At 44.1% G+C, this 133,434-nt stretch overlaps 2 protein-coding genes and 1 long non-coding RNA gene across 10 annotated transcripts; 1 reads left to right on the top strand and 2 right to left on the bottom strand.

Annotated features, from left to right (window-relative positions):
- The first annotated feature begins 20,389 nt into the window (after positions 1-20,389).
- On the top strand, positions 20,390-96,062 carry BCL9 (BCL9 transcription coactivator). 7 transcript variants are annotated; one of them, XM_038378226.2, is made up of 9 exons: positions 20,390-20,670; positions 77,851-77,933; positions 81,829-82,127; positions 85,773-86,089; positions 87,178-87,367; positions 87,840-87,939; positions 88,374-90,609; positions 92,671-92,931; positions 93,885-96,062. In XM_038378226.2, the coding sequence occupies exons 3-9, from the start codon at positions 82,075-82,077 to the stop codon at positions 94,997-94,999; spliced, it is 4,272 nt and encodes a 1,423-aa protein (XP_038234154.1). In that variant the 5' UTR covers positions 20,390-20,670; positions 77,851-77,933; positions 81,829-82,074; the 3' UTR covers positions 95,000-96,062. The 7 variants fall into 7 exon arrangements, with proteins under 7 accessions (XP_038234154.1, XP_043365803.1, XP_038234197.1 ...); XM_043509868.1 differs by having other exon boundaries at positions 20,431-20,670; positions 85,776-86,089; XM_043509855.1 differs by lacking the exon at positions 20,390-20,670 and adding an exon at positions 56,787-56,957.
- Positions 34,679-35,097, bottom strand: LOC119845685. The gene is made up of 2 exons (XR_006279552.1): positions 35,030-35,097; positions 34,679-34,935 (listed from the first exon to the last, which is right to left on the bottom strand). It is a non-coding gene; the product is annotated as an uncharacterized LOC119845685 (long non-coding RNA).
- A 4,705-nt stretch (positions 96,063-100,767) lies between the features above and the next one.
- Positions 100,768-111,735, bottom strand: ACP6 (acid phosphatase 6, lysophosphatidic). Of its 2 annotated transcripts, none has more exons than XM_038387306.2 (10): positions 110,955-111,735; positions 107,240-107,368; positions 107,022-107,152; positions 106,392-106,471; positions 105,314-105,401; positions 103,554-103,686; positions 102,453-102,553; positions 101,649-101,744; positions 101,250-101,415; positions 100,768-100,938 (listed from the first exon to the last, which is right to left on the bottom strand). In XM_038387306.2, the coding sequence occupies exons 1-10, from the start codon at positions 111,150-111,152 to the stop codon at positions 100,819-100,821; spliced, it is 1,242 nt and encodes a 413-aa protein (XP_038243234.1). In that variant the 5' UTR covers positions 111,153-111,735; the 3' UTR covers positions 100,768-100,818. The 2 variants fall into 2 exon arrangements, with proteins under 2 accessions (XP_038243234.1, XP_043365782.1); XM_043509847.1 differs by having other exon boundaries at positions 101,278-101,415; positions 110,955-111,709.
- Between the last annotated feature and the right edge of the window lie 21,699 nt (positions 111,736-133,434).

Below are 133,434 nucleotides of genomic sequence, written 5' to 3'. Positions count from 1 at the left end.
TTTTGATACTGTCTCACATGACCTTCTCATAAACAAACCTAGATGGAGCTACTATAAGGTGGGAGCAAAATTGGTTGGAAAATCATTCTTAAAGAGTAGTTATCAGTGGTGACAGTCATGCTGGAAGGGCATAACATGTGGGGTTCCACAGGGATCAGTTCTGGGTCTGGTTCTGTTCACTATCTTCATCAATGATTTAGATAATGGTAGAGAAAGTACACTTATAAAGTTTGCAGATGATACCAAGCGGGGAGAGGTTTGCAAGTGCTTTGGAGGACAGGATTAAAATTCAAAATGATCTGGACAAACTGGAGAAATGGTCTGAAGTAAATAGGATGAAATTGAAGAAGGACAAATGCAAAGTACTCCACTTAAGAAAGAACAATCAGTTGCACACATACAAAATGGGAAATGACTGCCTAGTAAGGAATACTGTGGAAAGGGATCTGGGAGTCATAGCGGACCACCAGCTAAATATGAGTCAATAGTGTAACACTATTGCAAAAAAAGCGAACATCCTTCTGGGATGCATTGGCAGAAGTGTTGTAAGCAAGACACAAGAAATAATTCTTCCACTGTACTCTGCGCTGATTAGGCCTCAACTGGAGTATTGTGTCCAGCTCTGGGCAACACATTTCAGGAAAGATGTGGACAAATTGGAGAAAGTCCAGAGAAGAACAACAAAAAATGATTAAAGATCTAGAAAACATGACCTATTAGGGAAGATTGAAAAAACTGGGTTTCTTTAGTCTTGAAAAGAGAAGGCTGAGTGGGGACATGATAACCATTTTCAAGTACATAAAAGGTTGTTACAAGGATGAGGGAGAAGAATTGTTCTTCTTAACCTCTGAGGATAGGACAAGAAGCAATGGGCTTAAATTGAAGCAAGTGCAGTTTAGGTTGGATATTAGGAAAAACTTCCTGTCAGGGTGGTTAAGCACTGGAATAAATTGCTAGGGAGGTTGTGGAATCTCTATCATTGAGATTTTTAAGAGCAGGTCAGACAAACACCTGTCAGGGATGGTCTAGTTAATACTTAGTCATGCCATGAGTGCAGGGGACTGGACTAGATGACCTCTCACGGTCCCTTCCAGTCCTATGATTCTATATTAGCATCACCTTTTATTAAATGATAAAGCTATTTACTGACTTTGTCTCTCTTGCTTTTTTCCCTCTTTCCTCTCTTTCTTCACTCTTTCTTTTCAAGCTAGAATCCTGGGATAACTTCCCCTCCCCATTATTTTCTGTCATTTCCTTTAGTCTGATTTCTCCTTCTTACCTCTCCCTCTTTACGTGTGTTTTGTTCTTCTTCTCCTCCTAGCTTTCATGAGAACCCCTTCCTTCCCTAGCCCTATCCATCTCTTTGTTCTCCTCCATCCCTAGTCTCTCCCTCATTCTCTTTTCTAAACCATCCCCCTTCCAACTTCTCCAGTGGCTGTATATGTCTGTTACTCACTCACTGCTGCACAAACCCCTCATACTCAGCACCTATTTATTGCTTCTTCCATTCGCTCAATGCCCTTCACACACAACCATGCACACACTCATTCTTGGCTGGTCTACTCTCCCACAAACAACCACCACTAACTGCTGCCCCCAGCTCCAATTCAGACGTCAACCCAGACTGCTCTCTGAACCTCCCTTCCACAGTCTGCTCTGCCTTTCCACTCTAACTTATGTCTCCTTGAGGACCCTAGCTTTCCTCCACCCACTCCTGAGGACAGTGGTGCAAGTAGAATTCATTTCTTACTGGTATGCCGCACCAGCCAAAGGGGGGCGGGGGACATGACCTCCCCACGTAACCCTAACCTGCCCCCAGCCCAGGCCCTGCGTTCTCCCCCTGGCCCCCCACCCCATGATCCATCCCACATTACCTACATTGGGAGGGGGGCTCTGTCCGTCTCCCGCTGTGCTGGAGACTTCTCAACCGCAGGGCTCTCCTGGGAACTGCAGCGGCAAAAGGAGCAGAACATCAGGTGGCCCCACACTGGTAGCTCCTCCAGCATGGCTGTACCACCCCCAGCCCTGTCCTCCGGTGGGGCTGCTGTACAGACCCCGGACAGGAGACGCAGGCATGCAGGGCTATAGCCACGCTATAGCATCTGCTGGTGTGGGGCCACTGTTCTGCTCCTCCTGTGTCTTTCCGGTATGCTGTACCGGCTATAAATAGCTTACTGGTACAGCATACCAGACCGGACTGCCCTACTTACACCCCTGCTTGAGGACTGCAGTTCCCTCCTTTGCCCAGGCCTGCTTTTCTTTTCCCTCCCTCACGCCACCTCTGGGGTCGGCAGCCCCTCAGCATCTCTTCCCCCGGGCATATCGGCTCTGTTGTGATGAAAACAACACATGAGCCTTGTTAAATTTAAGTGAAAATGAAAGATGAGACTTCTGGAAAATTATTTATTTCCTAATTAGTGCTAAGGTGGGAGACTAAATACAAATAACCATTAAAGCTGCCTTCATGTGGCCCTGAGCAACACTGTAATCACCTTATTGTACCAAAACAAGTGTGTGGTGTACCTTGGACTATGCAGATAATGGGGTATTTCTGAACCATAGATACTCTTCCAAAGCTCCATGGAACTTCCATCTCCCCCCCCCCCCGTTTTGTTTCTTGACTCTCTTGCCATTTGCTGTGACTATTTTCTGTTTTCCCTCTAGACTAAGGAATAAGGGTTGTGTGGGTTTAGAGGCTTTTCTTGTAGCTGCAGGTGTAAAATGCCTGATTTGTGTCTGTAAGTGGCTTAGTAGCTCTAATTTCTCCCTCTTTATTATCTTTGAATTGTTTGTCAAGTGTTGTCTCTGAATTGACGGCTGTATTGGTGGTAAATGGTTTGACTGAAGGAGGGTTAGTCTAAATTGTGGCAGGATCACATATGAGTGTCTATCCTCTCCCATTAGGTCCCAATTCTACTCACACTGAAGGCAATGTAAAGACTCCTTCCACAGTAAAAGAAAAATATGCAGTGTGTAGAATATAGTAAAAGCCTCTCTAGATCAGCCAACACTGATTGAACCATTTCAAGGCTACATGTTACAGATAAAAGTGGTTTTTAGCTGTTCATGGTTTATTCAATGGTTCAGTGTAACCACACTAACCAGTCTGACTTGTGTAAACCAGTTCAGCACACCCAGTGCTCCCTCCAGTTCTTGCTGTTCTAGTGCATTGTAGGTCTCCCAGGTACCTATTTCATAGTTCCTGCATTCTTAGGAAGGAGCTTCTAAGATAAACTGCAAAATATTGACAGGTTTCAGAGTAGCAGCTGTGTTAGTCTGTATTTGCAAAAAGAAAAGGAATACTTGTGGCACCTTAGGGACTAACAAATTTATTTGAGCATAAGCTTTCGTGAGCTACAGCTCACTTCATCGGAATGCACTCCTTTTCTTTTTGCAAAATATTGTAGCACTACGGAGGCCTTCTGGGAGGTTGGATGAAGGTCCCAGAATTCACTGTAGATTGCCACCTTTTTCTGCACTGTCTCCATCCTGTACCACATCTCATCCTGGACCACCTGCGTCATCTCCTTGCAGTGGACTCAGTTAGAAGTGGGGCTTGCTGAGCAATGCAGAAACAAAATGGTCTCTGCAGTTCAAAGTTAGCAGTGGGCATTCAGCTATGAATGAGGGCTGCTAGAATGCAAGAACTAGTAGACTCTGATCTCACTGAGGGCAAAGAGTCTGGGCTGTAACTGCCAATGCTATTCAGGAGTTGGGACAGATATTGGGATGCCAACACCCAGTGCTTAATATGTAATGAAAGCAGTGCCGGGGCTCAAGCAATTAGGTGCCAGGTCAGGATTACATCCAGTGGCTGGTAGAGGGTCAAATTAAAGACCCCTAGAGTGTAGGAGGAATAACTGCTGAACTGCTGACTGTGCAAGGAGAGTTTTTCCTCTTGCTGGAGTGAGGTTATCCTGCCACAGGAATGCCTGGCTGTCTGAAAGAGAGTTCAGGTCATCACGACAAGAGAATGGTAACTGCTCTGTGGAAGCTGTAAGGGCAGGTAATTACTGATCAGGAGGACATTCATTTGGAGTTGGGAAATGCTCATTGTGGGCTGCTGTGCTGGAGACAGAGTTGTGTATGGCAATATGTGTATGGCATGCTGCTGGGGCATGTGACAAACACACAAAACATCCCTGAGATCGTGGGATTTTAAAAGCTGGGTTTCCCAAAGAGAAACGAGGCTAACAATGGCACTCGTTCCTGTTTGTACTCACCCATGCAAGCCAGCACAATGTGTCATCTGAAAAGAATGCTACTCCCCAATGATGCAATCTCTAGTGGATTGCTGCAGTTGGTTCCTAAATACATTGGTTTGTCTGGCAACCTGCATGTTGTCTGCATTGTCAAGAACTATGTGTGAATGGCATACTCTTCCCAGCCCACACCATAGACATCCATGTGGAGCTGTAACCACACTGCGATTCTCAAAGGCCTGATACCCACCTCAGCCTCCAGCTTATAAAACCCTACACTGATTTCATCAGTATCACTTCAGTCAAGGCAGGGGCACAATGGTGGGTTAGTGTGAGAATTTGGAACGCAGAAGGCAAAATGGAGGTGTCTTGACGATCACTGCTATTGAAAATCTCTCTTATTTCTCCTCCACTCCTATTATTTCAACCTGCTGTATTGTGCATATTTATTTTCTTAGAGTGAAAGGGAAGATAGCAAGGAGAAAACCAAAGCTGAGGAGGCAACAGAATTTACCAGGAAAAGCAACTATCTGTGGTTCAGGACTACACAGCAGTTGCATACCTCCAGGTTCTACCACTCTCCCAATATGTTGGGACTGCCAACATTTTCTTGGGGGCAGTGGATGTTTTGAGCCAGAGTGTATTCCAGCTCACTGAAGAAGAGGCAGGTTTGCCTTTCTGGAGCAAAGTTCCCGTTACTGTCCTGTGTCTTAATGAACTACACCAGTTGTCCTGGTGGAACTTGGCACTGCGCTTCATCTCAAGATAGGCAAGCTACTGGGGCAGCTTTGCATGTACTAAGATGTTCCAGATAATAGAGTTCAGCTCACACTAGATCTCCACACTGCCCCAGATCCCAAAGAGGAGGATGCTAACATCCACCTTTGACCAGCTGGCATTACCCCCATCACAGGAAGGCTTCACGGCAGCAGGCATTATTTCAAAATCCAAAAGCAACAAGTGGAACAAGAACATGGCTCTCACACAGAAGTGGATGCTGGCAACAAGGGGAGTACTATAGTTAGCTGATGTAAGTGTGGGGCATAGTTTTCAGGTAAGAGTCTTCCTGGACTGTAAAAAGAAAAGGAGTACTTCTGACACCTTAGAGACTAACAAATTTATTTGAACATAAGCTTACATGAGCTTCAACTCACTTCATCGGATGCATTCAGTGGAAAATACAGTGGGGAGAGTGGCAATACTTCAACAAAAAAACTTCAAAAACAGACTCCAACGAGAGACTGCTGAATTGGAATTAATTGGCAAACTGGATACAATTAATTTAGGCTTGAATAGAGACTGGGAGTGGATGGGTCATTACACAAAGTAAAACTATTTCCCCATGTTTATCCTCCCCCCAACCCCCACTGTTCCTCAGACGTTCTTGTCAACTGCTGGAAATGGCCCACCTTGATTATCACTACAATAGGTTCCCCTCCCCCCCCTCTCCTGCTGGTAATAGCTCACCTTAAGTGATCACTCTAGTTACAGTGTGTATGGTAACACCCATTGTTTCATGTTCTCTATGTATATAAATCTCCCCACCATATTTTCCACTGAAAGCATCCGATTAAGTGAGCTGTAGCTCACGAAAGCTTATGCTCAAATAAATTTGTTACGCTCTAAGGTGCCACAAGTCCTCCTTTTCTTTTTGCGAATACAGGTTAACATGGCTGCTACTCTGATTCCTGGACTGTTGCACCATAATGACAGGTTTCAGAGTAGCAGCCGTGTTAGTCTGTATTCGCAAAATGAAAAGGAGTACTTGTGGCACCTTAGAGACTAACAAATTTATTAGAGCATAAGCTTTCGTGAGCTAAAGCTCACTTCATCGGATGCATTTGGTGGAAAAAACAGAGGAGAGTAATCTCTCCTCTGTTTTTTCCACCAAATGCATCCGATGAAGTGAGCTGTAGCTCACGAAAGCTTATGCTCTAATAAATTTGTTAGTCTCTAAGGTGCCACAAGTACTCCTTTTCTTGTTGCACCATAGAATCCCTGGGCAGGGAGCACAGAGTGCAGATGGACCATTTCTCAGCTTGTTACTGAGAGGCGGCCCGTGGAATTGCGTGACTACGCTGGGTGGACCAAATCAACTGGGCAGCTGCAACATCTCGTCGCTTCTGTTAATGGGAAATGGAAACAGCTCACACTGAATCGCTATGGGTGGCGACACTTATAAGACTTGTTTGGAACTTGTGTAATTGTAACTGTGCTTGTGTGACACTTGTGAAACATTAGGAAATCTCTCTTTATATGGCCACAAAGTATTCCAGGTACTTGTACTGGGGCCACACATATTTTTAATGCCAATGGAGCTTGGATGAGCCAATATTTTATATAGTAAAGTACAACCAGTAGCCCACCCTTCTCTCTCACATTTGTCAGAAGGGAGAGCAGCAGCATTATACCCTCCTTTCCTGTGCTATGCTGCCACAGCTGTGGTCAACAGGGATGCTTGAGTTGCCTCCCACCCCAGAAAAGAGATGAGGCAGCTGACAGGGGGTTCTCTGTGACAGTTCCAGGACTCAAGAACTGGCTCCCCCCTTGAAATTACCTAGATTTGGTGACCTTATGGGCAGGCTGCAAAGATCTGATTTTTTTCTGGAGAGGGCTGAGGGTGTGCTTCCCATAACAATGAATGTGTAGAAAAGAGCTTCTTCTTTGATCTGGCAGTGCTCATTCTTGAATAATTATTTAAGGCTTCTGGGGCTTTGTTATCATATTAAATATATGTTAGGGCACCTAGAGTCTTTTATTGGCATCTTTTTATTATTAAAAATAAATATATGCAATAAGCCAGATGCCACTCTCTTTGCTTTCTACTGTTTCATCATCACTTCTATCCAGAGTGCTCAAGCATATCAGATTTTACAGAACGTTCTGCAACTGAAGCTGAAACAAGGTGTTAGTTAAACTAGATAAGAGAGTGGCTCCAAATTTCATGCAGTCTAGGGGAAGGTGCACTGAGCAAGGAGCCAGAAAATCATGAACTCTGGTCTGTCTCTACTGACTGCCATTTGTATTTCATAGCACTTCATAACCCTTGTGACTGATCAAGACTATGTACCCCTCCCCTTCCAAACAAGTATTAGCCCCTCCAATTTTACAAATGAAGTAATGGAAAAGTTGCATATGGTCACATCAGGTAGTGCTAAGATTAAAACCCACGTCTCTAATATGGTAAATGAATTTTGGCCTGCCACCAACACTACTTTTCAGGTTTTTACTTATACTACTTTTACCTATCTCTAGTTACTGCTTTGACCTCTAGATCATATTCCCTTCCCACACCAGGGGATAGAACCCAGGAATCCTGATTTCCAATATTCTACTGCTGTCTGGCAGACACTTTGTAACTACCTGGCAAATTGTGAGTCAAGTCACTCTCTACTAGCTGATCTCCATACCAACAACAATTATTCCTGTAGCTCTCCTCCGAGCATGCTTTACCAGGAATCTCAAGAGCAGAGTTCAATCTTTCCCAGTGATTCATTTAGGTGGACCTTATATTTGCATATAAACTTGTTTTTCCAGTTTTCTTTTTAAGGGGTTTATTAAATTCACATATTCAGAACATCAAAACTAAAACTTTTAAACAAATCTGTCAAATATGGTGCAGCACACAACAAAATACAGGTGTTCCACACAGGGGACATTTTTCACACACTTTGGTTGTTGGAGTCCCACATGGGCAGGTTTGAAGGTTAAGAGGTATGTTTATATCATAATAGGAATCAGGAGCAGCGTGGGGATGGCAGCCATGGTCTTTCATCAATGCTTTGACTGGAGGTATGCAGTACAGGGGTCACACTATGTAATGCTTTAATCAAGAGGGGAATGGATCCTGTTACCCCTCTTCTGTGACTGTACCTCATCTTTTCAACTTTGACTGTTCATGTCAACCTGCTGGTGGTGGTATTTGCTGCAGGGGGCTGATGATGATCTGTGTCCTGCCTCCTTGCCTGGCCTAAATTTTGTGGTACCTGCCCCACAAGCTAGGGTTGCTAACAGTCTTATATTATGAGGAAAGTCCCTTATTTAAATATAAAATTGCCTGTCCCAGACTAAATCAATATGGAATGCCTTTCATCTTGCACTTCAGCCAGGGGTGTGGGGCTGCCAGAGTGGTCCAGAGTCCAGACTGCTCCAGCACCAATACTGCCCCTTCCAATACCTGAAATGCAAGACATCTGTGGCATCTGTGATGTTCCCAAGGGGTAGCCAGACTTGGGATGCACCTCACCAATGCCTGCTCTTTGCATGAGGAAGTCTTGTCTGTGCCTGATGTGAGTCAGTTCCCTGAAACCACCAGCCTCTAGCAGCACAAAGCACTACCTTCCAGAACTCCGCAGACCTAGCTCTCTCAGTACAGGTAGCAATAGGCACACACCAACCCCTGAGTCCTCCAGGCGTCCCTGTAGTATTCAACCCCGGATCCACTGAACACTCACAGAATTATGAGGCCTGCTGTTCCCAAAGGAACAGTACACCACAGCGTATAAGTTATACCGAAGAACACAGCTCTGCTAAATGCACAGCACTTAAGATATATTTGTAGTAAAAACAAGAATATGTTTAGAGAGTCAAGTGAGAGTGAGTAAGAATACTGGAAACAAACGGTTACATACAAAACAATATCATAACATGCTGTCTAGAGGCTAAACTCAACTGACAAGTTATCCTTCTGTCTAAAGAAGCTTATCTCACCCGAGGTTCTCACCAGTGTTTTCAACTAAGCCTGGCTTAGACCCCTATTTCATGATGCAAATACACTGTCCATTTACTTCCTAGGTGAGAGCTGACAAGGAGTCTTCTTTGACCCCCAAATACACTAGAACATCTCAAGATAGGGTTCCACCCCTGCTGCTTACCTCTTCCTGTTACTTTTCTGTCTTTGACAGTTTTTTACAATCCTTCATTAGCATTCAGTTCAGACTGGTGAATGGAGGCCCATTGTGAATCACACAACTATGCATCCGATGAAGTGAGCTGTAGCTCACAAAAGCTTATGCTCAAATAAATTTGTTAGTCTCTAAGGTGCCACAAGTACTCCTTTTCTTTTTACAATACTCAGTGTACATGTAAATAGACAGAAGGATAAAAATCTCCTGTCTGAAAGAAAACTTGCTTTTCACCTTTGCTGGTGACCAGTCACTAGTCACAGAGCTTAAGAACATAATTTTCAATGTACGTATGTAACTCTTCGCATAACCTCCATATATGTGGAAAGGATGGCTGGCCCCCTGTGATTGAAATAGGTCCAGCACTTCTGTGTCAGAGCAGGTGCTCTGAACTGAGCCAATTAAGCAAGCGGGGGCCACAGATGGGCTATAAATGGTCAGAGGGCATTTCAGGAGAGCATGGCTGGAAGGGTAACTGCAGAGAGAAGCTGTAGGGAGAGGGTCTCCTGCAGTGCTCCCTGAAGAAAGGTGTTGGGGCTGGAGAAGAAGACCCAGTTGAGGCAGTACCAGGCTGTGCCCAGCTTAAGGCTGGATGGAGATTTCTTTTTGTGTTTGCTTTATTTGGAACTTTGTAAATAAAGAAGCCACACTCTAGCTAGGGCTGTGGCTGAATGAGATGCTGTGTGAGGTTTGTTTAAGGAACCCTGAAGAAGGGGAAAACAGGCGTGGGGAACACTAGAGGCACCCCTGGCCAAGAGGAGGTGCTCAGGTGATGGCCACCATTTTACTATGCATTTGCAATGGTATTAATGATGACTGGGACACAGGTTTTTATATGAGACCTTATGTGACATTCTGTGGTGAACTAGAATGGTACATACCAGACCCAGGAGGAGATCGGTGTAACCCCTATGCACCCTCTCTGTGCTTTTTGCAGTTAGCATTCAGAGGGTCCTGGATTACAGCATCCTGTACTAATTTAGAATGCTGACAGAAGGGTAGCTGGACCAAATTTGAGTGGTGTTGCTAATGGAGAAGTGACTGGGCCAAATATGATTGGCTGTGCAACCTGGTGCACTTGGTTGCAACGCCACTCAAATTTGGCCCAGCTGCCCCTCGTCATGCATATTCCATATTTTTGAAAGACAATGCTGGCAACCATACCAATGACACTCCTCTTTAATGTCAAGCAGGTCCTTGATTTTCTGGTGTAGCTATTTGTTGAAAGACAATCACAGCAGCTGTTTGGGCCACTTATAAGACTACTGGCACTATATGCTTGTTTTCTTTAAAGCTGCTGGGTTTCCTAACCTCAGGTACAAATATGAATTTAATTGCACACCTAATTTGCACATTCTGTTGCCATGAGAGTAGATACCTGATCTGCATCAATAGCTGCATAGGCAAATTACACACTTTCTTACGTCTGGTCATCCCTGTGCATGCCCACACCCTTGGCTCTTGGGGGAGGAAATGTAGACAAGGAGATGATGCTGCAGGAGCAGCCTCTAACAGTTTCTGGGAATTCCATGCAGCCTGTCATCTGATGCACAAACTGAAGGTGGTTATAGATGAGTGGCTGACCAGCTTCCTCATTCTCCCTTGGATTTCCACCACAGCACATGCTATAGGTTTGCTTTTCACACATTGTAAACTTCATCTTTTATTTTATTTTCTTTTAAGGAATTCCACTGATAAAGCTCCAGAAAATGCACTCTCCCCAAAATCTCACAAGCACAATATTTTGATCAAAAGAGACTTTTTGTCTGACGCACTGAGGCAGATAAGTCTCCAGAAATTTCACAGAAAACGGAATCAGAATCAGTTGGAGGAGAGGAATGGCAGCATTTTACACCAACACATCCTCACCAGTTTGACACAGCTCGGATCCTCTTCCCCTTGTGCAGGTTGGGTTGCTAAGAGAGGAAAGCTCTGCTCTCATAATGAGTATGCCTAGCTCTCGCTGCTGTTTATTCAGTTTAGCTCCACCTGTTGGTTACAATGGCAAACTGCACTATTTCATTACATTGCCTTTCACCACCATAAAACAATGAAACAGCAACATAAATGTTTTCCCCTCAGTTTGAAAGGACTTAAGGGTACCCTTATACTACACTGGTTCAGAAACTGCAATTTGTAATAGTCTCTTTTCTACCTAAAACCACACTTTAAAGAGTGCAATAACCTTGCTTACAGAAAGTTTTAAGAGCATCGAGCCTGCAGTTTTGCCAACCTTAAGTGTTCAAAAATCATGATTCAGGACCTCCAGAATCAGAAGATTGTCTTAAAAATCATAAGATTATTTCCTAAAATACACTTTGGGTGCTTTTTATTTGTATTCCAGTGTTTTGAGCCTATTGGGTCACATTTTTCAACTTTTTCTCCATGACATTGAAGGCTAGAAACATAGTTTTTTAAAAGTAAAAGCTGAAATTTTCACAAAATCCTATGAATCCAGGAGCTGGGGCTTTAAGAAAAAATATCTGCTATGATGAGAGATGGCAACCCTGACTGACTGCTTGAGTTTTATGGGTATCTAGGTATTTTGTGAGTCTGACCATGAATTGCATGTAGTGCAAGAGCAATGTGGACTATATTGGTGATGGACTGGGACTGACGGGGCTGAGGTGGAAGAGCACAATATCTCAAAACAACTGCCACAAGGGAGGCAGGGGAAGAGAGCAATCAGAAGCAGACTGTATGTTATAGGAAGGAGTGTACATATCAACAAATACAAAGAGGTCCATGAAGGCAGAACCTTGTAAGTTAAGAGTAACGCATTCTAAACATAACTCTCAGCTTTCAGGGCAGCAACTTGCCTGAGGGGAAAAAATATTGACAAGGAGCTGTGATGAGCAGAATTGTGAATGGCTGCTAAACAGGTAAGCATGAATCACTCCCTCTGTTCCTGGTATTTTTCACTGAATGTGTAAACCATAGGCCTGTTAGATGCTCCAATCCTGTGGAAGATGGATAGTTAGTTGGGTATATGTATGAAGGCTAAACTATAATATTTACACATTATTTATATTATAGTTGTACCTATTACTTGTGTTGCCGTAGGGCCCAAGAGCTCCAGACATAGATCAGAACCCCACTGTACTAGGCACTGTATAAACATAGAACAAACCAAGAAATCCCAACTGGTATCACGGTCCTATTAGATCAGGCACTGTACATACATGTAGTAGAAAAAAGTCCCTGCCCCCAAAAGCTTACAGTCTAAATAGACAAAACCAAAAACAGATGTGAGAAAGGAACATTATTCTTCCCATTTTATGAATAGGGAAGTGAGCACAGTGAAATTAAGTGACTTGCCCAAGGTCACAAAGGAAGAGCTTTTGTGCAAGAACCAGGAACCAAGCCAGATCTCCTGAGTCATAGCCCAGTACCCCACTCACTCTATCATCTTCTCGCTACATCAGTGATACTCAGACTAAGGCTTACAAGCTGCAAGTGGCTCTTTAATGTGTCTCCTGCGGCTCTTTGCAGCACATGATATTAAAACACTGTGTGATTTAATTACAAACCAATCTAAGTTATTAACCAATCAGGATGCTTTTACTATGTTATTAACCAATTGTAGTTGATAAAATAATAATACTTGGTCAGTCATTTTGCTGTGAGAATGATATATAAATCTCAAAACATAATAAATGAAACAATAAATTCAATGAATGTGGCTCTTTTGGGTAATGTTGATCGCTAATTTGGCTCTGGAACTACTGAGATCTGAGTATCACTGCTCTACACAGAGTATCTACTACATATAGGAGTATAATTGCCAACCTTGTGGCTCACCTCCCATTGTAATGTGTTAACTGCAGTTCAAGGGTCAAATTCTGCCCTCAGATGTACCCAGGTAGCTCCACTGAAAGGGTTTGTGAGTGTAGCTGAGAGCAGAATTTGGCTTTGATCATTGACAAGAAGTTCAAGAGTTGGGCGAGTCCTTCCTACAGTGTGTCCTGTTCTTTGTGAACTAGAAGTTCTGTATTAGTTTGGCAAAAGGGTGAGATTATAGTAGGGCAAACCTTTTGTATAGTGACCATTTAGCAATCGCTCCCAGAGCCTCACACACATGCTCACCAAGACTAGTGGATGTTCCATTCATTGTACCACTAGATGCACAGCTATACTTCATGCAGGTGCACAGGCCAGCCTGGCAACATTGTACCTCTCCCAGCTGCAACTGTGGTTCATGGTAACATCCTTCTGCAGAAAAGATATGCCTCCAGTATGAAGACATCAAAGTGCGCACAGCAGCACATTCAATTTTTTTAACTGGCCTGATACTCTCAGAACCCCAATATATTATCAACTAATTTATATTCAGCCCAGTTGTGGGCTTGATGAAGCAAGCACTGGGTGTAATTGTATAGCCTGTATTATGCAGGTCAACTAGATGATCATAATGGTCATTTTTGGCCTTAAACTCTATGAACCTCTTTTATCCATCTCAGTAAAGGAGTGTGGGGAGTAACCTCTGTCACTAGGCAAGCTAGTGACAGAGGATGTGGAAAAAGCTAATATACTCAATGCTTTTTTTACCTCTGTCTTCACGAACAATGTCAGCTCCCAGACGACTGCACTGGGCAGCACAGCATGGGGAGGAGGTAACCAGCCCTCTGTGGAGAAAGAAGTGGTTCGGGACTATTTAGAAAAGCTGGACGAGCACAAGCCCATGGGGCCGGATGTGCCGCATCTGAGAGTGCTAAAGGAGCTGGCGGATGTGCTTGCAGAGCCATTGGCCATTATCTTTGAAAACTCATGGCGATTGGGGGAGGTCCCGGATGACTGGAAAAAGGCTCATGTAGTGCCCATCTTTAAAAAAGGGAAGAAGGAGGATCCTGGGAACTATAGGCCAGTCAGCCTCACCTCAGTCCCTGGAAAAATCATGGAGCAGGTCCTCAAGGAATCAATTCTGAAGCACTTAGAGGAGAGGAAAGTGATCAGGAACAGTCAGCATGGATTCACCAAGGGCAAGTCATGCCTGACTAATCTAATTGCCTTCTATGATGAGATAACTGGCTCTGTGGCTGAGGGGAAAGCAGTGGATGTGTTGTTCCTTGACTTTAGCAAAGCTTTTGACACGATCTCCCACAGTATTCTTGCCAGTAAGTTAAAGAAGTATGGGCTGAATGAATGGATGATAAGGTGGATAGAAAGCTGGCTAGATTGTCGGGCTCAACGGGTAGTGATCAATGGCTCCATGTCTAGTTGGCAGCCGGTATCAAGTGGAGTGCCCCAAGGGTCGGTCCTCGGGCCAGTTTTGTTCAATATCTTCATTAATGATCTGGAGAGTGGTGTGGACTGCACCCTCAGCAAGTTTGCAGATGACATTAAACTGGGAGGAGAGGTAGATACGTTGGAGGGTAGGGATAGGATACAGAGGGACCTAGACAAATTAGAGGTTTGGGCCAAAAGAAATCTGATGAGGTTCAACAAGGACAAGTGTAGAGTCCTGCACTTAGGACGGAAGAATCCCATACACCGCTCCAGACTAGGGATCGAATGGCTAGGCAGCAGTTCTGTAGAAAAGGACCTTGGGATGACAGTGGGCGAGAAGCTGGATGAGAGTCAACAGTGTGCCCTTGTTGCCAAGAAGGCCAATGGCATTTGGGCTGTATAAGTAGGGGCATTGCCAGCAGATCGAGGGATGTGATCGTTCTCCTCTATTCAACATTGATGAGGCCTCATCTGGAGTACTGTGTCCAGTTTTGGGCCCCACACTACAAGAAGGATGTGGAAAAATTGAAAAGGGTCCAGCGGAGGGCAACAAAAATGCTTAGGGGACTGGAACACATGACTTATGAGGAGAGGCTGAGGGAACTGGGATTGTTTAGTCTGCTGAAGAGAAGAATGAGGGGGGATTTGATAGCTGCTTTCAACTACCTGAAAGGGGGTTCCAAAGAGGATGGATCTAGATTGTTCTCAGTGGTAGCAGATGACAGAACGAGGAGTAATGGTCTCAAGTTGCATTGGGGGAGGTTTAGGTTGGATATTAGGAAAAACTTTTTCACTAGGAGGGTGGTGAAACACTGGAATGCATTACCTAGGGTGGTGGTGGTGGAATCTCCTTCCTTAGAAGTTTTTAAGGTCAGGCTTGACAAAGCCCTGGCTGGGATGATTTAGCTGGGGATTGGTCCTGCTTTGAGCAGGGGGTTGGACTAGATGACCTCCTGAGGTCCCTTCCAACCCTGATATTCTATGATTCTATTGCAGGTTAACAAATTTTGCATTTCACTTTAAGGGATAAAAACTCCAAGGATGCTGCATTGAACAAACATACTATAGCAGCAACCATTATAATGGTGATGTTTTATGGACAGGAAGTGAACATTTCCACTAGTTAAAGCAACAAGAGAAAGTACAGTGGATAGGCATAATACAGTAACTCATACTGGACTCTTGTGAGTTCTAGGAACTAGTGGCCCTATGCTTAAGAAATTAATTGTGGTATCTTTAAAAGCCAAAAGTGACCAGGACTTTTATTTGATGTGCCATTTGAAAAATGGCATCTCTATCATAGATTATAAAGGCCAGAAGAGACCATTGTGATAATTTAATCTGATTTCCTGCATAATACAGACCACAGAAATTCACCTAGGAATGCATCTGAATCATTGAGGCATAGAATAGCATTACTTAGGAGCAGAGCTTGAGCTGTTGCCCAGCTACTGGCTAATAAGCATTATCTATCCACCCCCTTTGGTCAGTGTTTTGACTCAGTTCTCATTACTTCGTATTTTCTCCATCATCACTTCCATAAGTCCCATCATCCCCATGTCCCTACACTGGCATATGCTGAGCAGAAATGCATGGGGACTAGCTCCCCCCACAAATCACCATGTAGGTGCTACTCAGCCCCACTTATCCATCTAATGCACACAGTACAGAAGCAGTTTGTTTGGATGCAGCAACTCCTACAGTGAGAAGAAGTGCTCCCCTGATATCAATAAGCCCCATCTTTTGACTGATTGATGGGAGTTGCTGTGTCCAACCAAGCTGCTTTGGTGTGGCACTGAGACAGCACAGGCAGACAGGAGAGAAATCAAGTGGGAAAAAGTAAGTACAAGTGCTAAAAGGGGTGGGGGAAATGGGTTAAGACATAAGGAGGAAAAAGTGTCAGAGGAGGATAGCGTGTAGGAAGAAATACAGAAAGCAACAAGGGAAAGGAAAGATTGACATCAGTGAGATTTAGGAGCCTTGTACTTAAGGGCTGTCCTGAATTGGGACCATAAGGAAAAGAACAACAGAAAACAAGAGAAAAGTTACAGAAAAGAGGGAGAGAGAGAGAGGAAATCTACCTTACCAGGAGCAGTCAGTCATAGATAAAAGGATCTGCCTCAAGATGAGCCAATTCAGGCATTAGGAAGTTTAGGAATGATAAAGGAAGACCAAGTCATCTGCCCTAAGGTAAGAAAAATGGTAAGGGAGAAACTTGAAAATAAAAAAGACACAGGGGAAGCAGAGAGGGAAAGGGAGAAGGGAGAGCAGAAGAGGGTTGGCTCTTCTTATTAGATGGAATATGGCCCAAACAGGCTATGTTTAATGTTTAACACTGATTATTTTTCACAACAAACTGAACATGGGTACTTATATTGATCAGGTTTTAGCCAATGATGGTCAAGAGTGGTTCCTTTCATCTCCAAAATATTTAAAAATCCAGAGCTCTTTCTTTTTTGGGGAGAGCAGCGGGGAAAGAAATGTGGATTGCACCACAATGATCCATGCCTTTGTGACAGATGCATGAGATTACTGTAACTTGCTTTACTTGGGGTTATCCTTGAAAATGATTTGTAGGCTGTAGCTGTCATAGAACATGGTATCAGGACTACACAATAGCCTTTATCTGCAAGCCAGCAATTCCCATGTGCACAACCTTCACTGGCTGTACATAAGGAATGTTAGCAAGTACACATCAAAGTTTTACTGCTACTACTGCAAGCATTAAGTAATATGGGACCTGTCTCCTAGAAGTCTGTTGACTTTATGTGCCATTGAACAACTCCACTAGATGAAACTGGAACTGAATCATCCTGAGGTGTTTCTAGATGATTAGAAATCAGGTCCTTCTTTGTTGTGGGTCTGCAACTCTAGAATACTCTGTCCATTGATATGTACCAGTGTAAGGCCCCCTATTCAGGGCAGCACTTAAACTCATGCCTATAGCCAGGCACATGCTTAAGTGTTTTGCTGAATCAGAGCCTATAGCCATAGTATTCTTCTAATCAAAGCTTAAGACAGTTTTTTTCTACTGCTTAGTTCTATCGGGGCTGTCTGTGGTTTTATTTATAGAGTGGTACATTATTAGGTTGGAACTCTTTCCCCAGAATTGGGCTTTATTGGTGTGTGTGTGTGTGTGTGTGTGTGTGTATTGGCTGGAGGATCTGTATCCCTAATTTAAGGATGTATTTGCCCAGGGAGTAGGATGACAGAGGACGTAGCCTAAAAAAAGGTAGTAATAACAATAACAATATTTTTGTATATATATATATATACACACACACACTAATAAAAGCACAAAAATATTGTTATTGTTATTACTACCTTTTTTTAGGCTACGTTCTCTGTCATCCTACTCCCTGGGCAAATACATCCTTAAATTAGGGATACAGAACCTCCAGCTAATCTCGCTTCTCTTGGCATCTCTGTCCCCCTGCTGCTTCTCCCTTCCCTGCTACTAATTTCAGAACATTTTAAACCTGACCAAGACTTTGCCCCTGGATTGTGTGGAGGTAGGATGCTAAACGGATTACAAAATGTTTGACTAATAACAGGTTTGTTTTTGCAAAAAGAAAAGGAGTACTTGTGGCACCTTAGAGACTAACAAATTTATTAGAGCATAAGCTTTCGTGAGCTACAGCTCACTTCATCGGATCCGATGAAGTGAGCTGTAGCTCACGAAAGCTTATGCTCTAATAAATTTGTTAGTCTCTAAGGTGCCACAAGTACTCCTTTTCTTTTTGCGAATACAGACTAACACGGCTGCTACTCTGAAACCTAGGTTTGTTTTTGTTTTCCCTCACCTTGAAGTTCTAGCCTACATGCTCCCTGAAACTCGTTTTTTCTCCAGAAGGTTGCTTTGAATCCATTTCCCCTCCTCTTTGGTATTACACTAACCTTTCAGTTCCATGCCATCAGGAAATTGCTTAATGCATTACTGAAAGGTGTTCAAATACTACAGTGATGAATGGGGTATAAAAACCTATAGAGAATAGGATAGAAAATAAAATGTGCACATTTATACATCTTAGCCTTTATTATATAACAGGTGTCTCTGATTTTTCCCTCCCTTCCCCCCCTTCTCTTTTCATCTCTCTTTTTGACATCTTCAGTCATTCCTCTGTCTCCCTCCCTCTTTCTCTCTTGCACTCTATCCCTCATTCTTGGTAAGTACCTAATTTACATCCTGTCTGAGTCCCAAAACTTCAAATTAGGCCTGGGTAAAATTTTCTCAGTGAAACCCAGAACCATGCAAAACCCTGTTTTGGAGTTTGAATATAGAGATAGTATGGGCTAGTGTTTGGGGTAGTCAGCTCTAAGTCAGGAGAGTTGCACTCTCTCTTCTGCCACTGATATCACTATGTGACATTGGACAAGTCATTTAATCTCTCTGTGTCTCTTTCTCTGCCTAGGAAATTAGGATCCACCTTTGTAAAATCACTTTGAGATCCTTGGATGAAAGGAGCCATCAGAGTGGTGAGTATTATTATTATTTAAAATGAAATTATGGAATAAACTCACTGAGTCATGTGCAAAACTTTTCGGTTGAGATTTGAAGCAAAACCTTTTGTTGTCTCTGGACAGGCATATGTTTTTCAAGACTGAGTTTTGTGGTTTTGTTACGAAACTTATGACAGTTGGTCATGTGGTCTGTCTTCTGGGCTGAATGAACCCTCATGAATCCATACACAATGCACAGAGCTGAATGAATCACACCACTAAAGTTTTGGTTTGCCTTTTACTGAACTGAGTTTGCATGAACCTAAATTTCAATGCATCCGATGAAGTGAGCTGTAGCTCACGAAAGCTTATGCTCAAATAAATTTGTTAGTCTCTAAGGTGCCACAAGTACTCCTTTTCTTTTTGCGAATACAGACTAACACGGCTGCTACTCTGAAACCTAAATTTCAAGGGTTGAGGAACCCTGTGAATTGAAGGCAATAAAAAAAAGTTTGCCCAAACCCATGTGAACCACAACCAACAAGTTATGCACAGCTCTGCTACAAATCCTGCCCTCAATACACGTATGCAATTACCTCTGGTTCCCTCCTGGGTAGAGGACAGGATGTTGCCAATGGGAACCTAGTACTGTGTAACCTTAGCTCCCTATTTCTTAGCTCTTATGGTTTATGCTACTTTTGACTCTCACAATTTTTCCAAGTCCAAAAGTGCTTGATCTTTATAATCCTTCAGGTTGAAGTGAAAACCATCTCCTCCCACGCTTGCACACCTGCCCTCTTGCATCCCATGTCAGAGGACTTGTGGTTAGAGCAGAAGATTGAAACTCAAAGGACTCCTCAGTTCTATTCCCAGTTTTTGCTACTGACTCTGTGTGTGATCTTGGACAAATCACCTAAATTCTCCATCAGTTCCCCCGTCTGTAAAATATAGATAATGATACTTCCCTACCATGGGCAAGGGGAGGCTTAATTAATTAAGATTAGTAGGAACTTTACAATGCTTAGGTGGGAAATGGAATGCATGGTGTTATTTAACTCTGGGGGTGGTTTATGTTTAAGCTAAAAGAAAAGGAGTACTTGTGGCACCTTAGAGACTAACAAATTTATTAGAGCACAAGCTTTCGTGGGCTACAGCCCACTTCATCGGATGCATTTATGTTTAAGCTAAAATCTCAACAGATTGAGGTGGAGACAATTTTGATTGGGCAAAATCCCTCCCCCCTCAAACTAGAGAGGAAGCAGTCTGATTTTTTTTATTCGCGCCCTCCCCCCGTTGCTCATTTGAATAATTCCTCCCCGCATTGGGAGCCTTAAAAGAAAGAAAAAAGCTTTTGAGGGCACCGTGCTGTCTGCACAGCTTCTCCCTCTGCCATTTTCCTGGGACACAGCAGACAGCTTTCTCCCTGCCCCCAACTCAGCCTGGGCTCTTTCCTGTCTCTGAGCTCCCCCAGTACAGCAGCGAGCTGAGCTGCCTGGTGTGTTGTGTGTGGGTTGTGTGTGCAGCTAGGCCTGTCACTGGAGTTTGAGTTTGCATCCTGAAGAAAGGAGGCGGGGGCAGGGCGGAGGGAGAGGGAATGTCTTGTTTGTGGCTTGTCAGCAATTGCTTGAGACAAGCTTCCATGTGTGAAAGCTACTTGGCATGAATGCCTGGGCTGTACCAAGTGCCGCGGCAGCGAGAGGGGGAGGCAGAAGGGAAACAGATCAGCCCAGAGCAGACAATAGGCCCCTAAAGTGTTCCCCCTAAGTTGCTTTGATGTTGTCCTAGTGTCTTGGTAGCGGGAGGCCGGGGACTGCAGGCGCAGGGGCTCGTTTTGTTGGCCGCCGCGGCCCCCCCCCGGCTCGGCGGAATGACTCCCCAGGAATCCCGCGCCTAGCGAGGTAAGAGCGGCAGCCGCAGACCCTGCTCCCGGCCGCGGCGGGCGGCAGCTCGGCGGAGCCGCCGGAGCGCTCCGTGCCCGGGGGCTCCTTCCGCCGCGGCCGGAGCCCCGCTCCCCGCCGCGGGGCTGGCTGGAGACCCCCGAGCGGACCCCGCCGAAAGGCGCGCGCGACGCCTTCCCCCCCCACCGCTCCCCGCCCCCGGGGCTGGGGGGGGGGGGAAGCGGGGCACGGCAGGGCGCAGCAGGCTGCTGGAGGCCTCCTGCCTCTCCGGGCTCGGCAGCGGAGCCGCCGCCGCCGCCGCCGCCGCGATTGCATCGCGCCCTGCTGCGTCCCGCGGGCTGGGGAGGCGGCGCGCCAGAGCTGGGGCGCTCGCAGCCCCTGGGCTGCGGGGGCCTGGCGGGCGGGGGGAAGCCAGAAACTTTTCCACCGCCGGGGCTGGGGAGGACTCGGTGGGGAGTTCGATCTCTCGCCCTCCGTGCCTCAGTTTCCCCCCCTCCCCGTCAGCCCTCCTCAATCTGCAATTTGTTAGTCTCTAAGGTGCCACAAGCACTCCTTTTCCGTCTGCAAACAGGACGTGGTGAGAGTGACCTATCTCAAAGGGGCGAAATTCCATCATGTGGGTAGCCTGCCCTGCGAGCCTCAGGTGGAAGGTGCTAGAGAAGGACAGAGTATTATATGTTATTTATTATTAAAGAGACCCTGGCAGAAACCGACTAGAGAGCGCGGATCCAGCGTCTCAGCGTGTCTAAAGGAACAAAAAGCTTTTCCCACCTGTTGGCTTCTGTCCTTGTGTCTTTTTGGAAGATTTATTGGCCGATTAATAGTGAGAACGAGGTGGGAGGGAGGGATTGGGGTTTTTCTTCTGCCTCGCCCCTTGTACGTTTCTTAAAGAAAAATAGTGAGATGCCAGAGAGAGGAAAACCCTGGGTTTTTTGTCATTGTGTATTCCAGACCTTGTGCTTTTTTGGACCTAACTGAAGCAAGGCAGATCTGTAAATTATCACAGGGCTGGAAGATTTTTATTGTGGATTTTGGAGATTAAATGAGATTTATTTACAATTGCTGTTTATTGGCGAGTCAATATCTGGCTGTGTGTGAGGGTAACAGTGTGAGGTCTCTTAACTCACTAGTGGTTTTGTGGCTATAACCTACTGCTGCTGAGGTGACGCTGTGAAAGAGCAAAAAGGGAGAGGGGGTGATGCCTGAATCCTGATTCCCAATCCTTACAAAATTAAAATCAAAATTGTTCTTGATTTTGTGAATTTTCTTTCTCTTGAGATAAATTCTGATATTATTTTACTGGAGCGAAACTTTGGCACTAGGTGGATCCTCCTGATGTCTTTTAACTTTTATCACCTAATCATAATTCTAGGGTTTCCCTGATTCTTGCTATTTGTTGAAAAGTAATTTACAAGAGCATGAGCTGCACAAATGTTGATCAGCCTAAAGTACTGACACAACCTAGGTCATATAGGAGCTGGAATAGAGAGCAAGAGTGAGGATTCATGCTTTCCCAATCAAGGCCTGGAGGAAAGAAAGCATCATGTGTTAAAGAATCTGAACAGAATGGGAGATGGGGGAGGGAGATGAAATTGGCCTGAGACCCTCCTCAGGCTAGCAAGGAAGATGGAGGCTCCGTATGGTGCTGCAGAAAATGTGAAGGAGAAATTCCATTCAGTTTCCCTCTGCCTCACCCCCCTCCTTGGGGGAAAAAAAACCCAACCAAAACAAAACAAAAAGCCCCCACCAAGCCAAAACCGGTTTTTGATATAACATGTGCTGCACTAGCTATGTCTCATGCACTCTACAGCATTAAAGAACACAGTTATGGAGATAAATAATAGCAGTGGGAGAATTTGAGACGTTCAGTCAGAGGAGGAAAAAAAAAATTTCACGTCAGGTTTTAAATGAGACCGACAGACAATGAGGCAGAGGGATCAAAGAAGCCTGTTCCTGGTGGCAGGACCTGCAGAGGAGAAGACTCTGGCAACTTATGGCATTGAGATTGGATGAAGAGATGGAGAGGAGCACAGTGCTCGATGAACAGAGGAAGCAGGGAGAGAGGAGATCCAAGAGACAGGCTGGACCAACTCCATGGAAGGTTTTTAAAAGAAGGGATTTTGAAATAGATCCCGACATGAATAGGGAGCCACTAGAATTGTTTGAGTGCAAATGCAATGTAGCTGTACTTCATGGTACATAGGAAAAGGGAGAGAGCAACATTCTGCATAGGGTGGGATTTAGGTGGGCCATAGAGAAAGGAGTCACTATGTCAAGGCAGGTGGAGATGAAGGCATCAGTGAGGTTTTTAGCAGGGGCCAAATCAGGTATCTGGATAAACAGAGATCCTCAAGGTCTGCCTCTCATGTTAGAGATTTGTTGCTGAATTTCTATTTCTATGCTGGAATCTGGTAACAAAAAATATGATCATCCTGCACTCCACATCTCCAAATAAATATGTATGTGTATTAAATACATGTTGTTTCATGTGCATGCCTCTAAACACTGCTCCTCTGCACACATGTTCACAGCGACACCACATGCGTAACCACAAATGGCTACACAGCACGTTATTCCTGCAGAAAGAACAATGCATATGGTTCATACACAGGTATGACCTGATTCTCTATTGCCCTGCAACTTATGTAGTAGTTTACACCAGTGCACAGTGGATACAAAATGCTGTCACATCAGAATGATAGCTGTTTGCACCCACTTTGCACTGATGTAAATGTCTACACAAGATGAAGGGCAGTTGAGAATCAGATCCATGTGTTCTGTACTATAGTGACTATGTACATTACAATGGTCCTGTGCACTTAAGAAGACTCACACCACAGCTGCTGTCTTGCACATTTGTGAAACAGACATCACACACACAAACCGCATATACCGGACCCTCGCTAGGACGAACGTCTATATGGCGTGAATTTGCATATAACATGGTCGCAGCCATGGATCCCAAATTTAATTACTTTAATTGAAATTAATTTTAATGCAGTCCCCACTATAATGCGGTACCGTGCATGGATCCCAAATCCCGTGTTCTAGCGAAGGTCCGGTGTACTACAAAACTTTTAAACCACACCCATCCCCCTTTCCAGGAGTCAAACATACCACAACTTGTTCTCCTTACTAAGACGTAAAATAGGAGGAAGGGCAGTTTCTGCTCATGGGATATGTGCATATCACACTTTTCACACACAAAGAATACACACAGTCAGCGTTGCACCTGTTTAAATTCAGCCCAGGCTGGCAGTGAGTGAAAGTTACCACCTGATGGCTTTTCCATGTCCTGTGTGGCTTCAGTTTAGGTCCTAGTGGATAAAGGTCAGGTCACAAAACAAAACCCAACAATAGTGAGCATTAATTGGTCCCTTGGTGGCAGTCTTAGCAGAAAGGCAAAGGACTGAATGGGCATGAGAACTGGAGCTGTGAACCAACTGACCAAATGTTGAGAATCTGTACAAATAGTGAACAGTGAATTGGAGATGACAAAGTCAAAACCAGTCCTGAATTATGGGTGTCAGAGCAGTCCATGCTGGGGTGAGGAGAGCAAGAGGCTGCTTTCTCTTATCATCTGAGGATTCAATCTGCTGTCAGCACAGAAGGAAGGCTTGTGCATATTTTATGTCACTTTCCTCCATCCAGGACAAACTGCTGATCTGATCAGCTCTGCACTTTACAATCCTAGATGCACTAATCAGTAAATATGACCTGAGGCCAAAAACAAGCAGTGGCCTCCTGCCTCTGTTTCCTTGTGAACATCAGTTGCACCCTATCCTGCCTTGCAGGGAGAGCACATGCAGAACAAACCATGTGCGCCCCTCATAAAGTACAACACAGGATGCAACTAGCTGGATGGAGACAGAGGCAAACAATGGCAATGTGTCAGGAGGACATGGGGGCAAATTGGTCATTTCTTCTGCTTTTTGGTGATGTTTAAAAGGAGACCAAAGTAGCAATTTGGTTTTAATTTTGAACCTTATGTGAGTTGCCCTGATCAGTTGGCTCATGCAGGATTTTCATGTGCAGTTTAGGATCTGTGGGGGTTGGCAGTAAACAATTATATTTTATTTCTTCAGATTAGATTTTTGGTTGTCTAAGGCTGCCAAACAAAGGTTTTTCCTAGCCTGCTCCACCAACATTATTTCTATATAGCAGACACTCAAGTCACAAACATTATTCCTACACACTGAAGATTTGCACACCCCAAATGCTCTCTACATACCAAGAAGGTATAAATCACAAACACATTTTTAGGCTCTGGGACACACACACACACACACACACACACTATTCTTGTGCTCTGAAGACATACTGATCATCATAAGCACCATTCCTGTACTCTAGAGACACAAACATTTTTGCTACATAGCGACATAAGCATCTCAACTAACAGTGTTCTTACTTTCTGCTTCACTGGGCCCATTTGAGAGACAGTATGTTCTAGTGGACTGAGCAAGGGGACTGAAAGCTAAGAACTTTTGAGATCTTGATGCTGATTTGATGTGTAGCCTTAGGCAAATCAGCAGTAAAGCTATCATTAACCTCTGCGTGTCTCAGTCCCAATCTGTAAAATGGGGCTAATACTTACATACCTCCTAAAGTGGTATATTTTAGGTTGCTAGGATAAAAGTTTGTAAAGTGCTAAGTGCTTTTTTTGGGGGTGTACAGTATTACAAAATCATATAACGTACAAACATACAAAGCATGCATTTTTACACACATAACAGGTGAGACTCACCCTGTTATAAATTTTAATATAAACTAACTATGCATGCACTCAGTGCTATCTTGAGTGCTCCAGGATGTTCTATTCTTTCAGCGAGAACAAAACAACTTTTCAGTGATATGCATTGTATATATACCCAAGTGAGAATATTATAAACCTGTTAAAAGAAAAGGAGTACTTGTGGTACCTTAGAGACTAACAAATTTATTTGAGCATAAGCTTTCGTGAGCTCACGAAAGCTTATGCTCAAATAAATTTGTTAGTCTCTAAAGTGCCACAAGTACTCCTTTTCTTTTTGCGAATACAGACTAACACGGCTGCTACTCTGGAACTTATAAACCTGTTGCACACTTCATATAACAGCTACTGTCCACATTCCCATGCACAGCAAGAAATTGATTAACAAAGTAGGAGCGCCTGAAGCTATATCACCTCAGATTGTGATCTCCCAAATTAACCAAGGTCTGGTCAATATCTGGGTTATAAACTTGGAATGATGATGTGGGGAGCGTGGTGTTTGTTTGTGATTCAGTATGCTTCCCTCTGAGGCAGTACTGAACCAATTTCTCAGTATGGTGTGAGGGGACACAGTGCTTCAGGACGTGATGGATCAATTTCATCCTTGGAATAAGCAGCCACAACTCCCACAGAAGTCAGCGGGACTCACATCTGCTTATTCCCAGGATGATTTTGTCTCAGTGTCTTTCAGATGAGATGTAAAATCTAAATCCTGACCACTTATGACCATTAAAGATTCCATGGCAATTTTTAAAAAGGGGGGGGGGAATTCCTTGGCTCTTGGCCAAATTCAAACTCAGGAAATTGCATTCCATCTAGATAAAATTCCCCTATAGTTTAATTGAATAAAGTATTCATCGCTTACTGTGCTAAACTGTCATATAGTGTTTCTCTGAAGCCCTAAACAGTTGCTGTATTCCACCCTAGAGATGGCCACAATTCCTTGCAGGGAGAAGCATTTTCTTTGTGTATAATTTGTAAAGCATTTTTGGGACACTTCTGGCTGCAGTGTACTATTTACATTTAAGATTATTGTATGGTTCAAAGGAATGTGAAAATCAATTTGCAAGCATACATGCAAGAAGATATGATGCAGTGCCATTTGCACTGTGGGCAGGTAGTTAATGAATACACATCTTTCTGCAACAGAGAAATATGGGCCAGATTTTTAGTATTCTGCATATGCAGCTGTGTGCCTAATTTATGTGATTAGTTGTATTTGCAAATGATCATTAGGCATGCCATTGCCCATTTGCCTGCGCAGTTGCCATAATTGAATGCATAAATGTTGTAACTGCATGCACAGGCATACAACTATCTATGTAAAATATTGGTAATCTGGCTTTCCATGTGCAAATATGAACTAAAAATGTGAGCATCTCTCAGTTTAATTGCACTAACCTGCATTTTTCAGTGGAATGCTTGTTTGGACATTTTGCAGTGTTGTCATTCATATTTTCACTCCAGGAAGAAAGGGTTAACTAAGTAATTAGTGGTGATTAGGTCTTTATGTTTCTCATGGTAAATGTAGAGAAAAGTTACAGGGGAGTTATGGTGAGAATTTTACAAATCATAGAGAAACTATGAAAACAGATTGGGGGAGGGGGGCATTCCCACTGAAGTCAATAGGGCTTTCTTTAGCCTTTGAGTTCAATGGCTGGAATAGCCAGGCTCTGACTTCTAGAACCAACTGCACTTTTAGAGATGCCTAACTATAAAAGGTATCAGAGTAGCAGCCGTGTTAGTCTGTATTCGCAAAAAGAAAAGGAGTACTTGTGGCACCTTAGAGACTAACAAATTTATTAGAGCATAAGCTTTCGTGAGCTACAGCTCACTTCATCGGATGCATTTGGTGGATGAAGTGAGCTGTAGCTCACAAAAGCTTATGCTCTAATAAATTTGTTAGTCTCTAAGGTGCTACAAGTACTCCTTTTCTTTTTATAAAAGGTATGTTTGTGTTTGGACACTGTGCTGATCACTGATGATGGACTGACAACTGTGAGGCCTGAAGTCTTTTATTTAGCTCAAACAATATGAAGCATGGACTGCCACAGAGCAAATTTCCTTCACACTGCTGTACCAATGGGTTTCAACCTGGCCTGGTGGGACTACCTCTGGGGGTGAGAGAGTAGTTCAGTTTTTCTGAGTATTCATTCTTTGGCTTCTGTGGTGACATTGCTAACAAAGGGTCAGTCAATACTAGGTGATAGGAATCTCTCTCAGCTGAGTAGAGACCACTAAACTCATTTCACATATGCCTCTCAACAGCCATGAGAGAGGAGCACTTTTTGTCTTTAACTACCTGGGCTGGCTTTGAACTAACAACCTAGAAGTAAAAAGCTGTATAGGCCATGCAAGGCCCCTCATCTATTCAGTTCCTCCTAAATTGAATTTTAAAAATGTTTCTGGATACCTCTTGACTTCTTGGGTATCTGGCTGCTACCATTTCTACCTTACATGCCTTTCCTTGTAATCTAATCTATCAATGTATATTTAATGTACCCAGTGCCCGAGTATCTAGGCACCAGGTCTCAGCCTTCTATCACTTGTTTCCACAGATGTTGTCTTTAAGTTATAGTGGATGCTTTCATTTCATCACTTTTTTCCTTTTTGCTCTGTACTGTTCTCGCAGTCTCATGCTTGAAAGTCAACACCACAAGTTCCTTCTGCTCTGATTCTTTGACTTGGATTTCAGTCTAGTGGCTAGCAGGAGACTGGAAACTAAGGCTGGGTTTTTTTCTCATCCATGCCACTGACTTATTATATAATTATGGGCAAGCCTGTTAACTTTTCTGTGCCTGTTTACCTAGCTACCTCATAGGGGCAAAACTTAATTTACTCCAAACTCTTTTGAGGCCCACAGATACAAGGTGCTATAGAAGTGCAAAGTATGTTTTAGAAGTGTTGTCTCTGACCCTGACCTCTCCTAGTCTCCTCAACAGTCCTGTGGAATAGTCTCTTTAGTCTCTTACTAAAGTTTCTTCCATTTTTTACCTGCACATTTACGCACTCTCTCCGCTGCATGCAAAAATACCAAGCTATCTGAAGTCATAGAAATATTTGTATAATCCTGACAGCTGTGAAAAACATTCTTCCTCAGCAATAAACAAACAACATACACAACCTGCCATTAACATAGGTTTATAGCAGCTAGACATCACTTGCTGATCTGGGAGGGAGTGCTAGGCAATTCCTGTGCTAGTAAGTCTTAAAGTAGCGTTGTCTGAGGTTAGGAATACACAGGATTTGGTATAATTCCTGTGGGCGAATAATTGGGGAGCCTCGTGTAAGTGTTTGTGCAAATGGGCAATAGGTGGTTGGTTTATTTGTGGCCTTACAGTGGATATGTGGCTCAAGTGTGTATGGCTTAGGGATTTGATATTTATTTATAGGCACCAAAAAACATGTTTTCAGTAGTGCAAGTTTAAATGTATACAGTACAAATTAAACTGTAAATATATAATGTTTTTCTTTAAATCAAATCTTAGTAGATAGAAGAATCTTTAAGTAAATCTAACACCTGTTTTCCCTGTAACCAGCCTTCAAGCAGGTTAAGAATATCCAGGACTGAATTTAAAAGTCCAGGATGGTTAGCAAGCTGCCTGTGGCCCAGAAACCAAACAAAGCATAGTTCTGTCCAATGCTTTACTCTTAAGCCTTAGCATGCATGAGTATTAGTGAAGAAACAAAGACTTTATCCATAAACATAGAATCGGATGGACAAACCCTAGCTGACGCTACAATCCAGCCTCTAGCACCTGAGGGTGGAACTTCCTCTCTGACAAAACAAGGTGAGACCCCTCTGCATGTGAGGAGGCTGGTTTTGATTGTGCATCCTGTGATCCCTTTCTGTTTTACTCTATTTTGGTTCTTTTCTGCACAGCCTACCAGAGAATCTGAGCATCTAATTTCCTTTCGAGTGCCTGATTCAGTCCCAAGTCTTGCCTCTTGAGCTCACCCTGCCTGCTACTTCTGGGACACAACCACAGAGCTTTCCCTCTTTTAATATCACTAAATCACCACCCTTTCTTATTCCCACATCTTCTAGTCCCTGTCACAGTTTATCTGCACTCCATGCTAAAAAACACAATCATTAGCCTAGCTGGATGCAGTATGATGAACTCCCGTGGTACCTAGTTAACCATTTAGAGATAGATGCCCTGGTACCACAAAGAAAATATAGTAAAAGAGAAGCAGTTTTGAAAGAGAGCCAGTGGGGACACAAAGCAGCGCTCTCTCCTAGCGAGACCAATAGTCAGTGGGTCAGGAAACGGCTCTCTTTCCTAGGGAAATCCACACCCAACAAGGCAGAGAAACAGCACCAATGGATTATGGAAGTGTCCTCTCCTCCATGGCCATTGGAGAGGTACATTCTGCCAGCAAGAACCACATGCAGCAGGGCAGGAGAACTACACTCTGTGTCAAAAGATCCACCACCAGTGTGGGAAGAGACCTGCCCTCTCAGCCTAGACAACCACAGCAGCAGAGCTACTTTAGGCATAATTGTTCTTGCACTTGCTTTAGAGAGCCCCTTGATACAACTTAGGGAACGTCCTGTATCTCCATTTTCCTCCAAGAAAGCCTGAGTGGATAAATCCTGCTCCTTCACCTTCATGCAGTGACAGGGATTTTGTTGAAGGAAGATTGGCCAGAAACAGCTGGTGAGGGATTGTATTTCTTGCCTAGTCTAGTCCCCTCCCCCTCCCCTTTAACTGTTCCGTCTTCCTCAGAGTGCTTAAGTATTGAGGCACTCTTCCCCGGCAAGGCAGACTAGATGCTGCTCCCTCCACAGTTCACCCACACTGCTCCATCAGTCAGCCAAAAGGGGATCAGTCAAGTGGGTGGGACACCAGGGTGTGCTGGGGGGTGGGGTTGTTAAAACTCAACAGCCATTTTGAAGGAAGGGCTGGTGTGATTTCTCTGCCTCTCTTGGAATCTTGTCCCATCTCTGGATATTTCTACACCATCCCTGCCAGAGAGTATTTAGTCATAGAGGACTCTTTTAGCTTCTCAACCTTCATTCTCCCATCCAAACCGCTCCTGATCCCTCCTCTGCCCCTGCAACAAACCTGACTCTCAGCCTACTCCCCTCATCTCCAATGGAGGGCCCCAGCACGTTCTGTATCTCTCACAGCCATTTCTCACCCTCTTCATACCTGTTTCCCCGGCTCATTCAGTCCCACTCTGGCTCTATGCTGGGTCACTGCCAAACCCTTGCCATCGTGTTCTTTTGCCTGGCCTGCCATCCTGTCTTGCTTCCCAGCTGGATGGTTGGGCTGAGAACCACCAGCCAGAAGGTGGGTGACATTGAGAACACAGGCCAGAGATCAGTGAGGGGAGATTGGGATCCCCTGAAAGCAGAGAGGTAGGGGAGATTGGGACTCACTCCAGGCAAGTGACCCAATTCACCATACTTCCTTGACCTCCCACATGGGCATCCTTAGCAGCATGTGGCTAAATAACCTTTTTGTTTTCCAGGTGTCCTCCACCTCAGTACTAAACTGTTTCTAAAAGGCTAATTAAACCACTTCTTGCTTTCTGGGGATTCTGTATAAATTAATCTTGGGGATTGTGTAACAGCCCCACAGTACGTGCAATAGCGTCCTTGGCTGCTGTCACACGGAATTCAGTTCCCAGTATCATTACTCATCCCCATGATCAACTTGTGAAAATAATGGCAATCATTCCTCCCTCATTCATGTCTCTCAGCATCATGGAAGTGAAAGCTGGAGATGGCTAACCTATCATCGTTTCTAAACCTACTCATCCACACACCCCTACATTTCAGTGGGTCCTAATTTTCTCAAAGATTATCTTTAGGGGCTGAAATGTTTTATGTCTGGTCTCAGCCCAATAGGTGAACTTTTTCTGGAAAGCTTGCATAAAATCCATTCAGCTGTTTGAGTCACATGAGCATAAGTAGAAACCAAACCCAGAAACTAATTGTCCTGACCTTCACTGCACTCAGAATACTCAAAAAAAGACCTTGTTTTAAACCACAAACTTAGGACTCTGTTCTAGCTTTATACAACATGAGCCTGGGTTGGGCTGGGGAGGGAGGGAAAGGATGCAAAGCCAACAGCGTCGGGCCTTGGAGGCAGCATGCAACCTATAGCAGCTCCGACGCTTTATTTTTGGAAGTATAGTCTGTGCCAGCCCATATCCGCAGGCCATTATGGAAGTGGAACAAGGCCAATGGCCTTACTTTGTACCACATCAGTTTGGGGTGTTTAGTGCAGCTGGCAGCACTAGTACACTCCTGGTACTTGTACTCAGGGAGAGTAAGCACCACTATTGTTTCGGTCCCCTGCCCATTCATTGGGTTCCATACACCAGGGATTCTCAACCTTTTTCTTTCTGAGCCCTCCCACCCTCAACATGCTATAACAACTCCGTGGCCCACCGGTGCCACAAAAAATGTTTTTCTGCATATCCAGTAGATTAAAAACTAGGGCCAGCGTTAGGGGATAGCAAGCAGGGTAATTGTCCAAGGCCCCATGCCACAGTGGGCTCTGCAAAGCTAAGTTGGCTTCATTCCCATGTGGTGAGGTTCAGGCTTCGGCTTTGGCCCAAGGCAGTAGGGCTCAGGCTTTCTTCCCTGGGCTCCAGTGACTGTAACACCAGCTCTGCTTTCTGGTTTATTTTGGTGGACCCCTTGAAACCTACTCACAGCCCCCCAGGGGGCCTTGGACCCCGGTTGAGAATCACTGCCATACACCATCTCCCTCTCATGCTTACCCTTGTAGGCATGGCCGTAGGCGCCGACTTCCCTACTTTCACATGGGCGCTCGACCTCCCCCTCTACCCCTGACCCCGCCCCCACTCCACCCCTTTCATGAGGCCCTGCCCCTGCCCTGCCCCTTTCAACCCCTTCCCCAAAGTCCCCGCCCCAACTTCGCCCCCTCCCTGCCAATATTCCAACTCCTTCTCCAAATCCCGGCCCCTTCCCTGCCTCCTCCCCTGAGCGCGCCATGTTCCCACTCCTCCCCCGCCTCCCAGAGCGTGCTAATGCTGCCAAACAGCTGTTTGGCAGAGGCTGGGCGGGAAGCGCTAGGAGGTAGGTGGAGGAGCGGGGACACGGCATGCTCAGGGTGGAGAGGAGGAGGTGGGACGGGGAGCTTGGCTGCTGGTGGGTGTGGAGCACACATTCATTTTCCCCCAGGGGTGCTCCAGCCCCAGAGCACCCATTGAGTCGGCACCTATGGGCATGGCCACAGTCTGGGCCTCAGCATATTGGTTGCCCTGGGTGAGGAGTATGGGCATTGGTAAGTTTGAAAAACAGTCTGTGTTTCAAAGGACAAAGTCACGAGACATTTGAAAATGACACCACAGTATCACCCCTCCAGCCAGGCTCACGAACTGTGACTCTTATAAAGCTCCCTAGGACTACAGGATTGTATCCCAGCAGGGTCAGACCAATCTTGATCCTTCTGAGGGAGACAGATGAATTCTGTGCACTGTACTGTGGGTTGGTCTTTTGTAGAAGAACATAAGAACAAGGCTCTGTTTGCCATGCATGCACAGTAGTAGTGGTAGTAAATATTTATACTATGATGAGTTGGGACTGGGGCCCCATTGTTCTGGGCAGGGTAAAAAAAGCAGAAAAGAGACAATCCCTGCCCTGGTTGATTACAATCTAAAATGAAAGAGCCCATGATGCTGTCTGTAAGAGTAAGGGTTTTGTCTTGGTGTGCTTTACCAACATTTTCCCTTTCTTCCCTCTTTTCCCTGTTGTGTAGGTGGCTTGTTTGCCTGTTTTTGTCCTCCAGTTCCCAGAGTGACTCCTGTCTGTAGAGCTTGTGCAGTACTTTGGGACATAGGTGATGCATAAATATGTTCATAGATACTAAGGTCAGAAGGGACCATTCTGATCATCTAGTCCGACCTCTTGTACAACGCAGGCCACAGAATCTCACCCACCCGCTCCTACGAAAAACCTCACCTATGTCTGAGCTATTGAAGTCCTCAAATCATGGTTTAAAGACTTCAAGGAGCAGAAAATCCTCCCTCAAGTGACCTGTGCCCCATGCTACAGAGGAAGGCGAAAAACCTCCAGGGCCTCTTCCAATCTGCCCTGGAGGAAAATTCCTTCCGGACCCCAAATATGGCAAATCAGCTAACCCTGAGCATATGGGCAAGATTCACCAGCCAGATACTACAGAAAATTCTTTCCTGGGTAACTCAGATCCCACTCATCTAATATCCCATCTCAGGGGATTAGGCCTATTTACCCTGAATATTTAAAGATCAATTAATTACCAAAATCACATTATCCCATCATATCATCTCCTCCATAAACTTATCGAGTAGAATCTTAAAGCCAGATAGATCTTTTGCCCCCACTGCTTCCCTTGGAAGGCTATTCCAAAACTTCACTCCTTTGATGGTTAGAAACCTTCGTCTAATTTCAAGTCTAAACTTCCTGGTGGCCAGTTTATATCTATTTGTTCTTGTGTCCACATTGGTACTGAGCTTAAATAATTCCTCTCCCTCTCTGGTACTTATCCCTCTGATATATTTCTAGAGAGCAATGATATCTCCCCTCAACCTTCTTTTATTTAGGCTAAACAAGCCAAGCTCCTTGAGTCTCCTTTCATAATTTATTACTGACTTTTCCCTATCAGTTTCAGTGTGCCTATGGATTTCAGCCTCCCCTTATCCAGCTGATATTCGCTCCCACGCTAAAACTCCTGAATTCCTCCCCTTTAAACTTAAATATGATGTTAAAAGAGGCCCAGCAGATCTGGTGTCATGATCTTCTGGACACCACCCCAATCACACTTCTACCACCATCTAACTCAGATTTTGTATCCTCTGGTTACACGCCCATGTATAGGAATTCTACCACCCCTACTCGTCCTATTAGTGTCCTAATATAAGCAAATGTGTATATTTCAGTGTTTGATTGGATAGTTCCTCCAATGTAGGAAAGCGTGTGCGTTCTGAAGATGCAATCCAATAATATATATAGATGCATTTCTGCCTGTGATGGCAGTTGGCCTCTGGGAGGGGCTGCCTGGGTGGAAAGGTTTAGTAACTGGAAAGGAGTGACAGGCTTGCCAGGGAGTGGGGGAGATGGGATTGAGAAATCATCATGGATGGGAGGGGATTGGGTATGTTTAGCAACTGGAATGGGATATCAGATTTGGGACTGCCTTGTACATTAATTTATTTACCATTAATTACATTATTATTGTGGTTAATCAGACATTGACAATGATGTCCAGACAAAAAAGAAAAAAATGGACCCTGACCCCAAGGAACTTAATGTTTGTTATTTCACACACAGCTAAAAAAATCAATAAATCAGGCACTTCAGGTCGGTGTTGGAATTTTGCCCGGTTCACTTTTAAAAGACGTTGTAGAAGAGCAGAATGTTGAGACATTTGAAGAAGAGGCAGGATATGTGATTCATGAAAACATGATGACCATTCCAAGGATAGGGGGCAATGTGGAAGAAGGCATGAAGATCATGGGTAAAATCTTGGCTCCAGTGGCTCCAGGTTTTCACCCTGAAGTGGGAGAAAGCAAAAAAAAGTGAGCAGTTAAGGAGGAAGCCTAGGGAGTTAGAGGGGGAGTAAGAAGAAAAACAAGAACTGATTTTACTGTGTGCAGAGTTGTGCAGGGGTTTGTAGGCTCCTCAGCCTTAACTTCATTTGGTGCAGATAGTGAGGGGGAGCCAGAGAAGGGATCTAAAGAAAGGAGTGACATGTTAAAGGAATTTAGGCAAGCTTATCCCAGCAGAGGAGATTCATACAGGGAATTCTCAAGGATGAATCAGTAAATCCAAAAGTTAAGATTCTCTTAGGAATGTTTACTTGTCTTTACTGCAGCCATGAGCTATCAGGCTCTGATCTTATCTGGTATGACAAGCTAAGCAGAAGATTGTGAAGTTCTCAGATACTGCACTGTTGGGGGGCGTATAGGTACCTATGGTAGATAGATAGATTGACCTGATCAGCACTCAGATGTGAGTTCCCTACCAAAAAAAAAAAAATCCAGTTGCTGCAGAAAATGATACTGATGTTTCATAGGTTGTGTTCTTTTCTCAGTCAATACTGAACCACTGCCAAAGAATACTAGAAGAGGGGAAATATGCTGCAAGAGATATCATCTTTCAGATGAGAAGTTAAAATTGTAAAACCCTAACCACTTGTAGTTCTTAAAATACCCAGGCTAAAATATGTTTCTCTAAGGCCTTGTTTATAGGATTTTGTCTCCCCACCAATTTAGTTGTGCTGGTGTAGGCAAAGCGATGGTGGTTTGTCCAACCCTTCTCAGAGCAGATCTGAATGACACAGTAATTAAGGCAACTGCTACTACTGCGTGCCTTATCTATACTAGTGTTCTCACCATTGAAGTGATTAAATACCTTAAGGGGAAAATATTATATACACCTTATATACTTATATTATATACCTAATAGGGTTATACGTTTATTTTTTTTCTATCCACAGGGGCAAGTAAAACTGTGCTAATACGGTTAGACCATAAACATGGTTAGTTTTGTAGCACAGGGAGCACTTTGCAAATAACTGTTAGCCAAAACTACCCTCTTTTCCCACCCATCATATGGAGCAAGGTTCAGACACAGTTACTAAATATAGTTAGGATGTAATTTATAATTATATACAGCATTGATGCAAATCATATTACAGCCACACATTGTCATAACTGTATTTGAAAACTGTTTAAAAATTATTACAAATCCTAAACAAGGGCAAGGTCTTAAAGGGAACCCCTTTTACATCTGTGTTCTGTATGACAATGCTTGTTGCCCCATGTTACAATAGAAGTAGTAGTAAGAATCCCCAGATATTGGTAAACTCACTGAGGAGGTAAAAATGAACCTGAATGAGAAATCCCTCTGTTTCTTGACTTTGTGTGAGTTTGACTGTGGTTGGATGCCACTTTGCTAGGCCAGTGTGACTGCTATAGCAGAAGGTGAAGTAGACTGATGGGGCAGAATTCCTTAGGAATGAGTTTCCCTTCAGCTGAAGCATTTGGGGGTTATTAGAGAAATGGAAGTTGACTTTTAGAAGGGTTTATCCCTTCAGAAGAAATGTTCCATTTCAAAAAGCAAAATTCTGAATAGTCCAGGAATGATAAAATCACCCTTGTTTTTTCTTGTGAACTCCTAGAAGTCATCTATGTTGTATAAATGAGATCATTTGGCCTAATTAGTTCCAAGCTTAATTAGCAGTAATTATCCCAACATGGGAGTAATACCAGAGTAGGAAGTACTGAGTCCTCGATTAGATAGATCTCTAATTGGTGGTACAATATTGTAATTAAAGCATGCTTATATGCCTCTGCCTCCGCAAATGATTTGTTTTATGTCTGATTAAACAGGGAGTCCAGCAGCCTCAAGGAGGCCAGGTCTTCAGCACTGATTGAGATAGTGCATTACCCCTTGTCCTAGGAAAGAAACAATGAATCATGTATACTATAAAACACCGTGGGCCAAATAATTCCTGGTGTAATTCTACTGAAATTAATGAAATTGTAAGAGAGAGAAATTTGTTCTGGAGTGTATAATCTAGATCTGTATAACACCCAGTTATGGAATGGAATGTGCACTCTGGCAATTATACATGCAGATAAATGCAAGTGACTTAATCTGCATTTGTGATCACTGTATTGCAGGTGTGAGTTTATTTGATTGCTGTGTGATCTTTAGATTGCACATTCCATTGAAAGTTTGCACGCTGTGGTGCCATGCATCGCAGAATGCACTCTGCCCCTCAGAACTCTGCAAACTTTGAAATTGGTGCTGCTTGATGTGTCATACAGCGCTTAAAAGGGTGCCAACAATTTTCTGCCTGGAAATGTACCTACTGTAGTTACAAGTAACACCTGAGATGACTACAACTGAAAGAAATTAACAAACAGGCAAACAAAATTGTTCTCCTTTCTTTCAGCATTGTTACTTGTGTATAGTCTGTTTCTCCGTTGCTGCAAACACACTTGTAAACATCAGAGAAGCAAAAAAAACATACATTTTAAAAAAGAAATTAAAAAAAAAATCAGAAATGGTAATTGTCTGAAATTAGTCAGCTTCAAAGCTTTCAAGTTGTCTGTATCTCTTTAAGAAACAACCTCCTAGGAACTTTGGAAATGCAATGCTTCATTTCTAATCTCTTTTATTATGCACCAAATTATGGAATGCGTGAGTGCACTTCCTGTTTTGATTCTTTGACATATCATAGAACTTGTAATCATAGACATGTAGTGGACCCTACTACTCTACACCTGCAGAAAACAACAAATAATGAAGTTGCATTTCTAAACCAGCCTTTATCCAAGGATCTCAAAATGCTTTACAGTCACTGAAAAATTAAGACTCACAATAACACCCTGGTGTATGATTCCATTTCACAGATGGGGAAATCGAGGCATGGAGTGGTTAAGTATCTTGTACAACCTTGCATAGCAAGCATCAGGCAGAGCTTGGAATATAACTGAGATCCTGTGCTTTAACCACAAGACCATCTTTTTACTCAACTGAGAGGAGGGGAAGAAGGGAGGAGGGAGTTAGCTTTAACTTGTACCTGAGGCTTGTCACCATGATTTTAAACAATTTCTAAAGAGAATTGCACATTAAAGAGTAGTTTGCATCCACGCTCCTTCTCAAGGTCGCTATTAGGATGACACTTGTAATACCAAAGGGTAAACTCAGTGAAAATAGTGTGTATATATTGGTTCCTTCATGCAGATGCTTACAGATTTTTCTACCCCTTCCATTCCCCCTTTTTTCACTCTCTTTTTAAACAAGGAAATTAAATGCATAAAAATATGTTAATGCAATGGTAAGGGTGAGAATTTAAATGCCCCAACATCAGGACATTCAAAAGTTAAGGTTCCCACAGCAATATTAACTTGGCCATGTTGCATATGTGCTGTTTTGAATGACTGTTTATGATGTCAAATGGATACTTTAATATATATGTTCAATAAGTCTAAATTAAGGTTGCCAGGGACTTTAGGGCTGAATTGTACCTGGAAGGCACAGCTCTGACAGGTTTTAGGAAGAAACAGAACTGCATTGCCCCAGCAGGATCTGTGGAATAAACTGTGCCGTAGGCAGGCACAACTAGATCTGGTTGGGAATTTGTCAGACTGATTTTCTGATAGAAAATGCAGTTCTGTAAAATGGAAATTTTCTGTGAGAAAGGTAGTGCAAGGACTGCAGTTGTGCTCAGCTCCTGTGTTGGGGCATGAAGGCAACACCTGGCACCATCCCTTATGAGGGCCAGGTAGATCTGATCCTTAACTTGTACTTTTCTTGGTTACAAGATTTTTAAATTTTTAAAACCAAATTCTAAAGTGCTTATTTGGTTTTTACTCGGTCCCCACTTCAAGAAAACTCCATTGTCACCAATGGTGGCTTTGAGTTGACTAAGTAAAAACTGAGCAAAACCTTCAGGATTTGGCCCTTAAGCCTTAATGTTATCGTACTTTTTTGTAAAAGCGGATGATCCACAATACAAGGTCAAATCCTGAGGGTCTTACTCAGCCTTTGCTCAGGCCATACTTGCATTGGGCTTTTCATTGGACGTTTCTCTGAGTAAGGATCTCAGGATCTGGCTCATTTGTCATTTCTTTTGAAAGACAATGTGGTTTCCCTCTCTCTCATAATAGGCATTGGATATCTACGCACCCTTTATACCAAAGTGCTTAAAGAATGTTGTCATTCATAATAAGTGAAGACCTATAGAATAGACTTGTTTTGTGCCATCTGCTGAAATTCATTCTTGTACATGAGAGAAACTGTGCAGGGGCGTGGAAGAGAGGAAAAGAGGAAGAGATTTTTCCATGCAGCACTGAATGGTGTTGCATACTAGATAGAGAAAAGCTGACAAATATCTGAATGTATAGAAAAGACTTGTAACCGAAAGGGAGGAGTTGTGGTTTAGGTTAAAGCCACAAAGGAAGTGAAGGAGGTTACCACTTTCCTGTCTGTGGGCAGATGGTTCTACTCTTGCTTATCTGAAGGCCTTGCTGCAGCTCAGTCTTCCTCTAGGCCAGTAGTTCCCAACCTTGTTCCGCCGCTTGTGCAGGAAAAGCTCCTGGTGGGCCGCACCGGTTTGTTTACCTGCCGTGCCTGCAGGTTCGGCTGATCATGGCTCCCAGTGGCCGCGGTTCGCTGCTCCAGGCCAATGGGAGCTGCTGGAAGCAGTGTAGGCTGAGGGACTTACTGGCCGCTGCTTCCAGCAGCTCCCATTGGCCAGAATCAGCCGAACCTGCAGACGCGGCAGGTAAACAAACCGGCGCAGCCCGCCAGGGACTTTCCCTGCACAAGCGGCGGAACAAGTTTGGGAACCACTGCTCTAGGCTCATATTCATCACTATATGGCTTCTAGAGAAACACAAGACTTATGGCTGGGTCCTGCCACGTGTTGAACATCTGCAATGTCCAGTGAAGTCAATGGGAGCTGTGAGTTCTCAGTACCTCTTGGAATGAGGTTCATGGTTTAGTTGCAGCCTCAAATATTTTAAGTTTATTTTTAAGGCCATGGTAGATAAAAAAAAAAAAGTGTGTTTTTTTTTTAAGAAATGTTTTTTTATTTCAGTCATTTTAAAAAATTTAAATTAAATACAGATTTATTTTTATAAATAAACCTATTTAAAATTAAATTTGAAAAGATGACAACTTATACTAAGGCCTACATTTACTATAATCTATTACAATAGTATAAATTAAATATTAAGCAGTATATGTTTGTTGCCTAAGTTTTTTAAAAAGTCAAACCACCGAACTGGTGGAAATCACTGGCTAAGCACCCGGAACCAGAAGTGCTAAACCAGTTTTTGACAGCAGTAGCCTCTTCTGTAGGTGCAAAGAGAATATTTTCATTTCAGTATATTCAGTTAGTAAGGTTCAATGATTAGTTAATTCAAAGTTAAGATACCAAGTGGAAGTTGAAGAAACAGGAAAGCTTGTGTTTCTCTTCCAATCTATGAATAAAAACTAGGTATGAGAGAACAAGATCTACTAGTTCTAAAATCTTGAAGGACATGGTGATCAGAAACAATCAGTTCAGTTCACTCACTGCAGATAATACTTCCTTTGTTTAATAAATCAGTTTAGTTTTAAATGTAGAATAGGTTTTGATAAGTTTTCCTCCCCTTATGTATCGAGCACATTTAAGGTAGTTATACTGTATTTAACTAATGAAAAACAATTTTAAAATGCTGTTTTGGTGCATTTTTAATTTAACTTCAATTTCCATCCAAATACAGCTTGACACAAATCACAAGTAAAAAATTAACCTAATAAATAAGAAATGCATAATTCACCATCTAACATTATAAAAATGTAAAAATTAATAATATTAATAAACGTATGTTAAGCCCTATAATTGCTTACACTATATCTATACACATTTATTTATCCTTCTGGTTAATACCAAATGTAAGATAATATTTAGTTGGAAATCAGCATATTTTAATGGTTACCAGCCAAGGAGAAGCAGCATTTCTTTAGGCAAATAACTAAACTACCAAAGCAAAACAAGATTAAAATTGATTATTTAATTCAAGGTTTCCTGCTTGCTGAGTTCAAATCACCTTGATTAAATCAGTCCTCCTGTTTAAAACACATATATTGTCAGTCAGAAACTAGTTCTTCTTGTTCCTTTCCCTGTTGTTGACTTATAGTTAGCATCTCTTTGGAAGAACATAAAGGGCCATATTTGGAAATCAGTGAGATTACCTAGAGTCAAGTTAGCACAGAATTTGTCCTGAAGTTTTGGAATTGTATGCAAGTTGTGTTAAATTTTTCATATCACTTAATTTTGACCACTCTGTCTTGCCCTTGGGTTATTCTTTCCGCCTCTCCTTTCATTGTTATTGAGTCATGTCTTTATCCTGATGCTAGATTTAGCACTAATCTATTTGTCAAGTCAGTGCTGGTTCTGCCTGGATTTTGATTTCAAATTTCACCTATCCAGTCTGTCTGCTTTCTGCAGATTCTGCATAGATTTCAGCTCCCGGTTGTTTGTGGGTGATTGACAGTTTCTGCATTTATCCCAGCTGTGTCTGGCTGACTTGTTTGTTGATTTAGGGCAGATTCTGAATGAATTTGGATTCCTGTACTCTGTGTTGCTGATGTTTCCTTTTGGTTTTCACTGTGTGTTTTGTTTTGTTTATGGATCAGAGGCCCTAGTTGCATCTGGCTGAAATGTTTGTTCTGTCATTGTAAGTTCTCATGGATTTCTATAGCTTTGCTCTCAATCACAGTGAGCTAGAGTGTTAGGATGGAGTGGCTGATTGAATCTGGTGTGCTGCAGAAGACATACCAGGAGACAGATGAAAGAATGTAGGATAGTGAACTAAAAGGGAACTAACACTGAGCAACCCCCACCCTCACTCTGAGCACTGGAATGTAAACCAGGCCCCGTAACCCAAGCTCTTAACTGGTTACAGCACAGTTAACCACTATCACTGACAGTGACTTTATTTTGTGCAACCTGTGCTTTCTGATGATACTGCATTATTGTACAAGAAAAGAGCATTTGAAAGCTATTCCCTGAAGAGCCATTATGTGTTATGTAGTCCCTAACCTTCCACTAACAGCTCACCCTAACGCCTAACTCTGACCTTGAGACGAAGCAGAGGCATTTCACTTACCAGGTGTGAAATCAGATTTTGCCATGTGGGGATTATTGCTCTATCAGGTGTGTTACATTATCTGGTGTTTTAAAAATGGCTTTGTTGGAAGTACAAGATACCATTAAAGATTTATGTGTGGTGAATGTGTCCTTTTTTTGCAGCATGTTTCCTTTAAGATACCTTCACAGTATTGATTTCAAGAAGAATGTTCCCCTCTGTTTTAAAACTTTTCCTTCGCCTATGGATTTCCAATATTATCAGCTGAACTTGTGTACAGTTCCTACCCTGGCCTATTCTGTAAAGCTAGAGTACCTCACTGGTGGTCTCTAGGGACCCACTTTTCAGGTTAAAAAGACTGTTAGCTCTTCATGTTCATTCAGTCCTGGACTTCCCCCAGTGTTACTCCCTTCTCACTCCAAAAGATGCCTTGTCATCTAACTAGGGCTGTGGGTCCGCTTGCAAAGTCTGCCAATGGATCCAAAATCTGAGCTGGGTAGACCCTGTGCCCTGCCTTCTCTTAGAGTGAGAGAAGTAATCTCAGCATGTGCATTTGTTCTTGAGCTTCCTCCTGCACCACCACTTCAGGAATCCTGACACCCTATAATGTTTCTCTGAAAGGCGAGGTTTATAGGGTTAATGCACAGTTTCATAGTAAGACCTAGCAATTTGAGTCAGTTAAGACCAGGATGGAGATGAAACTAAGAGACCTTGGTGCCAGCAGGTCATCTTTGGCCCCACAGTCACGAACAGTGGACAGTTAAGAGATACAGCGCTTTGCAGGGCTGAGAATTTGAGAGTTTCTGTTGAATCTAGGGCTGTGTCTACGCTGCCACTTTCAGCGCTAAACCTTTAGTCGTTCAGGGATGTGAAAAAACATCCCTCTTAATGACAAAAGTTTTAGTGCTGAAAAGCGCCAGTATAGACAGCGCTTTATTGCCGGGAGCTGCATTCCCGGCGATAAAGCTAGCACCGCTCGTTCGGGGTGGTTATTTTTTATTGCCGGGAGAGCTCTCCCCGGGGATAAAGTGTGACTACACTGCCCACGTCACAGTGCTGTAATGTGAGCAGTGTAGACATTCACTAGGATGCAGGAGTCCTGCCTTCATCAAGGAGAACCCTTGGGCAGCAATTCCAGGGTCCGCATTCATTCATTCATTCCTCAGCCCGAGGACGGCAGACTGGGTGTGGGGGCAGAGTTCTATCTATAGCTGGAAGAGCTGTTGGTTAGTGAACTACAGATTTGAGTTCAGTCTCTCATTGATGGATCATACGTGTAGTATATTGAAATCCCACATTCAGTTCCAGATGCCAAAGCACCTGGACTATGGTAATTAAACCTAATTTACTATAGCCTTTGGTCCCCAGAAAGTGCAACTCGTTGTGCCTGCTTATGCCAGTGGTGAAGCTGGGCCTTTGACTGTCCCTGAAATTCTTCCAAAATGCAGAAGAGACTCCCATCAAGTCATGTCGTATGATTTTTCAGTCACCTTACATGCAAAACAAGAAGTCAATGAAAGAAACAGCAATCCTCTTTGGAGAGTACTTTATAGGAGTGGTTCAAATAACAGCTTGCAAAACATAGTTTTTAATGGAGGGGAAGATATAATACCAGCTAAAAGCAGAAATTACCAGGTCCCAGAGAGTCATAATGGGTCACTGCTTTTCCTTCCCTACATGCAGAGTCCCACAGTAGGTCTCAGTCCTATCTCCAGTCCTGTTTAACATCTTTCTACAGAAAATCTTTAGGAGACATTATAAGATGCTGTGGATTGTGATGTCAGCAACGTGCATTCAGCACAGAGAGTGCAGTCTTCCAAATTGCAGGGAGGAAATCATAACTTGAATAAAGAACATAACTGAGCCCAGGAAACAGCCATCACTTTTCCCTCAGCTGAAGGCATCTGCACACTGGCAATTAAATATTGTTTGCAGGTGCTGGGTCATGCTGGCCTCCTTGCTGATGTTAGATACTCAAAGAAGAGCAATCATCAGCCCTGGCTAGCGAAATGGCTCAGTCTTTTCTGTTCAGAAGATGAGTTAGCCACAGCACTTGAAGCATTCCTCACCTCTAGGCCTGACTATTCTCATTCACTTTGCCTGTGTTTTAGATTGGAAGTATACAAAAGGTTATACAGCTGATATATAGTGCAGGAGCCTGTCTCTTAAACCAGACAAGCCAAAGAGAGCGTATCACCTCAGTGCTTCATGACTTGTGCTGGCCCCCTGTGCATTACCAGCTCCAGTCTTAAATGCTTGTTCTGGTCTATGATATCCTAGATGGGATAGGAATATACTATCTCAAGGACTGCCTTTCCTTCTGACAAGAGTAAGACTATTCCTGATCTGCTTTGGGAGGGTGTACAAGTCCTACCCTTGTCAGAAAGAGAAGCAGACCTTGAGATACTAGGTGCTTATCCTATCTAGGACCTTGTAGATAAGAACAAGCACTTTGGATTGGATCTGGTAAGCCACAGCAGAAGAAACACCGTAGCATGCTCTGAAACATAAGCCAATGAATAAAATAAAGAGCGAGGGGAAAATCTGCCTTTTCCTTATGGATGGAGCTCTTTGTTTTATATAGCCCTGATACAGTACCTAAATATCACAGTGAGTTGTGCTTTTGAAATTAATTTAATTGAATTAAATATTTTGAAAATTAAAAAAGCAGCTGTCCATTCACTCTAAGCTCCCTTGACATTGTTTAATCTACAAATACTGAAAATTCCTTAATTATAACTTTAGCAACTCCATTAGACCCCCAACCAGCAAACGTAGGCAAATTAAAGATTGAACCATCCTTCTCTCACTCCTAACCACCCACATAAGCTTCCCCCCTCTTCATAATGTGGAGAAGAAAACTGAGCTTTCCAGTGTGCCGTGACGATAATCAAAAGCAAGCTATTTTGGATTAAGCGGGGGAGCAAGTTCTGAAATCAAGGGGACTTCACCTAGAAGGACCTGCCAGCAGCGTTTTCTTATACCAAGTGGGTGCCAGTTTAAATGCTTCTGCTGATGGCAACTGCAGCAATGTGACAAGGTGAGAGGTGTAGTCTCTCCAGTAGGCAGGTCCCAGACCACTTAGGGCTTTATATGTCAAGTGAAACATGTTAAAATCTACCTGGAAGTCAACAGTCAGCCAGTGCAGATGCTGGAGCACCAGTGTAAAAATGCTCCTGGAAGGATACATGGCTTTTGAAGTGGGCTGTTGAATTCTGCATCAGCTTCAGTTTATGAATGGATTTAAAATGCAGTGCCATGTGGAAAATATTGCAGTATTCTAATCTTTAGATGACAGAGGCATAAATGACAGTTGTCAGATCTGCATTGGAGAGGGACTGTCACTACTTCTTAGCCATATGTAAATTTTTAAAACCAGCCGTCCTGATATTGCTGCTACCTGATCCTGTAGTAACATCTGGGAATCTAACCAGACCCCTAAGTCTGAGCAAAAGCCAAACACATCCCCAGTCAAAGAAGCAGATGTTATCTTCAACTAGATTATATTCGCTAAATCTTCTAGTAGTTTCCCACAATCAGCATTGCTTCAGACTTGTCTGGATTGAACTCCAGCCAACTAGCTCTCATCCATGTCACAGTCTCGACCAAGCAACTGCCAGTCGATAAATTAAAGAGAGAGAGTGAGAAGAGGGAGTATTGAATGTATTACAGAATGAAGAATGGACTGGGGTGGCTGCTTTATGGAAGAGGCTAGCATTGGGGAGTAAATTATAGGGATACGGGGAAGAATAGAGGCTGTGACATTAAAGACGAATGTTATTGAAGCACACGGAGAACAGAATTAGTGGATAGAGGGTTGAGTGCTATAGTTAGAAATAGTCATGGATATATGATGTGTAAGGAGAATGTGTACTTCAGTGGGAGATGATAGTACTTCAAGCACCTTTTAGGGAGCTGAGTGGCAAACTGCAGTCCAGTTAGTGCTCCAAGAACATCTGCGACCCTGTGAAATGTTGGAAAGTAAAAAGTTGCAGTAACAGTGAATAAAATTCAGATCTTGTCTATCTGAGCATGAGTATCTCAAGGTGAAATAACAGAAGGAGAGGAGGCGGGAATATTGATTTCTGCCTCACAAAACAGACAACAACACCTACGTTTTTATGGCAGGAATTTAACCATTCACTTTAATGGACCAGGAGGGATTGGTTTTTCTCCTTTATGTACAATGTAAAGAGGAAATCATGCTGAAGTTATTTTTATTTTATTATAGCATTGCAGCAGAGATGTTGAGCCAAATTCCACCCTTGGAGGCTTGTGCACAACTCCCATTCATTTCAGAGGGAGGTACAGTCTGTGGGCCTGATTCATCAATGCTTTTGGGCCAGGATGCAGGGTTGCACCCTAGAGTACAACTCCAGCTCAGAGGGCTTTCCCCAGAAGCCAAGGGTTCTGGGGTAGCCAGGTGCAAGTTAGGGTAGCACCAGAGGCCAAAGGACCCCTGGCAGCCCAAGAAGTGTGTTCTGTATTAATGCTGGGACAATTTCTCTTGTTTTTTTCTATTTGAGGACAGAATTGAGCCTCCTATAGTTATTACTGCTGAGTAGGATACTTATTCATCCACAAAGAGATTACCAGAGGATTGCACAGAATGGACTACCATAGTTGTAAACCTCCAGTATGGAGATGCCATGTAAGAAAAAGGACAATCCTACTGAAAACTCTTTCCTTCAGCTGTTCATAATAATCTCAGAAATATTCCTTCTGTGCTGAAATTTAATTTGCTTTGTTTCAGGCCAGGGAAATACAGGGGTGTATATCAGGGCAATTGACAGGCTTTTTGATGGGTGCAGCAAGGGTGGTTTGGTGTGGGGATTGTTGTCATGGACTAGGCATGTGGTATAGTTGGACAGAGGCAGGATTGGTTAGCTGGAAACTTGTGGGGCTGTGGGAGAATACTTTTTTTAAAAAAACAAGGGCATTAAATAATAATAATTAATAAAAGTCTAAGATTATAGTTTAACTTAAATGTAGAGTCCTGCACGGACACACAATTTATATCCGCGGATATCCATGGAGCCGCAGGGCTCTAGCGACAACGAGCGAGACCAGCAGGGCTACGGCCAGCAACTGGGCCAGGAACTGCAGTGGTGAAAGCAGCAGAATGTTGGGCCGCCACTCGCAGGAGCCAGTGCCCCACCTGGGCAGCTCCTCCAACTTGGCTGTGCTGCCCCCAGCCCTGCCCACTAGGGTGGGCAACAGGCTCACTGGCAGCTGTCCATGGTCACTCTGGTGTGTGCAGCAGCTTGCAAGCTCCTGGACAGGAGTCCTGTCCAAACAGTGGTGTGCGACATGCTGCTGCTCTTGCCGCAGCAGTTCCTGGTCCGGTCGAGGGCCACGGCCCTGCTGGTCTCGCTCGTTGTCGCAAGATCTCTGCAGCTCTGTGGATATCTGCATCTGCGAATAGAAAGTTTGTATCCACGCAGGACTCTACTTAGATGCACAAAAGTCGGGAATTTCTGAAGCCAAGCTCCCATGGCTTGTTCACATCTAACTGCATGTGTAAACAAATACCTTACATAGAGTATGTCCAGTGTAGCTGAGTTAACATTCCTGTGCAAACTTCAACTTTTGTACATTCAAATTCTCAACCCTAATTTTGCATGAATGTATGATATTCCACATGTTTCATAAGCATATATTTTTCCATATTATGTTTATCTGATTTTCCTTCTGGTTTAATATATCTTCTTCTTTTTAACATGGGAGATAATGTTGAATTTTTATCTACATTGCTAGCTAAAGTTTGCAGTGTACCTGCTTAGTAACTGCCAGGGATGCTTTCTTTATAAGATGAGGTTTTCTACAGCTGCATTTTTATAATGGATCAGGGTGGTTTTGTCTGTTTGATGTCTGGATCTGGACTAATATCTTGAAAGGGGCAGATCAGGCCTCTGTGATGCTGGAGGTCAGACTAGATTATCACAATGATCCTTCTGGATTTGGAATCTATGAATCAGAAATGTAGGCACTAATCCTGCTAAATGCTCAATGAAGTCAGACCACTGCTTCTGCACAGAACAGCATTTATTTCAGGGGGGCTCCCTGGAGGCATAGGGAGTCCCAGAATTGTAGAGAAGTTTGCAGGATTGGAGGCCTAACAACTTTAAAATAAAAGAAAAGGAGTACTTGTGGCACCTTAGAGACTAACAAATTTATTTGAGCATAAACTTTCGTGAGCTACAGCTCACTTCATCAGATGCATTCATCCGATGAAGTGAGCTGTAGCTCACGAAAGCTTATGCTCAAATAAATTTGTTAGTCTCTAAGGTGCCACGAGTACTCCTTTTCTTTTTGCGAATACAGACTAATATGGCTGCTACTCTGAAACTTTAAAATAGTTTCAGGTACTAAAACTACCTGAGTTCCTCTGCCAATTTTTACAATCACGTTCTAATATTAACAATGTATTAACAATATTAACAATGTATTTCGCTCTCCTGTGGCCACATGAAGTTCCACACGAACAAGGGAAACTCAGTGGCCCTACTCACCTAAGTAAAGTTAAGCATGTGCTTAAATGTTTGCAGTAAGAGGGCATACCTGATTTTGCTAGAGGCACAATGAGGCTGACTGGACACACAATGCTGTCAAGTGCAGAAAGTAACCAAACTGGAAAAAATAGCAAAAAATATAACCTGTTATAGTAATCTTAGGAATTATTAGTAGCAGTAATCGCTAAAACATTTTTTTCAGATAGAAGAGTAGTCTTTAAATTAACAGTGGTCCTTTAACTGCCTCTTTCACACTTTCCTGTTTTAGACACTCAGCCTGCAGTGAGCTTCATGCAGGCAGGCCCCCTGTGCCCGTGCAGGGCTCATTGCAGTATTATGGCTTTAATCACCTTGGTTTCTTATAGAATTTATTCTTGCCTCTCTGGAAGGCTCATTGTAACACACAGCCACGTAAAACGTCAACGTTGGAGGAGAAAAAGTCATAGTGTCTGATACTGTTGCATGCACCTTGTTCAATAACTTACACTTGAGCAAAGTGAGGTGGGGGAGGGAATACCCAAAAAAGCCTCCTGGCAATTGGAATCTCCATTCACAACAGTGGAAGCATTTTACACCCACTTTGCACAAGTGTACTCAGGACTGCATAAGGTGCAAGGAAGTGGAGATTAGATTCTTAAGTAGTGTGTAGTGCTTCAGTGCTCTAAGGGTACGTCTACACAGCACTTACACACCTGCAGCTGGCCTGTACCTGCTGACTTGGGCTTGCAGGCCTCGGGCTATGGGGTTGTTTAATTGCAGGGTAGACATTTAGGCGCAGTCTCTAGGACTCTCCCCCCCTTGCAGGGTTCTAGAGCATGGGCTCCAGCCTGAGCCCGAATGTCTACACCACAATTTTACAGTCCCATAGCCCAAGCCCTGTCAGACCGAGTCAGCTGGCACAGGCCAGCTGTGGGTGTGTAATTGCTATGTAGATGTACCCTAAGGTATAACCATTTTCAAAGAGGGAAATTGTAGTTCAACAGATAGAACATATGTGGCATAATTTTAACAGAAAGTTGTTAGAGGAAAAATGGTCTAGAACCTGAAAAGGGTAGGAAGTGTTTTATCTGCCCCCATTCTGCTCCTGTTGAAGTCAATGGTAGTGTCCTTTGACTTGAGTGGGATTGGGGCCCAAAGGGCTACTAATGCAATAATTATATCATCTAAGTGTAAGGAAGACCTGTGATGATCTGTATGGTAACTGTTTGTAAATAATGAGTTCTTAATGGTGACTGCCTATCTCTACTCTAGAAATAATGGTCAGTCCACTGTAAAGAAGAAAAGGAAACAGAATAATTTTAGGACTGACACAGTAGGGATTTGACTCGCCCGAAGGGCCTGATCCACTCGTTTTCAAGCAAAACTCTTTGTTTTATTTGGAACAGCAATGTGTGTCTACAGTGGTGGAGGATGTTTGACTGGAGTTAATGACAGATGGACAGGGGCTACTATATAATTTTAAAAGAGATTAAAAGCCCATGTGCTGACACTTACTTATGCTGTTAATTGTATTTGCCTGAGTAGCCCCTTGAATTCAATGGGTCTATACTTATGTGTGTAAATTAAGTACCTGTGTAAGTTTTTGCAGGATTGGGGCTAAAAGCATGAAAGCAGCAATCATAGTATGCAAAGCTCGGAACCATCTATAGAAAGCAGAACATAAATGTATTGAGCTGGTAGGCATGTGAACTACTGCTGTTATGTGGATAGAATTGGGGCTCCTTAGCTGTGTATCATAGCCCAAATTGTAGAGGACTGTGCTTTTGAGCAGAAAGATTGAGTTGTATGCCCGTTGCTGCCATGAAGTTCTAAGACCATGGTATGCAGTGTGGTGACAGCTGTGATGTTCTGGGTGTTCTTGGATTTGTTTTAATACTTTAAAGAACCAGGAGAGTTGGATTATTTGCAACAGCTTCGAAGAACATAAGTGGGGAGGGGAAGGCCTCCTTGAGTGTAGTGTAGTTGCTGACAATCTCTAAAGCCTTCAATGGTCTGGGATTTGGCCACCTGAGAGACTGCCTTTCCACCTTACAACCTGTCAGAGCTATTATAATCAGCAGGGAGGCTTTTGTTGTCAGTTCCCAAGGTTTCAGAGTAGCAGCCGTGTTAGTCTGTATTCGCAAAAAGAAAAGGAGTACTTGTGGCACCTTAGAGACTAACAAATTTATTTGAGCATAAACTTTCGTGAGCTACAGCTCACTTCATCGGAATGCATCCGATGAAGTGAGCTGTAGCTCACGAAAGCTTATGCTCAAATAAATTTGTTAGTCTCTAAGGTGCCACAAGTTCCCATGGTGAAACTCTTCAAGGCCAACAGTAGGGATTTCTTAGTTGAGAATTCCTGCCTTGGGAATTCACTCTGGTTGGCATTTTACTGTAGACAATTCCCAGAGGGGATAGGGCAAAGTACCAACTTAACTCTAAGGGCTTGGCTACACTTACATTTTTATAGCACTCTAACTTGCTGGCTCAGGGGTGTGAAAAATCATCTCCCTGAGCGCAGCAAGTCAGAGCGCTTTAAAACACTAGTGTAAACAGGCTCCGAGTGCTGGGAACCGTGCTCCCAGCACTCAGAGCTAATCCCCTCGTGGAGGTGGATTACTAGGAGAGCTGGGAGAGCTCTCTCCCAGTGCTCGTGAGTGACCACACTCGCACTTCAAAGTGCTGCCATGGGAGCGTTCCCGCGAGAGTGCTTTGAAGTTTCCAGTGTAGCCATGCCCTAAGAGTAAAGTAAAATGTTCTGATAACTGATTTCAAGAGCCCTCCAAAGAGAGGAAGGAATAGACAGAAGGTGAGATGGGAGGAGAAAAAAAGAAAAGATGGTGGCTTGATGGGATTATTTGAGATTGAAGGAATGATTCGCCATTGCCTTGCAGGTTGGCCAGTAATTTTTGCCTGTATGACATGGTACCTTTCTGATCTAGTAGTGGGTTTTACACCCATTTCATACACAAGGGGCAAGCCAGTGGAGAACCATGCATAGAAAGGGAAAGTGCAGCTGTTAACCTGTTGCTAATATTTTATTTGTCACGATTAAACTGTAAGGCTGGGATTTTCAAAGGCACCTAAATGGAATGGCAACTGGATGCCTGACTCCCTCCAGCACTTTTTAAAATCCCAGCCTAAACTGCTTGGTCTCTTAAGGAGACCACGATTGAGTCCATTATGTCAGTAGGAACTGGGATTGGGCCCTATATGTGAATCATCAGTGATGCACATCTACTCATTATTTATTACAGGTTTCAGAGTAGCAGCCGTGTTAGTCTGTATTCGCAAAAAGAAAAGGAGTACTTGTGGCACCTTAGAGACTAACAAATTTATTAGAGCATAAGCTTTCGTGAGCTACAGCTCACTTCATCGGATGCATCGATGAAGTGAGCTGTAGCTCACGAAAGCTTATGCTCTAATAAATTTGTTAGTCTCTAAGGTGCCACAAGTACTCCTTTTCTTTTATTTATTACAGCAGCACTTGGAAGCCCCAACCACAGTGGGGCTCCATATTATTGAGTACACACATGTAGTGAGAGAGGCCCTGTCTCCAAAAAGTAGGGCTGTCAATCACGCTGTTAAATAATAATAAATACCATTTATTTAAATATTTTGGATGTTTTCTACATTTTCAGATATATTGATTTCAATTACAACACAGAATACAAAGTGTACAGTGCTCACTTTATATTTATTTTTATTATAAATATTTACACTGTAAAAACAAAAAATAATAATTTTCAATTCACCTAATACAAGTACTGTAGTGCAATCTCTTTTTCATTAAAGTTAAAAATGTAGAATTATGTTAAAAAAAAAAAACTGCATTCAAAAACAAAACAATGTAAAGCTTTAGAGCCTACAAGTCCACTCAGTCCTACTTCTTGTTCAGCCAATCGCTCAGAAAAACAAGTTTGTTTACATTTGCAGATCATGCTGCTCCCTTCTTCTTTATAATGTTACCTGAAAGTGAGAACAGGTGCTCGCATAACACTGTTGTAGCCGGTGTCGCAAGATATTTATGAGCCAGATGCGCTAAAGATTCATATGTCCCTTCATGCTTCAACCACCATTCCAGAGGACATGTGTCCATGCTGATGACGAGTTCTGCTCAATAACGATCCAAAGCAGTGTGGCCTGATGCATTTTCATTTTCATCATCTGAGTCAGATGCTACCAGCAGAAGGTTGATTTTTTTTTTGGGGTGTTTTGGATTCTATAGTTTCTGCATCGGAGTATTGCTATTTTAAGACTTCTGAAAGCATGTTCCACATCTTGTACCTGTCAGATTTTGGAAAGCACTTCAGATTCTTAAAGCTTGGGTCAAGTACAGTAGCTATCTTTAGAAATCTCACATTGGTACCTTCTCTGCGTTTTGTCAAATCTTCAGTGAAAGTGTTCTTAAAATGAACAACATGTGCTGGGTCATCATCCGAGATTGATTTAACATGAAATATATGGCAGAATGTGGATAAAACAGAGAAGGAGACATACAATTCTCCCCCAAGGAGTTCGGTCACAAATTATTTAATGCGTTTTTTTTTTTTAGAGAGTCATCAGCATGGAAACACATCCTCTGGAATGGTGGCCAAAGCATGAAGGGACATACAAATGTTTAGCATATCTGGCATGTAAATACCTTGCAGTGCCGTCTACAAAAGTGCCATGCGAATGCTTGTTCTCACTTTCAGGTGACATTGTATATAAGAAGCGGTCAGCATTATGTCCTGTAAATGCAAACAAACTTATTTTTCTTAGCGATTGGCTGAACAAGAAGTAGGACTAAGTAGACTTGTCGGCTCTGAAGTTTTACATTGTTTTGTTTTTGAGTGCAGTTCTATAACAAAAAAGATCTACATTTGTAAATTGCACTTTCACGACAAAGATTGCACTACTGTACTTGTATGAGGTGAATTGAAAAATACTATTTATTTTTACGGTGCAAATATTTGTAATAATAATATAAAGTGAGCACTGTACACTTTATATTCTGTGTTGTAACTGAAATCAATATATTTGAAAATGTAGAAAACATCCAAAATATTTAATAAATCTGAATTGGTATTCTCTTGTTTAACAGTGCAATTAAAACTGCGATTAATCACAATTAATTTTTTTAAATCGCGATTGATTTTTTGAGTTAATTGCATTATTTAACTGCAATTAATCAACAGCCCTAACAAAAAGATTTCAATTTATGCTGTGGCTCTAAGGGGAAGAAAATAGTCACATGTCTGGAGGAGGAGGGATTGTGGACATTAATTTAAAAAAACAACTATGATAAATGCTGAAATAGGCAAGGTTTAAAATTTGGTACCGATTAGGGTGGGGATGGGTGGGTAAAGAAGCAGAGATTAGTTCAGGAGGAGAAAGTCTTTGACTACACTAGACTGATCTTTAAAAAGTGTCCAACTGCTGCTACCATCAATGGAGCTGCTTTGGTAGTAGCCACAGTGGGACACTGTAGGTAAAAAAGACTCATATAGGCTATCCCTCTGAGTTCAGCCTTGTGGGCTGGAAATGGAAAACTACAACTGCAAAGAGTTAATGTAGGGCCTGCTTTCAGCCTTCGCAAGAGGTGGGGGAGGGGTAAGTGAAGGGGAAGAAATTCCCAATAGATAACTGTGTGGGAGGGAACAAGGAGGGAACAACATCTTAAGAATAAGGGATGGAGAGGGAAAATGATAGAACTACCACTTGTCTACATGGGGAAATTGACTGGTATGGCTATAGTGGAATTATACTACTGAAGCTATATTGGTATAATTCTCCATGTGGACACTGTTCCAGAATAAGTGCCTTTATTCCAGTATAATTATGCTGCTTCCACAGAGCAGGGATTTATTTTAAGGGTGGAGAGTGGATAGGAAAAGGGATGGTGTCATTTGAAGACTGAGGAAGGGAGAGAAAATGCTACATTTCAATACACTAACTTTATTGGCATGACAATCTATCTAAATGTTGCAAAAGTGTGACAATGCCAAAATTTGGATTTCTGTCAGTGATAGATGCGATATATCCACTGTGGTCAGTGCTCTTCTCATGATGTACAGGATTAAATATTTTGAGAACTTTTTTGTGGGAGTGGTGGAGGGAAGGTAGTGTATTGGGAGGAGAGGTGAGTCTTTATGAGAATCTGTATCTTTCTCAAAATGATCCACAGAGTGGAAGGAGGGGGAACCACTGTAAACCCTAAAACACTGGCCACAAGGGGGTTTCAAGTTGCATTAGCATTTAATCCCCAAAACATCAAACATTTGCTCAGGATGGGGCTTTCCAGCACTTTTGGGGTTGATAGGTTGTGCTTATTTGTCATTCTTGTCCATTCCTTCTTATCTAGTTGTGGACTGTTGCACAACCTAGTGCATTCTTCCTCGTGCTAGGGTCTAGGGATCCATTGGAATGGGTGCAAAGCCTGCTGGGGACAGACCCAGACCTGCCAGTTACGGGCTGTGTGGGAATACCCCCCTCCTGAAATTTTCTCTCCCTTCTTGCTGCAGAGCTTGTCTGAGGGAGACTCCAAATGTGGTATCATAATACTGACTAACTCTTTGGTTCAATAACGTGTCAATTCCCAGCAATGTCCCAGGGCTTCATTTGCCTTTTTGGGTGAATATCCCCTTAGCTCCGCTTCCCTGGTGAGGTGTTTGCAGCGGCTGATGCCACTGCAGGCTTCAAGGAACCAGCTAGGCTGAGAAAGCCAGAGAGTAAAGGGAGGGCCCAGTCTCTTGCTCTCCTCTCCCCTCCTCCTCCACTTTATCTAGCATCTCACTGGGGAGCTTGCCCAGCTCTGTGGGCAGATAACAATTTCCCTTTCACAAACTAGCTAGGGTGGGATTACCTCAGCCTCCCTTCCTTGGGCAGGAAAGGACAGACAGAGCCAGGTAGAATTGGAGGTGAGGGGGGAAGACACTCTGCTGGGCAAGATGCAACCCAGGACAGGTTGACTCGCCTTTATCCCTTCTCCTGCCAGGAAGGAGGCAGGCAGTATTGGGAATAAAATGGCTGGAGGGGAGGCAGTGCCCCTGTCTCTGTGATGGGAGTGAAGCCAGACAGGCAGCGTGCCAAGTGGAAGATCATTCCTGAGTCCCAGTAGCTAATACCTGCAGCCATGCCTCTGATTGCAGAACTCAGTTATCTCTTCCTCTGAAACCTGTCATCTTCCTTCTCTGCTTCCCTCTGAGTCATGAATGGAGGGTATTGGACAAAGCATGGACACTGGCAGCACCAGAGTGCGTGATAGGAAGCTGAGCCCAAAGGTCATCTCCCTCCCCCGGGAATTCTCTGCTCAAATCCTCTGCTGAGGCCTCCAGGAGAAATCAGACACATGTGGACCCTATCCAGTAAAAAGTAGACCCTCTGTGAAGTCCATTCTTGAACCCTAGAAGAAGCTCATGTTGGTCTTACAAGACAATAAATCTGGCCTCTTTGAGGGCAGGGTGATTGCTATCGAATTGAAATATTTTGGGGGTAAAGACTGAGCCCACTTTCACCTCCTCTACTGAAGCATGATCATAGGGACAAACATCCAAAGGGAAAATATAAATAAGTATTTGTTTGTATTCTCACCTTTATGGATGCAGCATGGTGCATAATCCTCAGTGCTTGGCTCCCCTGCTCACTTTGTCACAGAAACAAAAATCCAATTCTTAGGGCAACCTACTGAGAATGCTGATCTCATGTACAGATGTGTCAGTGATCCAGAGTTCATGTGAGTCCTACCCCCTAATTCCTGTTATCCCCTCTGGATCTCATCCTATCACATCTGTTGCAGAGGTCCAGTGCCAATTATCTATTGTCCGTTCCCTCAACTGGTAAATGCAGAGAATCAGATTTTTTTGAAGGGGTCCATCCATTAATTAACCAGGCAGCGTGATTCATATGGCAGAAGCTAGCAGGGGATCATGGAGAGGGCTCGTTGAGGACGTGATTCAATCCGGGGAATAGGTACCAAAAAGAGATCCATCCACTGGCTGGAACACAGTGATTTATTGAGCTCTTGAAGCACTCTTCCTTCCATGTATAACAGATCTGTTCTGGTCTTGACACTCAGCATGTCTAACGGGGCTTTAATAAATAAACTAGAAAGAACACATCAGCCTAACCCAAGAATGAAAATCAACTTCTGTCCTGGGCAGAGCAGAGTTTCCTGTCTCTGCGTGCACAGCCCGTGGAGGGGAAGATGAAACTGTACTTTCCCCCCTTCAAATACTAGTTCTCACCATCTGTGATTTCGGAAAATAGATGAGAATCATCCGGGCTGTGGACGTTATTGCCAGTGGAGGAAACTTCAGGAGGCAGGGCATGCTCCCGCTGCCCGTGACTGACAGGTCTGGCTCTGCCCCCAGGTTCAGGCAGGCTGGAGTATCCATTGTAATAGATTCTGTGCGGACCTTAGTATTTCTAAGGAAGGCCCGTTTCAGGTGAGCGCAGCTACAGTCTCCTGAATCTCGGCCCCCGTCTCCCTTGTGACCCCGGCGCAGGGGCAGCGCTGGGTGTGGGAGGCTGAGGACTGTTGACAATTTGCTGCCCGAGACAATTGATCGCACCCCAGGGTGGTGGGCGCCGCCTCCCTGCCACAGCGGCGGGCGGGCGCGGGGGGTGTATGTGGGGGGCCGGCGCAGGCTGGTTCCTCGCTGGGGAGCGGGGGGTTGCGCCGTGCTGCGTTGTGCCCCCCCCACCCGGGGTCAGTGGGGTTGGGCTGGGGGCGCCCCGCTTCCCGGGGGCCGGGCGCCCGCTCGCCTCGGCGCTGCCCAGCGGCTCCCGGGGCGGCCGCGGTCTGGGCAGGGCTGGGGCAGCTCCGGGCGCAGCGTGGCCGGGGCCTGCTGGGGCTTTGCAGGGGGCGGCGCGGGGAGCCCCGCGGGGCGGCCGGGCCGGGCTTTCACCTGGCTCGGGGGGCGGGGGGAGTGAGTGGGAGGGCGAGGAAAGGAGGCGGCCCCGTCGCCGCTGGGCGCTGGGAAGGGGCAGCGAGAGAGGGAGGCAATGGGGGAGTGTCCCTTTAAGAAGCAGAATTGGGCGGCTGTCTCTTTAAAGGGGAAAGGTGGGGTGGTGCCACAGTGAGGTGGGGGATGAGCTATGTTAATTGAGGGGGCGGTACCAAGATGAATGGGGGAATGTAAGGGCGGTGCTTCGTGCAGGCGCGGAAGGGACTTACGGATTCAGGTCTGCCTCTTTAAGAAGCCGCTTGATGCCATTGTGTGGGGGAAGGGTATTTACAGTCTCCTCCTTTAGGACAGTACCATTCCTAGGGCGGGGTTGAGAGGCTGCACCATCCCCTCGGTAAGTAGGGGACAGTACCATTGCCGGGGCGGGGCAGAGGGGGCGACGGGTGGCACCATTCGTCTAGCTGGAATGGGGGGGAGTGACGGGCGGTACCATGTGTGCGGAGGGGGAGCGCTGGCGGACAATGGATCCTGTGTGTGTTTGCGGGAGGGGAATGGATCCGCCGCCACCGGGGGGAGACGCTGCGCCGCCCCCTCCCGCCCGGAGCTGAGAACCGCCCCCTCCCCTCCCGCCCGGCGCCGCTCGGTAAGTGGCGCTGTGTGGCTGCGGGAGCGGGGTCCGCGTGCTGCCGGCCGCCGGGGGGGTCCCGGCAGGGCTGAGCCGCCCGCCCGCCCCGGGGAAAGTTTCAGAGTTTGGGGCTGGGCAGAGAGTGGCGGCGGTGGGCTCAGGCAGTGTGTGTGGGGCAGGGGTGGGGAGTTGGGGAGGGCTTGTGGGGCAGGCGTGTGGGATGGGGGGGAGGGCGTGTGGGGTGGGGGGGGAGTGCCCAGTCTGGGGGTCCATGCAGAGAGGTGGGTGGGTGCACTCTCCTAGCACTGTGCAGGGGGGAAGCAGGTGCTGAATCCCAGGGGAGGCATACGGGGTGGGAGTTGCCCGGCGCTGGAGCAAGGGAGTCTGGAAATCTAGGGGAGACCCCCGCATATGGAGTTGGGAGGTTAAAAGGAAGGATTTCTTGTTGGGAGAAAAGTGGAGGGAATGCCATATCTGGGTTGCTGGTGGAGCTTAGAGATAACATCCTCTATCCTGATTCTCCACCCATAGGTGACTTGGAGGTGAGGGGACCTCATAATGTTATGGGTAAAAACGTGCCCATTGATCAGGGAAAAAAGAAAAGGAGTACTTGTGGCACCTTAGAGACTAACAAATTTATTAGAGTATAAGCTTTCGTGAGCTACAGCTCACTTCATCGGATGCATAAGTGAGCTGTAGCTCACGAAAGCTTATGCTCTAATAAATTTGTTAGTCTCTAAGGTGCCACAAGTACTCCTTTTCTTTTTGCGAATACAGACTAACACGGCTGCTACTCTGAAAATTGATCAGGGAGGAAGAGACTGCTTGAGGCGTCAGCGTACTGTGATAGGGTAAATTACATGAGGACTCGGGTGGGAAGGGTCAAGTTGTAGGGGATGTAGGTATAAATAGAATTCATCCCCTATCCTTTCCTGGGGGATAATTGGGACTTGAAAGAGATGGTGGGTGATTAAGTGGTTGTTAGAGAGGATCAGACAGCCTGTTCTTATTTTCAGGTTAGGAAGCATGGGATAGGGAAAGGGTTATGGTTGGGAAATGATGGTTGCAGCTGGTGGTGATAGAGATGTGGACTAAGGAGTTGATCATGAAATAATTCAAACTCCACCAGCTGAGGAAGATTGTATTGCAGAGAATAGTGTTTTCAGAGTAAATGTGCATAATGCAGTGTCCCCAACTTAATCCATTGTCCTGGAACCTAACCTACTGTTCAAGGACCTTTCTTGTGAAAGAGGAGAGAAGGACTGACTCTCTCCTTTGGCTCTGTCTTGGGAAGAAACTGCCACTCCTTGGTAATGTTAATAAGTGTCCAAACTGGTTGGGGGGGGGGGGGCAGAGGGAGGAAGAATGGTCATGCCTGAATGGGGCTTTTCCCCTTAAATTCTCTAATTATTAATTCTTCAGATATTAGTTTTAGGGAGGGGAGGCAGGTACTACACCTCCCCAAGGTCCATGCTAACAATTTTTTGGGGGGTGGGATTTACAATCACACTTTCCTATCCTGAAAAAAGTGGTTCTTTCCCAGGTTGCTGTGTGAAAGACATGAAAGACCCACACAAACATCCCAGAAAACTGACTATATGCGTAGTACTCTTAAATGGACTAAATTTAAGAAAAAGAAATGAATAACTATCTTATTTTTGTAAATAGTGACCTGGGGTGCATGTCGTCTTAAAATAGCGTGAAAACAAACACTGAAAGCCAGAAACGCCTAAATTAATCAAAAACCACATAGGAAAATATGGAAATGTTGTGTTAACATCCCCTAGATAGCCTTAATTCTGACTCCATTCACCTCCATCCTGCTTCTACTTAATGTTGTTCATTCAGTTAGGCCTTGTCTACCCTAGGAAAAAACTACCCATAGCTGACAACAAGCGTTGGTAATTTGGGCATGGGAACTTGTATAAACATAGTTGTTTTTTTGGGGGGTTTTTTTGGGTCTATATTTGTAATTAAACTGTGTTCAATGCCTGTTCCTTGCACCCATTGCCTGCAATAGGTAGATCTGCTTTTTCCTGGAAACCGTGGTACAGTAGTTGGTTTGGTGATACATAACTATGTTGTCCAATGTATACTTGGCCAACTAGGTCTGATGGCTATGGTTATTTTAAAGGTGGCCTACGGAGATTTTAAACTGAGCTTGAGTGCTCTTTTGCTGTTTTATGTGTGTAAAGGGTCATACTCACTCCCTTTCTCCTGTGTATGCCCCCACCTCCCCATCAAAACAAACAAACAAACAAAAAATCTGCTTGTTTTTTAACTTGGAACTATTAGAAATGTCAGGCTTGGGTTTTCCAGATTTTGCGGGAGGACTTGTGTTATGGGGTGGGGTTGGGTCTCGGCATTATTGTTAACTCTTAACACCTTAAATGAAGGGGTGGAGAAATTGAATCGTTAACATTTTGTATAAAGGAGGTCTTTGTTAATCATTAAACAAGTGTAAACAAAACCAAACAAAACTAGAGGTTTTTTTTTTTTTTTAAACAATTGACGATAACCCCTCCCTCTCAATTGCTCATCTTTGGCCAGGGCAGGTCTACATATTTGCTCAGATAGCAATGTCAGTTAGACGTGGGGCTTTTTGTGGCACCTCTATATTTTCAAAAGCTCCTAGTATAGACACAGTTAACCAGTATAGTTAGTGCTAGTGTAGTTAGTTTATACCATTTCCAAGTTAAATTGCCCTTTCAAAATCACTCTTTTGCTGAAGTAAGCTGCTTCTCCACTGGGCGTTTGCCAATATAGCTATGGTGGCAAATCTTTTCTAGTGTAAATCTAGCATTTCACACTCAGCTCTTGTGAGCTCGTAATTTAATTGTTCACCAGTCAACATAACCTTCTAGGTTAGGTAGGACTTGAATTCCTAATGTAAAAAGTAAGCAAAAAAGGCTTTATATTAATTTAAAAAAAAAGCCTCTTCCAGATCACCTTTATACATAATAAAGAAACAAAGTGTACAAACTCCATTTTTCCCCCCTTTGTAAATCACCTTTAAACCCTGTATGTTCTGGTCAATTCAGATTAGGATTAGTCCATATACAGAATTTAAAGTAACAACTGTTATGGGATTCATATTCATAGAAACATAAGTCCTATATTGGATTAAATTGGCATTTTCAAGCTGCCTGTCTAAAGTCTTACTCTCTAACTTCTGGGATTTCTCATACTTGCCTTTATAAATCTTTCTCTAAAGGTTTTCCTCTTAATTTATTGATACATGTTTTCAATCCTAAAAGTCTTTCAGTCTCTCTTTTGGTGGGGGGATAGGGTGGGAAGAGTGTAGGAATTTCTTCAGGGTTTTAGTGTGTGTGTGGGTTTTTTTCTTTTAAACAAAATCAAGGGTAAAAATTTGGTATCCTCTTCATATGGAACTACTTAGGATTCTAACTGAAAGTGTGCCACTGTAGTCTTTCAAGTATAGACACTCACTGCAGCGATGGGAGGGGTTCTCTCATTGGTATAGTTAATCCACCTCCTCAAGAAGTTGTAGCTGGGTCAGTAGAAGAATTCTAGTGCTGTTGACATACCCTGGAGGTTAGGTTGTCTGAACTATGTTGCTCAAGGGTGTGGGTTTTTCACACCCCTGAGCGACATAGCTGGGTTGACTTAAGTCTTGAATGTAGACCTGACCGTAGTCTTGACCAAATATGCAAATTTATGTCCTGCTATGTTAACCAACATCCTTGAGCCATGTCTACACTAGGAGCGGTTTACTATTATAGGAATACCAATATGATTTACTGGCAAAGCATTCCTAATGTGGATGCAGCTAATACTGTCAAAGCTATGCTTATTCCACCCCCAAACAAAACAAGCTATACTGGCAAAAGCACAGTTTTGCATTTACACCAGAGGCTTGTGCTGGCACAGCTGTGTCAGTCAAGGATCACACCTCTTCACATCCCTGATCAGTATAGCTCTGCCAGTAGAAGTCTGTAGTGTAGACATGGCCTTGGTGTTTCGCTTGCTCAAACTGCATCAGTATTTCTTCAGAGGAATGCAAGCAGCCTTAAAATCCTTCAGCCTAGTTGGCTTGGCCTTGGCCTTTTTTGGAAGTCTGTGCTTCAGTAAGATCTGTGGTGTATTTCCATAGATATGAAATCCTTTAACCCAAGCAGACTTACTAAGGACTTCAAGTCCTTACTTATGAGCTCTGTATGAGTCCCTGTGGAGTTTGAGTTAAGTGCATTAAACCCAGGTTCTGGGGCCAAGTTGTGTGTGATAGAGGAATTGTGTGTACGGAATCTTTCCCCAATATCATTGTTTTGTGCAATGTAAACAAAACAAAAAAACCTGTTACACCTTTTGAGACTTTCTGAAGTCCCACATTTTTGTAGACCAGGCAAAGTTCTTAAAAGCACTGGCAGACTTCATACAACTCAGCAAAAATGAGGATGGTCTTCATTAAGTCATCTGAGTCCTGACTAACCATTCTGATATTCCTAGTTTGGCAATGAATAATTTAAAATTTAGTGTTATTCATATGTTGAAGAAATATGGTTACACATTTAAGTTTCTAACCTCAGTGTTTTGGAAGCATAATACCTTTTGCTTTGTTCTAAGAACCTGCCAAACTTGCCAAATATTATTTACACCTAAATTTTCAAACTTCCCTAGCTCAAACAGCTTTTTCAATTTACGTCAGGTTAAAGAGGGAAGGGGAAAAATAGGATTTAAAACTGTAACCAGATTTCTGTTATAACTATAGAAAAGCTTTTATCATCCCAGTGCTGACTGACTGAATGTGGAACTTCAAGATAGTGTAAATTGGTGGAATATTTGGTGCAATTGTAATTAAGCTGTGGGAGTCATTGCCACAAAATTGTTGAGACCAAGAATTAGAGATTCAAAAAGAGATTGGATATTTATATGGATATCAAGAATATCCAGAGTTGTAATAATTGACAATACATTTTTTTTGGAAGGGCTACCAAACCATGTGCTTCAGCCAAGCCAATCTCTATTAGCAATCAGGATGAAATTTAAATGGGGGGACAAAAGTAGCTGGTGCTGGCCACTGTTGGAGATGATACTGGACTGCTGGCCTGTTCCAGTGTGGTAATTAGTATGTTCCCTCTGGGATCTTAAACTGCTACTCTTAGTGAGAAGTAAATGTTTCCATGTGAATGTTGAATTTGCTTTCTGTACACCTTTTGTGGAGTATTCTGCCTGCTCTTGAACCCCTCATTGCAATATAAAGATTATGATCAAATGAGTACATAACTCTCATTGAAGAAGGTTCTCAAAAATACTCTGCAAATTTACAAATTACAGCTGGAGAGTGAATGGTGTCTATAGTTAAGGTAACCTAAATGTTTCTGTTCTAAGCCCTCTGTTTTTAAACAAACAACTTCTAATTGAAGAGCTGAAATTTTTCAGGCTTGGTTTCTGTCTGGGAGGAGGCGGGGAAAAGTGGAGCAGTTTGTTTGACTTTTTTTTTTTTTTCTTTTAAGCTTGAGCAGAAACAGTCAACTGTTTTTTGAGAATAAGGACAATGGAAAAGTACACTTGACCTATTACAAAATTTCATGCAAAAACCATGGAGCTTAAATTTGGCTAAGAAATGCCCTCCTTTGAGGGAAATTGCCTTTAAGCATTCAGTGAAAATTGCGTGCTTTCTCATCTTTGAAAATAATACTTTTTTTTTAAAGCACTTTTAGAAGTGTTCTATAGGACTATAATAGACTTCACTATATATGCAGTAACTTAACTTCACATGGATTGAGGCAATGGCTCTATTCAATATGAAGTTCAGAGCAGCTGCAGTGCAGATGTAGCTAAATTAGCTATGCACTCAACTTTTCTTAAAACATTGGAATACTCTGAACTGGCTTTGTTCCATTTCCATGTGTTTCAGGGAGCTATAGGCCTGGTGAAAAGGTTTCTGATTGCGTCCCCAAAAAGTCTCCTTAACCTGCCTGAGAGAATGTGCATATGATCTTGAGCCAGGGAGTCCTAAATTCTTGGCCCATCTTTTCACTTCGCTAGTCTTAATTCTCTGAACTTCATGACTCTCACACTTGCCCAACTATCATTACCCATTGTATAGACAGGATTAGTGAGGCCCAGAGACTTTTACTTAGGTTTCAGAGTAGCAGCCGTGTTAGTCTGTATCCTCAAAAAGAAAAGGAGTACTTGTGGCACCTTAGAGACTAACAAATTTATTAGAGCATCAGCTTTCGGAATGCATCCGATGAAGTGAGCTGTAGCTCATGAAAGCTGATGCTCAAATAAATTTGTTAGTCTCTAAGGTGCCACAAGTACTCCTTTTCTTTTACTTAGTCAGGATTACATAGAAAGGTTGTAATGCTGGGAACAGAACCCAGAACTCTTCTAATATAAAATTACAGAATCTTAGAAATGTAGAGCTGGAAGGGACATTGAGAGATGTGGCTAGGCAATTACCTAGGCCTGCCCTGGCAGGTTGTGCTCATGTTTTATCCACTAGGCCACAGTGCCCCAGAAAAAATACCTTAAATCTGTGAGCTTAGTTAAGCTGTCTGTAAAATGGAGCAACTAGTACTTTTCCCCTTTTATCAAGTGCTTTGAATTTGACAGATGAGAAAATCCTAATGCCAGAGCATTAATTACTTTAATGATTTATATCTTTTATGCCACTTGGAAATTAAAAGCGTAAGAGCTAACTCTGAGGCCCATTTTACAGATAGTGCTGTGATGTTATAATGGAAAAGTTGGCGCAACCTTCTTTTGAGTAGCTTGCTACTCTTCAAAAATTTAAACTGTTCTGTTGAAATTTTCCAGGCTTTTTGTTTTTATGTTGGGGGTGGAGAATTTGAGACAAAATGGTTAAACTGCTTTTGAGGAGAATTTTTTTTTAAACAATCTTACAACTTTTTTTTTTGGTTAGGGATAGAAAATTGAAATTGTCAGAGAAATAGTGCCATAATTGAACAGAAATGCTTCTGAATATTCCCATAAAGCTAGTTTTGACTTGCCTTTGAAAATAGTACTGTTTGCAGTACAGTTGATACTTCAGAGTACTTCAGGTTTTGCTGTGCATGTGCACCCAATTTAGAAAAATATTGAACATGTACATTTTGTGTTGTGCTCATTGAATAATGCAGGGCTTCACAGCAGCTGGAGCCTTGCTCACTGTACACCTTGAGACCTTGTAAAATGTATGAGTTAGGGAGTTTTGATTTGAAGTCCTATAGTCCTGATTTTTGAAGTTAAATACTTCCATGTAAAAATTAAACTTCATACACAGTACTTCATGATATTTTTAAATTTCTGAAATGTCACATCTCTTCTCCTCCTCCTCCTCTTCCCCCCCCCCCCCAAACCTGGGATACACACATGTAGCATCTTGTAGTTCTCTGTATGGGTTCTGTTTGCCAGTTTAATGTTTTTTAAATTCTTGTCCTCTAAAGTGTCTTCAACACAGCAATGACTCCTATCTAAAAAACTTGGGAAAGCAACACACAATAACACTGCATTTTGTGTCAGATTGCTCTGTACATAATACTTAATTTCTTGTTTTCTCGCTTTTTAGATTTTGTCAAGGCTATCAATAATCGTCCGTCATCTTCCTCCCCTCCCCCGCCTCCCCCCGGTGACCCACACTTCACCGGTGGTACAACAATCATATACCACCATAGAGAGTGTAGCCTAGCTTTAACTACCCCATGTAGGGATGCCAGCTTTGCAGCACTGTTCCCCAAATCTGAGTATGTGTAATTTTACAGAACTGTGCAGAAAGGTTCTGTAAGTGTGAGGGGTGCGGGTTAAGTCTGGTCCATTTGGGATGGAGCTGGGTGAAGTTTGGGGAAGGCAGTGCTGGGAAGCAGTCATTCCTGCTGTTAAAGTTCTGGTATGGTGACGGCACTACTGGGGAGATGTGTGTCTTTGGGTGGGGGCAGGAGAGAAGGGTACAGGGTATGTCCCATTGGCATTCTTAACTTTTTCATTTTCTTTAAGTTTTGTTAGATATAGAGCAACTGACACAAAATGCAGTGGTTTTGTTTTTGTTTGTTTGAGAAAGCATGGGATCATTAAAAACTATCCTTCATTTATTCATTCACACACAGAGCAGAGTAAAAGTTGAATCCTTGCAACCCTAATGTTCTCATTGCGTAGTGTTTTTTACTGAATGTGTAAGAATCACTGTCTTACATCACTAGAATACAGCTACCTCTAGAGAAGCTCTAAAAGAAGTTTTCACTTGGGTCAGATAAAATCAGGCTAGAAATATTTACTAGATGTCTACTAATCAGAGGCTGATATGAAAGGAGGTGAGGAGGGGACAGTCGATCAGCAATTCTGAAAGGTATCATGCAGTGTATCCTTGCAGCGTACTGGGGCACTGGTTCAGTAATTAATTGCACCTACCACTTCCTGCAACACCTGGAATTTCCTTGGAGTAGGAGGTCTGTCCACAAGCTGATCAATTCCACTGCTCTGTAACTTGTGAGAGATGACCAGATCACAGCTTGATGTGTGTTATGCCTACAGACTCTTCATATCTTTCATTCTAGAAACTTAGTAACTGGCTGCCAAAATGAATAGAAAAAGCACTTGCCATTTTCCTTACCTGGCTGATATGTGCCTTATTCGTTCTGTTTAAACAATGCCGTAGTGTTGTATACTGAGGAACAAGAAGGCTTCACTTCAGTTACTCCCACCCTCGCATCCCCTATTCAAGGGGTTCCCAACCTATGGTCCACAGGCCATACACTGCCTACCAGAGCATTTCACAAGGCCTGACTCCTGCTTCAACACCATATACTAATTGCTGATTCATTAGCATTTTGTCGTCATGTTGCACAAGTATTTAAATAGGTTGTTTCTATGTAGAATATTGTCTAAATATAAAACAAGCTGAACTTAAAATATAAATCAATACAAATGACTTTAAATCTTATTAAAATAGGTAGTATCTTGGCCCACACACGATTGTGCTTAGGTTTGTGTGACCCTCCTGTGTAATAAGGTTGAGCACCACTGCCCTATTCTGTTCCGTTGACTCTAGGTTCCTACTAATGTTTCATGTTTGAGGTGGCTGGGTTTTTTCCCCTTTTCTATGTAGTTTTGAGCTGAAATGTTAAATATCTTTTAGTTTGGTGAGTGAGTTCCTTTTTGGGGGAAAGAGAGGTCACCACTGGCTTCAAGCCTGTTTCTTGCCTCGTGAAGGAGGCGCAAGAATTTGGAGGTGAAGATGTGGAAGCCTGCATAGGCAACATATTTGCATAGCTCCTAGCTCTAGAAGAGCTACTTTTCAAAGACCAGGGTTACCTGCTAGACATCTATGTATTGTGTTGACTGAGATTAACTTTGAGCTGCAGACATAATTTGTTAAGCCCCAGAGGCTCTGTCTGCACTAGGGAAATGTAGCAAAAATGTTCCTGTTTGTTGCTAACAGCAGTTTGGTTCCACTGCTGTTAAGAGTATTGTCAGTAACTGAAGTCCATTAAGGCTGGGATATTAAGGATGGTTAGGTGACACTGGGCCCCAAAATGCTAGCAGCTGCTTGTCTGCTCATGAGTGTCAAAACATAGCTAGTGCTGGTGGAACTGAAATGGTGTTGGCAACAATGGGAAACATTTGCAGAACTTCCTTGGTGTAGACATGACGAGTGTGTATCGTAACCTGGCTCGCAAATGCACACAGCACTTCTACACAGCCAAAAAATACCCCGAACCCTCATGGCTGAAAGTCCGAGAACCCAAGTCAGTTGACCCAGGTTCATGGTGTGGGGCTAAAAGTAGCAATGTAGATGTTCGGGCTCAGACGGCAGCCCAGGCTCTGAGACGCAGTCTTCCTTCCTGGATTTCGGAGCCGGGCTCCAGTCTGAGCCCTACTTTTAGTTTTGTAGCACAAGTGAGTCAGTTGATCCAGGCTCTGAGACTTGCTGTATGTTTTTGTTGTTGTTGCTGTGTAGATGTACTTTAGGTGGCTTCTGGAGCAGTTAAACTGCAACAGCGGTTGCTGGGAGATAGTATGAGCACATTGTTGATGTGATAATTGTACAATATATTAAAGGGGATAGTGTCAACTCAAAATCTAGTAACTTCAAAATGAATTTAAAGTAACTGTAGATAGTATTCCTGCCCCTGAATCTCTTGGCAATTTTTATGGCTTTTTAGGTCTTCTGATGTCTTTCTCTCTTGTGTGGAGAAATTGTCTAGTTATGTTCACTCTGTCCTGTACAGTTAGTGTTCTAAAATGTACAATTTTTTAAAGTCTTTTTTAAAAAAAAACCTTAATCTTACCTGCTATTGCAAGCAATACCTTTTAATATTACCAATAATATTACTGAAAATTAGATTAGAGGAAAATATGCAGAAAATACATACTTAGTTTAGAATCACTTGTTCTATATTTTAATTATCAAGCTGTACACATACCTACAGTTAGTAAATGCATGATCTTATTGCCCTCTCCTTAGTTCTACCTTACACCATGTACGCCCTACTGTTTGGTACCTCCCTCTGTTTCGTTGCATCTAGGAATTGTTTCACAGTGTCTTGTGAGAGAACTTCTGTCCTTCCCAAGCTCCTGTGCAGAAATGTTCTTAGCCTGCCACTAAAGTACTTCTGGTTCTGCAGGCGCCTCACTTTTGCCTGTTCCAGCTACACCAACGCATGGATCCTGTTTGTGGGTGAAGATCTGTTCCTGCTTTTGGCACTGTTAATGCAGCAGGTTGTAGATGGAGGTCATGATTGAGGATGGAGAGCATTTTGGCAGTGGCTTGTGTCCCTGAGAAGGCAGTTGTAGGCCTAAGTGAGGAGATCATGAAGACTGCATGCTGACATGATGGTGGAGACAGCTGGTATGGATTGCAGTAGCTGTGGATTTCCCCTATGTAGACTGGCCGTTCTTTGCAAGACCACAAGCACAGAGTTGGGGGGACTACCTTATCATGCAGATCTGGGAGGGCTTAGAATTTCCTCATGAAGAGAGCTATGCTCATTGAGCGGTGTGACGAGCCTGCCTTGATCCTCTAGCGCCAGGACAATCAGATGAGGGTGGCAAGGCCCTGCCAGTCCATCTGAAAGCTGTCTACCGAAGACTGCTATATGTCTATGGCTAATAGGTTTGATGTTGGTAAATTGACTGTTGGTGCTGTAGTGGTTGAAGAGTAGTTATTTACCACTGGCTGATGTACATTGCTAACATCCCAGAAATAATTAACTTTGTGACAAATTGGGTTCCTGAACTGCGCTGCAGCCCATCCATATAGTGCACATGCCCATTGTCTTCCCACCGCAAGGGACACGTAAATATGGTAGACTTAAACAAAAAGCAGACTTTTAACAAACTAGGAGAATGGGTAAGTAAAGCCCCACAGAAAGGAAATCTAAGGGTAAAAGGGAGTTTAGGAGAGATGGTAACTTCTCAGACAGTATTAAAGGCACAATAGCGAACTATCCCGATGCGAAGCAAAGAATAGTAAGAGGCCAATATAGCTCCATCAGGAGCTCTTTAGTGATTTGAAAATCAAAAAGGAATCCTACAGAAAGTGGAAACATGGACAAATTGCTAAAGAGGACTACAAAAGAGTAGCTTGGGCATGTAGAGACAAAATCCAAAATGGCCAAGGCAGAGAATGAGTTGCATCAGGAAGGATGATAAAAAAGCAATAAGAATAGGTTCTGTAAATGTATTAGGAGCAAAAGAGAGACAAAGGAATGTGGGTAGGCCCACTATCTAGTGGGGAAGGAGAGCTAATGGACAACATCAAGAAGGGTGAGGTGTTTTATGTCTATTTTGCTTCAGTCTTGATTAAAATGTTAATGGTGACTTGATGCTTAATACAATTAATATTAATAACAAGGGGGAAGGAACACAAGCTAGAAGAGAAATAACAGGTTAAAAATGTTTAGATAATATAGATGTATTCAAGTCAGCAGAGTCTGACAAAATTAGTCCTAGGGTCCTTAAGGAACTAGCTGAAGTAGTCTTGGAACCATTAGCAATTTTATCTTCAAGAACTCATGGAGGATGGGTGAGGTCTTGGAGGATTGGAGAAGAGCAAACATAGTGGGGAGTTATAAACCAGTCAGCCTAACTTCGATCCTGGAAAGATGCTGGAACAACTGGTTAAACAATCAATTTGTAAGCACCCAGAGGGTAACAGGGTGATAGTAATAGCCAGCATAGATTAGTCAAGAACAAATCATGCCATGCCAAACCAATTTCCTTCTTTGATAGAGTTACTGGCCTAGTAGATAGGAGGGAAGCAATGGATGTGATATGGTAAGGCATTCATGGGTCTTTCCCCATCTGTCAGAGCAGGAGACCATGCCCCTTACTATGATCCCTTCTGGAGTGAGTCAGTCTGTGGGGGAATTAGGCTAGGAATCGCTTGGTTCTATCCTGCTGCTGGCTGAGCAGCAGGGAGTCTATAAACCCATGGTCCTCAATCAGGGTGGGGCAGCCAGCAGTTACTGGTCCCGGCTGGCAATCAATCAGGGCAGCAATTACTCTGTCTGCTCTGGGCCCTCAATCAGGGCAGGCAATCCACAGTTAACTGTTCTGGTTGGGTCTACACAGAACAACACAGCAGTTCGGGGGAGGGGGGGGAAATCAGCTCTTGGCAAGAGCTACAGTCAAACCTGTCTGATGCCCTAACTCTGGCAGGCGACAGATCAATACAGGCCTCCTGGCCTAACGGAGCAGACTGCCATCATTCAGGGATGGGGTGGCCAGGGTAGGGGGATGCAGGCCCTCCCGCTCCACTGCGTCCCAGCCCAGAGCCCTATGAATGGCAGAGTGGTCTGCCACTGGGTCAGCAGGGATCCTCCCACAACACATGGGCTGCTTACAAATCAGTCCCACAGCCAAACCCTATTCGGCTTTCCTGGGCTACCTGAGTTCCAGGGTTGTTCTCCATCTCACTCGGGTAAACAGCAAGCAGCAGCTCCATCAGTTCATTGGTGTCTGGTACCTCTGGCAGCCCTTCTGGGTCTCGGGTACAGTGGCAGCCTCCGTCAGCTCCAGGCTCCACCAGCAGGGGAGAGACATCCTAGTCTTCCGACAGTTCTCCCCCAACTGAGTTAAAGGGCCAGTCTTTTATAGTTCCGGTTCCTGTCCCACCCCTTTGCTTCTGGCAGGGCAGCCGCGGGTGTCCTGGCTCTGCCCACCAGGAGTAGCTTGTGGGTCTCTCACTGTCTGTCAGGGCAGAAGACCGTGGCCACTTGCTACAGATATCTTAATTTTCTAATAATGTTTTTGATGCAGTCACACATTCTATTCACATAAACAAAGTAGGGAAATTGATCTAGATGAAATGACTATAAGGCAGGTGCCCAAATGGTTGAAAAACTGTACTCAAAGAGTAGTTATCAATGGTTCACTGTCAAACTGTGAGAGCATATCTAACGGGATTCCACAGCAGTTTGTTCTGGGTCAGGTACTAACCAATATCTTCATTAATGATTTGGATAACAGAGTGGAAAATACGTTTATAAAATTTGCTGATGACACCAGGCTAGGAGGGGTTGCTAGCACTTTGGAGGATTGGAATTCAAAATGACTTTGATTAAATTCGAGAATTGGTCTGAAATCAACAAGATGAAATTCAATAAAGGTAAGTGCAAAGTACTTAGGAAGGAAAAATCAAATGCACAAACACAAAAGGGGAATAACTGGCTTTAGGCAGTAGTCCTGCAGAAAAGCAGTTGGGGGTTATGGTAGATCACAAATTGAGTATGAGCTACAAAGTGACGTAGCTACAAAAAAGGCTAATATTCTGGAGTGTATTAACAAGGAGTGTCATGTGCAAGATGCAGGAGGTAATTATTCCTACAGTGCCCTACTTGGCACTGGTGAGGCCTCAACTGGAGTATAGTGCACAGTTTTGGGCACCACAGTTTGAGATGTGGAGAAAGTCTAGAGGAGAGCGACAAAAATGATAAAAAGCTTAGAGAATCTGTCCTATGAGGAAAGGTTTAAAAAAAAATTGGGTATGTTTAGTCTTGTGAAAAGAAGACTGTGGGGGGACGTAACAGTATTTAAGTATGATAAGGGCTTGTTATAAAGATGGTGGTCATCACTTGTTCTCCATGCCTACTGAAGGGAAGACAAAAAGTAATTCCCTTAATCTGCCACAAGGGAGATTTAGGTTAAATATTGGGGGGGAAAACTTTCTATCAGGATTGTTAAGCATTGGAATAGGATTCCAAGTGAGGTTGTGGAATCCCTGTCATGGGAACTTTTTAAGAACAAGTTAGACAAACACCTGTCAAGGATGGTCTAAGTATACTTGGTCCCATCCCAGTGAAAGGAGATGGACTAGATGACCTCTCGAGTTTCCTTCCAGCCCTAAATTTCTATGATTTAATGGCAACCAGAAATGCTGCTTTATTGTTCACACCTTAGTTGACCAACAAAGGACATTCCTGATCACCACTATGAGATGCACCAGCTGGGTATATGGCACCAGGAGATCTGGTGTTAATCTGTTTGGACAAGAAAGGTTGTTATTGACAGGATGCCTGTGTCCACTACTGTTTTAGGGGACTCTGCCTATTCTCTACTGCTTTGACTCATGAAGTCGTACCCTGATTTTAGACCAGAAGTTTTAAACAAACACTGAGCAGTTGCAGGATGGTGGTAAGATGTGCATTTGGCTGACTAAAGGCAAGGTGGCGCTGCCTTCGAACCCGTTTGGATGCCAGTGTGCCCAGTGCTATTTGTACTATTGTAGACTGCAGGACACTGCACAAAGTACATGAAGATAAGCGGGAGAGCTTTTGCCAGAAGTGGGTTCAGTATGCTGTTGCCTCTACAGGTAACTAGAAGAGGCACCTCTGATCACTGGGGCTGGGTCCAGGGGAGCAGGGGAAGTAAGGAATGCCCTGCATGCCATACTAGATTATCTATTTGCTGTTGCTTTTATGTATTTTTAAGTGAGTTTAAGACTTTATTTAAAATTTTGGATAAAAATTCCTGCCTTTTCCTTGTTTCCCAAGCTGGCATGTTGATGTAGTGTATTAAAAATTTATTTAAAAACTAATATAGGTAGCCAGCTGCCATTTATGTAAAGACTGCAGAACTGAATAAAAGTTAAGTGTCTGGTGAAAACCAGCAGAGAATGCCAATTAGTGCACTCTCACTGGTAATTGAAGTGCACATTGCCAACATACCTGTTTTCAGGCTAGCAGGGGCAAAGACCATGAACAAGCACATTATTTTGTGTCAATAGTAGGGAGAACGTTTTTATTCTCTTTAACATGCTGTATCTTGGCAAGGCTGCAGGTTGACACGTGGTGTGTCTTTATTTCATCTTTGCATTTTCAAAGCTGGAGGAAGGACAATAGTTAATCAGTGATATCCACAGCTCTTCCTGCCAGAGTTTCTATCTAACTATTTGTCTGAAAGTGCCTGGCCATCCATCACTATTAAAGGTTTATAAGTATGCTTGCATTGTCCTAAGATTGGTGAAGGAGAAAAAGCAGGTTTGGCTGGAAGGTTTTACTTCTGGGCTTGGCTGCAGTAATATGGGTGGCTAATTCATAGGTGCTAGAGATGGGTCACATCTAGTCAGTCGTCCCCACCCCCCCATCCCTCCCTTCCCTGGATTACATTCCCTACACTACATTTTTCTAGCCTCTTGGCAGGTAGAGGCTTGAATGTCTCAAGCAGTAGAGCTCTGACCATTTCCTGTGGGGGGGTTCTCCCACATCCCAGGCTGTGTCAGTGTTCCTATGACATAGTTGGCATCACAGAGACTTGGTGGGATAATACGCATGACTGGAATATTGGTATAGAAGGGTACAGTTTGCACAGGAAGGACAGGCAGGGGAAAAAAGGAAGAGGTGTTACCTTGTATATTAAAAGTGTATATGCTTGGACTGAGATTGAGATGGAAATAGGAGACCGACTTATTGAAAGTCTCAGGGTAAGAATAAAAGGGGTAAAAAAAAAAAAAAAAGGGTGATGTCATGGTTGGGGTCTACTACAGATCACCAAACCAGGAAGAAAAGGTGGATGAGGCTTAGTTTGGGGGGGGGGGGGTTGTTTTTGTTTTTTTAAATCATCCAAATCACAAGACTTGGTGGTGATGGGGGATTTCAGCTACCCAGACATCTGTTGGGAAAATAACACAGCAGGGCACAGATTATTGCTAATGTCTAAGGAAAAACAATTGAAGACAATTGGCAGTTTTTCAGAGACACATTATTAAGGGCCCAAGAACGAACAATCCCACTACATAGGAAAGATAGGAAGTATGGCAAGAGACCAGCCTGGCTTACCCAAGAAATCTTCAATGATCTAAAAAACAAAAAAGAGTCCTACAAAACTTGGAAACTAGGTCAAATTACAAAGACTAAATATAAACAAATAACACACGTATGTAGGGACAACATCAGAAATGCCAAGGCACGAAACAAGATCAGACTAGCTAGAGACATAAAGGATAACAAGAAAATGTTCTACAGATGCATTAGGAGCAAGACCAAGGCCAGGGTATGCCCGTTACTCAGTGTTGGGAGGGGAAAAGAATAACAAACAATGTGAAAGTGGCAGAGGTGCTTAATGACTTCTTTGTTTCGGTTTTCACCAAGAAGGTTGGTGGTGATTGGATGTCTACCATAGTGAATACCAATGAAAATGAGGTAGGACCAGAAGCCAATCTAGGAAAAGAACAAGTTAAAAATTACGTAGACAAATTAGATGTCTTCAAATCACCAGGGCCTGATGAAATGCATCCTAGAATATGCAAGGAGCTGACTGAGGAAATATCTGGGCCATTAGCAATTATCTTTGAAAAGTCATGGAAGACAGAGATTCCAGAAGACTGGAAAAGGGGCAAATATGGTGCCCATCTATAAAAAAGGAAATAAGGACAACCTGGGGAATTACAGACCAGTCAGCTTAACTTCTCTACCTGGAAAGATAACTGAGCAACTAATTATGCAATCAGTTTGCAAACATCTAGAAGTTAAGGTGATAAGTAATAGTCAGCATGGATTTGTCAAAAACAAATTGGGTCAAACCAACATAATAGCTTTCTTTGACGGGGTAACAAGCCCTGTGAATTTGGGGGGGGGGGCAGGGGGATGGGAGAAGCAGTAGATGTGGTATATCTTGATTTTTTTTTTTTTTTTTTTTTTTAGTAAAATTCTTTTGATACTGTCTTGCCTGACCTGCTCATAAACAACCTAGTGAAATGCAACCTAGATGGGGCTACTATAAAGTGGGTGAAAAACTGTTCCCAGAGAGTAGTTATCGGTGGCTCACAGTCATGCTGGAAGGGCATAATAAGTGGGGTTCCACAGGGATCAATTCTGAGTCCAGTTCTTTTCAATATCTTCATCAATGGTTTAGATAATGGCATAGAAAGTACACTTGTAAAGTTTGTGGACAATACCAAGTGGGAAGGGTTGCAAGTGCTTTGAAGAATAGGATTAAAATTCAGAATGATCTGGAGAAATGGTCTGAAGTAAATAGAATGAAATTTAATAAGGACAAAAAATCAAAGTACTCAATTTAGGATGGAACAATCAGTTACACACCTACAAAATGGGAAATGACTGCCTAGGAAGGAGTACTGCGGAAAGGGATCTGGGGGTTATAGTGGATCACCAGCTAAATATGACTCAACAATGTAACACTATTACATCCCAAAACGGTGTTTGCTTTTTTTGCATTAGCAGGAATGTTGTAAGCAAGACACAAGAAGTAATTCTTCCACTCTACCCTGTGCCTGTTAGGTTTCAACTGGAGTATTGAGTCCAGTTCTGGGTTCCACATTTCAGGAAAGATGTGGACAAATTGGAGAAAGTCCAAAGAGCAACAAAAATGATTAAAGGTCTAGAAAACATGGCCTATGAGGGAAGATTGGAAAAAATTGGGTTTGTTTAATCTGGAAAAGAGAAGACTGAGAGGGGGACACAACAGTTTTCAAGTACATAAAAGGTGGTTACGAGGAAGAGGGAGAAGAAATTGTCCTCTTTAACCTCTGAGGATAGGACATTGCAGCAAGGGAGGTTTAGGTTGGACATTAGGAAAAACTTCCTGTCATGGTGGTTAAGCACTGGAATAAATTGCCTAGGGAGGTTGTGGAATCGCCATCACTGGAGATTAAGAGCAAGTTAGACAAACACCTGTCAAGAATGAATGCTCTAGATAATACTTAGTCATGCCATGAGTGTAGGGGACTGGACTAGATGACTTTTTGAGGTCCCTTCTAGTTCTATGATTCCTGTCTCTTTAGTCATGTGAAAAGGTAAATTTGGGCTACATTGGATGGTTGCTTAGAGCTAGGTTAGGTAGAGAGGTGTCGCTGTATTGGCACTGGCTTGGCCTGGGGGGGGATTATAACTGTTGGTGTTGAAGGGATGTTGGTGTTGCTATGGCTAGGTTTTTGCTGGATTAAATGGTTTATGGTGGCAGTTGTCTTGTCTTGTCAGATGCTGTTTATGTGTGTGATTTATAGGACAGTCAATCAAACAATGAGACCATCAACATGATAGGGTGGAGGATGCAACTCTATTTAGGACTGGCTGACTAGAATGGTGGCATCGTTGGTCTACGTATTACTACACTGTTTAAGTCAAATTGGAACGGATGATACTTGGAGACGGAGGGAAGGGGCTACAGAAATACAAATTTTTACCATTCTTAATGAATTTAACCTCAAGTCACAACCCATGTTCCCTGTTTCACAGATGGGCTAACTGAGTTACTTGGGGTTGGACGGGAAGTTCGTGGTAGAGCTGGGAACAAAAACCAAGTCTCTTGATTCCCAATTGTGCTTTAACCGCAATACCAGCCTTCCTGTGTAAATAGTAAGAGTCACATTGTGTCTTCAAATTTAACTTAGTAGAGTTGTGTATCTTGGTGAGAATGGATAAAGTGGGTAGACGAAATAAGTCTGTAACGGGAGTTCTCTGTTTTTCTTCCATGACACACAATTTACCATAGAATCCAATGACTTGCTGTAGAATTGTGCTCTGGAATCTTAAGTTTTGATTTTATAAAGTAAAGCTTGGTAGATGATATGGTTGAAGATGGTTCCTGTATGTGAACTGAACATTAACTGATGTGATATATTCCTCAGTACTGATAGTAGGGAGAATGGAACTGATCAGTTCAGCAATGACCTCTTTGGCTATTTGAGGAATAACTGGCAGCATCTGATGCTCAAAGATACCACCAAAACTGCAGCACGCCATGCTTTCAAATGGATAAACCTCCACATGTAGAGTGGTGTCTTGCAGTGGAATGGTGGCCGGTGGAACATTAAATGAAGTTGCCTTACTGTCTCCTATTCTGATGCTGGCCTGATACTTCTCCTGACTGATCAAAGAGAGCACCCAGCTTTATCTATTGCAGACTATTGCATTTTCAGTCACATGTGGGCAGGCAGGCTGTCTGGCCTTGGTGGCAGGTATAATTGTGAAGAGCAGGGTTTGGCACAGGTAGCTGGGCTCATGGAGTGAGGGGAAGGCAAACCCTTGAGGTTAGGTGGATAAGGAAGTTGGGAGGATGCTTGTGTGGGCACTGTGCCAGTTCTTGGGGGGGGGGGGGTACAGATGGGCTCACGGGAATCCATCTAGCTGAACTGGGGGTGTGCCAAAGCAGGTCTAAGCTGTCCCTTGCTGCATTTGTTTATAGCAAACATACTTGAACCAGTTAAACCTCACTGTGGCTCTCTCCCTGTAAAGGCTTTCTTAGCACTAACAAATCTTTCTGAGGAGAGCTGAGGCTTTCTTGTCATCTGTTCAGCGAAAGCTTTGGTCTCCTTTCTGTGGCCTGGGAGGAGCCCAAGGGCTTGGGTATGCTGTGGTGGAGCTCTTCCCTTTTCTTCTTTTTCAGATAATCTTTCCTTGTGTGAGAAGGAGTCCTGAACTCATCACCTCTACGATGAGCACTGCAGTGTCGTGACACCAGAGGTCTTGGTGAGTTGCCTACAGGGAAGATGCTGGGTCCTATAAGATTTACAGAAACGTTGACCCCCTCTGGGTCTGTCAGACACTGCTGAAACATTTTAAAACATGGTTTGATTACCCACAATGGTGCCAGTCTCTGACACTAGAACAAGAATTGTTCTGCAGCTGGATGAATGGTTCTGCAAGGAAGAGCGACTCCAGCTATGTGGACTGCAGTCCATTTTCCCTGAAACTTAAATGAGAGCAAGGGAAGAGCATACCCAAGTTTAGCACAAGTGAAGAGGAATTTTAGCTTATTGGACACCAAACTCCCACAAATAAAAATTGTGATGCTTTCCATTTTGAGTCTCACAGTATTGTACAGTTTCACTGCACAGAACAGGAAAGCAAAGGGGGGAAAAATACGAGTTGACAATCATTTTGTCATCAACAAGTAAAATGCTATGCTTAGAAAATTCTGTTAATATTTACCCCCTCCATTCAAATCTCTCCTTATAATTCACTACTGCAAAGCTTGTCAGTGCTAATCCATTGAAAGATAGCGTGTGTCTTGTGTATTATATATAAAGACCACATTAGAGGAACAATATCCAGGTTGCCAAATAAAGCAGTCGAAGTTAGGAAATGTTGCATTTATGGTTGCCTGTTTAATCTTAATTCTGCTGCCTTTTGTGTCTGTCATGTGCACTGAATGATACAGGAGTCCTCTGGAAAAAATAGTGTGCGTTCATATAACATAGCGTAATGCAAACACACACGGGTAGAATTAAGGCATTATTCATGAGTGAAAAACATTATAATGGAAATAACTACATAAATAACAAGAAATCCACAACACAGACTTCAATATCCTGCTTTTTGCAGCAAATTGTGCTCACTGTTATGCCATTACTCTTCCCTCTCCTGCCATGATGTGTTTTGAGAGGATCATGAGTAAAATTTTCAAATGTGCCCCAATCCCACTGACTTTCAATATGACAGGCTCCTAAGTCTTTTTTGAAAATGGAACTGACACTTCTGAAAATTTGAAGTTCTTTTCTCAAGAGGGACTTAGGAGCCTAAGATACAGGGAGAGTCAGTGGGATTTAGACACTTCTGAAAATTAACTCTTCATGTATGCCTGTAAAGCACCATGCACACCGATGGCATGATAGAAATAACAGTAACACTACATTGCTCTCAAACCTCAAAACCAATGAGATACTCTGCTTGTGGCTCTAGAGAATCATGCGGTCCCTGTGGAGTCTATGGGTCTGATCAGAACTCCTCTTGCTCTGCCCAATATTATCAGGCAGAACAAATGAAGCTCTTAATGCAGGAATGTGCCCTGCTTAAGTCCACAAATGCAGGAAAGTGAAGACAGGAATATTGAGCAAACTTACTGGGGTCATTAGGATCCCTCTTTGTGTCTTCAAGCAGCAGGAGAAGCTATGGAAGGGAGAATATCTGGAGTTGTCGAGATCCACAAAATCATTACATTGTGATGTCCTGACACTGTGGATTGATGTTGCATCAAAATGTACTGGTGTAATATCGTGAGACAAGTGTGACGAGATGCCAAGATCACTTTGAGGAGCTGGAGGGCCACAAAGCTCCATACCAATGCCTTACTAGCCAGTCTTTCCTGGCAGCAATGTGATCATATGGTGGCAGGTATTTCTTAATCATCCAATAGCAACGCATCAGTGAACCAATTTGTGTCATAGATTCATAGATACTAAGGTCAGAAGGGACCATTCTGATCATCTAGTCTGACCTCCTGCACAGCGCAGGCCACAGAATCTCACCCACCCACTCCTACGAAAAACCCCACCCATGTCTGAGCCATTGAAGTCCCCAAATCATGGTTTAAAGACTTCAAGGAGCAGAGAAGCCTCCCTCAAGTCAACCATGCCCCATGCTACAGAGGAAGGTGAAAAACCTCCAGGGCCTATCCAATCTGCCCTGGAGGAAAATTCCTTCCCGACTCCAAATATGGCGATCAGCTAAACCCTGAGCATATGGGCAAGATTCACCAGCCACATACTACAGAAAATTCTTTCCTGGGTAACTCGGATCCCATCCATCTAATATCCCATCTCAGGGGATTAGGCCTATATACCCTGAATATTTAAAGATCAATTACTTACCAAAATCCCATTATCCCATCATACCATCTCCTCCTTAAACTTATCAAGTAGAATCTTAAAACCAGATAGATCTTTTGCCCCCACTGCTTCCCTTGGAAGGCTATTCCAAAACTTCACTCCTCTGATGGTTAAAAACCTTCGTCTGATTTCAAGTCTAAACTTCCTGGTGGCCAGTTTATACCCATTTGTTCTTGTGTCCACATTGGTGCTGAGCTGAAATAATTCCTCTCCCTCTCCTGTATTTATCCCTCTGATATCTTTATAGAGAGCAATCATATCTCCCCTCAACCTTCTTTTAGTTAGGCTAAACAAGCCAAGCTCCTTAAGTCTCCTTTCATAGACAAGTTTTCCATTCCTCGGATCATCCTAGTAGCCCTTCTCTGTACCTGCTCCACTTTGAATTCATCCTTTTTAAACATGGGAGACCAGAACTGCACACACATTCTAGGTGAGGTCTCACCAGTGCCTTGTATAATGGTACTAAAACCTCCTTATCCCTACTGGAAATGCCTCTCCTGATGCATCCCAAAACCGCATTAGCTTTTTTCACAGCCATATCACATTGGCAGCTCATAGTCATCCTATGATCAACCAATACTCCAAAGTCCTTCTCTTCTTCCGTTACTTCTAATTGATGCATCCCCAACTTATAACTAAAACACTAGTTCCTTCATAATAGGCAAGACCCTGCCAGTCTGATTAAATCTTACTTTTTCTATTGATTCATACAAGAAACTGCTTCTTCAGTGCTGAGAAGGCATACTGGGAATATTTATATTTGAATAATTTTTAACTAGCAATATTTAATACATTAACAATAAATCTTGTTTATATTCTGAATTGTGTGGATTTACATCTGAGTAGGTGAGATGAACAGAAGATCTGTTAAAATATAAACAAGACAGAAAATAGTTCCAAAATTCTTTAGCCCAAAGGACATAAGAAATGTAAAAGTCCAATATTTTCCTCCAACAATGTAGAAGAAACAGTGTTATGTTGTTCTGTATGGCCAGCATTGTGCATGTTGTCTCTTCAGAAACGAGCTGAAAAGTGCTCAGTTAAATTAAAAAATGTTTTTAAATAGCTTGTATGATGTCGCTGAGCAAATTTGGATGGGCAGTTCTCTAATGATCTATCAACCTTTCAGTTAGAAACAGTAATTGACCACAAGTTCTTCTTTGTGTGCTCAGAGCATTAAAGTCTTATGCTTCATGGCATAAGCTGGTTGCTTACAGGTGGTCAGAAAGGCATTTTCTGTTCTCTCCCTCCCTCCTGTGCATCTTGCACCACACAGCATTGCACAAATGGCTAATTGTAGTGTGTGTGGGGGGGAAGGGTTTACTTTCCTCTGAGAAATCTGATAATGGCCATTTACAGTGGGAATTCTGGGTGATCGGGACTAGCGGTCTGATCTGTCTAGTTCTATGTTCCTAGTGATTTGGTGAGGTGTATGCTTAAATAAGTCATATGAATTCTTCCATGACTTGGGTCAAAGTGTCTGGGTCAGAAGAGCTTCCCTGCTCTTTTGAATCCAGCATAACTTGTTTTGGGCAAAGGAAGGACTGGCTTTACCACTTGTGAGTTCTTAATACCTGCCCAGAGCTTCCTCTTAGCTGTACATTCCAACTATCTTCCAGCCAGCTGAAAATGCCAGTCCCTCACCCTCTTAGTGAAGGGGAAAGGATTGCCATCCACGGGTCTGTTTCAGTTAATTCCAGGGTATGGAATGTACTTTACCTGTTTTCTGTTCTTTCTTTGGGGGCGGTTTGGCACAGTGTGCCCTGGAGATGCGAGACTTCCCCTCAGCAGCAGGAGGCACACATTCAGAGAATGCTGGAGCTGCAGGAGGGAAGGGTCCAGTGCAACGACAGAGAGAGACAAAGAGAAAAAAGACAAGCAGACGGACAGCGGTGAGAGAAGCGTGCGGCAGAAAGTGCTTCAAAGCTGCCAGCAGCAGCAGGCCCCCTAGAGGAACTTGACAAGAGCCCAGTTGTGTGTGTGAGAGCTCAGGATTTCTGTCAATGCATTCCAGTAACCCCAAAGTGAGGAACTCCCCATCAGGAAACACACAGAGGTGAGAAACTTCAGTGAACTCTTCTGGGTATGGAGGGGGAGGTGTCCCTGCTCTACTGCAGTGTTATCCAAGGCCTGGGTGAAGCACAGGTGCTCTTTGTGCTTGCACTCCCACACAAAGTTCTCCCTGTGCTGCTGGCAGGAGCAGCATGGAACTGATTATCATTGCACAAGCCTTGTCCATGTCATTCATCTGCCTGTGCCAGACTTCATAGAATATTAGGGTTGGAAGAGACCTCAGGAAGTCATCTAGTCCAGTCCCCTGCTCAAAGCAGGACCAACACCAACTAAATCATCCCAGCCAGGACTTTATCAAGCCGGGCCTTAAAAACCTCTAAGGATGGAATTTCCACCACCTCCCTAGATAACCCATTCCAGTGCTTCACCCTCCTCCTAGTAAAATAGTGTTTCCTAATATCCAACCTAGACCTCCCCCACTGCAACTTGAGACCATTGGTTCTTGTTCTGTCATCTGCCACCACTGAGAACAGCCAAGCTCCATCCTCTTTGGAACCCCCCTTCAGGTAGTTGAAGGCTGCTATCAAATCCCCCCTCACTCTTCTCTTCTGCAGACTAAATAACCTCAGTTCTCTCAGCCTCTCCTCGTAAGTCATGTGCCCCAGCCTCCTAATCATTTTTGTTGCCCTCCGCTGGACTCTTCAGTTTGTCCACTCCCCTTCTGTAGTGGGGGGACCAAAACTGGACTCAGTACTCCCAGGTGTGGCCTCACCAGTGCCAAATAGAGGGGAATAATCACTTCCCTCGATCTGCTGGCAATGCTCCTACTAATACAGCCCAATATGCCATTGGCCTTCTTGGCAACAAGGGCATACTGCTGACTTGTATCCAGCTTCTTGTCCACTGTAATCCCCAGGTCCTTTTCTGCAGAACTGCTGCTTAGCCAGTCAGTCCCCAGCCTGTAGCAGTGCATGGGATTCTTCTGTTCTAAGTGCGGGACTGCACTTGTCCTTGTTGAACCTCATCAGATTTCTTTTGGCCCAATCCTCCAATTTGTCTCAGTCACTCTGGACCCTATCCCTACCCTCCAGCATATCTACCTCTCCCCCCAGTTTAGTGTAATCTGCAAACTTGCTGAGGGTGCAATTCATCCCATCATCCAGATCATTAGTAAAGATGTTGAACAAAACTGGCCCAGGACCAACCCCTAGGTCACTCCACTTGATACCGGCTGCCAACTAGACATTGAGCCATTGATCCCGACAATCTAGCCAGCTTTGTGTCCACCTTATAGTCCATTCATCCAATCCATACTACTTTAAACTTGCTGGCAAGAATACTGTGGGAGACCGTATCAAAAGCTTTGCTAAAGTCAAGAGATATCATGTCCACCGTTTCCCCCATATCCACAGAGCCAGTTCTCTTCATAGAAGGGAATCAGATTGGTCAGGCATGACTTGCCCTTGATGAATCCATGTTGACTGTTCCTGATCACCTTCCTCTCCTTCAAGTGCTTCAAAATGGATTCCTTGAGGACCTGCTCCTTTATTTTGCCAGGGACTGAAGTGAGGCTGACCGGTCTGTAGTTCCCCGGGTTCTCTTTCTTCCCTTTTTTTTTTTTTTTTTTTTTTAAAATATGGGCACTATATTTGCCTTTTTCCAATCGTCCGGGACCTTCCCCAATCGCCACGAATTTTCAAAGATAATGGCCAATGGCTCTGCAATCACATCAGCCAACTCCCTCAGCACCCTTGGATGCATTAGATCTGGACCCATAGACTTGTGCATGTCCAGATTTTCTAAATAGTCCTTAACCTGTTGTTTCACTGCTGAGGGTTGCTCACCTCCTCCCCATACTGTTGACCTTGTGTTGACCAAGTGCAGCAGTCTCGGAGCTGACCTTGTCTGTGAAGACCGAGGCAAAAAAAACAGTACTTCAGCTTTTTCCAAATCATCTGTCACTAACAGACGTGGAGAAACCCTTCTTGTTACCTTTCACATCCCTTGCTAGCTGCAACTCCAATTGTGCCTTGGCCTTCCTGATTACACCCCTGCATACTCTAGCAATATTTTTATACTCTTCCCTAGTAATCTGTCCAAATTTCCACTTCTTGTAAGCTTCCTTTTTTAGTTTAAGATCACCGACGATTTCACTGTTAAGCCAGGCTGGTTGCCTGCCATATTTGCTATTCTTTCTGCACATGGGTATGGTTTGTTCCTGCTTCTTTAAAATACAGCCAGCTCTCCTGGATGCCTTGCCCCCTCATATTGGCTTCCCAGGGGATCCTGCCCATCAATTCCCTAAGGGAGTCTGTCTGCTTTTCTGAAGTCCAGGGTCCGTATTTTGCTAATCTCCTTTCTTCCTTTTGTCAGGATTCTGAACTCAACCATCTCATGGTCACTGCTACCTGGGTTGTCACCCATTTCTACTTCCCCTACCAATTCTTCCCTGCTTGTAAGCAGCAGGTCCAGAGGAGCACGGCCCCTAGTTGGTTCCTCCAGCACTTGTACCAGGAAGTTGTCCCCCAACATGCTCCAAAAACTTCCTGGATTGTCTGTGCATTGCTGTATTGCTCTCCCAGCAGATGTCAGGGTGATTGTTCTAATGGGGGACTTCAATCATTCTCCATTGACTTGGAAGAGGAAAAGTTTGGAGGAAAAGCTATGCACTAGATGTATCATGTGCTTGACAGCTCACCTAGGTTTGATCCTGCACCCTTGAGGTCAGCAAGAGCTGATAGTAATTTGGAGGGAGTGCTTCTGAGTCAGCTGTCTGGCCAACTGAAGGAGCAACATGAACAGGCTCCATAGTGAGGCTTGCTACAGTGCACTGCCTTTTGGGCTGGGGGTGAGGGGTAAAATGAGCTCCCAGCAGATCTCTGCAGAAGAAGGGAAGAGGGATGACAGTGACTAAAATAAAGGGAGGGAGGAAGACTGTAACTGAGTGGACTCTAAGGAGACAAAATAGTTTTAGGGTGTAGTTCGTATAATGGGTCAGTGGGTGGGAAAAGACTGTTTTTGAGTTTCTTTTGGTAAACTCTAATGCAGTCTCCTCCACCCCATTTTGCAGGAGTGTGTATGGAGATAGTATCCTCCTCTTTCCCCATTCAGAGGCAGCTTATAGCTGGTTTAATTGTTTTTCATGGTCAGAGGTTTGTATTTTCCTGGCGAGTTTCCCTGATCTGTGATGAGTGCTGCAATAATGCTGGGTTTTCCTTATGCTCTCTTGGGCTGGCTTGTGGTGGGTTTCTCTGCTCTGTGATCACAGCTGTACTGTGTCATTTGGTTCTGGATGGGTAGTGTGGTGAACTTTGTGGTGCCCTGTTTGTTTACTTTGAGCTGGTCTTGGTGTGAGATGCTTTTCTGTGTACATAGAAACCGTTGTCTTTATTGACAGAAGCCCCAGAGGTGGCTCCTCATGTGACTGAGCAGTTCCTGGGATCTGGCAGGCCTGCTTGTTCTTGTGCCTCCTTGAGCACTGTGATCCCATATTGGATAATAACCCTTTCTAGGCATGTTTGAAAAAGCAGCTGGATGAAGCCAAGCATGTAGGCATTTCTTACTCAGCTGCAACTGCCTTGCTCAGTAAAGGTGGCAGCAGCAGTGGCAGCTGCTGCTGCTTCTCTCTCGTCCATTCCCACCAGAGTGAATCGACAGTCTAATCTCTATTTTTAATTCTTTTTTTCAGTAGCCCCAAATCAAAGCAGGAGGTGATGGTCCGTCCCCCCACAGTGATGTCCCCGTCTGGCAACCCCCAGCTGGATTCCAAATTTTCCAACCCGGGTAAACAGGGGGGCTCAACCAGCCAATCCCAGCCCTCTCCCTGTGACCCCAAGAGTGGAGGTCACCCCCCCAAAGTGCTCCCTGGCCCAGGTGGGAGCATGGGGTTGAAGAATGGGGCTGGAAATGGTGCCAAGGGGAAGGGAAAGAGAGAGAGGAGCATTTCAGCGGATTCCTTCGAACAGAGAGATGCTGGGACTCCCAGCGACGATTCAGAAATCAAAGGTAAGTGCTAAGTGTTGGTGTGAGATGATCATTTGGCTTGTGGGTGTTAGCAAAAGCATCTGTCTGCCTGAGGTGGTGACTGTGTTCAGTTGAAGTACAGCCCTGATTAGGATTGGAAAGTTGTTTCATGCTAACGCTGAAGCTCCCCAAGAGGTTTTGGGAAAATAAATAAAAGCTGTTAGTCTCCTTCCACCCCATTCTGTCCTTTGGTCTCCCAGGAGCTTCTGTGTTTGAATTGGAGTATCAAAGCCAGCATCCAAGCCAGTTTTGTGAACACTTACAAGTAAGGTGTATTGGGTGATGTATCACTTACACCTCTGTGACTAGTAGGAACACAGGACTGGGAGTCAAGACTTCTGGATTCTGTTCCTGGCTCTGCCAATGATTCATTGTGAGACGTTGGACATGTCATTACCCTACTCTTTGCTTTCCTAACCTGTGAAATTAGGTGCAGTATAAATAGCTACTACTTGTGTGTCTCAATTGTGATATTTGATTGATGGCTCTGAGATCGCCACATGAAAGGTAGCGCAGAAGTGCAAAGAATTATTACTGCCCTGTGATATTAGGTCTTTCAGGGTTTGCATTTGATAGACGCCTTGACAGAGTGGCAACAGGAGACCTTTGGCTGTAAAGGACCCGGGTCCAGTTTGAGTTCGTTTCCAACTGGTGTGATTAGAAGCTGTGTGGTCAGTCTGACAGTATAGCAGACTGGCATGAGTAAGGGGAGAAAAAAGGTCTCGTATAAAACTTTCCCCACCTTACAAGAACTTTAAATGCTTATCTGCTTGTGTGTGTGTTTCATATATGCTCTCTGACCTAGTCATTTGTGAATGCAAGGAAACTAGCTAGAGCTGAGACAGTATGAGCTTCCTCTCAGTGGTGCCTGCAGAGTTTTTGGAGTGTGAGGGGGAATCATGGTGTAACAGGACAACTTCCTTAGTACTAATTGGGAGAGGAGTCTGAGCCTTCTTAATAGGAATGTTGGGTATCGTGATGCCAACTGAGAGTCAAGGGTGAGAGGAGTATCAAACTTCCTCACAGCTTCCACTCTGGTGAGACCTTCCCGACCCCTTCTTCCTTTCCAGACTGCAACTCTGCTGACCATATGAAGACCCAGGATTCCCAGCATACACCACACTCCGTGACTCCTTCAACTGCTTCAGCCCCAAGGTCTTCCACACCCTCCCATGGCCTGACTGCCACTTCGGAGCCAGCTAGTGGACAAAAGACTCCATCCAAAGTGGTTTATGTCTTTTCTACTGAGATGGCCAATAAGTACGTAAATGGTTTGAATGTGTCCTTCGTGTCTTTCCCTGCATTTGTGTTTACCTCATTACATTAAATTCAAAAGCATGTTTCCTCCTTCAAATCCTTTGTGGGGTGGGTAGCCATTTACAGATCATGGGGGAGCATTACTGACACGTAACCATGGATGAAGATTATAATTTTCTTCCACCTAGCCTTGCTTTTGGCAAATGTTGGCAGACAGCCCGTTGTTTCATGAGCTACACAGTGAATGGTTTAGGGATGGGTTAAGTGGTGACATGCACCCTAAATACTGATTAGCAAGATTCTGTGGATGTGAGGATTTTTCTTCTCCTTTGATTTCTCTTCTCCCAGACCTCTGGGGTCAAAACCCAGCCTTTCACTTTTCTTTTCTCCCTGCTCATAATAGTTGGGAGAGAGGGGGATTTAAGAAAGATAATCATCCAACTGCAGCCTCACCAATGTCTATCTGTCTTTACAGGGCTGCAGAAGCTGTGCTGAAGGGACAGGCAGAAACCATTGTGTCCTTTCATATCCAGAACATCTCAAACAGCAAGGCAGAGCGAAACACTGTACCCCTGGTAGGGAGCCTTTACTTGGTAGAAGGGGTAGATGGAGTGGTGTGCACATGTGTGGGGGAGGGTGACTCCTTATGCTCCGAAAAGCATGTTCTTGGCTGGAGGGAGCACTGTGCAGAATTAAAGGATTTATTGCTTCCAGAGTAGTTTTCCAGCTTTATATAATTGGGTGGAGTCATTCTGGTGATACAGGAGAGAGGTGCAAACATCATTGTTTGGGTCTGTGGGTGACATGAGTGAAATGAACATTTCATCTTTGTCCAAGACTCTAGTTTTGCAAATTATATGTGAAAGGCATCAATTCCTACAGAAAGTGTTCGTAGTGGGTTTGTGTGACTAAGGTGGGGATGAGACAGCACATCTTGACCTTTATCCCTCTCACTCCATTCACAGAGATGTAGAAACAGCTGATTAAAATGTTCTGCTTTGTCTTTCAGAACACTCAGGTTTCCGCACTTCGAAATGAAACCAAGCCTCTGCCACAACCTCAGCCGCAGCCCCATGCTTCACAGGAACACAATCCTCCCCAGAATGCCAAAATACAGCCAACTCCACCTGTTTCGGCACCAGCATCGAAATCCACTGGCCCCCCATGTCCCATGGATCAGGACAGTCCTGGAGTAGAAAGTAAAGTGCTGTCTGTTGGCAGCCCTGCCAACTCCACCCCATTGCAGACTGAGGGATTTGGGCAGAGTTCAACCCCAAATCGAGCAGTCAGCCCAGTCTCCCAGGGGAGCAATAGCTCAAATGCAGACCCCAAAGGTCCCACCCAGCAGGTATCCAGTAGTGACCCATCCAGTTTAGGCGAGAACCCAGATGGACTGTCTCAGGAGCAGCTGGAACATCGAGAGCGCTCATTGCAAACTCTACGAGATATACAGCGCATGCTTTTTCCTGATGAGAAAGAATTCACTGGAGGGCAAAGTGCAGGGCCTCAGCAGAACTCTGGAGTTCTGGATGGTCCTCAAAAGAAACCTGAAGGGCCAATACAGGCCATGATGGCTCAGTCCCAAAGTTTAGGCAAAGGGCCAGGACCTCGGACAGATGGAGGGGCTCCATTTGGCCCTCAAGGACATAGAGACATGCCCTTCTCACCAGATGAAATGGTGCCACCGTCTTTGAACTCCCAATCTGGACCCATAGGACCAGACCACCTGGATCACATGACTCCTGAGCAAGTGGCCTGGCTGAAGCTACAGCAGGAGTTTTATGAGGAGAAGAGAAGGAAGCAAGAACAGGTTGTGGTGCAACAGTGTTCCCTGCAGGACATGATGGTCCACCAACATGGGCCTCGAGGTGTGGTTCGAGGCCCCCCACCTCCCTATCAGATGACCCCTGGTGAGGGCTGGGGTCCTGGTGGTCCAGAATCCTTTGCTGATGGCATGAATGTGTCTCATTCTCTACCCCCCAGAGGCATGGCCCCTCATCCCAATATGCCTGGGAGCCAGATGCGCCTGCCTGGGTTTGCAGGAATGATGAATCCTGACATGGACAGCCCCAGTGTCCCAAACCCCACATCCAGACCTGGGCTTTCAGGAGTCAGTTGGCCAGAAGATGTGCCAAAAATCCCAGATGGCCGAAACTTCCCTCCAAGCCAGGGTGTCTTCAGTGGTCCTGGCCGAGGGGAGCGGTTCCCAAATCCCCAGGGCCTGCCAGAGGAGATCTTTCAACAGCAGTTGGCAGAAAAGCAGCTGGGCCTGCCCCCTGGCTTGAGCATAGAAGGCATCAGGCCTGGCATAGAGATGAACCGGATGATTCCCTCCCAGAGACACATGGAGCCTGGGAATAACCCCATCTTCTCTCGCATGCCTGTTGAAGGGCCCCTGAGCCCCTCCAGGGGGGACTTCCCAAAAGGAATGCCACCTCAGATTGGCCCTGGTAGGGAGCTGGAGTTTGGGATGGGCCCTGGCAGCATGAAGGGGGACATCAGTCTGAACGTTAGCATGGGCTCCAACCCATCTATGATACCTCAGAAGATGAGGGAAGCTGGAGTGGGGCCAGAGGAGATGATGAAACTGCGTCCAGGTGTGTCAGAGATGCTCTCCTCTCAGCAGAAAATGGTGTCATTGCCATTTGGAGAGCATCCCCAACAGGAGTATGGCATGGGTCCCAGGCCTTTCCTTCCTATGTCTCAGGGCCCAGGAGGTGGTCTCCGTAATCTCAGAGAGCAGATCGGGCCTGACCAAAGGACTAACAACCGGCTCAGCCACATGCCGCCACTACCTCTCAACACAACCAGTAACCCGAATAGCCTCAACACAGTTCCCTCTGTTCAGCGCAGCCTAGGACGCAAGCCCTTGGATATCTCTGTTGCAGCTAGTCAGGTGCATTCACCGGGCATCAACCCTCTGAAGTCTCCCACGATGCGGCAGGTCCAGTCTCCCATGCTGGGTTCTCCCTCGGGGAACCTTAAGTCTCCTCAGACCCCATCCCAGCTGGCAGGAATGCTTGCAGGCCCAACTGCTGCAGCAGCTGCTGCTTCCATTAAGTCTCCCCCTGTTTTGGGATCTGCTGCTGCCTCACCAGTCCACCTCAAGTCTCCTTCCCTCCCTGCACCTTCTCCTGGCTGGACTTCCTCTCCAAAGCCCCCACTGCAGAGTCCTGGGATTCCCCCAAACCACAAAGCATCTCTCACCATGTCTTCCCCAGCCATGCTGGGGAATGTGGAGTCAGGTCAGTGCTTCCTTTTTCTATCCAAACGTAAATTCTTTGGTTCACAGATGGTCATCTTAAAGTGTGACATGAGATGAGAGCTCAGAGGCTACCCAGTGTGCATTTGGGGTAGGGAGTGCAAAGAGGAGAGAGAACATGGAGCTTTTCCTGCCAGTTTGAAGCAGGTTGTGTCTAGGCTCAGAACTAAGTGAGTGGAACATGTGGATGAGCTCCATAACAAATTGCCTCCTCATATCTTATCTTGCCCATATGCACATGCTGAATACTGCCCTTGTCCGAGAGATGACGGTCAAGTATATTTGGATTGGTTGGGAGGAAAGAGAAGGGGAGGAGGAAGTCACTCTTTTTTTGCAGAAGAACTTAGAACAGTTTGTTTGCCAAACTGAAATATTGTAGCACTGGGGAGAAGTGTTGCTGTTTAGATCATAAAGGTGCCTCAAAATAAATGGGTTTGTTAGGATAGAGGAGAAACAAAAGAGATACCTGTAGATAAATGTGTGCTGGCCATAGGAGCTATTGTTCACAATCTGTTCAGACACAGGTATAGTTTTGTTTTACAAATCCTCCTAGGAGGAGCTTTGTTGATACCAATTTAGATTTTGTCTATTTCATGCATAGTTAGAGGTAGCAGGTGGACTATCTGCAGCTACTCCTCAGAGATGTGCTGCAGGTCTGTGGAGGAGTGGTGGTGGTGGTGGTGTTTTGTATTATCCTAGCACCTGGGAGCCCCAGTCATGGACTGGAACGCCTGGGGGAGGGAATACCAGCGCCTAGCACAAAAGACCGTACAATCTAAGAACAGATCGTGTGAATCCAGAAACCTATCTGTTTGGCATTTCAGCAGCACCAGTCTCCTCTTTCATAGATTCAGAGCTTATATGTGACTGAGTCTGTTTCTGCTACAAGCTTCCAAATATGTAAATCCCTGGTGTGCAGTGTTTCCATGCAGCAGAAGCAGCAGTGTGATGGAACCAGCTCTCAAGAGCTTTTCAGCCTGTGAAACCTCCTCCTTATTGCAGGAGTTAGTGAGGAGACTGTGAAAGATGCATGACTATATTGCCCTCTAGTGTTGCAGAATGATAACTGTATTGAAAGGCACCAGCATGCTTTTTTCCTGTTCAAAGTGAATGGGGCTGCTCCTGTGGCTCAGAAACACATGTTCTAGTGAGTTTTGAGCTCCTGTGGCAGCAATGGTTCTCACCGTAGATACTTAATGTCCATTATATGCCAATATCTGTCATTTAGCCATCTTATTCTGAGTTGTATGCCGAGCATGTGCCACACTGGGAAGGAGGAAGAATCTGGATGCTTGTGTCTAGAGTGGCCTCTGAGGTGGAGTGTTAAATTGGCATTGAATCTGGGCTTGAATTGCTGCAGTTAGATCCAGACTCTCTCTAATCTATTACTACGTTTGTGCCTAGAGGAATATTTAATATCAGAGGTTTTTTTGGAGGTGGATTTTGCTTGTCTTAAACTTCTTCCTGAAAGCAATGACCTCTTACTCCAAAACTGGGCCAGGCATCTTGAAGCTTGTTGGTGAGGAGACATGGGGACTCAAAAAATTGTGTTTACACCTTTGGAAGAGGGAGGGATATTTTAAATTAATAGGGAAAGGTACTCCTTGAGACTGTAACTATAATGAGCTTTTATATGCAAGACTTAAGCTTATATCAAAACAGGAAACTTTGTATAAACTCTCCAGAAATTGTCATGGATGCCTGTAGTGTATGTCCTCTGGTTTCTGTCTCTGTGCTCACATTTGAAGCATAAATGGGAAAGGAATTACAATGGAAGTTTGGGAAAGTGTTTTTTTTTTTTTTTTTTTTTTCTTCCAACTAGTTCACCATGCTTCTGGAGTTAGTATTGTTTCCTTTCCAAAAGAAACCACATGGATAGAAATCCACTGTCTAGGAGTACAATGTGTATTTCAACCGTACTTATCTGGTTGCCTCACTACTACTATTTGGGTGGACTCTTGGAACCATTGAGGGGGTTTTCTGGGAGAAAGGGGGTTTATTTTAAAGGGGGGGGAAAACACCTAAACCTTTTTTCCTCTTTTAGGTGGCCCACCACCTTCCACTGTCAGCCAGTCTGCTCCTGTGACTCTCCCTGGAAATCTTCCCTCTAGCAGTCCCTACACAATGCCTCCAGAGCCCACGCTCTCCCAGAATCCCCTCTCCATCATGATGTCCAGGATGTCCAAGTTTGCCATGCCCAGCTCTACGCCGCTCTACCATGATGCTATCAAGACTGTGGCTAGCTCAGATGATGACTCCCCTCCAGCACGCTCCCCAAATTTGCCACCAATGAACAATCTACCAGGTAAGGCAGCTTCTCAGCCAGCCTTCTGTACGCACTGCCTCTGTTGGAGAATAAGTGGTTGGAATGCTTCCCAGAAACATACACCCTCTTTTTATACAGAGGATGGAGCATGGTGACTGTCTGTTTGGCTTGTGCCAGAGTAAGGGGGAAGCTGCTCTGTTCCTTATCCAGGCATTAGGGGAGAAGAGAAATAAAAGCTCCCTGTCCCTTTTAGGCTTAGTGACCTGCTCTATAACGAGTGAAATGTGTTTATGCTATAAGCCCCTACCCCAAATTGTTTGTTGTTCATAGGAACACAATAGAAATCCGTTTTTTAAAAAAAAGCCAATTGAAAAAGATAACTCTCGGGGCAGGGAGTCTGGTAACAGGCATTTGAAGACTTTGCCTGTAGTTTACTGGTTTACAGTCTGCCCAAGACAGTAGTGATTGGAGCTGATCACATACTTGAAAAAATGACTTGATGACAAATTGCAGCATTCATGGACTAATTAATTTAACCAGCTCTAACAGCAGTGAGAGCTGTCTGACTTGCAGGTACCATATGTTTGGAAGGAAGGTATTCAGTCCACTTCCAGGGGACAAATGTCTGTGTATGTGTATAAAACAACCCCCACCCCTACACACACTTGCCACTAATTTTCCCACTTGTTGTCCGTCTTGACAAAATGGTCACAATATGGATTGGATCTAGAGTGACCTCTCCTCCTGCTTTAAAAGCCCCGTTCAGTCACTGTTCAGTCCCGTTGGAACAGTGTGAGGACAAGGTAGGGCTCCTGCAGCCCATGCTGTGTACATTTTATGGTTAAATAGAACAGTAGCCCTAGCAAGTGAAGTTTTGGCATCTTTCACTGGCACTAATTTTGTTTTTAAAATTGGAGCCAGGAACATTACACAGAGTTCTTGTATCTTCATTGATTGTCTGATCTAAATTTGATTCTTTGTTTCTTCCTTAGGAATGGGCATTAATTCCCAGAATCCTCGAATTTCAGGTCCAAATCCAGTGGGTCCAATGCCAACCCTTAGCCCAATGGGAATGACCCAGCCTCTTTCCCATACCAATCAGATGCCCTCTCCAAATGCTATGGGACCCAGTATACCTCCTCATGGGGTCCCTGTAGGACCTGGCCTGATGTCACACAATCCAATGATGGGGCATGGTTCCCAAGATCCTCCAATGGTACCTCAAGGACGCCTTGGCTTCCCACAGGGGTTTCCTCCAGTACAGTCCCCACCCCAGCAGGTGCCATTTCCGCACAATGGCCCCAGTGGAGGACAAGGCAATTTCCCTGCTGGAATGGGCTTCCATGGAGAAGGACCTCTGGGGCGTCCCACCAACCTGCCCCAAAGTTCAACAGATCCAGCACTTTGCAAGACTGGAGGCCCTGGGGGTCCAGACTCCTTCACTGTTCTAGGAAACATGCCTTCAGTTTTCACTGATCCAGACCTGCAGGAGGTGATCCGCCCTGGAGCCACTGGAATACCAGAGTTTGACCTGTCCAGGATAATTCCATCAGAGAAGCCTAGCCAGACATTGCAGTATTTCCCTCGTGGGGAAGTTCCAGGCCGCAAGCAGCCGCAGGGTCCTGGGCCTGGATTCTCTCATATGCAGGGAATGATAGGAGAGCAGACTCCAAGAATGGGACTTGCATTACCTGGCATGGGGGGCCCAGGGCCAGTGGGAACTGCTGATATCCCCCTCGGAACTGCTCCATCTATGCCAGGTCATAACCCAATGAGACCACCTGCCTTTCTGCAGCAAGGCATGATGGGACCTCATCATCGGATGATGTCACCAGCACAAACAGCAATGCCTGGTCAGCCCACGCTAATTAGTAACCCAGTAGCTGCAGTGGGCATGATTCCAGGCAAGGACCGAGCCCCTGCTGGGCTATATAGCCACCCAGGTCCTGTAGGCTCACCTGGTATGATGATGTCAATGCAGGGCATGATGGGACCCCAACAAAACATCATGATTCCCCCCCAGATGAGACCCCGAGGTATGGCTGCTGATGTTGGAATGGGAGGATTTAGCCAAGGCCCTGGGAATCCGGGGAACATGATGTTTTAAGCTGCTACCATAAGACTGGATGTTCTGATCCTTGTCAAGATGAGATTCCAAGTCCTCATGGCTTTTGAGGAGCTTCAGGAGTACAGTTTGGCCATGCAATAGGTGAAAAGAGACCAGAGGATGCTTTGGGAAATCTCGAATGTATGGAATTTACCTGAAAACAGATTATTCATTTTAACAGGTTTTTTTTAAGATTTATTTTTTAAAAATTATTTTTGTGGACTTCAGTATCCCATGATGGCACCTGCTTTGAGAATCTGTAGCTGTATTTTGAGAATTGCCATTTGTCACAAGTTGCACCATTCTCTGTATGTTTACGTCCTTTGGACTGGCTTCTCCCAGGACTCTCGGTTATTTTTTGGGGCTTTTTTTGTGTACTGTACTATATTGTAAAAGGGATTTTAGCAGAGACTTTAGTCTTTGGGGTGAGATGAGAATGGGATTCTAGGCTGTTTACTTTAGGTGGAGAATCCATCTTCAGAACTTCGGACTATTTTCCTTCAACTCCAATGTATAGAAAACCAAACTACGACCTCAGAGCAGAGTATTAATGAAAAGCACAAAAAAGGAACTTAAGTTCAGTGAGGGGAATCTTTTAAAAGAAATAATAAGTTAAGGACATATTTTTCAAATTATGGAGTGCTGTCCAGCACCTTCTGTCTCTCCCTCCCACTCCTTATTAAATAGGCTTCTCTCTCCGTCCCCTTCTGTCTCCTCCTTTGGCAGCTGCAATACAATGTATTATTTTGGGGAGTAAATCTAGAAGAGCCTCTCCTCGTGGGGAGTTTTCCCACTTTCAGGAAGGGGCTGGACTTGGACACTGTTACATTCTACAGTAGTCTCTCTCTCACTGTTTCCTATTCTCCTTTTCTTAGAAACCCCAAGTGATTTTATTAATGTGGGAGTGGAACAGACACTAAAAGTTATCCAGGATTTTTTTTGTGGTTATTTTTTTTCCTCCCCAGCGTAAGACGTTCTGTGTAACCTCCATTAAATTTGGTACAAAACCACTCGCCAGGGCTGTGGTGTCAGAAAAATAAAATATATTGTTTCTTACAAAAAATGGACTTTTTTTTTTAATCCAGTCCAGTGGTGTCCTGTGTACTTCACGACTGGCAAACTTTTCCTTGTTTGTTCCCTCATTAGGGTCACAACGATATTAGCTGCTAGATGGGATTAGCTTTTGTATCTTATAAAAGGAACTGTATTGGTTGCTGTGTGCCTCTTTCAATTCACTTCTCCTGTACTCATTTTACCTGTCCTGAGCTGAACTTGATTGTTTCTTTGAGTTTGGCATTATCTCAAAGGGGCAGACCTGAATCCTGGAGATGGTATCCACAGCCTCTTTCAACGCTTTGAGGGCTGGAGAATTGGTTAAAAACTCTCCTGCTTCTGGACATCCTTCTGGGTTACAGAGTAGCAGCCATGTTAGTCTGTATTCGCAAAAAGAAAAGGAGTACTTGTGGCACCTTAGAGACTAACAAATTTATTTGTTAGTCTCTAAGGTGCCACAAGTGCTCCTTTTCCTTCTGGGTTAGTGGTTCTTGGTCCACTGCAAGGCAAGTGTCTCCTTTCTGTTGCAACTGGGAGAAGGTATGATGCTGTTTGCAAAGTCTGTTCACTGCCAAAGTGTCTCTGCCCAAAGGGCAACACTCTGGTTCTTTGTCACGCTGGGTTGCTGATGAGTGAGGTAGGGTTTCTGACTTGTGGATTAGAGGCTAAGGTAAAGGGGAAAGAATAAAAATAAATGACAAAGGTGATAGATAAATCCTCAGTGAGCAGGTTTTTTAACTTGACAACCCTATTGTTGCCTTGCTGCTGTTTCATTGATCCATGTCTAATTCCATCTCTTTTTTTCAAACCTTTCTGAGAGAATTTCAACAATCAAGTTTTATGTAACATGCATGGGGAGGAGAGACTGGATACTAAAACATAGTCCTTTGTCCTGAGTAAAACTGCAATTTATTCTCAAATCCTCCTCCTGCTTTGTTTGAAAGTATGAAGTAGACTTTATTCATACAAGCTTGGCTGCTCTTTCTCCGTAGTAACATGGGAGGAAACATTCTGCTATTCAGATTCTCATTTCAAATCTCTGCACAGCCTGATGGTGAAAAAGCCCAAAAGATAACCCCCAGATGGTGAACTTCTGAAACTTAATGGTAACATCCCTGCTATATCACACATACATGGTAAATATCTGAAATCTGTTTAAAGTCATAGATTGTGGTATTGCAAACTGTTCATTTGTACAGTACACATGCAATTCTCAGTATCCGGGTCTAAAAGACAGTATATTCTCCGGGTTGCAGACCATATAACAGGCTAGCTAATCTACTCAAGAACCATGCAAGTGAGGATCTGTATCTTGCATACAAATTCTCCTACCAGCTAGCTTAGTATCTGTCTTCTGGTGGTACCCACTAAGTGATGCTTCAGAAGATTTACAACGTTCTTTATGGGATCTAACGTATGTTGAATCAGAAGGTACTGGGACAGGTTACTGCCTGAGTGGCATCAGTGCCCAAGCCTCATTCTTTGATATGAATTTAGGCATACTCGTATTTTACTTAATTTATAAATGTGACTCCTAGACAAATTATCTAGACCTCTTAAATATAGCATCTGTTCTGATGAACTACTAAGGCACTGTAGGCCACAGATTGCAAATATGTTGCATAAAAGATTTAATTTAGTCAATAAGCCCAGCACCAATAATTTAATCAAGAATCTGTTTGTTCTCTGACAGCAGAAAGAGGTGCAGCTGATTAATTTTCACTACACTTCATAATTTTGAATAAATCAATCATGTCTAATGTAAATATTCTTTTCCATGTGTAATCTTTGCACACTCATATCTTCATGCATAATTAAATATATGCAGTTGTCCTCTGCCAAATCTATTCAGTTTGGTGTTTCTTGAAGAGAGAGGAATAAAGTTGAATGCAAGACTCCAGTTAGAGAAGTACCATGGTCTGCTACATCAACTTAGTAGCAGTGACTCTTAAAAGATCTCATCTCACTTCTGCCGTTGGCCCGTTCCCTTCATTTTCTTCCCATTTTCAGCAGCGGATCCTCCAGATTCAAAGCTGTCCAATGTAGATAATTTCCAGTATTTTTATAGCTACCTATTGTAGACATGACACTTCAATACCTTGTGCCATATACTGTGTTTTAAACAGCTGGAGTGTCTCTTTTTTTTTTTTTTTAATCCTTAAAAGAAAACTCCACTAACATTTACTGTGTTGGAGCCACACGCTCCACTTCAACTCAGTATCAGCTTCTCCTCCTCTAATGAAACTTCCACACCAAGTTTTAAGACATTCTCCCTACTGCATGAAAACCAGTTCTTTACTTTAACAGCTCGTTGCACATCATCTCTAAATCAACATCGGATATGTTTTCCCCATAGTTGCTCTTAAATTTGAGGGACTTCTAGTTTAAAAAAACAAACAAACCCGTCTGATGCTGCATTAAGGGGGAGATGGACTGGATGCCCTAAATGAACTTGTATTACATTAAGGCTTAGTTTTCCTTTATAGAAATTTCACAGTTGATCATATTAGATTCAGCAATTGGCTTTACTAGTCTATCCGTAGACATGCATTGCATGTAGCGGGATTCCTCTTTACTGACTCTTGCAGAGAGAAGCCCTGTTTTGGAGTTAATGACTTGAAAAATAATATCCATGTTAGCATAAATACCTCAGCTACTTCATACCTGTATTTGCTTTTTAGCAGTTGGCAGTATCCTCCAGTCCTGTATATTTACAGTTCTTAACTTCCTCCTTTGGTATTTGTCTTTGTTTAAAACTACACTCATCTCCCATCAGAATTCCTTTCAAAACTATTATTTATAGTGTCTACAGGTCTGCTAGACATTAGATAGCTATATAGGTCTTGGACAAAGCCCCCAGCACACAGTGCCTTTGTAGTGCTCCTGCTGCATCACTTCTGGCTGAGTGTTGTGCAGAAGAATATTACTGCTAGTCATAGACAATGAGCAAAGACAAGGGCAACTTCCTCAGCAGATCTTGGCTTAATTCTTTCATCACCCTTCCGTTCTAATCTTATGCTTATATGGGAGTTGTCATACTGAATTAGTCCATTTAGTCTAGTATCTTGTCCAACAGCGGCCAGTGCCAGAAACCCCATATATAACATTATGGAATAACCTGTTGAGAGCTGAAGCATGAGGATTTTATACTTTTTCTAAGATGTATTTTATCCTACCTAGGGTAAGCTGTTCATTAGCTGTATAGTCCTTCAAAATCTGCCTGTGTTCTTGAGAGTATCTTGTGCCAATGGGTTCCACAGAACTCCTTGTTCTATGATGGGGGTAAATGAGCTTATATTTTACCTTCTGTATAGCTTTAGGTTTCAGAGTAGCAGCCGTGTTAGTCTGTATTCGCAAAAAGAAAAGGAGTACTTGTGGCACCTTAGAGACTAACAAATTTATTTGAGCATAAGCTTTCGTGAGCTACAGCTCCGATGAAGTGAGCTGTAGCTCACGAAAGCTTATGCTCAAATAAATTTGTTAGTCTCTAAGGTGTCACAAGTCCTCCTTTTCTTTTTGTATAGCTTTAGTTATTGTGTAGACTTCCTATAATGTCCCCTTTCCAGACAGTCCTCATCACTTCAGTCTCCATATAAATAATTCATCTTTATAGCTGAAATCACTTCCATTGCTCTTCTTGGAATGCTTTCTGCTGTCATTCTTGAGCTAGTGGGCCCAGAGCTGAACATGGTGTTCCTACTGAGGGTGTACCATTGACTATATGTTCAGGAGGTATAAGAAGTTAATTAACTCAAAGTAAATTACAATGGTTTTTGTGGATGCATGCTAAGCATATCTCTGAGATGGGGCTTGGTGGGGAGGGAGACATGGCCAGTCTTAAGGATGGATGGGGAGGGGGGCACTCTAACTGGTGTATTCCTAGAGTGCTCTCACTGAGTACAAGCTGCCATGATCCTTTCTAGCTTGTGAAATCTGCAAGTATCAGCTAAAGTAGTTCACTAAACTTCCCTGTTAAATAGAGACATCAAATTCACCTAGGCATTCATTCAGTGTACATTCCCATACTTAATCTTGGCTTGGTGTAGTTGTATGCTCAAAGCAGGCAAATTTCCATATGTATGATGATGGTAGAAAGGGGGATTCAGCAGCCTCTTTACCGCCTTGGAAATGGGAGAGGTCTGCATGGACCATATACACTCTCAATGGACTAGACTACTTTATGCAAACATGCTGCTTGGGACTTAAGGTGAGATAAAGAAGGGAAGATAGCTTCTGTGCAGAGCATGGCTGCTATGGTGAGAATAAGGAAAAAGAGGCAAGTCTACATGGCTTTCAACATAAACACCCATGGAGGCACCATAGTGTGTGTCCTCTCTAGAAGCAGATAATCTGATACACTCCAGCCTTTTGCTATTAGAAGGGAAAACATCACACACACCCTGCCCCCCATGTCCACAGCAGTAGGTCAGGCCAAAGCTTCTGTCCTCCTTAGCTATCTTCAGCTACCTTCAGCGTGAGAGAATCTCTAACTGCCTTTGTATATTGATGATAGTTCATACTGGCAGATGCACTACCCCGATGTGAGGTTGAGTTATTCTATATTACACACACTACCTCCTCTTGCTGCAAATGCATGAGTTAGCAGCAGTGCATACCAGACCGGAGGAATCCTGCATCTGGCATGAACAGGTCTAGTCACCTTCATAGCAATTTGTTGGATGGAGAGAGTGCGGAAAGAATTCAAACACCAAAGATTGTAGGCCGGAAACCAAGATTTATTTTAATACTACTTATGAATTAGTTTGCTAGTTCATCTGGGAGCAAAGGACACTGTACTTCTCTGGATTTATAGCATAGTGGGATAGAGCATTTAGAAATTCCTCCAGTGGGCAGAGAGCTGCTCTGCATCCTCTCACCAATTGTTCCTGCAGAAAGACAATCAAGTTCACACCCATTTAATAAATGTCATATGCTTATGTTGCCAAAACCCCTTTTGTATGATCTCAAACAGATGATGATGAGGCAGAGGTTAAAGAACTTAGCCAAAAGGTCCCACTGAATCAGTGGCCAGGCCAGAAAGATAATTAGGCGCCTGCCTACTCATCTTGTGGTTGAGTATTCATGTTCCCTCTGACAGTGCAATCAAAATCTTATTCCACAGCTTAGTCTGCTGGCAATCTGCTGCAAGACCTACTATCTAGCCACTTGCATTGCAGAGCCACCATTGAGTCCTTACCTCTCCATTGTAAGACAGATGTACAAACCATTCTTCGGACTGGTGATGCTGATACAGTTCCACTGTCACATCTGCGGCATAGGGTGGCCACTTGTGATCAAAGGTCCCCAGTGCCATCAACAGAGGGATGAGGGTAACGTCATGAGCAGCATAGAGAATGAGCTTTCTGAGGGATGGGAGGAGCGATACTAAAATAAACATTTTGCATTTATTTCTCTGGATATCTAGGTACCACCTGAATGTCTTTGCTAATGGTGGATTAGCTTTTAAAACTCAGATAATGGTTACATACACAACTGTTCCTTTACTCATACACGTTCAATGTCTAAGTAAATTGGCTCTTTACAGGTACAGCCAGTCACTGATGGTAGCTAGAGAGACTATTATATTGTCCTGTACCTGGCCTTTGTAGCAGGAGATGATGGATCCATTGCTTTCATTATATTCTCATGTACTGCATAGAGAAGAGGACCAACACACATCTGGAGAACCTCTCTAGAACAGATGGAATTGGAAATTAGCCTGAAGAAAAAACTGTGGTCCACACAAAAAAAAAAGTTGGCGAACTCTTGATCTGTCCTTTTATTTCACTTTTCCATTTTGTTTGCTCCGATATTCGGATACTCAACCTAGGGTTGTGACCTGTACTGGGGTCATGACTATACCCTCCACTTCTGGATGGCTTGAAGGAAAGGGGGAATCCTGAAACATTTTGTTTTAATGCAGGATCAAAATATGGAGAGGTTGAGAACCACAGCCCCAATAAAAGGGGAAAGCATTCCCATCACCAGAGAAGAGCTGCTGGGCATTGCAGGTGAGGGAACTTTTTTTTAAAAAGGAAAATACACATCCTTTGGCAATAAGTTAGCCTCCTATCTCCTTTTATGAACAATTGTGAAACGGTTACTCAGCTATGTATATCAGCTGAAAATGTTCTGTAAGTCGTGTGCTGCAGGCCTACTCTTCCCACCTGTATCAACCCCTCTCTCTGCAGCCTTGCTGTGCGTTACAGGTGATGCACCACCAGATAATTGTCTGCCTGGTGGAAATCAGATTCCACGTCTGGAATGACATCCTGCAAAAGGGATTCTCTGCTCATCCAGCTCCAGCCTCCCATACTGGAACCTTCCCCGCTTCCCCCCTCAACCTAGTGAAGTGCAGAACTTTTCCTTCAGGCTGGGGTCTGGAGGTATGAGACATCACCTTGAATTGTGTCCCAGAATGTAAATCATTGAGTCGATAGATCGACGCTCAATCGTTTTCAGGAAGTTCTTCAGCACGAGGCAGCTGGGCATGTCATGTACCTGAAAGAACATGTGGGGTGTAACAACCAGTGTGCAGCCACGCAAGAGCAGGTACCAAGGAGACACACACACTTACTCCTAAACACAGGTGTTCATGGGCTAAGTTTCACAATATGCACACTTCACAGGTCTGCACTTGCTGTAGGAAACTAAATTGTGAAGGGTGTTGCAGTTTTGGGGGAATTTAACATAAGGAGCTGGCCCTTATACTAATGCAAGGTTTATATTATTTCTTCTTAAGCTTTCACTCACATAAAGAGCACTAAACATGCTCTTGGCACCTGTGATAGAGATACAGAGCTATTCGGCTGACAGCCAGATCAGGTGAACCCTATTAGTTCCAATGTAGAATAGGGTTATAAAAAGGAGTTTGAGCCTCTCTCTTTGAGACAGGGAACTTTGAGCAAAGACAGAATCCTGCAAGAAAAAGCCCTGGAACCAGCCGAACTCAAGAGGAAGGATAGGCCAAGGTCTATGTAAGTTAACAATAAAGGCAAACTTCAGGAAGGCATTAAATTTGTATAATATGTACTGTGGTAGGAACTGTGTGGAAATGCTGCCTGCCTGTAGGCCCAGTTCTTTGCATGCTGATTAGAGCTAGATAAATAGGAGGAAAATTTTTTGCAAATATATAGGCCAATATTTGAATTATTTACTAAGCTTTGTAAGCTGAGTGAAGGAAGAAAAATATTTCTTTGATAACTTATTTCAGGGGTGGGGGAGAACTTGCCACTTAAATAATTTTTTCTATTTAATAACCACATGCCTGCCAACTCTTGTTGATTAGAGAAGAGGTTGCTCTGAACCTTGCTTCATATTAAGACAATCTTCCTCAGGCTGCTACTTTCCAAGAGCTGCATCCAGCCAACTGGGTTGCACAGGCAGATGCCTGTGGAACGCCATTGACTTTACGGGGCTCTGCATATCCATAGGGGTCTACCTGTGTGGATCAGCTTGCAGAATAGGGGCCTGACATTGCTTCAATTATGTCCAACCTCACTTGCTCAGCGACGATGTTGTCAAGTAGAAGAAAAAAATCCACCGACTTCTCACTGTCGATCCCCATCTCCTCTCGAATCATCTTCAGATCATCAGAGATGCCCGGCTGCAACAAGACACTTTCCATTTTACCCCTGTCAAGAAAAAGAGGCTTTTTAGATCCTCAGGCATGCTGGCAAGAGCAACAAGATAGCCACAAGAGAACCTCCCTGCTCACTGGGTAAGGCTGTCTTCCAGGAGTGCGAGGGGGAAGAGAATGGAAACCGCTTAGTGGTGGATGGCGTTCTAGCGTTTGGAATGTTGACACTAGAAGAGACAGATTCTCAGTGTCTGAGCTGACGCTGGGATTTTAGCTTTGTCAGTAGGACTCTAACCTGGGGAGGAGATGTTAATTCCAAGGAGGAAATCTAAATGACACACAAGCATTTCAAAAGAAAAGGACATGCTCAGCAATGATTACATATCAATTAGTAGTCTGTCACTGGAACTCAGCCCACCTGTACCTCCAGGAAGCACTACTTTGCCAAGCTTGCTTCACAAGGAATGAGCAGTGAAAAACCTCTGGACTGACTTCTACATTTGTTGTATTTATTATAGGGGCAATGCAGAGGGATGCCTTTAGGTAACTTAGCCTCTAGCCCCTCTTTTCTAATCTTTTTAAACTTTGCCAAACTTCACCAACTTGGGCAGTGACTGTCCACGCTGGATCTTTGCTTCAGTCTGAAGGGGGAGGGAGGGAGGGAGTTTCAGCAAAAACTCTTCAGCCTTTTCCCAGAACTAAATTGGGGGAAAACAGTTTTATCAATGTTAAAAAGAAAAAAGTCTGACCATTTCTTTCAACAACTCTAGCACCTCACAAATCCATCCCTATTTGGCAATCCTCCCAAAAATTTTACGCATATGCAATTGTTCAGTGCTTGCTCCTTAGAGGTGTGAATGTTCCAGCTGCAGTGTGCATGTTCTCAGGCCTCATTGAGTTGCCTGCAGCAGTCAGCCTGCTGGCCTGTCCACTTCTTACTCCTGACCCCATCAAAATACACCCTACCTTGCAAAGCCAAGCACTCAGTTTTCATATGCCAGAATTAAGGTTGCCTCTTTGTGTGTGAGAATTCTGATAGTCTTTACTGGGCTGTAGACAAAAGTGTCAAATAATCCAAGACAAGCCTAGTACATATGTGCAAAGGGGACAGAGTTAGATAGCATTGGCAACCTTAAATCTGGCATTTATTAACTTGAGTGCCTGACTTTGCAACCTTAATGTTCTTTTCATGTAGATTTTTATAAGAAATATTTTAAATTCTCAGATAAAAATTTTGTTAAAAAGGTGCTCAGCCTTAACTCCAATCAGTTAAGGGTATAAATATTACACGGATGTTGTAATGATCCCAAAACACTACACACGCCCTGGACATTCAGAGTTAAGATTAAATTTAAAATATATCAAAACACCTTAAAGAATGGAACTGTAGAGTTAAGACTCCCAAGCAACCTTAACTCTGCTGCATAGTGATGCCATGCTATAACCATACAATTATGATTTGTGCACAAGTGTCCGTAGTGATTAAACTGATCTTTCAAGAACCATTAAATATTTTTTTCCCACATAGTGTCACTAATACTTTATGCAACTGCACAGAGACAAAGAGTACAGCCATTGCAATAGGAAGAATTCAGTGAATGAGGAAAACATGGTGCTTTCAGTTATTAGCAGTGATATGCCATGATGGGGACCTCATAAGGAGAGATGTGACTGGGGATTACCTGTTCAAATGCTTCAGGCGCCGGCAGTTCTGATAATTGGGGTAGAGGATTTCAGTACTTGCTTCATCAGTGACAATAGCGATGGGTCCTGTAGAAGGGACAAGAGGAGGCTTTTGTTATCTCTAGCATAGCTGGGTTTGCCTTATACTAGATCTGCTTTCACCAGTACAGGAATACAGAACTGGGCCTTTGTGCAAGATCATCTCCTATTAAAGTCAATTTCCTTGTGCAAGGTCTCACCTTTGTCCTCATGTCCTTTCAAGGCTCTGCCAGATTCTATTTTTGTTAATCAATATTTACATTGTGGTACCACCTAGAGGCTGTTCAGGTTGGAGCCTCATTGTGTGCGGCTGTGGGCATACAGATCATAAATGGCAATCTCTGCCCCAAAGAGTTTATTGCTGTAGGAATCTTAACTGAGCCAGGGTGGGTGTGCGCGAGTGTCTGTGTGTGGTATTTCCTACTGCTGAGTTTAGTATTACTGTGTACCACAAAATACATTCGTCCCTGTTACCCATTAAGAGAGTTATGAGCTGGTAGGTAACTTTATTGCTGCCAGGACATTCAAGCCCAGGGACCAACAGCAAATGAGATGCTCTCAAGACAGTCATATCTCTAGGGCCTGCTCCCTGTGACATTAGTCTCACATTGGTGAGCTTCAGGGTGAAGGTGTTTCTGGATGGTCAAACTTTTAACAGGGCTCAGGACTCTTACAAGCAGAATGCTCCAGGTTCTCTAGAGAGACATTTCAGACCTGACAATGTAATGTGGCCTACTCTTCATTTCTCATTGCCTGTTTCTGACACTGGTAAATGCTGCCCTACTCAGTCAAGCTGAGCTTGCAGCACCAGTGGCAAGGGATCAAGGATGGGTATCAACATGAAGCCAAGGAAGAGACAGAGCAAAAGGCAAACTGACAACTCATGCCCTAGGCAGGAGATTCTAGATGGGAGGAAGAGCAACCCAGGGTGGTGGGGAGACAGCAACCTGGGGACCAGAGCAGTTGGGATGTGTGAGAGGAGAGTATCTAGGGTAGATAGAGGGTGGGAAGAACAGTCAAATGACCCCCCCCTCATACCTTCTTTATGCTGTTGGAACAGCCCAGCCAGCAGACACCGCGTGGACTCCAGATTGCGAACAATATTAGTGGAACGGATGCTGAAAGAGAGAAGGCAGCTTGTGACCGTACCTGTAAACAAGGCCACATCCAAGAACAACCTGTTGGACATGGGACCTTGATCTCCTCATGAATCAGCAGCTCCAGATACCCACTGTCAATATTAGCATCACTGAAATGGCAACTTGGACACCAGAAGGCACTAGTGCAGTGGTTCTCAAACTTTTGTACTGGTGACCCCTGTCACACAGCAAGCCTCGTAGTGCAAACTCCCCCTCACTTATAAATTAAAAACACTTCTTTTTTTTAATATTTAACACTATTAAGAATGCTGGAGGTGAAGCAAGGTTTGGGGGTAGAGGCTGACAGCTCGTGACTCCCACACGTAATAACCTCAAGACCCCTCCCCCCACAGTTTGAGCACCCCTGCACTAGTGACTCCTGGTACAAAGTTGTATTGGCCATGTGGGAGGGATCAGAGGCCTGCAGCGAGAAACACTGTGGGAAGAGGATGTCAGTCAGGGAGCTTTCATCCAAGAAGTAAAAGTGAGGGCTGTGGGGGGACTCATGCAGGAATTTTCAGAAACTCACAAGACCTCAGAAGGTTTGAACACCGGAGATAGAAAGTTGATCTTCTCCACGTAGCTTCTCCTCAGCCTTTCCCCGAGTTCAAACATCTGCTGCATCCCCACTCTTGTCAGCTGCCCAGCAATGACACCACCCTGGGGAGAGAAACAGCAGTCACATTCAGTGCCTGGAAAGACTGAAGTCTCAAAGAGGAACCTGATCAAGGGTAAAGAGTTTCTCACCTTCAGTGTGGTCTTTTTGTATTGATCTTCATAAGGGGAGTGGGGTTTTGGCCCACCAGAGAGGTCAGTTACTGTGTAATCAAACTGGGTTTGAGCAGGGACTTCTAACAGAGTTGGATGCCACTCCACCTGATGCAAAAACATGAGAGAAATGCTTCAGTAGAAAATTATAATCTTCCAATCGCATCAGAACTACTCTGGGCTACACCAAACATGGGGGAACACATTGCGCTGCCTCCGCGATAATGAGACAAGATCAAGTAATACATAGTACATGATGCTATCATCTCCTGTTATATAGCACAGCATCTTGGAACATATGGTAGTAGGACATCTGAGACCCTCCGTTATTGAGACATGCAACAGGACCTCTCTATTGCTCCTGAGAACCTCCAGCGCTGAGACAGGTGTACCCGTCTAGCAGCTGAAGAAATAACAGACAATCACATCTGCTACTAACAGCAAACTGAATTTCAACTTGAGCTAAATGGTAGAGCTAGTACTCTCAGATTCAAGCACTCCCAATCGGAGTCCATGAAAAGCTGGGTCAATCACAATGATGTCCAGGTAAGGGGGGGTAGTGTAGTGCCTGCTTACTGGAGCAGCTTGCATAGCAAGTGCTCATTGCCTTGGCACAGCTGTCTGTGTCCGAGTATTGGGAGTCGAGCACTTGGTTAAAGTGGCAAGTAGAAATGGTTTTGCCACTTCAGTGGCAGGGAGCATGAGAGGGATGATCTCTACTGCTGCTGCTGTACTGGCAAGATCTAGCCATTTTTTACTCCAAGCCCTAAATTTGTGCCACCTACAACAGAAAACTGAAGCCAGTACCCATTGTACCAGTACAAAGAAGGCGTGGACCCGGATGGAACTTGGTTCAAAAGGGCAGCAAAAAATTGGATCTAGCTGGTATTTGGCAAACACTGTAATTAAAAGTGGCTTTGTGCACCTAAACAGATAAGTATCTTCTTCAGTAACGACGTGTAGTTACATACATTTGGAGAAAATGTGACATTGTAGTTGGATCTCTGCACATGATGCTATTTAAGTTAGAAGTGTGACAGACATCTTTCTGAGAGTGTCAGATGTCAAACACTATTTTATATCAGATACTGAGTGTGGCTAAGAGATAGGACATCAGCAGCTTCTCTGTACACAAAAGTGAATTTATAGTATTTCCATGTAGTTAAACGAGTGATAATAATTATGTGTACTTCTACAGTAACAGAGGATCCAGTTCAGCTATGCACCCACACTGACTTCAATAGAACATGTTCGGGCACTCAATATTAACTACATTTTAAATTAATACATTAGAACCTTGTTAAACTGCAACTTCCTAATTCCCATGTTTAAATAAATGGTGTGAACTCTCTTCTCAGCAAAGATTTAACAGCAGACTCCTGTAATGAGGTTTCATATTGCCAAGACTTCATTACTTTTGCACATTATTAGAGAGTATGTTTACTACTACGCCATATTGTATAAATAATTAAAATTAAACTACAGCTGTCACAATAAATGGATAGGGAACACTGTAATGAAATAGCTTTGTTATTCTGTTCATTTACTAATTAAAAAAAAAAATCAGCACTTGGTAATGGGACTCCCTGTTGTCACGCCAAATGAGGAAGGCTTTATAGTATTGTTAATTGCATCTAACTTTAATTAATTACTATTTTATCCAATATTGCTATTTTTTCCAAAATGGTATCCTAACAATTCTGACTCCCTTTATCCTGCTTGGATTTGTGTACAAGTCAATTTGAATCAGAGATCTCTCTCATCCCTGTTTTAAAGACAGCCATTATACCACCCCTGGCTAACGTATCTACCAAAGCCACGAATTTGATAGCAATCTAGATTACAGTTGGAACCACATTTGGAACCAAACACTCATAATAAGCACAGTTGCACTGAACACATTAACATCAAATATGATCTGACCAACACTAGACAAGATGCTCCCTCTTCTTCCACCACACCAGCTCCATTTATTATCTACATAGGTAATAAAAACCTAAGATTTAGGGGCAAAAATGAAAATGTTCTGATAGGATTCAGATACCACATCCAGGAGTTGGAAGATTCACCGAGTCTGAATCCCTGCACATACAAATGTCTCTGAAGCAGGGCACTGACTATGTTTGGGAGGTACAGTGTCATTAGATTCTTAGGTCCAAAGCCCTTACCTAGGAATTGCAGTTGTTCTCAGCACGATAACCAAAGCACAAGCTAACCTTGCAAAAAGACATGTGTTACCCTTCAAAGGCACTTTGGTCTTTTGGGGGTGTTTAGGCTTTAGAAACAATTTATGAGATGCCCAAAACAAAAAAACCCCAGAGTCTAGGCCAGAAGCCCCACCACCAGTCGGCACCATTTCCCAGCGTTGGATGCCAGAACCACCAGGCTCCCCAAGACAAAGGGCTGCCATGTCTTCACTTTGTCAAACCCATCCTGTTCACCATCTCCTCTCCTCCTGCTAAACCACACTGCCACTTCCCTGAAGGATAACTGCTCTTCTCCTCATAAATAAGTGTAAAGCACACAGGAGGTAGGGAGGTTGGGGAGAATGGTGTACAGATAAGCATTTTGTTTTTAACACTAGTTGTCATTACACAAAGTAACTGATTTGGAGTTGCGAGGAGAAAACTAAAAATTAAGTGGATCCAGTAGTGGATTTCCCTCCTCTCCTCCCAAGCTTTATTGCACCAGAATGCACTGGGAACCAGACTTTTCTAGTGCAAGGGCACTGAATAGAAATGTTGTTTGTCAGGAGCCAACATGGCTTAATAGACTGGGGCTTAGCAGACCGGATTTCTAGTCCTAACTCTGCTGCAGGGAGGAGACCTTAGGTAAATCATGTCCCCTTGTGCCTCAGTTTCCCCCATCTATTAAATGAGAATAATGATACTTCCTTTGTAAAACACTTTAAAAATCTAGTAATAAAAGAGAAGTGGTATTATTAAATGGTAAAATGTGGGAACCAAAATACAGTTGGGTCCAGAAGGATCCAAATGCTAGATCTGAAATTTTGCCACTCTAGTTGATCTGTCAGGGGCCAGATTTTACTATTGTCATGTCATCAGCTATACTTGTTTATAAATATGGTAAAGAAACTGGGAGTTCAATCAGAGCTGAGTCTGGACTGTGAATCAGCTGTACCAGGAAGAGTCAGAATGCACACTTTAGCACAGTAAAAAGAAAAGGAGGACTTGTGGCACCTTAGAGACTAACAAATTTATTAGAGCATAAACTTTCGCGAGCTCACGAAAGCTTATGCTCTAATAAATGTGTTAGTCTCTAAGGTGCCACAAGTCCTCCTTTTCTTTTTGCGAATACAGACTAACACGGCTGCTACTCTGAAACCTGTCATTTAGCACAGTAGTACTTGTCTACTTGCCAGCAGACACTACAGTTTAGGAACAAAAATTACATAGATTTTACTTGAAGTCAAATTTTAAAAAACAACAACAAAACACCTCACGGTTGTGCTCCACTGCTCTCTAGTGCAGTGCTACTCAAAGTGGTGGTCCCGCTGCCAGTCTGCGCGCACATGGGAAAAAAAATCTGCCAGTCCCCCACATCAGATAGCTTGAGAAGCACTGCTCTAGTGCACCCCTGTCACTGCAGATACTCTCCCCAAGATACAGGGACAGCAGCTTCCTCTGCTCCTCAGATCAGCCACACTGCCCTTACGTCCGTAGCCCCCTCTCACCTGCTCTGGTTTCGGGATAGGTCTTAAAGGAGTGCGGGCTCCATGCCGAAATATGACCTGGACCAGCTTCAGCTCCAGCTGATGGCGATCGCCGCTGTCTTGAGTTTTGTCCCTTCTCAGCTCACCCAGGGCTACCCTCTTCTGGTGCACACAGAAAGCCAGGGTGCCCAAGACACCCACTCGAGCCCAGATGCCCATGCCGAGGGGCTCTCCTCCCTCACAAATGCTGCGTGTGGATTAGTATAGGCAATGGCAGCCCTGGGAAAGGGTGGAGGCGCAAGGAGGCTGCACCTCGGCCCACGAATTCAGCCGCCACAAACAGGCGGCTTGGGGCTGCCCAGACAGCAAGTGAGAAAAAATCGGGACACTTTTCGGGGGGGGGGGTGGTGATAGCTGCGTGTTATAAGGCAAAGTCCCTAATATGGGAACATCTGGTCACCCTAGCTGGGGGGGGGGAAGGGGGAGATTGTTGACCCCCCACTTTCCTTCAGCACAACCCGTGAGCGAGCTGCCAGGGCTAAGCCCAGCTGCGCCCGGGGCGAGCAGAGGAGCAGGGGAGGGAGGGAGGCAACGCGCCGCCGCCGCCGCCTCCTCCTCCTCTCCTTGCAGCAGCCCCTCTCCTGGTCGCGGGGGGCGGGGGGCTCGCTCCTCTCTTCCGGGGGCCGGGGCGGGGGAGAAGCGGGCCCGTCCCCGCTACAAACTCCGGAGCCTCCCAGCCGGAGCCGAGGGCAGTTCGACCACCCCAGACAGTGAGACGAGCGGCGCTACGCACAGGATTACGGGAAATGTAGTCCCCCCCAGCATGTTCCCTTGCTGGGAGCCCGCGGAGGGACTACAACGCCCAGGAGGCAGCGCGGCGACCTCCTCTTTCCTGGAGGCGTTCGGTGCGCGCTCGCCTGTGAACGCGCTGTGGCGATAGCGCATGCGCAGAAGAAGGACTCTCGGGCCGGGATTCTGGGCGAGTGAGGGGGTCTCGCGCTGTGGCTGGCCCGCCTGCTGCGCTCGGGGCTCGCTGAAGTTCCCGCCGGGCTGAGGCGAGGCGTGTGCATTGGCGAGTGCCCGGGCCTTGGGGCTGGGCGGCGCCCCCGCAGCTGCCAGCATCTCTCCCTCACCTTTTCCCGTGCGTAGTCCACGGTGAGCGGCTCCCCGTGCCCAGCTGCAGAGATCATCCTTCCATGTTCCTCAGAGACTGCAGAGGGCAGAGCCACCCACCCTTTGCAACCCTCTTCTCCAACACCCCCAAGCTGGTCCCCTCCATAGTCTCCCATGCACCCCAAGATGTTCAGGAAGCCCCCCTCCCGCCCCCCGACACCCCAAGATGTTCAGGAAGCCCCCCTCCCGCCCCCCGACACCCCGAGATGTTCGGGAAGCCCCCCTCCCGCCCCCCCGACACCCCAAGATGTTCAGGAAGCCCCCCTCCCGCCCCCCGACACCCCGAGATGTTCGGGAAGCCCCCCTCCCGCCCCCCCGACACCCCAAGATGTTCAGGAAGCCCCCCTCCCGCCCCCCCGACACCCCGAGATGTTCAGGAAGCCAAACGCCCCCCAACAAATCCAATCCCCTACTGTCATACCTGGACTCAGCTTCCTACACTATGTCTAACGGTTTCAGAGTAGCAGCCGTGTTCGTCTGTATTCGCAAAAAGAAAAGGAGGACTTGTGGCACCTTAGAGACTAACAAATTTATTTGAGCATAAGCTTTCGTGAGCTACAGCTCACTTCATCGGATGCATTCAGTGGAAAATACAGTGGGGAGATTTATATACACACACAGAGAACACGAAAATAGAGACTGGGAGTGGATGAGTCATTACACAAAGAAAAACTATTTCCCCATGGTATTTGTCCCCCCCACTGTTCCTCAGATGTTCTTGTTAACTGCTGGAAATAGCCTACCTTGATTATCACCCTAAAAGGTTTTCCTCCCCCCCCCCTTCCTGCTGGTAATAGCTCATCTTAAGTGATCACTCTCCTTACAGTGTGTATGGTAAAACCCATTGTTTCAATTTCTTTGTGTGCGTATATAAATCTCCCCACTGTATTTTCCACCAAATGCATCCGATGAAGTGAGCTGTAGCTCACGAAATCTTATGCTCGAATAAATTTGTTAGTCTCTAAGGTGGCACAAGTCCTCCTTTTCTTTTATGTCTAAAGGCTTATCTACACTTGAAAATTCATTTGGATTAAGGTAGAGTGTGAATTTAAAACACAACAGCTCTTCCAGAATAGTCCCCTGTGTGGACATTCTTGTTCCCAAATAAGAGCGTTCACATGGGTTGGTTAATTTCTCCCAAGCAGATGAGCCCTTAATTAGGAAAAGAGAGAGAAATTAGGTTGGTAGTGGGTAATGCTGACCTCTTTTCCTCATCTGGACATATCCCTAGATACCAAATGTGTAGCAAGACACTTCTCCACCCCTTAAACCAGGGGTGGGCAAACTACAGCCTGGGGGCCGCATCCGGCCCTTCAGACATTTCAATCCAGACCTCAAGTTCCCACCAGTACTCCAGGGTCAGGGTTTTGCCCCACTCCTTGCATACCGTGGCTCTGCGCAGCTCCCAGAAGCAGCGGCATGACCCCCCTCCAGCTTCTACACATAGTGGCAGCCAAGGGGCACAGCACACTGCCCCTGCCCCAAGTGCTGCTCTCGCAACTTCCATTGGCTGGGAACCATGGCCGATGGGAGTTGTGGGGGTGGCACCTGTGGACAGAGTAGCGTGCAGAGCTGCCTGGCCGCGCTTCTGAATAGGAGCTGGAGGGGGGACATGCCCTGTTTCTGGGAGCTGCTTGAGGTAAGCACCACCCACAGCCTGCACCCCTGACCTCCTCCCAACCCCCGCCCCATATCCCTCTCCTGCCCTCTGAACTCCCTGATCCCAGCCCAAAGCACCCTCCTTCACCCCAATCCCTCATCCTCCTCCCTACCCCAGAGCCTGCACTATCAGCCAGAGCTCTCCCCCGCTCACCCCCTCACCCCAACCCCTCTGGCACACTGAACTCTTCATTTCTGAACCCACCACAGAGCCTGCACCCCCCCCCCCAGCCAGAGCCCTTACCCTCTCCTGTACCTCAACCCCCAATTTTGTGAGCATTCATGGCTCGCCATAAAATTTCCATACCCAGATGTGGCCCATGGGCCAAAAAGTTTGCCCACCCCTGCTTTAAGCTATCTGCATCCAGTTCTAGAACTGTACCTCCCATTCCATGCTTTTTTGTGACTGCTATAAAAAATGTTTGGAGGGCCTGTACTACACATTTGTGATGGAATATAGTGGTCCTATTGATTTGTCAATCGCAAAAGTCCTGTTTATTTTCACAGAGCCAGGATTTCACTCTTGGTGTCTAAGATACGAGCACACCTTGATCTGAGCTGAGATGCTGGCTAACGGGCACAGTAGAACTCAAGATACCATGCTCTGTCTCTAGGCAGGGTGATTGTATTGTGTGCTGGAACTTGTCATCTCCCGATCTACGTGTCTGTATAATGAATGAAGTTGGTTGCAAGATGTTCCATTTTATGCTGGTTTTGGGCAGTTTGGCAAATTGCCAGCGTACCTCCCTCAGGTGGGCAGTTTTTTCAGTGCCTCTGTATTAACCAAAAAGAAAAGGAGTACTTGTGGCACCTTAGAGACTAACAAATTTATTAGAGCATAAGCTTTCGTGAGCTACAGCTCACTTCATCGGATGCATTTGGTGGAAAAAACAGAGGGGAGATTGATATACACACACAGAGAACATGAAACAATGGGTTTATCATACACACTGTAAGGAGAGTGATCACTTAAGATAAGCCATCACCAGCAGCAGGGGCGGGAAAGGAGGAAAACCTTTCATGGTGACAAGCAAGGTAGGCTATTTCCAGCAGTTAACAAGAATATCTGAGGAACGGTGGGGTGGGGTGGGGTGGGGTGGAGTGGGGTGGAGGGGAGAAATAACATGGGGAAATAGTTTTACTTTGTGTAATGACTCATCCATTCCCAGTCTCTATTCAAGCCTAAATTAATTGTATCCAGTTTGCAAATTAATTCCAATTCAGCAGTCTCTCGTTGGAGTCTGTTTTTGAAGCTTTTTTGTTGAAGGATAGCCACTCTTTGGTCTGTAATAGAGTGACCAGAGAGATTGAAGTGTTCTCCAACTGGTTTTTGAATGTTATAATTCTTGACGTCTGATTTGTGTCCATTCATTCTTTTACGTAGAGACTGTCCAGTTTGGCCAATGTACATGGCAGAGGGGCATTGCTGGCACATGATGGCATATATCACATTGGTAGATGTGCAGGTGAATGAGCCTCTGATAGTGTGGCTGATGTGATTAGGCCCTATGATGGTGTCCCCTGAATAGATATGTGGACAGAGTTGGCAACGGGCTTTGTTGCAAGGATAGGTTCCTGGGTTGGTGGTTCTGTTGTGTGGTGTGTGGTTGCTGGTGAGTATTTGCTTCAGATTGGGGGGGCTGTCTGTAAGCAAGGACTGGCCTGTCTACCAAGATCTCCAATGGACTGTAGTTACCTCAGGAAGTCAGTGGTGTCTCGAAGATTGCTGGGAGTGCTGGTAACGTAGGGCCTGAGGAGGGAGTCTACATAGCCAGACAATCCTGCTGTCAGGGTGCCAATGCCTGAGATGATGGGGCGTCCAGGATTTCCAGGTTTATGGATCTTGGGTAGCAGATGGAATACCCCAGGTCGGGGTTCTAGGGGTGTGTCTGTGCGGATTTGTTCTTGTGCTTTTTCAGGGAGTTTCTTGAGCAAATGCTGTAGTTTCTTTTGGTAACTCTCAGTGGGATCAGAGGGTAATGGCTTGTAGAAAGTAGTGTTGGAGAGCTGCCTAGTAGCCTCTTGTTCATACTCCGATCTATTCATGATGACGACAGCACCTCCTTTGTCAGCCTTTTTGATTATGATGTCAGAGTTGTTTCTGAGGCTGTGGATGGCATTGTGTTCTGCATGGCTGAGGTTATGGGGCAAGCGATACTGCTTTTCCACAATTTCAGCTCGTGTACGTTGGCGGAAGCACTCTATGTAGAAGTCCAGGCTGCTGTTTCGACCTTCAGGAGGAGTCCACCCAGAATCCTTCTTTTTGTAGTCTTGGTAGGAAGGTCTCTGTGGGTTAATATGTTGGTCAGAGGTGTGTTGGAAATATTCCTTGAGTCGGAGACGTCGAAAATAGGATTCTAGGTCACCACAGAACTGTATCATGTTCATGGGGGTGGAGGGGCAAAAGGAACTACAGTCCATTGGTGATCTTCCTAAAAACACCATCCTAGCCACTATGGATGTAGAAGCCCTCTACACCAACATTCCACACAAAGATGGACTACAAGCCGTCAGGAACAGTATCCACGATAATGTCACGGCTAACCTGGTGGCTGAACTTTGTGACTTTGTCCTCACCCATAACTATTTCACATTTGGGGACAATGTATACCTTCAATCAGCGGCACTGCGATGGTTACCCACATGGCCCCACAGTATGCCAACATTTTTATGGCTGAGTTAGAACAACGCTTCCTCAGCTCTCGTCCCCTAATGCCCCTACTCTACTTGCGCTACATTGATGACATCTTCATCATCTGGACCCATGGAAAAGAAGCCCTTGAGGAATTCCATCAGGATTTCAACAATTTCCATCCCACCATCAACCTCAGCCTGGACCAGTCCACACAAGAGATCCACTTCCTTGACACTACGGTGCTAAAAAGCGATGGTCACATAAACACCACCCTATATCGGAAACCTACTGACCGCTATTCCTACCTACATGCCTCTAGCTTTCATCCAGATCATACCACACGATCCATTGTCTACAGCCAAGCTCTACGATATAACCGCATTTGCTCCAACCCCTCAGACAGAGACAAACACCTACAAGATCTCTATCATGCATTCCTACAACTACAATACCCACCTACTGAAGTGAAGAAACAGATTGACAGAGCCAGAAGAGTACCCAGCAGTCACCTACTACAGAACAGGCCCAACAAAGAAAATAACAGAACGCCACTAGCCATCACCTTCAGCCCCCAACTAAAACCTCTCCAACGCATCATCAAGGATCTACAACCTATCCTAAAGGACAACCCATCACTCTCACAGATCTTGGGAGACAGGCCAGTCCTTGCTTACAGACAGCCCCCCAATCTGAAGCGAATACTCACCAGCAACCACACAACAGAACCACTAACCCAGGAACCTATCCTTGCAACAAAGCCCGTTGCCAACTCTGTCCACATATCTATTCAGGGGACACCATCATAGGGCCTAATCACATCAGCCACACTATCAGAGGCTCGTTCACCTGCGCATCTACCAATGTGATATATGCCATCATGTGCCAGCAATGCCCCTCTGCCATGTACATTGGCCAAACTGGACAGTCTCTACGTAAAAGAATGAATGGACACAAATCAGATGTCAAGAATTATAACATTCAAAAATCAGTTGGAGAACACTTCAATCTCTCTGGTCACTCTATTACAGACCAAAGAGTGGCTATCCTTCAACAAAAAAGCTTCAAAAACAGACTCCAACGAGAGACTGCTGAATTGGAATTAATTTGCAAACTGGATACAATTAATTTAGGCTTGAATAGAGACTGGGAATGGATGAGTCATTACACAAAGTAAAACTATTTCCCCATGTTATTTCTCCCCTCCACCCCACTCCACCCCACCCCACCCCACCCCACCGTTCCTCAGATATTCTTGTTAACTGCTGGAAATAGCCTACCTTGCTTGTCACCATGAAAGGTTTTCCTCCTTTCCCGCCCCTGCTGCTGGTGATGGCTTATCTTAAGTGATCACTCTCCTTACAGTGTGTATGATAAACCCATTGTTTCATGTTCTCTGTGTGTGTATATCAATCTCCCCTCTGTTTTTTCCACCAAATGCATCTGATGAAGTGAGCTGTAGCTCACGAAAGCTTATGCTCTAATAAATTTGTTAGTCTCTAAGGTGCCACAAGTACTCCTTTTCTTTTTGCGAATACAGACGAACACGGCTGCTACTCTGAAACCTGTATTAACCAACAGAGCCTTTCCTGTGCAAATATCACCATTTTTGTAGGCCCTGTTCCTTATGTTCTTGTAAAAATGATTCAAATATACCTCTTTCCCCCTGGCCCTCAGGCTTGAAATATGATGGAGGATCTGTTAGGAATCCAGAGAGAGATGCTGAAATCTAGTGAGTTTTATTTTCTGATAAATAAATAAATAAATAAATAAAATAACCTCACAGTCCACTGGAGGGCTACAGTGAGTGCTGGAAAGGATTTGTACTGCTTGCTGAGAGTGTAATGAAGAAAGTGACCGTGGCAGAGAAAACAGTCCATTCACCTTTTTTATCTGGAAGGGCAACATTTAACATCCCCCAAGTTAGGGATTATGGGGTGGTCAGCTAGAACGCCTGTTTGATCTCCCTAGAGAAGGTGAAGGGGATTTGTGAGAGATTGTTGCAGGTATTTTGAAAGGTGGCACTGATAAGAACAATGTCTCGACAGCAGGTAGTTGAGAGTATTAGTGTATTCCGTCTGCTTTTAAAACATTGGAAAAGAAGAGAAGTGCGTGGGTGTTGGTAAGAGATGGTTTGTTGAGGAGAGACAGATACAATGTCAGAGACATTTAAGAGAGACTCTGCAGTGGTGCTGTGCACTACCATCCGACTTGGAGGCAGAAGCCTCTAGGGAGAAGAAAGGAAGGAAGAAGGGCCTAAAAGGGTGGCCTGGGCAGTAGTGGCTCAAAATGAGTCCACCCCAACCACTGCTGCTAGGACCCAGGGAAATGGTCTTTCCTCTCTTTAGATAAAGGGGTTGGGAGCTCTACTGTCAGCACTTCATGTTGTAATTCTCTGATGTCCCCAGCTGCCTCCATGTTGGGCCTGCCATGTGCACTGGCCTCCTGGCATTGGGGTGTCTCAGATGAGAACTTATAAAGCATAACACAATAGCCTGCTGCCTTCAAACACAATGGGCAACAGAGGACAACGAGATCCAGCCCCCTCCTCCAGCCAGTGTCCTCGCCTTTTGTGCTTCCTGAATCCAGTCTTGTTCACTGGAATGCCCTGGCCCCCCCAAATTGATCTGTGTATCTAAGTTCTGTTGGACACTGGGTCCCCTTCTAGCATAATCAATGCCACTCCTTGGTGGGGCCTTGGGGATCTCCAAGTCCTGGAGCCTCCTGGGAAATTTCTCTATAGCCTTATAGACCAGTCCAGGCATGCTGTGGAGACACTTTTACAGCTCGGGAACTGACCATCCTTACTTCCCTGTTTTCCCTGCTTCAGTTACCTGCTCTCCTGTCTGCTGCACTATCCTGCTTCAGTCACTTCATGGGGGATCATCAGGTAGGAATACAAAAGAAAACTAACTGCATATTTATGCTGGCTGTAGAACTATTATAATTATAATAGAAAACCCTAATTAAATAAACAGGTAAAAAAATGGGGAGGGCATTGTAATGCTGCCTTCTGTGACTCAAGAGTACCAACCTCAGGGCGGATTGTTAAGAACCAGGGCACAAACCCCAAACTTGTTGTGAGTTCTATACTTAGATTTCACCAATCAATTTTCAAATGCAAACTCTTCAGGCATTAAAGCAGACTTAATGTGGAGCCACAGACAGCGTCTCTGGTTACTCTGGTCTATCTTGCTACCCAGGTGAGCTTTGTGATAGATAATTTCTTACACCAAGAATCACAGCAATATTCGGTTGCTTCCAGTTCCAAAGGACTAGTCACTTACCCCAGGTCATAGAATCATAGAATCATAGAATCATAGAATATCAGGGTTGGAAGGGACCCCAGAAGGTCATCTAGTCCAACCCCCTGCTCAAAGCAGGACCAAGTCATCCTAGCCAGGGCTTTGTCAAGCCTGACCTTAAAAACCTCTAAGGAAGGAGATTCTACCACCTCCCTAGGTAACGCATTCCAGTGTTTCACCACCCTCTTAGTGAAAAAGTTTTTCCTAATATCCAATCTAAACCTCCCCCATTGCAACTTGAGACCATTACTCCTCGTTCTGTCATCTGCTACCATTGAGAACAGTCTAGAGCCATCCTCTTTGAAACCCCCTTTCAGGTAGTTGAAAGCAGCTATCAAATCCCCCCTCATTCTTCTCTTCTGCAGACTAAACAATCCCAGCTCCCTCAGCCTCTCCTCATAAGTCATGTGCTCTAGACCCCTAATCATTTTTGTTGCCCTTCGCTGTACTCTTTCCAATTTATCCACATCCTTCTTGTAGTGTGGGGCCCAAAACTGGACACAGTACTCCAGATGAGGCCTCACCAGTGTCGAATAGAGGGGAACGATCACGTCCCTCGATCTGCTCGCTATGCCCCTACTTATACATCCCAAAATGCCATTGGCCTTCTTGGCAACAAGGGCACACTGCTGACTCATATCCAGCTTCTCGTCCACTGTCACCCCTAGGTCCTTTTCCGCAGAACTGCTGCCGAGCCATTCGGTCCCTAGTCTGTAGCGGTGCATTGGATTCTTCCATCCTAAGTGCAGGACCCTGCACTTATCCTTATTGAACCTCATTAGATTTCTTTTGGCCCAATCTTCCAATTTGTCTAGGTCCTTCTGTATCCTATCCCTCCCCTCCAGCGTATCTACCACTCCTCCCAGTTTAGTATCATCCGCAAATTTGCTGAGAGTGCAATCCACACCACCCTCCAGATCATTTATGAAGATATTGAACAAAACGGGCCCCAGGACCGACCCCTGGGGCACTCCACTTGACACCGGCTGCCAACTAGACATGGAGCCATTGATCACTACCCGTTGAGCCCGACAATCTAGCCAGCTTTCTACCCACCTTATAGTGCATTCATCCAGCCCATACTTCCTTAACTTGCTGACAAGAATGCTGTGGGAGACCGTGTCAAAAGCTTTGCTAAAGTCAAGAAACAATACATCCACTGCTTTCCCTTCATCCACAGAACCAGTAATCTCATCATAAAAGGCGATTAGATTAGTCAGGCATGACCTTCCCTTGGTGAATCCATGCTGACTGTTCCTGATCACTTTCCTCTCCTCTAAGTGCTTCAGGATTGATTCTTTGAGGACCTGCTCCATGATTTTTCCAGGGACTGAGGTGAGGCTGACCGGCCTGTAGTTCCCAGGATCCTCCTTCTTCCCTTTTTTAAAGATGGGCACTACATTAGCCTTTTTCCAGTCATCCGGGACTTCCCCCGTTCGCCACGAGTTTTCAAAGATAATGGCCAAGGGCTCTGCAATCACAGCCGCCAATTCCCTCAGCACTCTCGGATGCAATTCGTCCGGCCCCATGGACTTGTGCACGTCCAGCTTTTCTAAATAGTCCCTAACCACCTCTATCTCTACAGAGGGCTGGCCATCTCTTCCCCATTTTGTGATGCCCAGCACAGCAGTCTGGGAGCTGACCTTGTTAGTGAAAACAGAGGCAAAAAAAGCATTGAGTACATTAGCTTTTTCCACATCCTCTGTCACTAGCTTGCCTCCCTCATTCAGTAATTGGTCAATTGCACCAAAAACAATGTTTGTAGTCAATCCTGTTATAAATTATATAAAGATATATTAAATAGAACAAGGAAACCAGAGAGTTATTTACAAAGTTAAAGCAGGTAAACATACACACACAAATGAGTTACAATTTTAAGTTTTAAAAGGTAATAAAAATTTCTATAATCAGCAAGCTCTATATGTCCTCTAGGGCTAACCCAAGCTAAGCAGCTAGAGATCTCTCACGTATGCCTAGAAACATCCCCCACCCCCACCCTTCAAGCAGTGTAGAAGTATGAAATTCCTTTTGTTTGGGGTTTTTATCCTCCTGCCATGTGATCTGTGCTGCAAACTCAGCTGATGGTAGGAGTCCACTTGTATGATCCATCTTCACAAGGGAGAGAACAGGACAACAAAAGTCTTTTGTCCTTAACAAAACTAACACACAGGTGAGACAGACTGATTCCAGCTATGTATTTGTCAGTGTTCAAATGAGACATGGGGACCTTGGCATGAGCTGGCACCTGGTCTGCCAGCATCACAAGCATATCTGGAAGGGGAAAGACAGGTAGAAGCAGACCAAAGGTGGATCTGAATTCTCAGTCTTGAGATGAAATGTTCCATATTCCATTTTTACTCCTTTCAAACATTTAGTTCCCCTTGTTTAGTGGTGTTTTGCAGCATGGCATGGAGTCTACAGAAAGGTTCTTGAATTTCATTTCAGTGTAAATATATACTAACTTAAATATATAAAGAAGTTATGTAGCATCTTTATTAATAAATCTTTTCTCTCCTTTTCTTTTGTAAAGGAGTTTAAGGTTTGAATCACACAGATTCTTTTCTTGTTAATTCCTATGAGCCTTTAGTTTAAGAATGACCGTTGACCATTCTCTCCTCCATTCCACCCAGGCTTTTCCCTGCTTCCTTGCACCATTCACCTTCTTTCTCCCCTCCTTTGGTTCTTTCTCTTTTAGGATGTCAAATTTTAAACTCCATTGGGTGGATGGGGCTGTTTTACACTAGAAGCGTTCATGGCTGTTATCAGCAGGCTATTTGATTTATAGACAATTACAGAGGTGGTTCAAGAGGCTAGCTTTGCTATCCAGATGGTTGAGGCTCTGGGATTAAAAAAAACTCAGAACTGAGTCTCAGATCCTGGGTCAGCTGATTCAGGCATGCAGGGTTTAGGCCGGGGTGGGTGCACTAAAAATAGCAGTGTAGACATTTGGGGTCTCACAGCCTTGGCTCCAGCCTGAGCCTAAACACAGCCCAAGCCCCGCAAACCTGAGTCAGCTGACCTGGGTCAGCCGTGTCCATGCCATGGGTCTTTTATTGCAGTGTAGACATATCCTTTGTGTCTCCGATTTCCACCCTTCTGATCTGATTTTAATCAGTAGCATTCTGTCTGTTGATGCCGAAGTTATCATGTTACAGACACACATCCACACAGAAAAATGCCATCAAGTTGAGTGTAAGGCCTTGTGTGCTCAACTAATAATAGTGTTATCCCTAAGGAGGACTTCAGGAAAATGGAGGAATGAGGTTAACCTCAGCATTATATTAATATCTTCAGGGCCTCATAATATGGCCATGTTTTTCTTATCTGGATTAAGAAGTTCCTCTTACACCTTATCATCTTTCTAATAAAAAACATTCTTTTCTTTAATAAGAATCTGACTCCCACAAAGAGAGCCAAACACTGGGCTTTTCTGATTTACACTCTTAAGCTTCCTGTTTACATTGGTTTGAAACTCACAGGTCTGCTAAGCCATCTGCCTGAACTGTGAGTTTCTTGCATTAGCAACTTTCCACCACAGTTCTGCTGACAAAGTAAGATTTGGGGTGCCAGTCCAGCCCTAGAGGGAGGGTATCAATGCTCCCCACTGTCCCTTTCCCAGGTGGGGTTTCAAAGCTGCCTGATGATGCCTTCTCTCCCCCTTACTTTTATCTCCATATATGGCCCCCATCACTATAATATCTCAGCACTTGACAAACATTAAGGAATATATTCTCATAACAGCCCTCTGAGTATAATTACTGTTATTCCCATATACCCAGATCGGGAAATGAAGCACAGAGAGACTGCGATTTTCCCAAAGTCAGGTGGAAAAGTCAGGAATTGGATCCAAGATCTTCTGAGTGCCAATCCTGTGCCATGATCACAAGACCATCCTTCATCAGCTCCCTATACTGCCTAGACCAAGTTAGGGACTTCAGTGCCTCTTGGAGGAGCACTCTTCTGTCTTTCTCATGTCGACGTGGTACCCTGTGCTTTCTACCCTGCCGGTGTTATTCAGGCAGAGCACACAGTACAGTGCTGCTGATTGGAGGGGTTGATGAAGCTTAGCAGACGGGTGATATACATTACAGTGGTCTCATGAAGCTGGCAGGATTTGGGTGCATGGAGCAGGACAGAGATGTGGGAATGGGCAGGACTGAAAATAGGGTCTAGCAACCTGCATAGAACTTAGAGAAAGGAGAACAGGTTGGAGGGGGTACCAGGAAGTTAGTCTGTGTGTGGATGGCCAGTATGCTAGCTACAATTGCAAGCACCTCTGTGAATAGTTCTGTTAATGAAGAGCCAGCTTAGTTTTATAATCATGGAGTCCTTGCATTTTATTAACCCAGCAGGCAGTATATGAAACATAGGGGAGAGGAAAAAACAGAGAGAAACAAAAAGGAATGAACAGGGGGAGGAGAGAGGAAAGAGACCCAGGGAAGAAAGTGAGACCAAGGCAACAAAACAAGGAGAAAGAAGAAGCTGCTCCAAACTGTGGATGGGTGTGGATGTGGTTAGGGAAGAGTATTATATTTTCAGGCAGAAAATAAATGTTTGAGGAATTAGTAAAAAGAGAGAAAATAGCAGCAGATCAAACAGAGAATGGAATAATGAAATATAAGCAAGGCCCACAGCTTTTAGATTAGTGAATCACCTTAATTTGTTTTGCTTTCTGTGCTAGTATTTCCCTGCCAGATAGCCCACAGCTCTGTAAATCTGCAGGGAGAGAGATAACAGAATGTTGCCTTTCTGGGGGTTTGACTCTTGCTGCTTTGTACCATTCCTGGTAAGCGTATATTTTAAAATATAACATGCCACAGCAGGTGTGTGCAATTAGAGGAGGACTCCCCGAAATAGCAGACGGCTGTCCATTTTTTAGCATATGGTGTTGCCCTTTTTTCCTTTATCCAACTGTGGAGAAATTTATTCTAAGATGCATCATATATTCAAAAACATATTCTAACTAACCTATCTGTCTCCCTCCATCTATACTAATATGACCAGGAAAAGGGGAACTGCGATTTAAAATGCCAGCCTTCATGTTGTTTGTATTAGTGGTAAGAGTTAGTTCTACTCCAATAGCTAAACAGATTTCAGGCAAACTTGCCTCCCAGAAGTGGATTCCAAATTTCCCTCTGGCTGAAATTTAGCAGCAATGCAAAGACCTGCACCTCTTCAATTATTATTATTATTATTATTATTATTTATTAATTACTAAATACATATTTTGTCTTTCTATAGAGTTTCCAAACAGTGAATTGAGTCTCACAACTCCCCTGTAGGGTAGGTCAGTATTAAGATCCTCACTTTACACACGGGGAAGACTGAAGCACAGAGAATTTGTGGTTTGCTCAACAATGAGTGCGTGTCTGTTCTGTGAATAGAATCAGGCCTTCCTGTCCATCTCTTTGAGCACAAGACCAACCTTCCTGATTATTATTATTGTATTATAATGTGATTTTTAAATGTAAATATGCTTAAAAACCAGTTTAGCGTTAAAAGTTCAAGTCTGGCTTTTATTGCTCATAGGGTTACATGTAGTTTAGGCCCCCAATGCAGGTTTGTATTTTTTTTTTAAAAAAAGTAAGTGGAAAATGGAGGGATTGTAAGACTTGAGGGCTTCTTTCATTATCTTTTATGTAGGGTGGTGGCTTGCCCTGAGTGGGAAGGAGAGAGGACTCAGATTAAAATAGTCTCCTGCAGTACTCGGAAACCAAAAACAATAACAGCATCCTGCTAATGCAGGAAAGCCTGCAAGTGAAACTAACCATAAGCAGAAAGTGAAAGCTGATCAGACTGATTTCATTGTCCACTTTGAATGAATTGCAATATGTAAATAAATTACCAAAATGGTGAAAAGAATTTCTTGACTTTCTAATGCCATTTTCCCAAATTCATTGGAAGTCACTAACTCTCTGTGTTCTGCTAATTAGGTAATATAGCTAAGTGCTGCCCATCTTCCATTGGCCACTCGTAATTATTCATGGCTACATAATAAGCACACAGTGACTGTGGTTGTCAGCTCACCACATATACGGAACAGAACTTGCAGTCTTCAGCTTCAAAAATGCAGGCCTCTAAAACTGCAGCCAAAAGAAACTTCCTCTATTACCCATAATAGTGATAACGACTATATCCTTGTTGTTTAGAGTCTCCAATCACTGTAGCGAAGATTACTAGTATAACTACATAGGCACATTAACTGTATTCCATCCATAAAGGGCAGAAGTGCATTTATAAATGAGTATAATACACTGTATTGCATCTTAGCTTTCTGTAGTTAGTAAGCGACTTAATCTACTTAGTCTGGCTATTGCAGCTTCTGTAACCAGCTCCTTTGTGAGCAAGTCAGGTCTGGAAATGGAAGGAATGTTGCCCTTTCTAATTTGTATGATCCACAGGGGTTGAGTTGGAAAAAATAATTATGGTACTCTCCTAAATACCACTGCAAAGCAAATCCCTTCCATTTCAGACACCAAAATGAGACACCACTGGTAGCAGATCTTTGTGGTATCCCTCTCTGGTTTTTGCATGTTCTGCATGCAACAACATCAGCTTATGACTCATCCTCTTTTTTTATTTGATTAGCAGAGAAATAATGTAAATGTCAACACTAAAAAAATCACTGTGCTTCATAGCTAACATGACATTCAGATGAATAGGGGTAGTTCATACCACTCATCTCTATTGCTTCTGGCTGTCTGCAGACTCAGGCAAACAGCACAGCAGTTAACAGCACTAAGTTAACAGCAAGGAAGTTATAAAAATTAGAGGTTTTTTTGTCGAGGAAGGTTTAGATTCAGAAGTAGCACGCTCTAAGAACTAAGCAAGGTAGAACCATCTAAAAACTAGCTTGACAAGATGGTAAAAGCCATCCTACTTTGATCCCTGGTGATTGGATAGCAAAATTGTCCAGGTTCACTATGGGTACTTTTCACCTTTCACTGAAGCATCAGATACATGCTACTGCCAACACAGGGTACTGCAGCTGATGGACTAGTGCTCTGAGTTGCTATGACAAATTTATGTTCCAATAGCTATATTTAACTGTTTCACATTCTTAACCTCTGCCACTTCAATTGCTATTTTGTGCTAGTTTGAAAAGTGTTTGGGGATGATTTGGAAAGTGAGAAGTGATGATATACATATCAGTTATTATAACTATTCCTCTGCCCTTGGAGGGGTGGGAAGCACCAATTCTGAGTGTTACAAAATGGTCCTGGTCTTACAGTTGATTATAATATGCTTTCATATACGGATATAAGCTTCTGAAAAATGGAAGTTGTGTGTGTGGTGTAACCTGCAAACTGTGCCTATACCTCCCTACCCATACACTGCCTTAAGAGGGGGTGAGAAGTGATAAAATGGAACCTAGGGGAAAAACATCATCTCTTCATTTTGATGCAGGCCTAGGTAAATCTTGAAACGTTAAAGGCCCCTTATGATCAGACCATTGTTGTTGGCAGAACATAGTGGGTTTCAGCATAAACTCAGACATGACATCCAATGATGCTTGAATCCTTTGTCTTACTCCTAGTACTCTGAATTGTTTTCTATTTTATTGTAGACCCCTACACTTGATGTGGGTGGGGATCAGCAGGGGGTGGGGGCAGAAGAGGGGACACAAGCCTTGTCTCGGGGGGCCATGGTATTTACATTCAAGACATTTCTGTCCACACCAGCTGTTCCGTGCATGTTATTTTCAGAAATCCAGTAATCCCTGAGAGGTCAGAGGGTGGAATTGTGTGAATATATTGGGTGACTGAGGTGAAAAGGCTTGAGAGTCCTCAGGCTCTGACGCAGGGGAGCTTCAGTCCTCTGGGAGAGATGATTATGGCTTGCAGACTAGGAGAATCCTGAAAGGAAGGAGGGAACGTGTGATGATTTTGCTGCTGGTCAAGTCTGCTCAGTTTGGTGTTTGCATGTATGGCTCTTCTTTTTTTACACTGCCTGCAAAGAGCACCTGTTCTTTCCTTAACAATGTGTATGTGTGTGTGTGTGTGTGTGTGTGTGTGTGTGTGTATATATATATATATATATCTCTGCATTTATATTTAGCCCAATTTAAAAATCCCCAACAAGTCTGAAAGATGTTGTGGCTTAGAGTGGTGCCTAGAGGCATTGCTAGAGTTCAGGGTTTGTCAGAGTTTCCATTGTAAATCTCCTTTTTGAAAGCTTTATAACTTATCGTCCTATTCTGAGCTGATGGGTTCTCTCAAACTGGGAATACACTTTTATTTTTTATTCTCCCAAAGTATCATGAAAATCAGTTTGCTGACCTATGAGGTATGCGCAACCAAGGTTTTCCAAAGGGATTAGTGATTTTGGTTCCCTCCGTTTTTGGGTGCTTAGCTTGCCACAACTTAAAGTAGCCTGATTTTCATCACGTGCTGAGCACCTGCCCTATGAAAATCAAGCCTCTTTCAAGTGTCTCAAAGGAAGACACCCAACATTTTATTTTGGCAAAAAATAAACTTGCCAGCCAAACTTGACTGTTATCTGATAGTATAACAAAACGAATGGATGAAGGGAACTTGGTAGATCTTTTAGTAAAGGTGTTATCACACGATATCTTACTCTCAATAGCATTAATTCCAATTGGGTTGCTAATGCACATTTGTCAAATGGATTTAAAACTGATTGGAACACTGTAAACAAAACATAATAATAATAAACCAGTGTATCAATCTGAGGTGAGATTTTCATAGGTTGGCAGATTTTGAGGCCAGAAGGACAGCCTAGTCTGACCCCACGGGCCAAAGAAGAAACTCATCCAATAATTTCTGTGTCAAGCCCATAACTTCTGACTGAGCTGTAGCTATATATTTTTTTTTTAAAAAAAGTCATGATTTACAGACTACAAGTGAAAGAAAATCCACTGTATCCCTTCGGGAAGGTGTTCTAATGGTTAATTACCCACTCTGTAACGAATTTGGCTCTTGTTACGCATTTTCTGCTAGGTTAAAGAGCTGTCTACTCTTTCCAGTATAGGTTCTTGTAGACTATGATCAAGTCACATCTTAACCATCTCTGGGATAAACTAAATAGATTGAGCTTTATGCTCTCGCTATAAAACATATTTTCCAGACCTTGAATAAATCTCATAGCCCTTCTGTGAACCCGCTCCAATTTGTCAATATTCTTTCTGAAGTGCAAATTCCTGAACTTGGACGCAGCATTCCAGTAAAGGTCTTATTAATGCCATACCCAGAGGTAATGCCACCTTCTGACCCATTTTTTTTTATAGTCCCCCGTTTATACATCCAAGAATCACATTCACCTTCTTAGCTACAATATGCACTGGTACTTATGTTCAGTTGTCAGTGTCCAGCAGGATACCGCTAGAATTATTGTTAGGTCTTTGCGTAGCTAATAAATATATGGATGATCTAGAAGGGAGTAAAACATCACACTATTAATTTCACAGATAGCACTCAAATAGGAAATATTGGGAACATCAGAAAATAATTAAAAAAGGAACCTAGAGAAACTAGAAATATGGGGAGGAAATAAAAAAAATGAGTAAGATCCTGGGAAAAGAGAAACTCATACATTTAAGGAAAAATAATCCAAAACACACATTTAATGGGAAGGAAAAGCAGAGAAATAGTAATACTTAGTGAAACCTAGGATGAGAGCAAACAGCAAATTAAACTGTATTTTCGCTGTGAGATGGAGCTGAAAACCTAATGCATTTTTGGTCTGCTACATAATGTTATAAAGTGGGGAGATGATAATACCATCCTATATGCTCATGCATAAGTGCTTTGCTGCATTGGAGCCTGAAGCAGGAAAAAAGCAAGGTGGAAATCAGACACAATTTTATTGAAATAATACTTGCACTTTACATTTTGCAACCACTTTTCAAGAATTAATGAAGACTTACAGCACCGTTGGGAAGTGAATATGTATCATTCCCATTTCACAGATGAGAAACTGAGAGATATAAAAAGTTAAGATCAAGATTTTCAAAAATAGGAGCCTAGAACTAGGCTTCTAAATCCATATTTAGACTCCTAAACAAGTGATTTTAAAAAAAATGCCGAGCACCCTGTGGCTCTGGGATTTTTCTTGGCCCTGCATTCTGGGTGCCTGAAAAAGTTCTGAAAATCCAGGTCACTTATATAGTCGTGTAAATATGGAGTTAAGAAGCTCCTGTTTTTGAAAATCTTGGCTAAAAGCACCCAGTAAGCCCATAGCAGAACTCTGAGTAGATCTCATTTCTTTTAGATCATGCTCTCGTTAAGACCTGGTATCTTGTGACCTGCCAGGCCTTGAAATGCTCTGGCTGATCAATACAAATTCTCTCAGGAACTGTAAACTTTCCTCACTGATCCTGGATCTATGATCAGAAAGAAAATATTGTGATTGCCTTTGTGTGTAGGTACCATCTTTATATATATGAATTACTAGACATTAGAGAGTTAGGTCAAGATTTTTAAAAACAGCTGCTTAAAGTTCTCCTGGTACATCCATATGTGGGCCCTAAGTTGATGGCCTAGTTTTCAAAAGCCCTGAGCACTGAGCCCTGAGCCCTGCTAGGTCACTAGCTTTAGTGCCTGAATATGGATTTAGAAGCCTAACTTTAGCCATCCATTTTTGAAAATCTTGGCTATAGCCTGGCACGCATCAAACTGATTGGGTTAAGGATATTTTTCATGTTTAACTCCAACTTTATTTCCAGAAGTGAACAGCTGGCACAGCATCTACTTCAAAAAACAAAAATAGCAGGCATGCCTCTGACCCAGAGCTGCCTCCCTGCTAATCTGATTCCTTTTAAGGGTAGGAGCTGGTGTCAACTAAAGCAATTTTCAGTATAGTCCTTGCACGTAGCAGAGAATGAGTGTGTTGGCTCTGGTGAGTGGCACTGTGAGGATTGGGAGACGTTTGTTTTAACTTCCAGTGAAGATATGCCTAAAAAGTCAATGTATGTGTTTTTGTTTCTTGTATGTCAGTGGTTCCCAAACTCGTTCCACCGCTTGTGCAGGGAAAGCCCTTGGCGGGCCGGGCCGGTTTGTTTACCTGTTGTGTCTGCAGGTTCAGCCGATCACGGTTCCCAGTGGCTGTGGTTCGCTGCTCCAGGCCAAGGGGAGCTGCTGGAAGCGGCATGGGCCGAGGGACATACTGGCTGCTGCTTCCAGCAGCTCCCATTGGCCTGGAGCAGCGAACCGCAGCCACTGGGAGCCACGATCGGCCGAACCTGTGGACGCGGCAGGTAAGCAAAGCGGCCCGGCCCGCCAGGGGCTTTCCCTGCACAAGAAGTGGAACAAGTTTGGGAACCATTGTTGTATGTTGTTGCTCCACTGTGAGTCATTGGCCTGACTTTTTGATCCAAGAGGAGTTACAAACTTGGTTAAAGAAATCTAACTCTGTGGTAGGTCCTTTGCAGCCATTTTGTGATTTCTGTCCCATTCATCACATGCCTCAAACCCCTCAATCCAATTGGCCCTGCACGGGCGTGCAGGTGCTGGATATGAACAGCTGTGGGTTTATTTAGTGAAATCCAGATCAGACTAACCTTCTGTCTTCCACTGAGACCCACCCCCTTTGCATGTCATGGGGAGATGTTCTCTCAAAAAACAGTTGATCTATTCGGAGCTGGGGTTTGATTTGGGCATGAATTGTGTTCTCACCTGTAGATCTTGGAGGAGTTTTGGTGCAAATGAGAACTGAAAAATTCAGGTTGTCATCAGAATATGTTGATGTTCATTCCCAACCCTCACTGGCAGTTGCTCAGCTCCCCCGCCTTCCCAAAGACGCACATTTCCCAATTTTATTGTTCCAAGACAAGCTCCCAGTGCTCTGAGAACTTCCTTTCTCTGTGGCCTGTAAGTGGGAAAAGATAGCTGAGAGAACATGAGTTGTTTCCCTACATAGCTACACACACTTGTTCCGGCTGGCTGTGGGTCTGTTCGATCACCTGGACTCCTCTCAAATACATTCATTCCCTTGTCCTGATTCACTTCCCATGCCATGTCCCATCACACAAGTATTATGTGATAGGGGTAGAAGCTGTGGCAAAAAAAGCTTCAGCTATTTCTGAGTATGAGATTAGGGAAAAATACATTAATACATGTTAAAAATTCTTACATATATTTTGTTGAGAAGCTTTAGAGGCCCCATACTTTGGAGCAAGGCCTAGAAATTTGGCAAGTGGGTTACTTTGGAGTCCCAGATGTGCCTTACACTATTCTCATGAAAAGCTGCCCAAATTTGGCCAAGTGATAAGCCTCTGGAAAACCTAAGTTTGCACCTGCTCAGTAGAGACTTGTGAGGGTTTGCCAGCTAAATTCCCTGAAGATTCCCTCTCACTGAGCATGCGCCGAATCAGGATCTGAGCAGAATTTTCCTTGCAATCGCTGCTCTTAGAAATGGCAAGCTGTTGTGGCACTGGAACTAAGAGCAGACACACTCTTGCTCTTGTGCTGTCAGTGCTCCCACTGGAGGGCCCCAGCCAGAGTGGTGGATGAAGCCACCTGATTCAAATGCAGAGGGATGAGGTGTCAGGCCTCAGAAGGTGGGTGGGACAAGGAGCTGATGAGGAGGGATGGGAGAGGAGATTGGGACCAGGACCCAACTGTTGGGGACTGACTGGGCCATGATGCTGAAACAAGGAGCCAATGAGAAATGGGAAGGTGTGGGGAGAAGAGGGGAATGGGAAACTAAGATTGGACGAGGAGCTGGAGTGGCAGGGAAGAGGTAGGACTAGATGGGGAAGGGGAGTAGAACAAGGGGCCTATGAGGAGAACTGGAACTGGGATGAGAGAGGGGAAAGACAATAATTGGATGAGGATCCCAGGTTGCGGATACAATGTGACTAGCTGGACAGGGTGCGTGGGACTGGAATGAGAAGTCTCAAGGGGTGGCGCCTGGGACTGTTACAGGATCATAGAATCATAGAATATCAGGGTTGGAAGGGACCCCAGAAGGTCATCTAGTCCAACCCCCTGCTCAAAGCAGGACCAAGTCCCAGTTAAATCATCCTAGCCAGGGCTTTGTCAAGCCTGACCTTAAAAACCTCTAAGGAAGGAGATTCTACCACCTCCCTAGGTAACGCATTCCAGTGTTTCACCACCCTCTTAGTGAAAAAGTTTTTCCTAATATCCAATCTAAACCTCCCCCATTGCAACTTGAGACCATTACTCCTCGTTCTGTCATCTGCTACCATTGAGAACAGTCTAGAGCCATCCTCTTTGAAACCCCCTTTCAGGTAGTTGAAAGCAGCTATCAAATCCCCCCTCATTCTTCTCTTCTGCAGACTAAACAATCCCAGCTCCCTCAGCCTCTCCTCATAAGTCATGTGCTCTAGACCCCTAATCATTTTTGTTGCCCTTCGCTGTACTCTTTCCAATTTATCCACATCCTTCTTGTAGTGTGGGGCCCAAAACTGGACACAGTACTCCAGATGAGGCCTCACCAGTGTCGAATAGAGGGGAACGATCACGTCCCTCGATCTGCTCGCTATGCCCCTACTTATACATCCCAAAATGCCATTGGCCTTCTTGGCAACAAGGGCACACTGCTGACTCATATCCAGCTTCTCGTCCACTGTCACCCCTAGGTCCTTTTCCGCAGAACTGCTGCCGAGCCATTCGGTCCCTAGTCTGTAGCGGTGCATTGGATTCTTCCATCCTAAGTGCAGGACCCTGCACTTATCCTTATTGAACCTCATTAGATTTCTTTTGGCCCAATCTTCCAATTTGTCTAGGAGTGGGTGGGTGGGTGAGGGTCT

Source organism: Dermochelys coriacea, chromosome 1 (genome assembly GCF_009764565.3).
Source record: "Dermochelys coriacea isolate rDerCor1 chromosome 1, rDerCor1.pri.v4, whole genome shotgun sequence".
Lineage (NCBI taxonomy): Eukaryota > Metazoa > Chordata > Testudines > Dermochelyidae > Dermochelys > Dermochelys coriacea.
The sequence above is the reverse complement of the archived record's forward strand: the minus strand, read 5'-3'. Positions and strand labels throughout refer to the sequence as shown.

Bases quoted from the DNA above. Each gene is read 5' to 3' on its own strand.
- BCL9 (XM_038378226.2), top strand. From the start codon at position 82,075: ATGCATTCCAGTAACCCCAAAGTGAGGAACTCCCCATCAGGAAACACA. The intron at 86,090-87,177 runs GTAAGTGCTAAG...CTTCCTTTCCAG, and splicing joins CGACGATTCAGAAATCAAAG to ACTGCAACTCTGCTGACCAT. The intron at 92,932-93,884 runs GTAAGGCAGCTT...TTTCTTCCTTAG, and splicing joins ACCAATGAACAATCTACCAG to GAATGGGCATTAATTCCCAG.
- ACP6 (XM_038387306.2), bottom strand. From the start codon at position 111,152: ATGGGCATCTGGGCTCGAGTGGGTGTCTTGGGCACCCTGGCTTTCTGT. The intron at 107,153-107,239 runs GTGAGAAACTCT...TTCTCTCCCCAG, and splicing joins ACAAAAAGACCACACTGAAG to GGTGGTGTCATTGCTGGGCA. The intron at 106,472-107,021 runs GTGAGTTTCTGA...TCTCTCTTTCAG, and splicing joins TTCAAACCTTCTGAGGTCTT to CATCCGTTCCACTAATATTG.